Source organism: Bubalus kerabau, chromosome 17, assembly GCF_029407905.1.
Source record: "Bubalus kerabau isolate K-KA32 ecotype Philippines breed swamp buffalo chromosome 17, PCC_UOA_SB_1v2, whole genome shotgun sequence".
Lineage (NCBI taxonomy): Eukaryota > Metazoa > Chordata > Mammalia > Artiodactyla > Bovidae > Bubalus > Bubalus kerabau.
Window position 1 is genome coordinate 68805000 of NC_073640.1, and position 121254 is coordinate 68926253.

At 44.9% G+C, this 121254-nt stretch overlaps 6 protein-coding genes and 1 long non-coding RNA gene across 26 annotated transcripts; 3 read left to right on the plus strand and 4 right to left on the minus strand.

Annotated features, from left to right (window-relative positions):
• Window positions 1-5077: 5077 nt before the first annotated feature.
• Window positions 5078-23087, minus strand: ZNF583 (zinc finger protein 583). Of its 7 annotated transcripts, none has more exons than XM_055553720.1 (6): window positions 22938-23065; window positions 21564-21689; window positions 21315-21400; window positions 15318-15434; window positions 14945-15040; window positions 5078-10188 (listed from the first exon to the last, which is right to left on the minus strand). In XM_055553720.1, the coding sequence occupies exons 4-6, from the start codon at window positions 15379-15381 to the stop codon at window positions 8729-8731; spliced, it is 1620 nt and encodes a 539-aa protein (XP_055409695.1). In that variant the 5' UTR covers window positions 15382-15434; window positions 21315-21400; window positions 21564-21689; window positions 22938-23065; the 3' UTR covers window positions 5078-8728. The 7 variants fall into 7 exon arrangements, with proteins under 7 accessions (XP_055409695.1, XP_055409692.1, XP_055409694.1 ...); XM_055553717.1 differs by having other exon boundaries at window positions 15308-15434; window positions 22938-23064; XM_055553719.1 differs by lacking the exon at window positions 22938-23065 and adding an exon at window positions 22621-22639 and having other exon boundaries at window positions 15308-15434.
• An 8588-nt stretch (window positions 23088-31675) lies between these two features.
• ZNF582 (zinc finger protein 582) lies at window positions 31676-45343 on the plus strand. Its single transcript, XM_055553723.1, has 5 exons — window positions 31676-31890; window positions 33517-33605; window positions 35040-35166; window positions 35403-35498; window positions 43919-45343. The coding sequence occupies exons 1-5, from the start codon at window positions 31878-31880 to the stop codon at window positions 45238-45240; spliced, it is 1647 nt and encodes a 548-aa protein (XP_055409698.1). The 5' UTR covers window positions 31676-31877; the 3' UTR covers window positions 45241-45343.
• LOC129632320 (uncharacterized) lies at window positions 43929-57512 on the minus strand. Of its 2 annotated transcripts, none has more exons than XR_008704459.1 (3): window positions 57370-57512; window positions 45257-45330; window positions 43929-44068 (listed from the first exon to the last, which is right to left on the minus strand). It is a non-coding gene; the product is annotated as an uncharacterized LOC129632320 (long non-coding RNA). The 2 variants fall into 2 exon arrangements; XR_008704458.1 differs by lacking the exon at window positions 57370-57512 and adding an exon at window positions 57215-57359.
• On the plus strand, window positions 57501-81998 carry LOC129632315 (zinc finger protein 420-like). Its single transcript, XM_055553831.1, is given in 9 exon segments — window positions 57501-57628; window positions 58101-58356; window positions 58454-58557; window positions 59907-60033; window positions 60330-60425; window positions 62695-63463; window positions 63632-63748; window positions 77647-79147; window positions 79149-81998. Coding segments are annotated over 7 exon segments (2895 nt in total). The 5' UTR covers window positions 57501-57628; window positions 58101-58356; window positions 58454-58512; the 3' UTR covers window positions 79389-81998.
• On the plus strand, window positions 66908-77206 carry LOC129632301 (zinc finger protein 471-like). Its single transcript, XM_055553818.1, has 5 exons — window positions 66908-67065; window positions 68777-68868; window positions 71637-71763; window positions 73336-73431; window positions 75915-77206. The coding sequence occupies exons 2-5, from the start codon at window positions 68836-68838 to the stop codon at window positions 75968-75970; spliced, it is 312 nt and encodes a 103-aa protein (XP_055409793.1). The 5' UTR covers window positions 66908-67065; window positions 68777-68835; the 3' UTR covers window positions 75971-77206.
• Window positions 68514-96466, minus strand: SMIM17 (small integral membrane protein 17). 5 transcript variants are annotated; one of them, XM_055553797.1, is made up of 5 exons: window positions 96193-96466; window positions 94864-95124; window positions 93275-93351; window positions 85870-86000; window positions 68514-68797 (listed from the first exon to the last, which is right to left on the minus strand). In XM_055553797.1, exons 2-5 carry the CDS (start codon window positions 95024-95026, stop codon window positions 68779-68781), a joined length of 390 nt encoding a protein of 129 aa, XP_055409772.1. In that variant the 5' UTR covers window positions 95027-95124; window positions 96193-96466; the 3' UTR covers window positions 68514-68778. The 5 variants fall into 5 exon arrangements, with proteins under 5 accessions (XP_055409772.1, XP_055409774.1, XP_055409771.1 ...); XM_055553796.1 differs by lacking the exon at window positions 68514-68797 and adding an exon at window positions 79268-79337; XM_055553795.1 differs by lacking the exon at window positions 68514-68797 and adding an exon at window positions 83326-83413.
• Window positions 96467-106576: 10110 nt separating this feature from the next.
• Window positions 106577-119023, minus strand: ZNF71 (zinc finger protein 71). Of its 9 annotated transcripts, none has more exons than XM_055553757.1 (3): window positions 118888-119015; window positions 116964-117035; window positions 106577-108104 (listed from the first exon to the last, which is right to left on the minus strand). In XM_055553757.1, the coding sequence occupies exon 3, from the start codon at window positions 107980-107982 to the stop codon at window positions 106714-106716; it is 1269 nt and encodes a 422-aa protein (XP_055409732.1). In that variant the 5' UTR covers window positions 107983-108104; window positions 116964-117035; window positions 118888-119015; the 3' UTR covers window positions 106577-106713. The 9 variants fall into 9 exon arrangements, 2 of the variants coding, with proteins under 2 accessions (XP_055409732.1, XP_055409731.1); XM_055553756.1 differs by lacking the exon at window positions 118888-119015 and adding an exon at window positions 117316-117536; XR_008704437.1 differs by lacking the exon at window positions 106577-108104 and adding an exon at window positions 115422-115488 and having other exon boundaries at window positions 118888-119023.
• Window positions 119024-121254: the final 2231 nt, after the last annotated feature.

Sequence of the window (121254 nt, forward strand, 5' to 3'; positions counted from 1 at the left end):
ACAAGAAAAATCAACACCCACCACCAAGAGACAAAAGCAATCAAGAAATGGAACCAGACTCCCTGACACAGAATTTTAAATAACTGTGAGTAATACATTAAAGGCTCTAATGAAAAATGTGTTTAACAGGCAAATTAGATGGGTCATTTGATTGGAGAGATGGAACTGTGAGAATCAAATGGAAATAATAAAAAATGAACACAGTAGAGATGAACAAAACCTTCAACAGGCTCATAGGTATACTTGACGCAGCCAAGGAAAGAATAACTGAACTTGAAGGTAAGTCAATAAAAAGTAGCCAAACTGGAACACTAAGGAGGGTAGGAGTGACAGCAAAAAATAGATCGCCCAAGAGCTGTGGGGAAAGATCTGTTGTCCCCATACATAACATAGTGGAATCCCAGAAGAAGCAGAGAAAATGACTGATAAGAAATATCTGAATAAATAATGGATAATGACAACAGAACATAAATCTATAAAGCTTAATACCAGGAAAGGTTTTGTTAAGACATTACACAGGAACAAAATGGGGAGGAGGGACTGTCTCTATGAAATTTTTCATAAAAATATCTTTCAGAATTGATAGATAAATGAAGACTTTCTCAAAGAAAGAAAAACAAAGTACATTGCCAGAAAACCCTACTCTAAAAGAAATGTTAAATGAGGTTCTTTAAGCAGAAGGGATGTGAAACATAGCATATACTCGGATATGCACAAAGATCTAGAAATGGAATAAATGAAGGTAAGATAATTTTTATTAACTTTAGGCTTACCTAAACATCTGGAAGACAGCCATCAACAGCAGTATGCTATAGCAGTGTAAGTGTAGATACAGAAACAAAGGATGGGAGAGATTAGGAAACATCATGTAATACCTTGTTAATGCTACTTGAAGATATATTCTGGTTAATTAGAGATGTAGATTATAACCTTAAGAGTAACCACTAAAACATGTTTTAAAGAGATGTAAGCAATTAATCAAATAAAATGGAATAATAAATCCTTAGTTAACCCAATAGAAGGCAGAAAAAGAACAAAAACCAAAGAACAGGCAGTTTTTCCTTTCTAAGACTCATATGTAAAAAAATTCAGGCAATCTGGGCAAGAGGTAACAGATCAGAAATGAGAAAGTCCCCAAATTTACCAACTGATTTTAAATTCAAGAACTTGTGTTATTTAACTTCTTAAAGTGCAGACGCCTCCACCGCTCCTGCATCTCAGTCTCCCCCAACCTCAGGCCACCCCGCCTCGAGGACCAAGCCCACGTCCCCTCAGCCGCGGACTCCACACGAAGCAGAACCTACTTCCTTTGACGTCGGCTTGACTATCTAGTGCCAAGTTGACCTCCTGCTGCCCCATTATGTTTGATTCCCAGTACTTCTGCCACATTGCCAAAAAATGGAATGAATTTTAAATCATTTAGAAGAGAATGAGGAGCTCTTTGCGAAAAGTCAAGGCAGATTGTGCACTCATTTTTAACTGTTTCCTGTCAGTTCAGTTCAGTCGCTCAGTCGTGTCTGACTCTTTGTCACCCCATGGACTACAGCATGCCAGGCCTCGCTGTCCATCACCAATTCCCAGAGCTTGCTCAAACTCCTGTCCATCGAGTCGGTGATGCCATCCAACCATCTCATCCTCTGTCATCCCCTTCTCCTCCTGCCTTCAATCTTTCCCAGCATCAGGGTCTTTTCCAGTGAGTCAGCTCTTCCCATCAGGTAACCAAAGTAGTGGAGCTTCAGCTTCAGCATCAGTCCTTTCAATGAATTTCAGGACTGATTTCGTTTAGAATTGACTAGTTTGATCGCCTTTCAATCTAAGGGATTCTCAAATAAGATGAGTCCTATCCTTTAAAATAAATCTATTTTTAAATAATTTTATTTATGATTGTGCTGAGTCTTTGTTGCTGCAGGACTTTCCTCTGATTGCGGCAAGCGGGGCCTAGTCTCTAGTTGTGGTGCGTGGGGTTTCTTATTGGGGCGGCTTCTCTTGCTGTGGAGCAAGGGCTCTAGGGCATGAGTTCATAGTTGAGACTCCCGGGCTTTAGAGCACAGGCTCAGGAGTTGTGGCGCACGGGTTTAGTTGTTGCACATCATGTGGGATCTTCCTGGATCAGGGACCAAACCTGTGTCTCCTGCATTTGCAGGTGGATTCTTTACTACTGAGCCACCAGGGAAGCCCCCAATCCTGTATTTCTTCAAATGTGTTTGCAAGATACCAGGAATACAAGTTAATTTTGCAAGATAGTTAATTCTTATGTTGACACTTTTTGACTGTGATTTTAATGATCTTTGCTAATAGACAAAAGCTCATCTACCTTGCATGCTTCATTATTTATAATAAGATCCTAAAAGGTGAGGTTAACCTTGGATTTATTTCATGAAAGTTATAAAATTTGCTATAGGAAACTGGATCTATTGCTGTGGCAGATATATCAAGAAATCAAACATTTATTCCTTTATAAAAAGCACCTGACAAAGGATGAAACAATAAGTTTAAAGAGGTTGAGTAAGATTGGCAGTTTGAATCTTTCAGGAAAGTTTTTCCATTTTATCTAAGCGGTCAAATTTTTTGGCGTAAGGTTCACAGTATTCCCTTATCATCTGCTTAATAACTGTAGTGATGTCATCTGTCATTCCAGGTATTTGTAACTGGAATATTTTCTTTCATGTTGTCTGAGTGAAGATATATTGGGTTTATTGACCTTTTATATTTGTTTCCTATTGATTTCTATTCTTTATTTCCATTATTATGCTACCTTTGGGTTTCATTGCTCTTCATCTTCTAATCTGATAAAGGTGAGATTGAAGCCATTGAGCGCTTTATTTTACAATTTAGTGATGTCTCCTTCTAAGTAATGTGTCAGCTGCTTTCCATGTATTTTGATATGCTTTTACAAGTTTCAATCCAAAATGCTTTCTATTTTGCCTTTTCTTTTAACCTGTGGGTTACTAAAAATTGTGCTGCTGCTGCTAAGTCGGCGTCAGTTGTATCCGACTCTGTGCGACCCCATAGACAGCAGCTAGTTATATTCAAATATTTAGGAGTTTTCCAACTATCTTACTGATTTCTGCCTGCCAGAGATGAAACGAGAGAAAGCACAGCTGTGAGCTACGAATCTGATGAGCCTGAGCACCAAGTCCAGCGTACCCGAGGCTGCGACATACATGCTCTGCATCTTTCATTTATAGGAGCTAATAAATCAGCTTTTTCCTGATTTGAATTGGGTTTCTATCAGAGTCCTGATTACAGTTGATTTTATTTGTAAATTTACTAACTTTATATACTCTCCGAGTCTTCATGAAAGGTAAGGATTTAATTCATCCCACCAAGTGGGTTATAATAGCTCCTCTGATGTGTTTTAACTTCAAATACAACTAACCTACATTTCTTCTATCAACTTTAGACAGATCTCCTGAATCCTCTCCATATACCATGAGCATATTGCCCCTTATCCTTGCTTCAAGTTCTTCTTTCCCAGTTAGCCTCCCACCATCCAGTCTATCAGCTGTATTTTGCCTTTATGTTATTAAATAGATATTACACTGTGTGTGTGTGTGTATATATATAATGTATACACATACATACACACACATACAGACACTTCAGTGATTTGTCTATTTTAAAGCTGGAAATAAGGGGCTTCCCTGTGGCTCAGCTGGTGAAGAATCCACCGCAGTGCAGGAGACCTGGTTTGATCCCTGGGTTGGGAAGATCCCCTGGAGAATGGAAAGGCTACCCACCCCAGTATTCTGGCCTGGAGAATTCCATGGATGATACAGTACAGTCCATGGGGTCTGTTATACACATACATGCACACACATACAGAGACTTAAGGGATTTGTCTATTTTAAAGCTGGAAATAAAATAGCATTAGATCATTATCACTGTATAAATATTCTCGTAAGAGTCAGAGCCAAGCATTGTTGAAGATTACATTTCCTCTACAAGTCCAGTGTTATGATCCCAGTACTCACTTAAATTTTTTTTTCCCATATTCTGTTTCCAAAGTCATGTCACATTTTATGGGGCTTGCTTTATATTAGGACCATGGTATCTCGTATGGCTTCTCCTTTGTTTTTTCCCCAAGCCAATAATTGTCTGTCTGTCCTTCTGACGAATGTTTGTTTTCACCATATTACAGAAGTCCTCAAACTCTGTGTTTTCTATTTAATGTAACCCATCCCTTCCTTTCTCCCTGAAGTTTCTCTTCACTGACTCCCTGGATATCTAGCCTGCCAGTAATTTGGTCTGATTTTTACAGTGATCATCCTAGTCACCCTCAACACCACTTTACTAGGTTAGATTCTGTTTTTTCCCTTTTCCAACCAGATTTTGCTAAAGCTAATCATTCACTGCCCTATTGAAAGACAAGTGGAAGTAAACTGAAGCAAACTGTATATACAGAATATCAGTATTTGGCCTCATGTTTCGCTACTGTTCCAGTATAAACCTCTAGATTCAAAGCAGTTTCAAGTCCTAAGTTGGAAGCTGCTGTTCTGTATTCTACAATCTAATATTGCTCACTGGAGGGAAGGCTAATGCTATCTCGATCATTATTCTTTATCAGGAGAAATTCACGTTTTTTGAAAGCTTTTAGGATAGTGTCCTCTTTAGTGTTACAGAATTCCACAAGCGTATTTCTGGGTGTCTTTTAAACATTTTTTTCTATTATAATATGGTTTTTGCCAGTTCAGCCTGCCCAACATTCAAGTGAGCTATTCCTAGCTGAGAATTCATAACTTTCTTCAGTTTAGAAAGATTCTTAATCATTTGACACATTCTTATTTTCTCTATTATTATTATTGTGTGTGTGTGTGTGTGTGTGTGTGTGGTAGAACTCATATTAACTAGATGGGCCTTCTACTCGACTTCCAAGTCCCTTTTGTTTCTCATTTTCTTCCAAATTTATCAAATGGAAGAATTTCCCCAACTTTCTTTGAAACCTACTATAACAGTAATTTTTTTTTTTTAGGAGTTGTCTTCTTTTTGGTAGCTTCTCATATTTGCTTAAAAAAAAACAAATAAAAATTAAAAAAATAAAATCATAAAAAAAAGTAACATCTATTCCAGTCTCAAATGTACATTTTAAGTTTTATTCTCATTCTATAACTTCACCTGCTCCAGGTTTAGTCTGTCTCTTAGTCCTCATCATGCTGATACTCTTCCATCATCTATGATCCTCAGCTGTCTGTTCACATTTGAAAATGATCCTGTTTGAGTCTCCTAGGTAGACAGTAGGAGGACTTTGGTTATTCTCACTATAGATCTGTTCCGCTGAATGAAGTGATTTACTGGGATTTCAGTGTGCCTGGGAAAGGCTGGAGAGATGATGAGAGTCTCCAAATTCCAGGAAAGGTTTCAACTTAAGCTACCAACTCTCATTCTAGTTGCTGTAGTTCTCCACAAGTTCATTGAATTTTTTCATAGTTTTAATGACAACATTCTCATTTAAAACATTACAGATAATGATAAATCTACCCTCTTGACCAGAATGTCCAATTCCAGGTCCCTCCGCAAAACACAAATTGGATATGTCTGTTCAGGACTTATTTCTGTGTATTTGCAGTTATAGAAATGTATTAGAAATGTATTTTAAATATATAGTCTCTTATTAATCTGAAAAATTTTAATCAGTGCCTTTTAGTCAAATCCTTATATTGCCAGTCCATCCTTTTAAACTAGTGCCAGTATTTCTCTATTGATGGAAATTTAAATAGTTCTCAGTTTCATGTACTAACCATACTGCCCTCTGAAGGGGTTAGTTAATGTTTTAACAACTTCATTGCCTCCAAAGCAGTACTGATAAGAGTAGTTATTTCTCTATACAACTGCCAGGTTTTTAAAATTAGATTATTTAAATTTGCATCTCTTACTACTAGCAAGGCTAAGCAGGGACTCAGTGTCAGCGGTCTGCATTTCTTCTGACTTATTCATTATTATCCTTTGTTCATTTTTATTCTCTCTTGGTTGTCCTTTACCTATTTATAGGTATTCTTACATCTTTCCTTTAGTATTTTATTACAACTTTTCCCCATTCTGTTTGTCTTTTTAAAAGCATGCTGCAGTCCATGGGATTGCAAAGAGTTGGACAAGACTTAGTGACCGAACAACTTTTGATACAATCAAATTGTTCATTAATCTTTACTTTGTGGCTTTCGTTTTTGTCTAGTTTAGGAAGATATATCCAACAGCAGTCATACGCATATCCTATTATGTTTTCTCCCAATACTTTAACATTTAGGATTTTATTCAACTAGAACTAATCTTTCTGAATGGTGTGAAAGGATCCAATTTACTTTACTTACAGACGAGTACAATGGGAAAGCTTTGGTAGGGATACTAACATAACTTTCACATAAAAAACCATATAAACTGTCTTGTCATTGTTACCCCCAGCCTCTACACACACTAACTTAGAGCATGAGCTTCTCTAGGGACCTTTGGACAGACTTGACTTCCCATTACTGAAATCCATCAGGCAGACATTTCAAGTCACAGCTGTTTCTGCTACATTTCATGAATAAGCACTTTTTTCCCTTTTGTTTTTAACAAAATTTGATTCTTTTCTGATATCTTTTATCTGTTATAGGATATGGAAGGGTAAACTCGTGTGTTTAATTGCAAAATAAAGCCTTGAAAATTCTGATATTGACAAGTCACCTTTACATCAGTACACAGAAGTACCTCCTCTCCTATGCTTTTGCAGTGCAAATTTTATCAATCCGATATTGAAAGATGGTAGTTCACTTGTTTAACTTGTATTCTGATCCTTTTGAGAGTCGGTACTTATCATTTTCATCAGTTATCTCTTTATACCCCTTACCCATAAGGGAAGAGGTGTCATTTTCTAAATGATTTGGAGGAGTACTTATATGTTAAGGATATGAATCTCATAGGTTAAACATATTTTACTAATTTTTTCAAATTCTAATGTTTAAAAACCTTTTGTACTATCTTTGACTATATAAAAGCTCATTAATGTTTTTATGTAGTCAAGAATCCATGTGTGTGGTTTCTGGATCTCATGTTGTATTTAGGGAGATTGTTTTCCATGATTATGTATGGTATCCTCTAATGACTCTGTTTTGCATTTGGATAAAAGAATGAGACAGTTGTTTTGTACAGAAATAATTTTGAGCAGAATCTCATATACCAATACTGTTAAGCTACTGACAATGAACTATCACCTTTATTATAAGTTTCCGTTATGTGTATATCTATTGTGAATGTTTATGCGTTTGTGTTGATAAACACGATGTTTCAAGCCTTGAATTCTTAGGATTTTGTTAGGTACGAAGCATCAATAGATTAATTTGGGGCTTACTAACATCTGTGTAATACTGAATCTTCCCCTACAGAAGGATAAAAGGTCTGTTCTTCTCATCCTCCATTAAACTTTACTCCTTTTCTTTGTACTTATAGTCACATGAGGATTGGTTCCAGCACCGATTGCACAAAGCCTTCAGGAGTCAGGAAGTAATAAAGTGCAAAACAAGTCAGATGTAAGACAACAGGTAGTAGTTTGAACTGTGGAAAAGTGGAAAACAAATGCCCATCTAAAGGTACTCATTTTAAATTTCACACAAATCAAACACGTTTATGAGTTTTGACCTATAGTTTTGATTTCTTTTCCCTCTGGTCTTGGAATTACAGCTTAGAAACTAACACCTTTTCTATTTAAATGACATGGATTTAACATGATTCATCTACCTGGAATTAGGAACGGTGAGTAAAATTTTGTTTTCTAATCTTCTTTGGTTATTGATCTTTTCAAGTTTTGTCTTTTGAGGACTGTATTGCCTTTGTCTAAATGTAAATGACGAATACATCTCAGTAAATTTTACTTATTACAATTGATGTTTAACACCTGGTTTCTTAAAAGTGTTGAATATATAATGAAGTTAGTTTTTCTTATCAACAAAATCATATTTCCATGTTTGTACTGAAACAGAAGCAACCATCTTAACTGTATCATCATGAACTCCAACATTAACTCTACTGTGTTGGATGCCCTTTTCACTCAGCTTCAGAACAAGGGCTGCTCTTTCTATTCAAAAGTCTTTAGTCTCCTGGGTCTTGAACTGTTTTGTTATTTCACCGATAATCACTGCTAAGATGATCAGGTCTTCTTTGTATAGTTATCTTTTTATTTTACATTAATGTTTATTGATTATGCTAGGCACTGTGCTGAGCAATTTACATGCATTATCTCATTTAATCTTCCCATTAACTTTTGAGGTAGTACCATTATTATTTCTATAATAGAAATAAAAAGACAAGATGCTTACAAGGGACAAAATGTTTCTCCACAACTATAGGGCTAGAAAATGGAACAGTAAGAACTGGAACCCCGATCTAGTTGTTGCTGCAATATGAATTCTGAATTTTGATAAGTAGCCCAGGAATGAGACGGTCACATGAAATGGGACTCTGAAACGTAAAGTGGAACAAGGTATTGGGGGCAGGGGTCTTTTAGGCTATTTTGAGCAATATGCACCTTGCCCTAAGCCCTATGGGATGCCAGTGAAGGGTTTTAATGAAGGAGAAGTGATATGGTCAGACTCTTGAAATACAAGTTTGACTGCAATATGGATTACTAACAGGAAATGGTAAATACAGGGGGTGGGTTAGAAAGCCCTTCCCATCGTCTGTGTCAAATAGATTATTGTGTATTGGACAAACATTGATAGAATGGAAATGGATTAATGGAGTCAGATTCAAGGCATATTTAGGAGATAAAACCTACAGGTCTTGGCAGCTGACTGGACATAGAGGCTGAGGGGGAGGAAAGAGTCAAGAATGACTCCATAGTGTGGATTCTCTCATGATGAGCGAGGTGTGCTCGCTGCCTGAAAGATTTCCTGCAGTCCTTACACTCATAGGGTCTTTCTCCAGTATGAATTCTCTGATGTAGAGTTAGAGACCCACTGTAGCTAAAGGCTTTCCCACAAATGTTACATTCGTAAGGTTTCTCTCCAGTATGAATTCGCTGATGCTGAGCAAGGCCTGCATTCTGGCTAAACGTTTTCCTACATTCCTTACACATGTAAGGTTTCTCTCCAGTATGACTTCTCTGATGTTGTGCAAGTGACGAACTGTTGCTAAAGGCCTTCCCACATTCAATACATTCATAGGGCTTCTCTCCAGTGTGAACCCTCTGATGTTGATCAAGGTATGCAATCTGGCTGAAGGCTTTCCTACATACTTTACATTCATAAGGTTTCTCTCCAGTATGAACCCTCTGGTGTTGAGCAAGGTGTGCGTACTGGCTGAAGGTTTTCCTACATTCCTTACATTCATAGGGTCTCTCTCCTGTATGAATTCTCTGATGTACAATTAGGTATCCACGATGGCTAAAGGCTTTCGCACACACATGACATACATAAGGTTTCTCTCCGGTGTGAATTCTCTGATGCTGAGCAAGAAATGAACCATTACTAAAGGCCTTTCCACACTCGATACATTCAAAAGGTCTCTCTCCAGTATGAACTCTCTGGTGTTGGGTCAGGTGTGCAATCTGGCTGAAGGCTTTTTTACACTCTTTACACTGATAAGGTTTCTCTCCAGTGTGAACTCTCTGGTGTTGAGCAAGGTGGGCATTCTGGCTGAAGGCTTTCCTGCATTCCTTACATTCATAGGGTTTCTCTCCAGTGTGGATTCTCTTATGTTGAGCTAGGTTTGCACTCTGACTGAAAGTTTTCCCACATTCGACACATGCGTAGGGCTTCTCTCCAGTATGAATTCTCTGATGAAGAGTGAGAGATGAGCTCTGGTTGAACACCTTCTCACATTCATTACATTTCAAGAGTTTCTTTTCTACATAGACTTTCTTACGTTTCATTTCGATGGGTTTTTTCCGGTAACTTCTCTTTTGTGGCTCATGCTTATTACGTTTCTGCTTTATATCAAAGATTGTATCCTGATGGAAAGTTTGCCAGGACTTAGTATATTCATTACTGTGATCCTCATTTAGGATTTCTCTATGAGTGACGATCAGCTGACTAGCATGTACCTCCTGAGTTCCCAACTGGTTCTTAAACCAGTCCTTACTTTTAGAGTCTCCTCTCCAACTGGAGCAGTTGAGGTTATAACTAAGATGGCTTCTTCCCATCATCATTACTTTGGATGATTCTTCATAAATAACTTGCTTTGATGGAAATTCCTTGTTTTTAAATGTATACTCCCAACCTAAAAGATATCAAGAAAACAAACATCTTTTGTATTTATGCATTAGAAAAGAACTTCTAAAACACAAACTGGTGAATGAACTACATACATAAGTTCAAGGATGTAATAGCTGTTGAATGCAGTCTAACGATGAGATTATAAAGAATGAAAATGTAGGAAAATTTATTAAGAAAATACCTCATGCATAACTATTAAGGTAACCATCAGAAAATCACAATCATTCATTATATATATATATATATATATATATATATATATATATATAAATACAAGTCTGCAAACACCCTTCCTCTCTTGCCTCAGGTTAGCCTGCATTCAAGGTAAGTTCGTTAGCTTTAAAAAAGAAAACTTCATGTCAATGTGGCTAAAAAAAAAATCTATTAGATCCCCACATCCCAAAACACACCAGGTGTCATTAATTGCCATGAAAGTGTTAGTCACTCAGTTGTGTCTAACTCTTCGCTACCCCATGGACTGTAGGCCGCCAGGCTCCTCTGTCCATGAGATTCTCCAGGCAAGAATACTGGAGTGGGTTGCCATTTTCTTTTCCAGGTGATCTTCCCGACCCAGGGACTTAACCTGCGTCTCCTACATTGCAGGCGGATTCTTTATTGTCTTGAGCCACCAGGGAACCCTATTAATTGCCACAGGCTATATATAAAACGCTATGGTTAAACTTTAGCAGTCTGAAAATAGTCTTCTTGAGTATCATTTTCTGTGTGATATGTTCCACCCAAGTGTAAATTTTCAGCTGATACTCAAGCTAAGATGGCTTCATATTGAAGTAAGTTTGTTTCAAATTGTTGGTTTTATTAATCTGCCATAGGCCTTTATTTGCCTTCTTTTCCACTCCTAAATCAAATCACCTATTACTCTGTTCAAGACTTTCCAATGGTTTCTCACCTTATCTGTAGTAAAACCAGACTTCCTATTATGATTTACAAAAGCAATGTAGCACAGAAACATAAATGTAAAATGATACAAAATTATAGCAAATAAAATCCAGGAAAATATGAAAGCATAATCCTGACCAAGTGGAGTTCATCCCACAAATGCAAGGTTGGTTTCATATATGAAAATCAGTATAATTCACCACATTAACAGATTAAAGATGGAAATCATATGGTTGTTTCAATCAGTATAGAAGTATTTCACTAAGTTTAACATGTTTACTATAAAAATTCTCAGCAAAGTAGGAATAGAAGGGAACTTCCTCAAGCTGATAAAGGGCATCTAAGAAATATCTGTAACAACTTAATGGTGAAAGAGTGAATACATTTCCCCTTAAGATTGAGAACAGTGCAAGTATATTTGCTCTTAACCAATGCTATTCAACAGTACAAGAAATCCTAGCTATTTCAATAAGAAATAAAGTTGTATTTGCAGATAACATTACTTTTCATGGCTTCCCTGGTTGCTCAGCTGGTAAAGAATCTGCCTGCAATGCAGGAGACCTGGATTCAATCCCTGGGTTGGGAAGATCCCCTGGAGAAGTGAACAGCTCTCCACTCCAGTATTCTGGCCTGGAGAATTCCATGGACTGTATAGTCCATGGGGTTGCAAAGAGTCGGACACAACTGATCACATATGCACACATTACTGGAAAAAACTTATTTCTAAAAAATTATATATCTTATATCCATAAAACTGTATCTTTCTATATAGATATATAAATATAATACTTATAAGAAGCCACTACACTGGATATGACAAAATACTAATAGAACTAAGACTGTAAAAAATGGCTAAATTTCAGGAATTGGAAAACAATGATATTAGGATGTCAGTGATAAAACAATGATATTAGTTCCCTCTAAATTGATACATAGATTCAACACAATCCCAAACAAAACCCCAGCAGGATTTTTAGGTAGAAATGCTCAACTTCATTCTAGAATTTATATGGAAATGCAAATGATCTATTAAAATAGTCAGAGTGATTTTACAAATTCAGCTTGTGTCAAAATTTACTATAAAGCTATAGTAATCAGGACAGTCTGGTCCTGTGAAAGGACAGACATATATAGATCAATGGAGAAGAACAGAGTTCAGAACTTAACCCATACATACATGGCCAACTGATTTTCAACAAAGACACCAAAAAGACAATATAATGGGGAAGGGAAAGTCTTTTAAAAAAGGGCACTGGAGCAACTGTGTATCTGAAAAACAGCCACAGACTCATACAGAGAACACACTGTGGTTGCCGAGGGGGAGGAGGGCTGGGGAGGGAAGGATCCGGAGTTTGGGACTAGGGCTGCAAACTGTCATACAGGATGGCAAACAAGGCCCCCTGTGCGTGCACCTGAGCCGTTCTGCTGTACAGCAGAAATTAGCACAGCACTGTAGATCAGCTGTACTTCAATAAAATCATTTTAAATACAAAAATAGTAACCTCAGAAGATATGGTGAGGATATGGAGCACACGAACTCTACTACAAATGCTGAAGGGAATGAAAATACCATCTCCTTGGAGAACTAAAGTGATACATATTCCTGTCATATGACTCAGTTTTTCTACTTTTTTTTTAAGCTGGTATTAAAAAAAATTTGTTTAATCCCTTTACCGTGTTGTGTTAGCTTCTGCTGTACAGCAAAGTACGACTACATGTGTGCGTATATCCCCTTCCTCTTGAGCCTTCCTCCCACAACCCCCACCCCTATTTCTCCACTTTTAGATATTTACCTAAGAGAAATGAAAATGTATGTCCATACAAAGTCCTGTATGTGACCACTTCATACCGCCCACACTGGAAACAACCCAAAGCTGCATCAGTAGGTGAGTGGCAAAACAAAGGTGTGGACCGTCTGCAGTAGACTGACACTCAGCAACAAAAAGGGTAAACTACTCACACATGCAACAGTGTGATTTTCAAAATAAATTTTGAAAAAAAAAAAACAAACAAACAAAATAAATTTTGATGGTGAAGTAAACCGAATAGTACGATTCCATTTAGTCTAAATGCAAACTAATCTAAAACAACAAAGGTTAGTTTGGAGCCAGAGTGGAGAAGAATGGACTGCAGAAAGGCACAAGCTAGCTTCTGGGGTGATGGAAACATTTTGTGTCTTCATTACAGTGATGGTTTCATGGATGTAGACAGCTGTCAGAACTCATCACACTGTAATTTACATAAATGCAATTTACTGTCTTAAAAAGTTAAGAAAAATTATGGATGGAAACAAAGACTAAGTAAAGACAGACTTTAGTGACATAAAGTAAAACTCATGTTAACAAGCACTTTACACTAAAAATACTCTAACTTGGAACCTATAGAATAGTTCAAAAAAAAAAAAAGCTATATATTAGGTCATATAAAATCCTCAACTCGTTAGAAAATAGAATTAGTAGTAACTGCTATCCTGATCAAATATGATAAAACAATTTGATCAAAATACAGTAAAACCAGAAAACTTTCTGTTAAACAAACTGTTATGTAAATGGGAATTAAAAGAAAAGTTGTCTAGGAAATGGAAATAAAACCACTAAATATCAAATACAGCTGAAACTATATTAAGAAGAAATTAAAACCTCTAATAATTTCATTAGTGAATTAAGAGACAATGAAATAATAGTTTAAGCTTTTTTCAGTTTTTTAGCATTTTCCAAAAAATGGAAACAAAGTAAATCTAAGGAAGTAATTAGTAAAAAGAAAAACAGAAAATAGAGAATTAGAAAAAGGGAGAACTATGAAGCTATATTTTATATTAACAGATATAGCCAAAAGTTGGAATTTAAAAATAAATAAGCAAAACTGATTCATGAGTAGCAACCTAACAACTAAAAAAATTAGCTATATAAAATAAGAAATTAAAATAGGATATTTTATACTACAGTACAAAACAAAAAGAATTGTAAGCAATTATTATGCTCAGGTTCATGGAAATAAACCTGATAACTATCTAGAAAAATTAAATTTATATAATTTAACCCAAGGAGGAAGCTATCAGGAGGCCACTTACCAGAGGACACTGAGAAAGCTATCAAAGGTCTACTTCCCCACAGAGGCCCTGGTAAAGAGTTTTTCTTCCAAACTCTAAGACTGCTGACCTCGTTCCGTCACACTAACATCTAATCAGACTATCTTCCTAGCCTCCACTTCCCTCCAGTGGTATGCTGCACTTCTTCACTAGGAAATCTTCCCATCAGATAATTCTCTTACTGTCCTAAGTCAGATTCATCTTTTCTTCTACAAACCTGTTCTTCCTTTTGACTTGTTTCTGTTAAATGCTATCACCTTCCAGTTACCCAGACTTGAAGAAAATACTACCAGAAGTATTTTTCTTTTGATGGTTTATAAACGTCAGAATAATCCTAAAAGTTTAATAGAATGATTTTCTCAAAGTAAAAACCTGAATCTTGGTAAGAGATTAAGTGAATAAATAAATGAACCAGTCCTTCATTCTAAAAGGAATGAATGAGTGAAAAGGAAAAAAAAAAAAGCGCATTACTGCATCTAGATGTTTAACACAGGATTGGAGCAACTTGTGAAAAACTGAAAAGCAGAGACAAGGAGACGCTGTGACATTTGGATCCAGAGAACAGAAAGAGGTTATCTGAGAGGACAGTACTGTGTGAGAGAGTGAATCCGAAGAGAGTTTAGTTGGGGAGCTCAGGCCAGAGACACCTCTGTCTCTTCCCAGGCCTGGAGCCCTTTGACGCTACCCAGGAAGCATCAGTTAGGAGCTGGACTTTTCAGACTAGCTGAGCTTTTCCTGGCAGGGGCCTCTCCAGCCCTGGGTCTTGCTCACTCACCAGGGCACGCTCCCCTCGGCCCCTCCTCCTTCACCATCCAGGGCTCCTTTCCTTGCTCCAGTAATGAGATCACATCCGGCTTAGAAACCGAAACTCCTGCTCACAAGAAATAAAAAGGGGCATTAGCCAGGCCCATCAGTCAGATCAAGCTGCTTGGTCACTGGGAAGGGGAGGGAGCTGAGGGCGAGGTGACGAGTTCTGGGGGTGGGGAGATGGAGCTGCAGGAACATCCAACCAAGCTGCCAACTCCACAGAGCTACACTCATCTGGGGGAGCAGTAGTGAGGTGCAGCAGAGGCTCCCCAAACGTGGCACTGGAAAGCAGCCTCCGTGCGGATTCCGCCTTACAGGGAGACCTCCTCACCCAGCGATACCAGGCTCCTGTAGTTGTCCAGCATCACCGTCCTGTACAGACTCCTCTGAGCAGGGTTCAGCCATTCCCACTCCTCTTGCGAGAAATCGACAGCCACGTCCCTAAATGTCACCAGATCCTGAAATGACACAGACACGTTCCTGCTCGACTGGTGTTCTTACCCTCACATGAGCATAGTTTAAAAAGTTAAATGGCCTGTGTTCTTAGAAATACTGCATATAGTGAAATTTCCTGTCAGGATCTTGGGGTCTGTGCAACATGACTTCTCTGTGCTTAGTCTTGATACTCTGTCATGGAAAGTACACAATTTCAGAGACTGTACTGATGGAGAAAAGATACAAGTGAAAATTGGCAAGAACAGAACACTGTAAACAATCAAATGTGAAATAATTCAGTACTCAAACTACATGCTAGAGCATTTCTCAGTGTGGAAAATCAGGACAGACTGGAGCAGTGAAAAAAGGCCTCGAGGAGGAGGCAGAAGCATGGGTTAGGTTCAATTTTTATGTGCTTTTTCCCAAATTATGCAACTGAATGATCAGTGTTCCACCTATATCAATTAGGTATATATAAAAATATATTTGATGCTCACTGTATTGGTACTCTAAAATAACATAGAAATGTAATAAAAGCAGTAAAGAAGTTTTATGGTGATTTTGCAAAAATATAACTTAAATGTATGCCATTACAGAGAACAATCAGGAACAACAAAAGATTACATAACAGCTCTTGATAACATCACTAAGTTTCAAAGACAGTTGTTAACTTATCATGCCCAGTAAAAGACAAATAGTAATTTTAACCACTATTAAGTTAAATAGGGAGCATTTCAAATGTGATAACGCAGTGCATCACAGAACACCTACGGCTCTCACTAGAGAAACACACCCAGTTGTGCACACCTGGCTTGTGTGAACGAGAGTTGCTGAAATGTTACCACATAGCTCTCAAATACCATGGTTAAATTAAGGATCTTTGTAATATGAAATGAGACCTAGTCTGCTTCCCCAAAATTAAGAAAATACAGATTCTTCCTTATGTAAGTCTGCTCCAGACTTAATTTTTTTTGACTGTATGATCTGGTACGTGCTTTACAGGTTTGGCACATTCAGAGCAAAACCTACCCTTAAGCTGAACTGACACGCAGCTGCCCTCAATGGCACACGCCCAAACAGCCGAGCCGACCTGTCAGATACTGGAATCCTTCCACGCTGGCTGGTGAACAGCAGCTGCAGGGAGCCCCGCGGGCGGCCATCCTCCCCACAGTCCAGGAGGGAGGGGACGCCCGCCCTGCATCAGCGTCCAGGACCCCATCGGGGTAAGTTCTGGATGTGTCCTGGCCAGAGGGGTCGTCAAATATGAATGTCACTCCTATTAACGTGCCTCCTGACAGAGTAGTAATACCCTTACTGAAGATGCATTTAAGCCTATCAGGGATGCTACACGGAAACATTTTTAATGGGAAGAAAAAAAATGAGTCAGTATATGAGTAACTGTCTGAGTAATGGACAAAAAGGTAAGGAAGCTACAAGTGACGTGAAAGGACACCACGAGACATCAGTTACGTGCTCAGCTTCCATCTTACGTGCTTCAACCTCAAAAACCACTTCTTAACAAAGGGAATCTGGGAAGTGGGTGAAGGCTTCAAGGAAGGCAACACGGGTTGGGTTTAAAAGATGAAACTTGTGCTAGATAGGACTGGGCACCATCGATCATAAATTCTATTAAAATACAACCACTTCAATACACTCTTTAAAACCGTGTGCAAAAAAAAGTGTTCCACACGCCATGTTTTCTGTAGTAGAGGCCAGGCAGGTTTTGCCAGGTAAAGTTCTTATTTTTTGTTACTTGCACACACAAACAAATGGATTCTGGGTTTTGATCGTCTAGTTGACATTTTCCTCTTAGCCAATGAGATCTGAATACTTTTCAAAGGTCTTTATTTTGATTCTATAAAACAGGAATCTTATACCATTTTGTCACCTTATTAAAGAAGCCCAGGAAATAATGTCTGGAGAGAGCCATCAAGATGCCAGAGTAGCAAGACATGAAGCCCACCTTCTCCCACAAATTCAAAAGTGAAAGACAGGATTCTCACAGCAGCAAGAGAAGAACAGAGTTAGTTACAAGGACACCCCCATGCGGCTCTCAGGTGACTTCTCTACAGAAACACTGCAGGGCAGAAGGGACTGGAAAGATACGTTCAAAGACTTGAAAGGGAAAAACTTGCAGCCTAGGCTACTCTTATGGCAAGATTATTTAGAATAGAAGAAAAAAAAAATTTTGAAAGAAAGAAAATAGTGCCTGGTATTTCTACCCAGTGTTTTGTTCCCCTTTCTAAGTTAAAAACTCGGAAGTCCTAACCCCCAACATCTACCTACCTCCTATAAGCAGTCAAAATGCACAGTTAGTATGTATTTGTTCACGTTCCCTTACACAGACATATCTATGATTACGTATTCATTTACTGATAACATCACTCTTGTTAGATGCATATTATTATCAATACTAATGTCAATCATGTCAATCAGCCATATCTGATTTACTAACCCCTTGATTATTTTCAATTATGTCTTAATTTTTCACTATGATGTTACAAAGGTCTCTAGTTATTGTCTTAAAATATATTCCTAAAAGTTCTTCTCTCCATTAAGACTAGGATTTCCCAACTTAACATCAGAAAAAAGTTTAAATTACACTATTCTGGCCTAGTCAGAAAAGGACGTAATGAAAAAAAAAATCAGGTTGGGACTGAAGTTTTGACCTGTAGTCAAAGAAATACTAATACAAGTTTTTCAGGTAGAAGGAAAATGGGACAAAATGAAAAATAAAAGGAAAATGGAAGCATTGTAGCACAGGAAGAAACTCAGAGCCCCGAAACAATAACTAAATATAACATCTACTACTAATGATATAGGGGAGTTACCTTGTTGAGAAAGTAGCAAAAGTACTAACTACAGAAGGAAGATTACAGAGGGAAGAAAGATGATCATTACAGTAAGAAGTAATGGATACATATTATCCTAAAGTGGCCACTAAAAGAGTAATAGCCTGTCTGTGAGAATAGAGAAAAAATAAAACATATACTGTTTTATAAGAGGCTTCCCAGGTGGCCAATATAGGAGACACGAGTTCAATCCCTGGGTCGGGAAGATCCCCTGGAGAAGGAAAAGGCAACCCACTCCAGTATTCTTGCCTGGAGAATCGCGTGGACAGAGGAGCCTGGTGGGCTACAGTCCACAGGGTCGCAAGAACCGGATACGACGTAGTGACTGAGCACAAGAGGCATACTTTAAATATATAATCTTTAGAGGCAGAGGTTCTCAAAAATTGTGCATTAAAATCATCAGCGGACTCAATAAAAATGTGGTTTCTTGGGCCCCATCACAAGAGACTGTGATGCACCTCAGAGCATTGGGCCGATGGGCTTTGTCTGTCCCACATCACATGCCCTGCCGCCTTCCGTCACCAGCTCCGCCTTCCGTCACCAGCTCACAGACAGCGGGAGAGACACTGCTTGCTGGCTCGTGCTGCCCTGGCCTCAAACATTCATTCTTTTGTTGATTTATATATTAATTTGGCAAATATTTGGTGGATGCCTACTACCTACATTGTTGTAATTCCCTACTACCTATATTGGGAATACAAAGGTGGACAGAATATAGCCCCTCCCCTAATGGAATTAAAATTCTGACAAAGGAGAAAAACACTCAATATAAGGTCACACAAAGTCAGATAATATTAAATACTATGACAGAAACAAGGTAGGGTAACTTAAGAGTTACAGGGGCATTCATATAGGTAAAAACGGGCTTCCCTGGTGGCTCAGATGGTAAAGAATCTGCCTGCAGTGCAGGAGACTGCTTCAGTCCCTGGGTCAGAAAGACCCCCTGGAGAAAGAAATGGCAACCCACTCCAGTGTTCTTGCCTGGAGAATCCCGTGGACAGAGGAGCCTGGCGGGCTACAGTCCTGCTCCTGCTCCTGCTAAGTCACTTCAGTCGTGTCCGACTCTGTGTGACCCCATAGATGGCAGCCCACCAGCTCCTCTGTCCACGGGATTCTCCAGGCAAAAACACTGGAGTGGGTTGCCATTCCCTTCTCCCGGGCTACAGTCCATGGGGTCACAAAGAGCCAGACATGACTGAGTGACTAACTTTCACTTTTATGTAAGATAAAGATAAAATCTTAAAAATGAGCTGAAATAAAATTAAAAAAAAAAAATGAGCTGAGATTTGAACAACAATCTACATAAAGTGGGAGAGCTAGCCAGGCCATCCTCTAGGGGAGGCGAGTTACAGATGAGGAAGGAGCAAATGCTAATGTTCAGAAATAGAGAGGAGCTTGGAACGTTTGAGGGACAGCAAGCCGACCAGCGTGACTGGAGCAGAGAGCAGTGAAGGCGGGAGGAAATGAGGTCTGAGCGCCGGGAGCTGGGCTGGGTGGGACGTGAGAGACAAGGGAAGGACACAGGACCTCATTCCGTGGAGAAGTGACGTGCTCCGGGACCCGGAGCACTCCGCCCCCAGGAGCCGTTCACTGTCCTGCCACCCTTCTCACAGCATCTGGTGCTGACCCTCAGGAGTACAGCCTGCTGCCTCTGACAGTCACCAACAGTGACGTCTGCACTTCACTCCTTCCTTGGCCTCTTTTTCCTCATTTGGAAAACAGTCTCAGAAAACCAGGTTACTCATAATTTTCTTTCTGGCTTTATCATTTTATGAACCTAGAACTCTGGTGTCTAAATAGACTAGCTCATAGCCACATGTGGCTATTTAAATCAATTAACATTTAAAAATTCAGTCCTTCAGTCACACTAGTCCATACATGGTGCTGGGCCGTGCAAACAAAGCATCTCTGCCACCAATCGTCACAGTGCTGCTCTGTGTGATATAAAACAAGAGAAAGATGTAGCAGTGTGGTTTTATTTTTTGTATTTAATCTAGAGAATGTTTTTAGCCTCAAAGTATGAGGAAGAAAAAAATTTCAAGTGAACATCCAGCCCTTCTCCTCTGATTCAAAATATCATTACACTATCATATAATAAACTAGCAGACAGTAAATTCCATGAAGACAGTATCTATTTTTTTGACCACAGTGTTGCCAGCACTTAATATACAGTAAGTCTTTAATAACTATATGTTCAGCGAGTGAAAAAGTATTTTCCCTTTGTACTTGTAGTTGTTTCTGGACGTTATGTGCTGATCTTTTTATTTCTCTGGCCCCCATTCTATATTATTTACTGATTCTGTTATTACAGATGTAAGCAGCCACTTTTTAATGTATATCCAATATTCCCTCCTATCAGTCTCCTTTTTCAAAAAATGTCCTGCAGTTTTCCATATTAACTCTACTAACCTTCACGGAATGATGCAGAATATTCGGTCTGTGGCCTGATGCTAACTCAGGATATCTCATTACTCCCGTGGAGTCCTACTCATTAATGCTCACCCAGTGCCTGAAGAAAACTCCTGCCTAGCTGACCCACTCTTTAATACTCAAGACACAGCAAATCCCACTCCTCAAAACCACCCTGAGCAAGAGACCCTGTCCTGTACCACAGCTAAGACTTCCCCAGCAGTCCCTGTCTACTCTCAAACTCAGGTCTGTGGAAAAGCTCAAAACTGTTGATCACATCTTAACACCCACTTTGACCTCAATGAATCAAGTCCCTCCAGCGAAGATTTTCATATTCCACCAAGGAGTGTATTTTGCCCTCTTAAGACCTCCCAACTGAACACCTCACCCACAGCAAGTGCTAAACTGTTTCTTGAATAGAAGATGAAAATTCTGTCTGAGGGGGGGAAAAAAAAGGAAGCTCGCTGTGCTTTGGGGGTGGGGGTGGTGGTGGGGGGGAAATCTCCTTTCACCAGATTGGAAAACATGAGGACCAGGTCACTGAATGAATGGAACTTCAGTAGAGTGGGGAATTTCAGAAGAAAAGCAAAATGTCCATGTAAAATCTAAAAAAACAAGGCATTAAGAGAAACATTTCCTTACCTCGGACATGGCTTTAAGAAATTACGACAGCTCTTCTGCCCTCCTCCCTCCGGCTCCTCTCTGAGCGGTGTTCCGAGAAAACACAGCTGGAGCGGGAGGAAGAAAACATAAAACGCCAGGCCTGCCCAAAGCTCCCAGCACTGTCAGCCAAGAAAGTCGCCTTTCCCTCTCGCTGCCCTTCTCCCCACCACAGGAGTAAAGAAGACGTGTCACTCAGTTGGTCTTTGCTATCTAAAGTCTTTCACCTACCTGCTTCAAGGACAGCTGATCTACAGTGTTATATTAGTTTCAAGTGTTCAAGGTAGTGACTCAGTATCTTCAGAGATCATACTCCACTTAGGACTTCCCAGGTGGTTCGAGTGGTAAAGAACCCGCCTAACAATGCAGGAGACATAGGAGACACTTTGATCCCTGGGTCAGCAAGATCCCTGGAGAAGGAAATGGCAACCCACTCCAGTATTCTTGCCTGGAGAACCCCACGGCAGAGGAGCCTGGTGGGCTACAGTCCATGGGCTCCCAAAGAGTAGTACATGACTTAAGCAATTTAACACGCTCATACTCCATTTAAATCTCCCACGTGCTTTAGATCTCAATATGCAACATAAACTCTCTGTGCATAAGATAGCTCCTCGTTTATAAGAAGAACAGCACCCTTCAGAGTGGCACTGCCAAGTAAGGGGTATGTCCCCCTTCACAAATAAGGGTATTCATCAGTGAAATTATCCAAGGCTTCATGCTCAAGCAGGTGAGCCCAACTGGGATCCAGATCTGCCTCCTTAGTCTCTTCACTAGAGGATGACACTGAAGGGAAATGTGTCCCCACCCTTTCTACAACGATGAGATTAAAAAGCTACAAAGTGAATGCCTCAGAGAAAGCATCTTTACACAGGGTAGCCCGCACAGGGGTCGTGTGGTCTGGAGGACCCTGGACCAAAGAGGACTTCCTGCTTCTGGTCCTGGCTTATAAAACACACCGGAAAACCATTCGCTCAACTTTTCTAAGAAATTTCCTCGGGGGGGTGGGGAGGGTGTGCAGGTGCAGGGACATGCAGAAACAGTCACCGCAACTCCCTAAGTTACGAGTTACTGTCCACGAACTCCCCTGCCTTGGCAGTACAGCGGCAGTGGAAGGACCTTCGGTGCCGGAGGAGGTCATGGCCGGCGCTCAGGGCTCTGCCCGCCGGGCCCGAGGCCGTGTCCTCCCCAGCTCTCTTTCTTCCGTGAACTCCATCTCTCTTCCTCCACCTCGCGTCTGCCCCACTACACAGAGCCCCCAGTCCCGGGGCCCCGGCGCGCACACACTCACACACACGCCCCACCGCCCGTCGTGCTGGCGGCTCCCCGGGCGCAGCCTGCGGGGACGCACGGGCACGGCGGCGGGTGCACGGGCACGATGCTCTCTCCCGCGTCCTCAAACTCTCTTCACACACGGCCGCGCGCACTCCCACGCGCAAGGTCACGCACACAGGGGCGCTGTCACGGGCTGTCACACACGGCCAGACTCGGTTCACACGCAGTGACACGCTCGCTCTGCCCACACACGGTCACGCACACCCTGCCCCCGGCTCCCACCGGCCCCGACGCCCTCAGTCGCTCGCCCACGCGCCGCGCAGGACGCCTCACCTCTCCTCGCCCGGCGCCGAGCGGCCCGCGGCCGGGGCGGGGACTCGATCTCGCCGCGAGCGGCGGCCTCACAAAGGGGCCGCGGCGCCCGGGCGGGCAGCCGGCGCCGGCCGCGGGGGCCGCCGGGAGCTGGAGTCCGGCGCGGGGCCGGGGGCGGCGCGGAGCATGCCGGGACTGCCGGCCCCAGGCGCCGGCAGCTTCCGGCTTCGTCCCTTCGGGTCGTCTCTGCCGCGCTCCCGCAGCCCCGGCCTTCCGACCCAGAGCCGACCCGGCCCAGCCCTCAGGCCGGCGGACCCATCGCCCGGCCGCCGAGTCCGCCTAGACCTGGATGGCCGGCGTGAACTGCGCAGGCGCACCTCGCTCGCATCGCCGAGGCGTCCAGAAACGCTGGGCGCGCGTGGCGGCGGGGCTGTGGGGCGCACGCGCAGTGGCCGCGTCCGTGCGGGCGCCGCAGGTGGGGCTCCGGGCCGGCGCTGGGGTAACGCAGACGGCGGGGCTGGGTGTACGGGCCACGGAGAGCGCCGGGGCTCGGGGCTCTTCATGTACCCCTGTGTCCTCCCGATCCTTTCATTTGCCACTTACTGAGGGGCTACTGTGTGCCAAGCAGGGCTTCCCACATGGCTCAGTGGTAAAGAATCCGCCTGCCAATGCGGAAGACCTGGGTTCCATCCCTGGGTCCGGAAGATGTCCTGGAGGAGGACGTAGCAACCCACTCCAGTGTTGTTCCCTGGAGAATCCCATGGACAGAGGAGCCTGGCGGGCTAGAGTCTGACAGGACTGAGCGACCAAGGACAGCACAGTTCGCCGAGCACTGTTGCAGGCGCTGGGGACGCAACTAGGAACGTGCCAAAATCGCCATCCGCGGAGCTGAGGTTCCAGTGTGGGAGAAATTTAATAGGAAAAAAGAGATACTGATAAATACTGGGAATTGATACACGTTATAAAGAACAGCAGAGCACAAGGCCATTCTTTCAGTACTTTGTTCTTTTACACCCTCTTGTTCCTATTCAGCGTGTGTCTGAAAATGTTTAATAAACTCCTAGCTCTCGTCTACATTCATGCCTCACCTTTTCTGAAATCGCGTTATAGGATGTGGAGCTTCAGAGTAACTTCTCATCAAAGGAACCAATGACAAAAAGCTGGAAATGTTTATATGGAGGAAATGTACAAAATGCAAATGTTATATTTACAAAGATATTGAAACACTGTATATAGTAATACCATGTTGAATATAAACAACATGGTTAAAAGTAGAGAAATAAATACATTTGTTTGAAATTATACAACGTATAAAACTACTTGTGTGATACTGAAGCAACCTGTATTTCTGGGGTTTTGTTTTTCTTAAAGGGAATTAATCTGTTACAACTACATTAAGATTGCACTATTGGAAAGCTGTTCCTATATATAAAAAAGTAAAAGGAACACAATCCACAAAAACTAGTTGGTTTTGTGTTTTAACGTTGAAGTTCCGACTGTACCTAACCTCTGGCTTTCTGAAACAGTGCAAACATGCAAATTAAGACGTATCAGTAAACGTGCAGGTTTTTGTAGCCTTTCCCACATTTCACAGATGTATGAAGAATCTTGAATGCCCATAAAGATGTATGGGCATCTTTACCCTGAAGAAGATAGGTGATAACATTTTTTTTTGTTTTCAACTATTACCTTTTAAGCTTCTGTTGGCAGAACCCTCTACAAAGCTTGCATCAAAATTTACTGACTTGCATAAAAAACAAATTTATCATTTTCAAATCAATAATCAGCAAACAGATGTCTGCCTAGCACATTAAATTTAATGGAGTAGTCTAAGTACATGATCTTGAGTACTAGAGTATAGAATCCGAGACAGAAGGACCCATTTACTTTGCTCTCATTGTCATAATGAAGATATATTTATTTTTTCATGGATTAATACTGGAGCAAATTTAAGTCTGTACTCTATTTTGAGTTAAATTTTATAACAGGCGGAGGTCGAAGTTCTTTTGTTGCCGTGGATGTCCAATGGCGCCAGCATTATTTGTTGAAAATGCTATTCTTCCTCCAATAAATTGCTTTAGCACCCGAACACAATTTTAAAATGGGCAAAGGATATGGACAGACATCTCTCCAAAGAATATAAACAGAAAGTCCAAAGCATTTGAAAAAATGCTCAAATCATCAGTCCTTGCTGCTGCCGCTAAGTCACTTCAGTCGTGTCCAACTCTGTGCGACCCCATAGACGGCAGCCCAGCAGGCTCCCCCGTCCCTGGGATTCTCCAGGCAAGAACACTGGAGTGGGTTGCCACTGCCTTCTCCACATCAGTCCTTAGGGAAATGCAAATCAAAACCATAATGACTTGCCATTTCACACCCACAAAGAGTCAAAAATGGCATGAAAGTGAAAAGTGAAAGGGAAGTCGCTCAGTCGTGTCCAACCTGCAGCGACCCCATGGACTGCAGCCCTCCAGGCTCCTCCGTCCATGGGAGTTTCCAGGCAAGAGTGCTGGAATGCGGTGCCACTGCCTTCTCCACATCAGTCCTTAGGAAAATGTAAATCAAAACCATAATGACTTGCCATTTCATACCCACAAAAATGGCTAGAATCAAAAAGTCAGACCAAGTGTTGGTGAGGATGTGGAGACACTGAACCCTCATACATTGCCTGTGGGAATTTAAAATGAAGTAGCTGCCTTGGAGAAACATTCCAGACATTCCTTAAAAAGCTAGAGTTACTACATGACCCAGCAATTGCAGTCATAGATGTATATATACCTAAGAAAATTGAAAACACACATCCACGCAGAAACTAGTACACAAATGGTTCATAACAGCCATTAACAACAGCTCATTAATAATAATGATGGATGGAACATTATTCATGATGGCCAGAGTGGAAATAACCCAAATGCCCTTATTATTCAGTCATCAACTGTAATAAAAGCAATGACGTACTGACACCAAGCTACAAGGATGAACCTTGAAAACATTACACTATGTGCAAAGCCAGTCACAAAAGACTACGTATTGTATGAGCCCATTTGATATGAAATATCCAGAATAGGCAAAAATTTCAGAGAAAGTAAATCCGTGGTTGTTTGGGCTGAGGGGAGGAAATGAAGAATGAACAGGAACATCAGGCTTTCTTCTTTGGTGATGAAAATGTTTCAAGTTTAGATCGTGCTGATAGTTACACAACCCTGTGAATATGCTGAAATACCTCCAAAGAAGAGCTTCCCTGCTGGCTCAGACGCTAAAGAACCTGTCTGCAATGTGGGAGACTTGGGTTCGATCCCTGGGTCAGGAAGATCCTCTGGAGAAGGAAATGATGACCCACTCCAGTATTCCTGCCTGGTAAATTCCATGGACAGAGGAGCCTGGTGGGCTACAGTCCATGGGGTCACAAGAGTCGGACACGACTAACACGTTAGCCACTGAAGAAAAGGGAGCGGACCCTGAGAGTAGGGCAGAATGTCCTCACTCCCGCAGCGCCTCTGTTCTCGCTCCTCCTTTGCTCCTCCCCCTCATTTAAACGCCCAGAACTACAGCTCAGGGAGTGCAGCGCTCCTTCGCACACATTTAAGGGGGCACCAAAAAACCAAACAGAACCAGAAACCAGAACACATGATACATGGATGAAATGTTTTTAAAAATAAAGATCAATGTAAAAAGTTCATTATGAACAAAACATCAAAATCTTAGAGACAAAATCTGGCTACTTTATTAAACCAAGAAGTGACTGAGCACAGCAAGACTGAACTTCATACCTTGAGAACCTACAGTCCAGAAGACAGTTGCAGATTCGAAGCATCTGATTAGCGGCGAGCGCTCTAAAGTGACTACTTTTGTTTTTGTAGCCAGTTATCTGTGAGGAGCTAAATTTGAGACTACAAAGATATCCTGTTCATTATCAATCTTCAGCAACAGCTTTAGAATCAGGATGGCTGAAGATATCTTATAGCTCTATCGTTCCTTCTACATTCACTGGTTGAAATTCTGTAAGTTCTTTCTCTTCTCATTCAGTCATCATTTATTTTAGTATGGATATATGAAATATGTTCACTTATACTGTTACTCTGGATAAGGCGATGGCACCCCACTCCAGTACTCTTGCCTGGAAAATCCCATGGACAGAGGAGCCTGGTAGGCTGCAGTCCATGGGCTCGCTGCGGGTTGGACACGACTGAGCGACTTCCCTTTCACTTTTCACTTTCATGCATTGGAGAAGGAAATGGCAACCCACTCGTGTTCTTGCCTGGAGAATCCCAGGGACGGGGGAGCCTGGTGGGCTGCCGTCTTTGGGGTCGCACAGAGTTGGACACGACTGAAGCGACTTAGCAGCAGCAGCGCAGTTACTCTAATTATATTGACGCTCAGATTGTCCTAGTTACGCCCACAAAAGCCCTCCTCAAACGGAATCCTGGAGAATATGCTTCAAAGAGCTTCAACAAATATCTACATCCATGTGATCACCAACTCAGTCAAGGTATGCAAGATTTCCATCATCCCCCAAATTCCCCTTCCATTCCTTTTCCAACTTTCCCTGAACCTGTGGACCAGCGCAACCACTGATCTTTCTGTCCCTACAGTTTTGCACATTCTAGAATTTCCCTTTAAATAGATACATGCACAGCTTAAGAACTCAGGGACACTCCTGTGCATATTTCTGGAGCTCTTTCCCTCCCATCCCTTCCTTCCTCTTCCACACTCCGCTTGGCAAATTCCAGTCACCTGAGTTTCCCCAGCTCTGCTGTTTGTCTCACGTTAGGCAATCTGGCGTGCTCTGCTTGCATCCCTCCTTCCTGCACTGTCTGCAATGTGCCTCCAGAGAGACAGCCGCTGCTGCTGTAGAAGTCATTTATCCTCCCCTCTCTCAGGAGCCCAAGTCTCGCACTACCAGGTGTCCAGTATCTGAAAAGACTTGTTTCCTACATATTATCTGGTTTTCTATTTGTATATAAAGGGGGATGGCAAGTTTTGTACTATATAAGACCACTGCACTTGTGGGCAGGGGATCCTCTGTGATATTTTTTTAGCATCTCCCCACTTTTGGGCATAAGAAGAGATTCCATTCTCATTTTGTACTTTCCCTGCCATCATCCTGGAATCAGACATCACCCCAATAAGCTTTGGTTCCTTTTTATTAGAGAATGGTATTTAGAGACCAAGGTCTGCTTATTGCTACTGAGGCATCATTGCTTCCACGCTCCTTCACCAAATAGAGAAGTAGAAAATTATACACACACACACTTAAAAAAAAAGAGTAAGACTAATTGATTCAAATGAACTTTTATTTTAGAAGTTTTTGATTTACAGAAAAACTGCAAAGATAGTACAGCAGGTTCCCACATACTCTGCACCCAGTTTTGGTTAATTTTTTTTTTAACAATTAATGAACCAACACGGATGCATTATTATTAAAGTCCACACTTTATCTCTCCCACTTTTTATCTAATGTCCTTTGGTTTTTCCGGGATCTCACTCAGGATACGTTATTTTTAGTAGTTGTGTCTCAGTAGGCTCCTTTTAGTTGTGATGGTTTCTCAGACTTTCCTTGTTTACAATGACCGTCCCTCCACTTTGGTGGAGTTCAGGGCAGATTTTTTGTCCAATGTCCAAGGACTGCCATTTGTCTGCCATGCTGTCATTAAAATGAGGCTCTGTGTTTTGGGAGGAAGATCATAAAGGCCAAGTGCCACTTCCACCGCATCTTATCATGAGTACCTGATCTTACCATGCCATCACTATGGGTGTTAACACTGATCTCAGTGAGCTGCACAAACATATTTTTAATCATGAGTGCACACCAACTCAACATCATGGGGTGGTTCTTTACCTTCTATTATCCTTTATTTATATCTCTCTTTTCCCACAGTAAAACACTGGCCACCAACAAATCAATGCATTTATTCAGTTGCTCAATTCTAAAGACGCCAATGCTGGGAACAATTGAGGGCAGGAGGAGAAGGGGACGACAGAGGATGAGATGGTTGGATGGCATCACCGACTCAACGGACATGAGTTTGAGCAAGCTCTGGGAGACAGTGAAGGACAGGGAAGCCTGGCGTGCTGCAGTCCATGGGGTCACAGAGTCAGGCATGACTTGGCAACTAAGCAACAACAATAATGCACATAAAATAGTTTCCAAATCACGTTCCAAAGCTATTATGAAAAACAATCTACTAAATTGAGTTCAGAGGCTGCATTTTTTGGCTTTTGGTTTTTACTTATTAGGAACGTTAGCTCCTTATCTGAGATTCATAAAGTTGTAAAAATTTTGTCATTTGCGTTTTGCCTTTGCTTATGGTGTATCTTGCCTTACATAAGTGCTTTAGTTTTTTGTTTTTGTTTTTTAATTTATTTTTTAACTTTACAATATTGTATTGGTTTTGCCATATATCAACATGAATCCGCCACAGGTATACACATGTTCCCCATCCTGAACCCTCCTCCCTCCCCGTACCATCCCTCTGGGTCGTCCCAGTGCACCAGCTCCAAGCATCCAGTTTCGTGCATCGAACCTGGACTGGCGACTCGCCTCACACACGATATTATACATGTTTCAATGCCACTCTCAAGTTCTCAAGTGCAGTGGTCTTTTATTACATCTGAATTTTTAAGTCAGAAAGTCTTTCCACACATCCAAGTCATAATGGAATTCACCTCTGTACATGTCTGCTATTTGTATGGTTTAAATTAGAACTCAAGCCAATTTGGAGTTTATTCTTTTGCATTATGTGAGGTATTAATATAATTTTATTTTTTCCCAACTGACTATCCAGTTATTCCACAAGCTTTTTTATTAAAAAATCCATTTTTATCCCAATGATATGCTACATTTATATACAGTAGATTTCCCTCTGCACTTGATATTTCTGGACGGTCTAGTCTCTCCCACCTAACAATTCATGAACCGATACCACGCAGTAGTTACAATTATAGACCCTCTTTATAATGTTTAATATCTGGTCATGTTAGCATACTTTATAGCTTTCCTTTCTCAGAATGTTCTTAGCCATTTTTGCAAGTTTACTTTTTACTTTGAGCTTTAGTATCAACCTATTTCCAATGGAGAAACAGTACTGGTATTTTTATTGGGTTTAAATTACATTTTGAAACTAACTTAGAGAAAAGCATTCTTCAGACGTGCAACAACGTGAATATGCACAGATTTCAGAAAAACGTTTCAAGAAGGCAGATGCAAGAGGGCGTATTTCTAGGACAACTCAGAGGCCAGGGCGCTGGGCTGGGTCTGGCTCACGAGTGTATCATCCTGCACAGAAATGCTTTCCTCATTCACAGGCCAGGTTTAACAGGGTCTCAGCTGGGGGCAGGAGGAGAAGGGGACGACAGCGGATGAGATGGCTGGATGGCATCACCGACTCGATGGACGTCTCAGTGAACTCCGGGAGTTGGTGATGGACAGGGAGGCCTGGCGTGCTGCAATTTATGGGGTCGCAAAGAGTCGGAAACGAGTGAGCGACTGAACCGAACTGAACTGAGCAGATCCACTGGACTTCCCACCATATCAGAACATGCTGTCCCGGGATGGGCAAAGTTCAGGGCTTCTCACGCTTTCACAAACCAAAGTTGAACTACCTGTAGCTAGAGATCTAAGCCGAGAAATATCATCTCATAACAGAAAACTCTTTGACATCTCCTTCAAAACCTTTTTGCTGATTCTGTATTTTCCTTCATAGTCTGCAAGTATTTCAGCATTTTTTTTTTACGTTTTAAAACTGTTTAGTCCCTAAGTCGTGTCGGACTCTCTGCGACCACATGGAGTATATAGCCCACCAAGTTTCTCCATCCATGGGATTCTCCAGGCAAGAATACTTGAGCGGGTTGCCATTTCCTTCTCCAGGGCATCTCTTCGACACAGGGATCGAATCCGCGTCTCCTGTCCGGCAGGCCCATTCTTTACCACTGAGCCACCTGGGCAATACTTTGGCCACCTGATGTGAAGAGCCCATTCACTGGAAAAGACCCGTATGCTGGGAAAGATGGAGGACAGTACAGGCGACGACAGAGGACAGGATGGTTGGATGGCATCACTGACTCGATGGACAGGATTTGAGATAAGTCCGGGAGATAGTGAAGGGCAGGGAAGCCTGGAGTGTTTGGGGTCGCAAAAAGTCGGACACGACTGAGCGACAACAACGTTTTAAAATTAGTTACCAAATGAACTCTCGGGCTTTTTCCTCCCTCCAAGCCTTCCAGTAAAATGGCTGTTCCACGGCGACGGTGATTTAATAGTGGGATTTTTTTCACATACTAATTTTACACACACAAACATGTACCCGGCGTTTAACGGTCCCAGTCACACACTCAACGACCGGGTCAGAACCGGACACAGCTCACGCGGGTACGGCCACGCCCACACTCACCTGCATCAGGGAGACACCCACGCGAGGAGAGCGCGCCCGATGCCCAGGTACTCACCCGGCGACCCACGAAACCCACAAGGCTCCTTCGTTTCCCAGACGATTTCCCACGCACCGACCTACGCACGAGCCCCGCCCACTCGAAGCATCGCGAGACGCAGTCTTGCTCCTTGGAGCCAGCCTTGAGGACGGAGACTACGCTTCCCAGAAGACACTGCGGCGCCTGTCCAACCGCGACGCAGCCTCGGCAGTGCTTTGTGCGTCTGCGCCATCTTCCGGCTCCTGAGTCCACTGGTACGGACGGGAAAGCGCACCCGGGGCTGCGGGGGGCGCGGCCGAGGGGGCACCTGGACCAGAGGAGCTGGCAGGTGAGGGGCTCCGGATCTTACCAGGAGCCCCGGGGTCTGCGCCCAACTGGGCGCTGCGGCCGGGCGGGTCACGGGCCTGGAAAGAACGGGAACGTCTCGTTTCGCCGTCGGTCTGCGGCTTTCCGGGCTCCGGACTACACTCCCCATCGGCCCCCGCGGCGCGCCCTGCTGTCGCCCCCTGTTGCCGTCAGGGCTCATAGCCCGGGTCCATGGACCCCTTAGGTGGGTGTGCCTGTTGGGGTTCCGGCCACCAGAAAGTGCTTGCTTATGGATGTTTTGCATTTTTCTTATGCATCCTTTTAAAAATTTGGGGTGAAGTCTTGTCTCATGAGACTTTCAGAGTTGGAAGACCCCTGGAAATTTGGAACCTCTAGTTTACAAGCAGCGACTTGGAAACATTTTAGAGGATCTTGTTCAAAATTTGTCCAACCATTGGGGATTACCTTGTGGCTCAGCTGGTAAAGAATCCGCCTGCAATGCGGGAGACCTGGGTTCGATCCCTGGGTTGAGAAGATCCCCGGAGAAGGGAAAGGCAACCCCCTCCAGTATTCTGGCCTGGAGAATTCCATGGACCGTATAGTCCGTGGGGTCCCAAAGAGTTGGACACAACTGAGCGACTTTCACTTCCATGGTTTATTCATGGGAAGATGGCTGAGTAAATCACGGGCCACCCCTGTAATGAAATAGTTACAGCGAATGTAAATTATGCTTTAAAGAAAGTTGTCATAAGGAAAACGTCCTTCTACATGACATTAAGGAACAGTGGGCTTCCCCGATAGCTCAGTGGTAAAGAATCCACCTGCAATGCGGGAGACACGGGTTCGATCCTGGTTGGGAAAGATTCCCCTGGAGAAGGAAATGATAACCCATTCCAGTATTCTTGCCTGGAGAATCCCATGGACAGAGGGGCCTGGTGGGCTACAGTCCATGGGTCGCAAGAGTCCTACACTACTTAGCGACTAAACAAAATCATTATTCCGTTTACACATTAAGTATTTGTTACATGTTGGGCAATGTCCTAAGCTCTTTTATAAAATACTACTGTTTTACTGATGAACTCAGAAAGTGGTTAAATGGCATCATTCTTAATACTTGGATGTTTTCCATTCCAGTTTAGTTTGGGGGGGGGGGGGCGGTGTTAGCCTGCCTGTCAGTAGGTGGGCGGGTTTGACCTCTGTTGCTGAATGTTACCTTGTTGTAGAAGGGATCCAGTTGCAAATATATTTGTCGGTTGATGTTGTCCCACATGACTTTTGATAGTTGCTTGACATCCATCATATGATTCAACCACTCGCCTACTTGTGAACTGTTATGTACTCATCTTGATTCTGTTTTTCAGCAAATGCTGTACCCAGAGCTTCGCTCACTTACATCTCTGTGCAGAGGCTTATTTATGGTGGAGAACGGGGCCTGCCCCATCTATTTGCCCACTGCAAACATCTGTTGCCTCAAGGCAGGGTCTGCACAATGTTGCCTGCCAGACCTTAGGTAGGGCTGTAGGGTTCTTTATTAATTAGAACGTTAGTTTAAGAGCCAGGGAGACCTCCAAAGGTGTTACAGTGTGGGCACGAGAGTTAAACGGTTTGGTTCTGGGAAGGTCTCACTGAGCAGATCAGGCAGGCTGTGCTCCCTAGCCCGAGGACAGCCTTCCTGGTCCCAGGGACCCGATTCTGTTGCTGGACCAGGTCTGTGCATCCCCACCTCAGATCGCATGAGTGCCAAGGTGGAGCTGGGAAAGGCTCCCTGTAATTGGGGAGTGGGGAGGAGAGGTGGGCACTGTCACTGCGCACTTTCCGGGAGCCGTGAGGCAAGCCCGGCCTCTCATATGATTGCTCTTTCCCCCCTCAGGTCTGTCATCTCAGGACTCTGCCCTTCCCCAAGAGACAAACCAAGAGGAGGCCGCAGCAGCCCATGAAATCCTGACAGTCATGTCCCTCGTGAGTTTTCAAATCATGTAAATATTTGTGTTCCTTATCCTGAAGTTTCCCACCTGGGTTCCACCCAAGAATCTGCTTCTCAGAGGTTCCCTCCCCCTTGGCCCCATCCACGCTGACCAGTGCCCACGTGGATTCATCCTATATAGCATTCTATGTCTTCTGATGGCTTGGTATTCTGCTGGGAGGCCAGAGGGAGAAGAAATCTATTTCCTTATATAAAATGAGAACATGCCTTACAAGAACTGAAATTTGATGAAATGGAGATGAATACTGATGAGAGATCACACACACAACATCAGGGGAGTTGGTATTGGTTGGGCTCAGTTTCACTGTGGGGTCACCATCTCCTGTACTGACAGCTGGATGTGTAACTGAAGTTTATCGGGCATCTATGAGATTAAATGCCCGCATTAAGGTCCAGTTTGAGGCTGAACAGAGCATGTGAATCTCGGTCATTCTCCACCAGCTTCTTCAGCTTAAGAGCAGGAGCAGTGCAGAGCTGGGACTGTAAGACAGTTAGTTAGATGGATGCATTGCTCCGAATCTGGATAGTCATAGTTTTGAAAGAACAGAAAGACCTTAGACACCTCTGCATCCAAAGTAAAAGAAAGGTTGAATCAGTTATTTCACTTGATAGTAAATTATGCAGCTAATAAAAGTAGTCATCACTCAAGATTTTTCCCATAAGGAAAAATTTGTGTGACATGTTTTCATATAATGATGAGCCTGTGTCTTCAAGCAGTTCCTGACAAACGAAAATTCTGTTTTCTAAGATAAAACACCAGGCTTCCCAGGTGGCTCAGTGGTAAGGAATCCACCCGCCAATGCAGGAGATGCAGGTTCCATCCCTGGGCCAGGAAGATTCCCCTGGAGGAGGAAATGGCAAACCACGCTGAAAAAGTCGTGGACAGTTTTTTTCTTGCCTGAAAAAGTCCATGGACAGAGGAGCCTGGGGGGCTACAGTCCATGGGGTCACAAAGAGTCGGACATGACTGAGCATGCACAAGATATTAAGTATTTCTTTTAATAAAATATTTTGAGGAAAGACTACCCCAAAATTGTTGGGTTTTGTTGCTGTTACTCCATAGAAGTACAGATGGCAGGCCTCACACGAGAGTTTATCGTGTGCCAAGCACAGGGTGGGCAGTATGCTCGACTACACTGTCCTAACCGGGAAGACTCGATTTGGCTGGATTTAATTTTCCTCCTAGACCCGAGTACACAAGCTTTGGTTTGTAGTAGAAAGGAAAGTTCAAGAATACTTGAACCTCTCTCACCTGTGCTCATCTTTTCCTGTCACGTCAGGTGCCCCCAGCCCCAGCCTTCTTTTTCACCAGGACACACCATTCCTGCAGAGACCTCCTCCATCACCTCTCATCCCATGGAAAAATGTTGCCTTGAAATATGCTTATACATACCTGCCTGTTGTTCCAGGGGTCAGACTTATTCAGGGATGTGGTTGTAGTCTTCTCCCAAGAAGAATGGGAACAGCTGGCACCCACTCAGAGGGATTTGTACAGAGACGTGATGTTGGAGACCTATAGCAACCTGGTCTCCCTGGGTAAGGTCTGTTACTTTGGAGGTTACCCCAGGCCACATGGGTTCCTTGTCAATGTTGAGGGTCTTTTGAGAGGTTAAAGGGCAGCTCCTTGGCCTGAAGCTGCATCTGCCCCAACCCTCATGTGACTCTCCTATTCCCTTGGCCCTTCTTGCCTGTCTTGCTTGTTAACCAGGCCCTGGTCTGAATTCTGAGGCCTCACAGCATAACCGGGTGGCATGTTTTTCTCTTACATCCAGGTCTTGCCATTTCCAAACCTGATGTGATCTCCTTCCTGGAGCAAGGCAAAGAGCCCTGGACGGTGGAGGAAGTGGTGACAGGAGGCCTGTGCCCAGGTGAGTGGGGCATGTGTGGGAAGAGAGAACACAGTGTGGTTGACTGCCCAGCAGGCTGATGAGGAGGCAGGCACTTTGAGCTGGAGCTCACCTTCAGTACAAGCTAGAGCACCCCGGGCTCAGACCTGGGCCTCTGCTGTGTATGTCTGTTCCCCAAGACCTTCTCCAGGACCGCGCGATACACACCGTTCACACCTGTGCTGGCTAAGGAGGAGCCACCGGCCACACGTGGCCATGGAAACTTAAATTCACTATAAGCAGATACATTTTTTTTTTAATTTTATTTTATTTTTAAACTTTACAATATTGTATTGGTTTTGCCAAATATCGAAATGAATCCGCCACAGGTATACACGTGTTCCCCATCCTGAACCCTCCTCCCTCCTCCCTCCCCACACCATCCCCTGGGTCGTCCCAATGCACCAGCCCCAAGCATCCAGCATCGTGCCTCGAATCTGGACTGGTGACTCGTTTCATATATGATATTATACGTATTTCAATGCCCTTCTCCCAAATCATCCCACCCTCTCCCTCTCCCAGAGTTCAAAAGACTGTTCTATACATCAGTGTCTCTTTTGCTATCTTGTATACAGGGTTATCGTTATCATCTTTCTAAATTCCATATATATGCGTTAGTATACTGTATTGGTGTTTTTCTTTCTGGCTTACTTCACTGTGTATAATAGGCTCCAGTTTCATCCACCTCATTAGAACTGATTCAAATGTGTTCCTTTTAATGGCTGAGTAATACTCCGTTGTGTATATGTACCACAGATTTCACTTTTTTTTTTTTTTGGCTATGCCTCCAGGTTTGTGGAATCTTCATGTCCTGACTAGATATTGCACCCAGGCCCTAGGCAGTAAAAGCATGGGAGTCCTAACCACGGGGCCACCAGGGAATTTCCTGCTGGGGTCCAGCCCCAGCTGATCCAGGGTATTCGAAGGAGAGACGGCATAGGCAAGGGTCAGGAAACAACTGCTTAATTACACTTTAATTAAGGATACAAAGAGTAATAGAATAAGGATAGCTCAGTGAGGAAATTCAGTGGAGAAAAGCGGCTGAAATAAGGATAGCTCAGGAGGAAAATTCAGTGGAGAAAAGAGGCTGAGTAGCTTGGTTTACGCGGGAGACCAATAAAACTTCAAGACAAGAAGTTTGCACCACTTACGTAGGCCGCAGGCATCCTTCCGTTCTCCCGAAGGAGAGGAGACACTGAGGCCTCCCCGGTCGAATCTTAGAAGCCCAGGCATAATTAGCAAGCATGGCGGGTTCCACGCTCCAGATGGAGACTCAGCCAGAATTTGAAAGAGAGAGCGACATGGGGAGACCAAGTTTCGATGAACAAGGCCCGCACTTTATTTTCCAAAGTAGTTTTTATACCTAAAGTTGTGCATAGAGGATAATGGGGGAAGGGGTGAAGTCATGCAAGGACAGCAGTTCCTGGTCCTAATCGAAGCCAGGCTTTCAAACTTACCATATGCAAAAGTTCAGGTGAATTACATCATCTTCTGGCCAGGAGGCCTGTTAACATTTTAAGAAACTTTTCTTTCTCTAAAGGTGATTATTCCAAAGTCAGGCACTAGCCTCCAAAAAAGCATTGGACAAAGCTGCATTCCTATAGGGCGAAGGTGAGGTGGGCTCAATCAAGAAAAGAATTAACTCAAGGGTCCAAGGTTACAAACATTGAGGCTACTACTTACATTTCTATACACCCATTATATCAATCAATACACCGCCAAGGACACAGTAGGTACGGAGTATGGAGACTTAGCAGCAAACATTGGCCCAATAAGTGAAAAACCCTTCACCAATACAATTTCTCATCAATCTTTTAACTACTCAAAAGAATCTGTGTTTAGACAGTTTAGAACATCTCCTGCCTCTCACAGTTGGGAGGCTCTGAACAATCTCATGTGGCCGGAAAAACCTACTCAGGCAGGCTAGAGGATTTCCAAAGGAGTTTGTAGGTTGAAACACTGTCACACCCAGGAATTATTAACTGGACCTGTAAGCTAACTCTTTTTTCAGAGAGCGGTAGTGGGGGACAGCCCCCGTAAAGTCAGAGGTGTAGGTGAGAGCACAAAGCCGAAAGTAGGCATACTCTGGTTTGGGGGTAGATGCTCGAGAATGTCCAGGGGGACTCCTGAGGCTCGATCCCGCCTTTGCGTGTGCCGAGCCTCCTTCCTCATGACCTTTGCCATGGGCGGAGCTCCTGCTCCCGGCAGTAATAGAATTCCAGTTGAGCTATTCCAGATCCTGAAAGATGATGCTGTGGAAAGTGCTGCACTCAATATGCAATATGCAATATGCACTCAACATGCAATATGCCGGCTCCCGGCAATTTCCTACAATAATATCCATTTCAAAATTCAGTACCTCAGTTGCACTTGACATTCCAGGTGTTCAGTAGCTATTTTGTGGCCTGTGGCTTCTCTACTGGACAGTGCAGATACAGAATGTTTCCATCACCGGATGAAGCTCTACCTTCAGCTTCAGCTTCTCCCTGAACTCAGTACCTGTACCCTGTCAGCTCCACTTGGATGTCCACCAGACACCTTGAACTGACGTCCCAAAGGGAGTCCTTGGTGGTCGTTCCCGACAGGTATACCCCTCCCCGTTTCTTCTGCACATCAGTACTAGGGGACTCTGCTCGACTTGCTTAAGTCAAAAACTGCTGAAGCATCCCTGGCCTTTCCATCTCACACACATACTCAGTCTGTCAGCAGATCCTGTTAGCTCTACATCCAGAATTTAAGCACTTCTCACCAACAAGCAACGCTGCTGCCTCCCGCATTCGCCCCGCCACTTGGAAGTGCAGTGGCCTCCCCCGCACTCTGTCCACTCTTGTCCACCACAGGGCAGTCTCCACACGGCAGCCAGAGTGCGTGCGTGCTGGATGCACATGTCCTGATTTCAAACAGTACTGTTATATGTGTGTGTGTGGGGGGGGTCCTCTGTGCGTGCGTGTGTGTGCGTGCACGTGTGTGTATTCGTACGTGCTCAGTCGTGTCCGACTCTTTGCAGCCCCATGGACTAGAGCCCGCCAGGCTCCTCTGTTCTGGGATTCTCCAGGCAAGCATCCTGGAGTGGGCTGCCATTTCCTGCCCCAGGGGCTTTTCCTGCGCCAGGGATCAGGCCCACGTCTCCTGGGTCTCCTGCACTGGCAGGCGGATTCTTTACCCCTGGGCCACCTGGGAAGCCCTTCTCAATCTTCAGCGAGGGTGTATTACATCTCTGCTCACAGCTTGCCCACGGCTTCCTGTCTCACTCAAGAGACCAGCCCGAATCTATCCCATGGCCTAGAAGGCTCTGTCTATACTGTAGCCGTCGGCCACACGTGGCACGGCTTTTAACTGAAACTTTTAATTAAAATGAAGAGTAAAATTCCCTGTCACAGCTGCCCACGCCACACTTCAGCTGCCGAGTAGCCGTGAGCAGTGAGGGCTGCCCTAGTGGACAGTGCAGAGCAGGGCGCTTTCAGCGTCCCCGCAGCTTCTGTCGGCCCGCCGTGCTCTCTGTAACCTGTCGCCTGCCTCCACCCTGATTCCATCTCGCACCACCCCATGTTGCTTGCTCTGTTACAGCCACACCAGCCTCTCCTGCTGTTCCATTCACATAGAGTTTGGCAGATGTCTTCTTTCAAGGTCCAGACAGGACACATTTCAGGTTTTGCCAGCTCTCTGGTCTGGGCCACAGCTACTCAGCTCTGCTGCAGGGGCATGAGAGTGGACAGTGGGAGTCCACACCTGCCGGCTTTGATGCATCAAGTGTCTTCCTGTTTTGAGGCTTTGTCCCCAGCTGTCCTTTTTTGCCTAGGGTGCTCCTGCTCTGGATGGGGGGTTTCTCACCCTCAGCGGTGGGATAATTCTTTGTTGGGGAGCTACTTGAGGCGGGAAGAGGGGATGTCATTCTATGCATGGCAGGATGTTTAGCAGGCTCCCTGGCCTCCCCTCGGTTGTAAAGCCAAAAATGTCTCCAGACATTACCAGATGTTCCCGAGGGGGTGATGTGTGGGTGTGTGTGTACGTGGTGTATGTGTGGGTGTGGGTGTGTGTGTATACATGCGTGTGTGTGCAAACATGCGTGTGTGTGCAAAATCTTCCCTGATGAGACTCAAAGCCACCGTGTAACATGGGAGCAAATTCACGTCCATAAAGAGTTTCTGCAACACGCAGTGTACTATAAGATAATTTTAAATGGGAACTTAAGAAGCAAGCATGAGCCCTGGGCGTGAGTGAGGTCAGGTACGGGATGAGCATGGGGAGAGGGGGGCGTGTGCTGCCCTGTAACCTAATACGTTGAGGTTCCGGGAATTAGGACACGGACGTCTCAGGGAGGCTGTTGTACCTACCACACCAAGGATGTCAGAGGACAGATTTTTGCTTTTGTCCTCTGAGTTTTGACAATGTGTGTTTGAGGTGCTCAGTTTGTTTACTCCTTTGTCCTGTGGGTTTGTGTCATATTTAAACAGAACTTCACCGTTTCAGGTTAGGCGTCTCCTGTGATTTTTTTCTAGCTTATTTACGATGAAATTTATGATTCATATTGAATTTTTCCTAGTGTAAGATGTGATTTCATGTTACTTTCCAGATTATCCAGTTATTCAGACGGCATTTATCAGTTCATCTCTTCATCACTAATGTATAAAGCCAGCTTTGTCGTCTGCTTTATCATCTGCGCACCGAATCTATTTTTGGACTTTCTGTTGTAGCCCATTAATCTCTAACCGTGTGTCTATACCATTACTGTTTTAGTTTATTAAGGGTTTAAATGTTTTATATATCTGGTATTAGTCCCTCTTCATTCTTGTTTTTCAGAATTTTCCTGGCTGTTCTCATTTACGTTTCTATCTAAATTTTAGAATCAGAATATTTGCTTTCCAAAAAAATCATGCATTTTTCCCCCTACTGTAATCACTGTAAATATATAGATTAATTTAAGAGAAAACTGATTTTATCATGTGGAGTCTCCTATTGAAGAACATGACAGGCTTTTCCCTTCCCTTTATGACTATACCTGATGAAGATTTTCACATTTTTTTAATAAAGATTTTGTATGTCTTATTACATTTATTCCTAGGTAGTTTATATTTATTGCCGTTGAAAATGGCATAATCTATAAAATGGATTAATACAGCATTCATCCATATGATACTCCAACTGGTTATTTTCAGTTAATATAACTAATACAACAAAAGTTATTCACATCTTCAGATGAATTTTGTAGCTGACCCAATTTATTGAATTTTCTCATTGTTTATGACAGTTTTTTAATGTAACTCTCTTGAGCTTTCCAAGCATTTGATTATATATATATATATATATGCAAATGGTGATATTTTTACCTTTTTTTATTTTACAGGTTTTTTTCTCTTGCCTGACTAGGATGCTGATTATGTAATACCTCCAGAACAGTATTAAGAGGGGTTTTACATACTAATCTTGTTCTTGACCTTAACAGGAATATTTTTAATAACTTTTATTAAGCATAATATCAGCCATAGGAATGACATAGGGATTTTTCTTCGCTTAAAGAAGCATCTACTTTTTCATATTTTATTAAGTTTTTTTCTTTCAATCCATAAAATATGGATTACATGAATAGATTTCCTAATACCAAACTCTGAATACTGAATCTTATGCCTGTTGGCCATCTGTATGTATTCTTGGAGAAATGTCTATTCAAATCCTTTGCCCATTTTAAAATCATGTTATTTTTTTGTTGAGTTTTAGTTCTTTATATTGTCTGTATATTAGCCCTTTGCCAGATACATGATTTTAGATGCCTTGCCCCATTCTGTAGGTTGCCTGTTCACCCTGTGATTCTTTCCTCTGATGCACAGAAGTGTTTAGGTTTGGTGTCGTCCCATCTGTCCAGTCTTACTTCTGGCGTCTGCACTCTTGGTACCATATCCGAAAACTCACAGTCAGATGCAGTGTCATGAAGCTTTTCCCTTGTTTTCTTCTAGGAGCTTCATATCTTAGGTTTAGGTCTTTAGTCCATTTTGAGCTGTTTTATTTAATGTAAGGTTGGGGTCCTCCTCCTTTCTTTTGCACGTGGATATCCAGTTTCCTCAGCCCTATTTGTTGAAGAGCTTGTCTTTTCCTCAGTGTGTGGTCTTGGCACCCTTGTTAAAGATCATTTGACCATATGTATAAGAGTTTATTTCTGCTGTCCCTGTTGTGTTCCACTGGATAAATATCTTCCTTTATGGCAGTTCCACAGTTTTGATTACTGTAGCTCTTTTAACATGTTTTGAAATCGGAAGTGAGAGAGGCCAACTTTGGCCTCTTTGTTCTTCCAACTTTGTTCTTCCAATTTTGTTCTTCCTTTTCAAGATTGTTTTGGCCATTAGGGATCCTTTAAGGTTCCATATGAGGAAACCAACCAAAACAAAACCTGCTAAGACTATCCATAAGATTTTTAGACATTACCTCATTGGTTGTCAAAAACAGCGTCTACTAATGCTAAATTAAAAAACTGTGCCAGATCTTGTCAGGAAAATGTAAAAACAATACAGAGGACCTCACTATTATTTTTGCTATTTTGCAACCTTACAAGTTGAAGAGAAGCTAAAAGTTAGAAAATCAGTACTATCTTTGTAACATTATTTCACAATATATGATTAGAGATGGCTAAATTTAGATGAGTGCAAAAGTGCTCATGGAATAAACACTGTACTCTGACTGCCATCAGTTAACAGAACTAAACTGTGTCAGCTGTCTTGACAGAATATGCAGCAGTTTGGAGAGAGGTGTGCTTTTAATGGCATGACCTTAGAAACAGCTCTTCTGGTTTTTTTCCCACATTGCCCAAAACACCAATAATGTGTGATCACTTTAATTCCTAAAACCAGACTTCCACTTGGGCATAGTTACATGATCCCAAACTCATTTTCTTCTGTCCACCAGGCTGGCTTTAATGTTCCATGGCCCACTGCAGTCTTTTGGTTGCCCTTGTTTATGCGCTGGCAGCCAGGTGTTGCTGACCACTGAGTAGATGGACACGGATGCGTCGGTGGCATTACAATGGCGCTGTTTAGAATCTGCCTTCCCACAGCTCTTACACCACAGTACAGGGACCCGTAAAGACAGCTGCCCTCGTGAACAACGCAACACGCTGTCTGATCTTTTCACATAGCCTTATAATCACACCTTCATGTGTATGCATACACTGTGGTTGCGGTACACATTTCTGAGGCGACAGCAGCATCATTCCCACAAAGCTGATACTTCTTTTACAGACTTTCATCTGTATTGTCAGAGTAATTTTTTATTCCAGTAGTTCTTGCTTAATAATTTCACACAAAAAACAAATGAATAGTGGTCTCTGATATGCTACCATAAGAAGTAGACATGCTCCCTATAAAGTCCTCTTTGGCTTTCTCATATACTTTATGAACACATTCAAAAGCACCCATTCACTTTCCCCATAGTTCCCTGCATGAAGCGACAACCAATTCTTTATTAGCTGAATGGGACTGATTTCCATGATTGCAGTAAAACAGGCCACTGCAGTAGAAATCATGTACCAGGTACATGAATCAAGTTCAGCAACAGCATTCAGCCCTTCCTTGCAGTTTGAATAACCAGCAAAGAATATGCTCTGGAAGAGGCCACCTCCATTCAATTTGGGCCTAATCTTCCAAACAAGGAACAAGGCTCTCCTTTTTCCCAGGTGTCACTTTTAGGCAACAGGAAAGTCCAGGAGAGCCTGGTCCAGCTGACATTAGCTGTAGCTGTGGTCTTCAGCTAAATGTCAGAGACAGAAAGCGCCACAGCAGAAGGCCACAGCTGTGTCTTCCACTGGACATGTGCAAGCAGCCCTGCTGCACCACACCCGCTGGCAGGCAGATGCACCATCTCATTCCTGTGGCCAGAGAAGTATCCAGTCAACCCTCTTTATCGTTTTTAAAAATCCACTTTATTGAGGTACAATTTATAGGAAAATAAATGCCTGCATTTTAAGCATATTTTAATGACTATAGACAAAGGTATACACTTATATGACCACTACCACAGACAAGATAAATTTTCATCACCCTGAAAAGTTCCTGTGTGCTCCTTCCCACACAAACCCCCTAGCCACAAGCAACAAATGATTTGTTTTCTGTTACTCTTCTGTTTGTCTTTTCTAGGGTTTCACGAAACATTCATTTTTTTAAAACCATGGTTCAGCAGTGATTCTGCTCCACGTTAACATTTTAGAACTATTCTTAATGATTTCTCTGATTACCTCATTCACCTCAATTTATGGTGTTTCCTCTTTCTCTGTTCTGTTTGTCCATTTTCTAATTTCTTAATCACATTCAAGAGCATACAGATATTATCTTGAGTCTCAACTTTCCAGTGTTTACTACAGAAGTTCCTTTTTCTGGAAAAGGAAGAAACCAACACATGCTTGTTTTGTTCTTTTTCAGTGCTGAAGTCCAGGTATGATACTGAGGTATTCTCTCCAAAGCAGCAGAGTTGTGAAGTACAGTCACGCCCGTGGGAGGTAATGGAAAGCCTTACCAGTTACGGTCTTGAGTGCTCAAGCTTCCGAGATGACTGGGAATGCAGAAGTCATTCTGACAGGGAAGAGGGAAATCCAGATGGACATCTGAGTCAAATGATAATCGAAAATGAAGAAATATCCACTTTCGACCAGCCAGCACCCCATACTTTTTATCAGAAAATTCATACCGGAGAAAAACCCTATGGATATAATGAATGTACAAAAGACTTCTGGCAAGAGGACTTCCTTATTAATCATCAAGGGATTCAGACTAATGAGAAGCCCTATAAATGCAAGGAATGTGGGAAGGCCTTTAAATATGGTTCACGATTAATTCAACATGAGAATATTCATTCTGGCAAGAAACCATATGAATGTAAGGAATGTGGAAAGGCCTTCAATTCTGGTTCAAATTTCATACAACATCAGCGAGTTCATACTGGTGAGAAACCTTATGAATGTAAGGATTGTGCAAAGGCCTTTAGTCGAAGCTCACAGTTGATTGAACATCAACGAATTCATACTGGTGAGAAACCCTATCAGTGTAAGGACTGTAGCAAGGCTTTCAATCGGATCTCACATCTTAAAGTGCATTATAGAATTCATACTGGTGAAAAACCCTATGCATGCAAGGAGTGTGGGAAAACCTTTAGTCATCGTTCTCAGCTGATTCAACATCAGACTATTCACACTGGCAAGAAACTCTATGAATGTAAAGAATGTGGGAAGGCCTTTAATCAAGGCTCAACTCTTATTCGACATCAGAGAATTCATACTGGTGAGAAACCCTATGAATGTAAGGCATGTGGGAAGGCCTTTAGGGTAAGCTCACAACTTAAGCAACATCAGAGAATTCACACAGGAGAGAAACCCTACCAATGTAAGGTATGTGGTAGGGCTTTCAAACGGGTCTCCCATCTTACTGTACATTACAGAATTCATACAGGTGAGAAGCCATATGAATGCAGGGAATGTGGGAAAGCCTTCAGCCACTGCTCACAACTGATTCAACATCAGGTAATTCATAGTGAGGAAAAGCCCTATGAATATAAGGAACATGGGAGGACTTTAAATCATGATTCAGCTACCCTTCAACATCAGAGAATGCATAATATAGAAACACAAGTGAATTTAATAAATGTAGAAAAGCCGTCCATCAGCACTTACCCTTTATTAATCATCAGAGAATTTATGTTAGCAAGCAATCATATGAATGGAAATAGTGGGAAGAGTCCATTAGCTTAGGCTAATCACAACTTACTCTTTAGATCTTGGAGAAAGACTTGAAGTATGTCATGCAAGCGAGAATTCCTTTATTCAGAGCTTTCTTTTATCCTGAGTAATAAAATTCATATTGAAGAAAAATTATATGGGTGCAACTTTTTTAGACCATGATTTTCAAAAGACAGAAAGGTTGGAGAAAATTTTGTCTCTAACACATTCCAGAGTTACATTTTCTCACCACAGTGTCATACTTTTAATAGCCAAAAGTGAGTTTTCTTGGAAATTTGAAAACAAAACACGCCAAATTACTCCTGGGTTAACAAGAAACTAAATCATGCAGTTACCATTGATGGTAATGAAAACAATGAGAAGGAGAGTTTTACATGCCAAGAAATGTGGGATGTGGCTGAAGCTCCTCGGGAATTTCTTATGCCTTTAAGTGCATGTAAACCTGAAAACCTGAAAGATAGTACTCAAATATATTAAATGTACTACTTAAGAAGCCAGAAAAGAGAATACCAAACACCCTGATGATAGACAATAGGAAACAAAGGCAGAAAAGGATGAACTAGGAAGTAGCTATCCTACATTCTCTGCTAAGGCTTCCCAGGTGGCTCAGTGGTAAAGAATCCACCTGCCAATGCAGGAGCTGCAGGAGACTCGGGTTCCATCCCCGAGTCAGGAGGATCTCCTGGAAGAAGAAACAGCAACTGGCTCCAGCATTCTTGTCGGGATAATCCCATAGATGGAGGAGCCTGATGTGCTAACAGTCCATAGGGTCAGTATATTCTAGGGATCTACAGGGTCTTCAGGGAAAGATCGTCCTCATTCAGAAGAGACAGATATATTAGGAAGACTCTTCTTCTTTCATTTCTTGCTTTTAAACATTTTTCTCTGGGAACCTGATGCCTGGAGCTGCTGCGGTCATCTTGGAACCAAGAGCAGAAAAGAGAGGACCTCAAAGAGGCTGACCCAGAACCCTAACAACACGGAGTTACAGGGCCAATTTGAAACTGTTTGATGCTTTTGTTATATAAGAAAAATAAACCTTTATTGCTTAACTTACTTTTAGTTGAATATTTTGTGAACTTGCAGCTGAAAGCATTCTAAATGATCAACTTCAAATTTTACTTTATTATCATTGGTAACGGTGGCCTGCAAGTATTTACTTTTTTGAATAACTTACTAGGAACCCTCGCTTGGTTTTGTCTCAAAGTGATTACTTATGCATGTGTGAGTTGACGTTCTGCTCAGCCCAGGGTTGGATCAGAGCTCTTTGTGGGTGGCAGGGAGGGTATTTGGTCGGTCGGGGGAGGTGAGGGATGAGCAAGTCTTAGCTCTTCTCCTCGGGACTACCTTTCTCAGCAACCATGGCAGTGGGGCCTGTGTCCAGCCCCAAAAGGATCCCAGCCTTCTTGAAGATTCTTGACGTAGGATCCATAGACCCCAGAAACCACTTATGGCTGTGGGCAATTTTGTCTTTTTTTTTTTTTTTTTTTTAATTTGCGTTTTCCCTAGGAAGACTGTAATTATGTGGATTATCCACAATATCTGAGTCTTCCCCAAAATATTGTCAAAGAAAACCAGAACTGGATAGAATCTAAAGTTTCTCAAGGCAAATTTTACCCAGGAATTATTGCCACAGGGCCAGAGGCCTTTGTTCAAAACTGGGCTCCATTCCAAATATAACAAGTGGGGATTTATAGTCAAGGAGCAAGGTGGGGAATCACTGGATGTGCAGTTAACAAAGACAAATCATCGAAGACAAGAGGGAGAATCTGGCTAAATGGACTTAATAGGATTCTTGCTGAAAGCTGTCGAGAGTGAAAAGATGTTAAGGATTGGGGTAGGAGTGGGGAGTCTTGATAAACTGACCCAGCAGAATTCTTGTAAAACTGGACTCAATGGGTTAGGAACAGAATCCGAGATTGGAGCCTTGAGGGCTTGGAGAAGCCTATCTAGTTAGTTCAAGGAGAAAGTCTCTGTGTGTTTGTTTAGAGAAAGACTGTTACTGATTGACATGGAGATAAATAGACCTGATAGAGCTATATGTAGATAAAGATATCTCTATCTCTGTATGTATAGATAGCCCCCAACTTCAGTTCAGCCGCTCAGTCGTGTCCGACTCTTTGCGACCCCATGAATTGCAGCACGCCAGGCCTCCCCATCCATCACCAACTCCTGGAGTCTACCCAAACCCATGTCCATCGAATCGGTGATGCCATCCAGCCATCTCATCTGTCGTCCCCTTCTCCTCCTGTCCCCAGTCCTTCCCAGCATTAAGGTCTTTTCCAGTGAGTCAACTCTTCACATGAGGTGGCCAAAGTATTGGAGTTTCAGCTTCAACATCAGTCCTTCCAATGAACACCCAGGACTGATCTTTAGGATGGACTGGTTGGATTTTCTTGCAGTCCAAGGGACTCTCAAGTCTTCTCCAACAGCACAGTTCAAAAGCATCAATTCTTCGGCACTTAGCTTTCTTCACCATCCAACTCTCACATCCATACATGACCACTGGAAAAACCATAGCCTTGACTAGATGGACCTTGTTGGCAAAGTAATATCTCTGCTTTTTAATATGCTGTCTAGGTTGGTCATAACTTTCCTTCCACGGAGTAAGCGTCTTTTAATTTCATGGCTGCAGTCACCATCTGCAGTGACTCTGGAGCCCAAAAACATAAAGTCTGACACTGTTTCCACTGTTTCCCCATCTATTTCCCATGAAGTGATGGGACCAGATGCCATGATCTTAGTTTTCTGAATGTTGAGCTTTAAGCCAACTTTTTCCAACCTAGACAGCATATTAAAAAGCAAACATTACTTTGCCAACAAAGGTCCATCGAGTCAAAGCTATGGTTTTTCCAGTAGTTATGTACAGATGTGAGAGCTTGACTATAAAGAAAGCTGAGCGCCTTAGTATTGATGCTTTTGAACTGTGGTGTTGGAGAAGACTCTTGAGAGTCCCTTGGAACTGCAAGGAGATCCAACCAGTCCATCCTAAAGGAAATCAGTCCTGAATATTCATTGGAAGGACTGATGCTGAAGCTGAAACTCCAATACTTTGGCCACCTGATGCAAACCCAAAGACTCTGATGCTGGGAAAGATTGAAGGCAGGAAGAAAAGGGGACAACAGAGGAGGAGATGGTTGGATGGCATCACCAACTCGATGGACATGAGTTTGAGCAAGCTCTGGGAGCTGGTGATGGACAGGGAGGCCTGGTGTGCTGCAGTCCATGGTGTCGTAAAGAGTCAGACTTGACTGAGCGACTGAACTGAACGTGATATTCATTCAGGAGTAACTGTACTTTGAGTTTTTAATTTTGACCCTTTTCTGAGCTAGCAATATGCTGTATGAGGCTCTCATGATGCTGGGCAACAGCAAGAAGCTCCAGCTCCAGCAAGTTATCTCAGACAGCCAGGATATCAGAAAGGGAAGCAACAGATACACTTAGAACCGTTCTGATTTTCACTTTCAATACAGGAGTCAGTAAGTTACACGAGATACTCTTTAGTATAAAGTAGGCTTTGTGTTAGGTGGCTGTGCTCAACTGTGGCTAATGTAGGTGGTCTGTGCACCTTTAAGGTAGCTGAAGCTAAGCTGTGACGTTCAGTAGGTTAAGTGTATTATTAAATGCTTTTCGACTAAATATTTTTAACTTACAGTGGGTTTATCAGGCTATAACCCCATAGTAAATTGAGGAAGATGTGTGTGTAGCACTGTAACATAATAGCGTATGTTTTATATATATGGCACTATAACATAATAAGCACTTTTTAACTCAATTAACCCTGAGCAATTTTTTATAGTGCCCTTTCCCTTTATGTAGCAAATTTACCCTTCCCCTCATGGTCATGTGGTCACTCAGCTCTCAAAGTCTAAACACCGTAGTTTTTCCATACCAGGGTAGCCCCAAAGATGCAGCCGTCAAGTCCGCTGGAGCCGAGTATGTATCAGTGGCTAATTCCCTCCTTCTTCTCCCACACGTATCCACCGGGAGGGACGTGCACAAATTGGAGGACAGCTGTTGGTTAAGACCTTACTCTCAGAATTCATTACCTATCATCTAAGCATCATGATTCCACCAACTTGACTTTCCAGGGAACTGCTAAAGAGTTTGACTGGATTTCGGAAGCAACAGTTTGAGCCTGGTAAAGCTGGAAACAGGTCTGAGTTACTTCTGAAACATCACCTTCCTGATTTGTCTAGCCATGCTCGTTACCCTCCTCTGTCAATGTCCCCTCAAGGGACTGGGCATTTGGATAGCAATTGCACGACTAGGTTCCATTTATTTTTCACATGGAAAGTTTAGCAATTCTAAGTCAAGTGTGATCAATTGTTGCAAAAAAGGGAGTAACTGTTGGTGGTGAAGAGACAGCGGCCTAAGAGGTGAGCCATTGTGGGGGACAGGGGAAGCTCACCTGGTTGGCTTCCAGTTTTTCCTTCTAAACTTTTTTCTCAAAAGGTTTACAGAGAAAATGAGGCTCCTTTCACATATGATTTTAGGCTGACTTTGTCTCAGGGCTTAAGCTAAGCTGCTGCTATCAGACTCCAAAATATGGTGTCTCAATGTAAGGATTTATTTCCTGGTCGCTGAGTGTCAGCGCCTTGACCTCAGAATTCTTCCCAGCTTCCAGAACTGTGAGAAATTTGTTGTTTATAAGCAACCCAGTCTGTGGCATTAATATTTTCTTCTAGCAGCCCAAATGCACCAAGACACCAGGTGACGTGTTTGGGCAAAAAAGACACACAACATATACACAGGAGATCATCTGAACAAAATTAGGGCTGGTACTCAGGGCAAACCAGCTTCAGTACTCTTTGAGCCTTGGAGCTCAAGTTTCCGTAGACTTTTGCCTGTTAATCCTGAGTGTTTTTTTTTCCCCAAACCTTTGACAAAGATTTTTTGGTGTAAGTTTTATTTTTAAAACACATTTTTAGTGGAAGGGTTGCTCCTAATAACCTGCTTTATCTTCTCCTGAAATCCTGTTTCCCACCCCCCCCCCAATTTCTTAAGGTCAGTATTAAGATTATATTTAAAGATTCAAATATGGGAAATGGGTGCTTATAAAACTGTTAGAAGGGTTACGGGAGCTGGCTCTAAGGCAGGTCTCCAGAAATGCCTCCTCTAATGTGGCAGCAGCAAGTCGCCAGAAGCGGTGTCTCCTCAGCCACGTTAAGGCAGAGACGCGCCTCCGAGTACACACCGCCTCGGCCGCGATCTGGGCTCAGAGACCAAGACGAGGAAACCACAGCCGTTGCTGCCAGAAATGCCTGGACACCGAATTCCAGAGAAAAGGCCGGCTCACCGTCACTACCCCCACCTTTTGATCGTAGCCCACCTACTATCCCCATCAGTATTTCAGATATGAATCGCTGATTGGCTGGATCCTTCCTGCTGAAGCAGGTACTCTGGGGGTTTTGGAGAACAGGAATTCCTGGATTCCTGTTTGGGAGCGTGCTTTCTTCATAAGCATTATTTTCAGTTTCAAACTATTTCTACTAAAGAAGCTCTAACTGACCTTGGACTAAAACAAGCATCTCTGCTTTTTCATTATCTTTCAGATCAGGTGTCCAAGTGGGAGAAAACAGGAAATTTTACAAAGATCCTGAGAATTCCCGTTTCCAAGATGACTGGGAATGTAAAGGCACATTTGAGATATATCACCGAAATCAGAAAGAAAGTTCCAATCAAGTCATAACCACCCATGAAGAAACACACACTTTTAGACAGCAAACATCCCGTAACCGGCTTCATAAAGTTCCACCTGGAAGTAGACCCTGCGTGTGTAATGAATGTAGAACAGGTCAGGGCAGAAGAAATCTCTTCTTAGTCATCAGAAAATTCATACTGGTGAGAAATCTTGTCAATGTCAGCAGTGTGGGAAGGCTTTCCATCACACTCCCAATACTCCTCATCAGAGAGCTCATAGTAGGGAAAGATCCTATGAATGTGAAGAATGTGGAAAGGCCTTTGGTTCTGTTTCACTCTTTACAAGACATCAGAGAATTCATACTGGTGAGAAACGCTATGAATCTGAGGATGTGGGAAAACCTCTGTTCAGCTCTCACAACTCAGTGTCCGTCATAGAACTCATTGGTGAAAAACACTATCAATGTACTGAATATGGAAAAGCTTTTAGTTACTTATCGTTGATTATTAAACATCACAGAATTCATACTGGAGAAAAGCCCCATGTCTGTAAGGAATGTGGAAAGGCCTTTAGCAGTACCACACAACTTAATGAACACCAAAGAATCCACAGTGGTGAGAAGTCATATAAATGTAATGAATATGGAAAGGCCTTTGGCCATCGTTCACATCTTCCTCAACATCAGAGGATCCAAACTGGTGAGAAACCCTAAAAATGTAACAAATGTGGGAAGGCCTTTAGGCAAGGCTCACAGCTTAAACTACGTCAGATAATTCACACCGGTGAGAAGCCACATCCATAGAATGCAAGGGATGTGGGAAAGCCATTAGTCAGTGCTCACAGCTTACTCAACACAAAATTCATTCCCAGTAAATGAAAGAAATGTGGGAAGGACTTCAGGCACTCATCTTCCCAACTTTAAAGAACTTATGCCATAGAAAATCCCTATAAATAAGAGAAGAAAAGACTTCTCCTGTCTCATTCTTAACCTTGTCAAATGTGGAAATGCTTTTTGGTTCAACTCATGTTAGATTTCTATCAGCAGATTCATCACCATCACATTCATCATTAAAGACCCTATTAATATGATGGTGTAGAAAAGCTTCTGGACACTACCTATCAATCATTAGCAACTGGAAAATTCACGCTGGCTAGCAACCAAAGATGGAGAAGGCAATGGCACCCCACTCCAGTACTCTTGCCTGGAAAATCCCATGGATGGAGGAGCCTGGTAGGCTGCAGTCCATGGGGTCTGCAGAAGCCCCTGGAGAAGAAAATGGACAGAGGAGCCTGGTAGTCCATTGGGTCGCAAAGAGTCGGACACAACTGAGCGGCTTCACTTTCACTTTCAGAGGGTTTCCAAGATTTCTCCACTTCTTTGGTTGGCTGCTGCTGCTGCTGCTAAGTCACTTCAGTCGTGTCCGACTCTGTGCGACCCCATAGACGGCAGCCTACAGGCTCCCCCGTCCCTGGGATTCTCCAGGCAAGAACACTGGAGTGGGTTGCCATTTCCTTCTCCAATGCATGAAAGTGAAAAGTGAAAGTGAAGTCGCTCAGTCCTGTCTGACCCTTAGCGACCCCATGGACTGCAGCCTACCAGGCTCCTCCATCCATGGGATTTTCCAGGCAAGAGTACTGGAGTGGGGTGCCATTGCCTTCTCCATCTTTGGTTGCTAGCCAGCGTGAATTTTCCAGCTGCTAATGATTGATAGGTAGTGTCCAGAAGCTTTTCTACACCATCATATTAATAGGGTCTTTAATGATGAATGTGATAGTGATGAATCTGCTGATAGAAATCTAACATGAGTTGAACCAAAAAGCATTTCCACATTTGACAAGGTTAAGAATGAGATAGGAGAAGTCTTTTCTTCTCTTATTTATAGGGATTTTCTATGGCATAAGTTCTTTAAGTTCTTTAAGTTCTTCTGGGTTGCCATTTCCTTCTCCAGGGGCTCTTCCCCACCCAGGGATTGAAACTGGGTCTCCCGCATTGTAGGCAGACGCTTTACTGTCTGAGCCACCAGGGAAGTCAGTCTAAGCTAATCCTAACTTAAATAAAAGAAAGCATAAGAGAAAATAATCCTGTGAATGTTAGGTGTGTGGGAAGTTCTTTAGTCATAAGTCTCTTTTAATCAGAAAATTCATATTTGAAGAACGTATTGTGCATTTAAAATCCCCATTCGTTATTTATTATGCATCAGAAAATGCACATTAAATAAAACACCAGGCATTTTAAACAACAGTTAAACATTTATCAAGTTGAGGAAGGTATGGAGAAGTTTCAAACAAATCATGCAGGGCTGTGGCTCAGATAAGAATATAATAAATTAGACATTCACAAAATAATATTTATGTTAATTACTACCTAGTATTTTCTCCTTCAGTGAAACAACAGAGCACAATGAAGCAAATGAGAGCAGTATAAAACAAAACCCGTGGAGTGTGGCCATAAACATACTCGAAAAGTTACTACTTTGAATGCATTTATAGACAAGAAACGGAGAAGGCAATGGCACCCCACTCCAGTACTCTTGCCTGGAAAATCCCATGGGCGGAAGAGCCTGGTGGGCTGCAGTCCATGGGGTCGCTAAGAGTCAGACACGACTGAGTGACTTCACTTTCACTTTTCACTTTCATGCATTGGAGGAGGAAATGGCAACCCACTCCAGTGTTCTTGCCTGGAGAATCCCAGGGACAGGGGAGCCTGGTGGGCTGCCGTCTATGGGGTCGCACAGAGTCGGACACGACTGAAGTGACTTAGCAGCAGCATAGACAAGAAAACTATAAGTGAACCGGAGGCCTATGGAGAAGCTAGAAAATGAACATAACAATACACAGAAGAAACAGTTCACTGAAATTTAAACAGAGGTTTTATTAACCTTGAAGCTTTTTCTTTCAAAGAGAATATAAGCACTTAAAAATTCTGTAAAAGCATTCTACAGTACTAAAAGTGAGGATGTATTAACACACATAAAACGCATTCAAAATAAGGTTCAACACTTCACATTCTTGATAAAAATTTCAAATTTTAGATGAACTTCACTCCCTAAAAATGAAAAACTAAAGTTTCCAGAGTTGACCAAATGCTATCAGAGGACAGATTTTACAGGGTATTCGCGTAAGTTTTTTTATTTTGTTTTACCACACCTCTGGGATCTTAGTTCCCTGACGAGTGATTAAACCAAGGCCCTCAGCAGTGACAGCTCAGAGTCCTAACCACTGAAGTTCCTATGAAAGCCAGGCATGTTTCTACATGCTAACTGTGAGTTTAAATTTGAAAAGCATATAGTATATGGCATATACTAGGTTGGGGCTTCCCTGGTGGCTCAGCGGTAAAGAATCTGTCCTACAATGCGGGAGATGGAAGAGACACGGGTTCCATCCCTGGGTCGGGAAGATCCACTGGAGAAGGACACGGCAACTCGTGTTCCTGTCTGGGAAATCTCAGAGACAAAGGAGCCTGGCAGGCTACAGTCCCTGGGGTCATAAGAGTCGGACACGACTTAGCGACGAAGCCGCCACCGCCACCACCACATACACTAGGCAGAAGGTGCCTTGCAACTAGCCTCCAATAAAATCCAGAGGCACCGAGTCTTAATGTTGTCTAGCAGAAAACATCTCACCATAGATTAGATAAACTGTACTATTTCAATGAATGACTTTTCATGATACTCTTTAAACCCCAGTATTTTTTCATAACTATTATCTCTTTTGCTACTGCTACTGCTAAGTCGCTTCAGTCCTGCCCGACTCTGTGCAACCCCATAGGTGGCAGCCTACTAGGCTCCCCCGTCCCTGGGATTCTCCAGGCAAGAATACTGGAGTGGGTTGCCATTTCCTTCTCCAATGCATGAAAGTGAAAAGTGAAAGGGAAGTCGCTCAGTTGTGTCCGACTCTTAGCGACCCCACGGACTACAGCCCACCAGGGTCCTCTGTCCATGGGATTCTCCAGGCAAGAGTACTGGAGTGGGGTGCCATTGCCTTCTCCGATTATCTCTTCTAAAGTATTACAAATACACATGTTTAAAAGTATTCATAGTTTTATTCAAAATAGCCCCCAAATCCAGAAATATCCCAAATGTTATCAAGAAGAACATGGATAAACTGATTGTACTATATTAACACAACAGAACACTAACCCTAACCCTAACTCAGTAGAAAATAAATTACTAATAGACATCATCAGTGAGTCTCAAAAAAAAAAACATGCTGAATGACTGAAGCTGGACACACAAAAATGTATGCACTGCTTGGTTTCATTTATATGAAGTCAGATGAAAGAAAAACTTACAAAGCAGGCAAAACAAGTCTACTGTCACAAAAACAAAGTGGTTTCCTCTGAGAGTGAGGGTAGGAAATCAGGCATGAAGGGAGTTTCAGGAGAGACAGGAATCTATCTTGATTTTAGTGGTGCTTATTGGACTGATGCTGAAGCTGAAACTCTAGTACTTTGGCCACCTCATGCGAAGAGTTGACTCATTGGAAAAGACTCTGATGGTGGGAGGGATTGGGGGCAGGAGGAGAAGGGGACAACAGAGGATGAGATGGCTGGATGGCATCACCGACTCAATGGATGTGAATTTGAGTGAACTCTGGGAGTTGGTGATGGACAGGGAGGCCTGGCGTGCTGCAATTCATGGGGTCGCATAGAGTCAGACACACCTGAGCGACCGAACTGAACTGACTGGGCTGTAATCAACAGCAAAACTGCATAGTTAATATTATCTGTATTTTATTATTTGTAAGTTGTATTTCAATTACAATGATAACATACAAGAATATCAAGAGAGTAAGAGTAGCACAGAATGAATGGAATAAAGTGCTGTGGTCAAAAGAGCCTTAGGCATAAATATTTCATGTGGTTAAAATAAAACAGAAAAGAAACAATAAAATAGTTAAAAAATTTTTTGTGTATGTGTGTATGAATGCATGTATATATATATCTGTATAAGACTTGAAATATTTTATACTTTTCTTTTTATATACACTTTAGCAACTTCATGAATGAGTCATCTTAATAGCACATGTAGAGAAAATACTGCTTCTTTCTCTAAAAAAAAGAAAACAGGAGTTTTCTCTTTGAGAAGAAAAGTCTGTTATGCAAAATAAAAATGACTTGCTATCAATATTCAGAGGTGAAAGAATCAAATCTGTTTGCACCACATAGAAATTCGGACCCATGAAACCACCTTGCATACGGCTCTCCTCCAGGAAAGAGCCTGCTCACCAATCTTCTTCGGAGATTAGTGTTTTGCTCCTCATTTAAAGAAAACTGATGAGGTATTTCCACAGATGAAGCCTGTCTCCTGCTTAAGCTATTAAAACTCAAAACTGCATCCCACGATCCTACACTTTATCTTTTGCTAGTGCCCTAGTAAATGTCCTTATCCTTATAAGCTTTCGCTTGTCTTTGGCTCGCTCTGAATTCTTTGCTGCAGGAAGCCAAGGACCCTCACTTGGCACTCAAGCCTAAGAATTCCTGACGGTCCAAGAATGGGACACTTCCCTCTCCCATAACACCATGAATGCAGAGCTGAAGAGAAAGTATACTCAAAGAGAACATAATAATGCCACCCATATTCGACTATGTGCCAGAAGAAACGCCGGGAAAGATCTCACTGTCAAAACACAACTTTATGGGAATTTCCTGGCGGTCCAGTGGTTGGGACTCCTGGCTTTCACTATGGAAGGCACGGGTTCAATCCCTCATTGGAGAACTAATATCCCATCCCCAAAGCAGCAGTGCCGGGTGGGCAAAATGAATAAATACAACTTTGTTTAGTGAGCAGTGCATGTAACGGGGCTTTTTCCAATGCCTCAATTGCCTATTCAGGGATGGAATTAGTTACAGCTGACTCACTGAACAAGATCCTGATGGTGGGAAAGATTGGAGGAGGAGGAGAAGGGGGCAACAGAGGATGAAATGGTCGGATGGCATCGCCGACTCAATGGACATAAATCTGAGCAAAGTCCGGGAGACTGTTTAGGACAGGGGCGCCTGGAGTGCTGCAGTCCACGGGGTCGCAAAGAGTCGGACAAGACTTAGCGAAGGAACAACAAAAATAAAAGTAATATAACTTTAATAATACAAGCCCGTACACATGTGTGTATACACACACACACACACACACACACACACACACACGAGTTTCTTTCATAAACACCAATATATTGATAACGCCCGCACTACACTGAACTCGCCCATTCGGGCGGCAGCCCAAGCCAAAGACCCAGACGCCCGGCCCGCACAGCGCCGAGTGCCCGGGCCACCCTCCCCCGAGCGGCTGCGAACGGCGGCCACCGCCGCCCCTGCCAACATGGAACCCTAACCTGAGAACGCACCAGTAGCCCGAGCGGCAAGAGGAAAACGTCCCGAGCGCGAACCAGGTCCCCCAGATGCCTGCCCGATCGGAAGTGCCCGCCCCAAAACAACGCCCGCGCGCTGCGGGGGCTCCCGGGAGTTCGCGCAGCCCCAGTGTGCGCGTGCGCGGTCTCACCAACGTGGTCCGGGAGACGAGAATGCAGTGGGATCCTGGCCCGCTACGGGCTAGGATTGTGGTAGCGACGGCCGCGTGCAGGCCTGGGAGTGTCTGGGTGTGTCAACGAGCTGGACTGCTTTTATCCGGCAGGGGGTGCCCTCCGCTTCACAAGGCTTGGCTCAGGGATGGGACGGGGAGGCGCTTTGGAAGCGGAGCGCGCGTGCGTACTGACGTCCATGGAGGCGGGGCCGGGTACCCGAGAGTAACGGACACGCTGGTGCGCGGTCGCCCGTGGGGTCGTGGGGTCGTGCCAAGGGGGCCGGAGGGGGAAGGCTGCGCAGGCGCGCAGAGTCGCGGCCGATCTCTGGAGGGGCGGAAGCGCTGCGGGAGAGTCGGTGGGGCGTCCTTGGAGGCGGGCTGGGAGGGGCTTTGCGGGAGGGTGCGGCGGGAGTGGTCGCTGGGGCTGAGTGTGCCTGGGTGTCCGCGTTGGTTTGTCCGGCGTCCTGTCCGCCTGCACGGCTGTTCTCCGTGTGGTTATGGGATTTGGCTCACGGTTTCTGCGGGCGTTTGTTGAGGACTCTTCTGAGCTTTACAAAGGCTGTGTGGCTATTCGTTTAAATTTGTATACCAACTAAACAACAATAAGGGGGAAAACCTGAAGAAAACGAATATCTAACACTAACACTGAGTCAGTCTTGTACACTTGAAATTAACACAATGATGTAAGTCACGAATACTTTCATGTTAAGACATCAAGATACTGGGAACCCATCTACTGGCCTTTTTCTGATTGGACCCGTTTTCCCACTCGTGCGCTTTCGGGGAGAGACATTGAGACGGGAACGGCTGCCTCAGCCACGACGGAGTGTGAAGGAAACACATGTAAAGCCCTCGGCACAGTAACTGCGGTTAGTCACTTGCATCAGTGACCGTTTTGAGGAACAGATGTGGAGACATCGCACTAGAATCTCTCACAACTTGCAGAACCAGTAAACCTCAAAAAAGGTGTTGTGAGTGGGCACCACTCTGTTTTGATGGTTTACGGGGGCGGGGGGTAGAGGGGAGAGAATGACACAAATTTGATGCTTTTTTTTTTTGATAGTTCCTTCCATCTCCTCAGCTCCACATTCACAGGACTCTGTTCTTCAAGAGAGAGTCCCCATGAAGGGGAGCACGGCCACTGGACCTCTGGAAGGCATATCACAGGTAAGTTATGCTTTGTTTTTTCTTACAAGGAGACCCTAAAGAATAAAGATTAACCCTAACCCTAGAGAATAAAGTCATCTAGTAAAACAGAAATCCTCATAAATACTGCTGTTATCAAGTGCCCTGAGCTTTAATCCCACATCCAAGGACAAATTTTAAAAGAAGTGAGATTTTCTTTTCCTTACTAGTTGGAGAACAGTTTCCATTTCACACGGACACATATTTAAACAAATATGTTTTCCAGGATTCTAGTAAATTATGAAATGTACGTCAGTTCAAATGTACTTATCAAAAGAGAAATCTATAATCCATTTTTAACTTAAATATACAGTTTTCACATTTCATTGTACTTACATGTAAATTTCACCATTAAATACTGAGCATAAGTATACGCTGACCTTATATTCAGATTTTTTTTAAATGTTAAGATAAATGGACAAATGGAAAAAAATGGACAAATGACTTTAAGGATGTGATGTATTAGACATTATGCTGCTGCTGCTGCTAAGTCACTTCAGTCGTGTCCGACTCTGTGCGGCCCCACAGACCGCAGCCCACCAGGCTCTCCCGTCCCTGGGATTCTCCAGGCAAGAACACTGGAGTGGGTTGCCATTTCCTTCTCCAATTAGACATTATAGAATCTATTAAATAATTAGAGAATCTAGAAGGTGGTAAAGTTCCGTCTACATATATTTACACATTTAGTAAACTCTATAGGGACAGGAAGACATATGTAAAGCTTTGGGCTACAGTTGGAGGAAAAACCCATTCAGGACTGAACTGAGGTCCTGGGTTGCTGACAGTCTTCCCTTGTCTTCAGACTTTAGACAAACTCAGGAGTGTTTGTCAGTCCACAAACACCACCAATTTGTATAAAATCCCTATTTGGCAGGAGAAACAGTAGATTAAAGAATTGTTTCCCACCAGTAAGGATGTGGGGGCCAGTCTGACATGAGCACTGCTGGCTAGAGACTGGAGATGCTGTTGGATGTTGCAGCTGGAGACCAGGATCTGTTGACTAGAACCACAGGCTACAAACTCAGGGTAGAGGCACAGTGGTTCATGCTTTCCTCAAAAATCCTTGTTTTCCAAATAAGTTCCTGGAATGCTTTCCTCAAACAGGGTCCACGACCAGTTTTAACATTTTGGTTGATAATACAGGATAATTTTTCTTACCCAAGGAGTTGTTTTTCACTATCTGTAATATGTATCTGTATTTGGCAAAAACAAAACAACAAGCCCTGGACCCTCCAGCACACACCACAGTGCCTGTGCACCGCCTGCTATTGTTCAGCCAGGACTGCCCTCCCCCTCGGGCCTTGTGGGTAAGAAAGTGTCTGCCTTTTCAGCAGTCACTGACATTCCGAGATGTGGCCATCGACTTCTCCCAAGAAGAGTGGGGACTCCTGGACCCCGCTCAGAGAGAACTGTACACAGCTGTGATGTTGGAGACTTACCAGAACCTGGTCTGTCTGGGTAAGTGCACCCAGCCCTTAGTTCACATCTGCCTGCAGCTATATCTTCCTGCTCCTATTGGAAATCTCTGGGGACCTACAGTGGCCTTTACTTTTTGTTCCGTGTCCCGTAAAGAGCATAGTTAGAAATGGACAAGTTCCTCTTTACTGTCCTTCCAAAAACCTTCAAATTTCATCTGGCCATTCTTTTTTTTTTCTGGCCATTCTTATAAGGGCTTTGATCCTGATTCTGTGGTAGGAGATGAATTCTTGGGTAATAACGGCATGACCAACTGCCATTTCTTTCTCTTTCCAAAGGCATATCTGTTGCAGAGCCCAACATAGCCTCCCTACTGGAGCGAGGCCCACAGCCCTGGCTGATGAGAGAGGAGGATGCAGGAGCTCCAGGAGCAGGTGAGTCTGGGACCAAGCTGAGGGAAAGATGTATGTGCAAAAGGCCAGCTGCCTTCTGAGATGACCACAGTTTTAAGGTGTTTGGGCATCTTCCTTCAGAGGGCCTCTGGTCTGAGGTCCCCAGTGGATCCACCTCTCATCCTCATTCACTATACTCACCCACCTTTTTAAATAATTGACTCCAAATGTAAGTTTGTGATCAGCTCTCCACCTTTACTCTCTGGATTGTTTTTCACCACTTTATCCTTCATTCATTTCATAAGACTGTTTCCTCAGAAAGATATCTCAAAACTTGTGTTTTCTTTATGTATCCAAAAAATTCTCACTCTCACCTCTGATAAATTGAATAAATATATCCATCCAAGAACTGTTCCATTAACAAACATATTCAATCTCTAGTTCTGGCCAAGAAAGGGCATTTTGTAAGAGACTAGAACCCATCAAGGAATTTACTATTTAACAAGGGGAAGTAAGAGATGTTCTTAGAACAGGCACATGAAAAGCTGCTCAACATTGCTAATTATTAGAGAAATATAAGTCAAAACTACAATGACATATTATTTCACACTGGTTAGAATGACCATCATCAAAAAGTCTACAAAACAAATGCTGGAGAGAGTGTGGAGAAAAGGGAACCCTCCTACACTGTTGGTGGGAATGTAAACTGATACAGCCACTATGGAGAACAGTATAGAAATTCCTTAAAAAACTAAAAATAAAGTTCCTGTATCATCCAGTGATCCTATTCTTGGGCATATAGCTGGAGATTTCTAATTTGAATCACTGCAGCACTATTTACAATACTGAAGACGTAGAAACAACCTTAATGTCCATGGACAGATGAATGGATAAAGATGTGGTACACATACACAGTAGAATATTACTCATGCATAAAAAGAATGGAACAATGCCATTTGCAGCAACATGGATGGTTGAGAGTATCATACTAAGATGATGATCATACTAAGTGAAGTAAATCAGACAAAGAAAGACAGGTATTGTATGATATCACTTATATGTGAAATCTAAAAAAAAAATGATACAAAGAACTTATTTACAAAACAGAAATGGACTAGCAGAAATAAACAAACATATGGTTACCCAAGGGGAAGGTGGAGGCAGGGATAAATGAGTATGGAAATCACAGACACAAACGACTATGTATAAAATAGATAAGCAACAAGGGTTTACTGCATAGCACAGGGAACTATATGTATTCAATATCTTATAATAACCTATCATGGATATAAAACGAAATTTAAAAAATACAGATGTATACATATGTATGTATTATCCATCACTTTGCTGTACCCCTGAAACTAACACAATATTGTAAATCAACTATGCTCCAGTTTTAAAAAAGAGATGTTCTTAGATACCTTGGCAAAGTAGGAACCAAGATTGGATCATTTCAAACACAGTGGTTACTGCACACACACCAGAGTGGCCAGAGATAAACACATCTGTGGGGTTGGTGCAGGGGTCTGGCCTCTTGTGTGTGCGGCTCACCTGCAGCGTCTAGACCTTTTCAAGCCAAGTCCTGGGTGCACCTCTTGCTCTCATGGGAGACTGCCGCTGGGAATGCCCCAGCTGAGAACTGGTGGGGTGGACAGTACCCAGCTCTTGTGGGCGGTCTGGGCCATGTCAGCCCTTGATGTCTGTCTCAGTCTGTCTGAGCTGCTATAACAGAAACACCACAGACCAGGTGGCTTAAACAACACATCTTCATGTCTCACAGCTCTGGAGATGAAGGTGCCTGCAGATTCAGTGTCTGGCAGGGCCATTTCCTGGTTCACAGATGACCATCTTCTCACTGTGCCCTCATGTGGTGGAAGGGGTCCCTTTTAGAAGGGCACTAATTCCATTCATGAGAGATTAAATAATTTAATATTTAAATGGATATTTATTAATCAACTATACTTCAATTTTTTTAAGACTTAAAATGCATTTCAAATAAAAAATAAGGATAATGTGTGGTGCTAGCCATTGCACAACATTGGCGTGTATTTAATGCCACTGAATTGCACCCTTAAAGTTGGTTAAAATGGTAAATTTTATGTTTTGTGTATTTTTCCACAATAAAAAAATGTTTAATTAAAAATAAGAATAAACAGGTATTTGTTTCTAGCTTTTTCTGTTAGTAGAGTATGACAATAAATGTCCTTGTACATACATCCTTAAATACTAGAACCTTTTTCTAAGGATAGATTCTTAGCAGTGGGGATACGTACATTTATTTATATTAATGTGTTTATATGTTCGTTTTCAGAGAGTGAGTCAACACAGAAGAGCAAGGAATTGTCTTTAAGGAAGAGGATAAAAGGAGAAACATACCATCATGAACGAGTGATGAAAAAAACGAGCAGCACGGGTAGAGAATATGCAAAAGCCTCCAGCACCAGGGCATGCCTCGTCATCCATCAGAAGATGAAGGAAGAGAAATGCTACCAGTGCTTCGAGTGCGGGAAATCCTTCCGTCGTCGATCAACTCTCATCCAGCATCAGAGGATCCACACAGGAGAGAGACCCTATCAGTGCAGCAAGTGCAGCAAAGCCTTCAACCAGAAGGCCCACCTCGCCCAACACCAGCGCACCCACACAGGCGAGAAGCCCTACACCTGCGGGCAGTGCACACGGGCCTTCAGCCAGGTGACACACCTCACCCAGCACCAGATCATCCACACCGGAGAGAGGTTCCATGGCTGCAGCGAGTGTGGGAAGGCCTTTAGCCGCCCCTCCGCCCTTGCGGACCACCAGAGAATCCACAGCGGAGAAAAACCCTTCAAGTGCAAGGCCTGTGGCAGAGCCTTCACACAGAGCGCCCAGCTCCTCAGACACCAGAAGGTCCACTCTGAAGACAAGCCCTACAGATGCAGCAAGTGCACCAAGTCCTTCATCCGTGTCTCTTCCCTGACGGAGCACCAGCGGACTCACACCGGAGAGAAGCCCTATCAGTGTGAGGACTGCCCGAAGGCCTTCTGCCGCCTCGTGCAGCTCACTCAGCACCAGAGGACCCACACGGGTGAGAAGCCCTACACGTGTCAGGAATGCGGCCGGGCCTTCACCTGCAGGTCCCATTTCATTGTCCACAGGCGGAGTCACACGGGAGAGAGGCCCTATGAATGTCAGGTGTGCCGGAAAACCTTCAACAGTCACTCCTCCCTGGTGACGCATGACAGGACTCACAGTGGAGTGAAGCCCTTCAGGTGCGATGCGTGTGGGAAGGCCTTTAGCACCTCCTCCTCGCTCTGTCAACATAAGAGGATTCATACTGGGGAAAAGCCCTACAGTTGCCACGAATGCGGCAAGTCCTTCAGGTGCCGGTCACACCTTAGTCGACATCAGCAAACGCATACGGGAGACTTGAAAACGCATACCAGACTTGAAAATGTTACTATTCCAGTTACCTAACCATCAGTCAAGATCTTGAAAACAAGCAGCCTCAGTTGACTCTGACTCTTGGAAAAGCAGCTTATTCTCAAGGTCTCAGGAGCTAACTGAAAAATAGATAATGACCCAGGACCTATTGTATAGCACAGGGAGCTACACTCAGTGTTTTGTAATAAGCTACAAAGGAAATACAGCTGCGGCTTTTCCAGTAGTTGTGTATGGATGTGAGACTTGGACCATAAAGAAGGCTGCCCGTGGAATTGTGTCCTCGGTCTATAGTCTTCCCCAGGCAAGAATACTGGATTGGGTAGCTATTCCCTTCTCCAGGGGATCTTCCCAACCCAGGGATCAAACCTGGGTTTCCTGCATTGCACACAGATTCTTTATTGTCTGAACCACCGGGGAAGCCTGAGCATTGACGAATTGATGCTTTCTAATTCTGGTGTTGGAGAAGACTCTTGAGTGTCCCTTGGACTGCAAAGAGATCAAACCAGTCAATCCTACAGGAAATCAACCTCAAATATTCACTGGAAGGACTGAAGCTGAAGCTCCAGTACTTTGGCCACCTGATGCAAAAAGCTGATACACTGGAAAAGACCCTGATACCTGGAAAGATTGAGGGCAGTAGGAGAAGGGGGCAGCAGAGGATGAGATGGTTGAATAGTATCACTGACTCAATGGACATGAATTTGAGCAAACTCCTGGAAATAGTGAAGGATAGAGGAGCCTGGTGTGCTGTAGTCCATGGAGTCTCAAAAAGTGGAACACAACTTAGTGACTGAACAACAACAGTGGGAAATGAATCTGAAAAAGATGGATATTTGTGTATGTATAACTGAATCACCTTGCTGTACACCTGAAACCAACACAATATTGTAAATCAACTATAATTAAAACAATTTTTTAAAGAGCTCTTTGGATGGAATAACTAAAGACAGGGAGGAAGCAAAGCAAGTTAAAAGCAGAACATGAAACCATTATCCTGCAATCTGGAGAACTCTAGCCTCCTACTCCTACCTGAATCCTACTCGGCTGCCATCACTAATGAACAGCAGCCCTGCACAAATGACTTTACTGGCCCTGAGCCTGTGTACCCTCACATTTAATGCCCTGAAACCAGGTTTACAATGCAGGTTCTTGGCTTTTGCTTCTGTCCTGATGGGAGAGACACATATGCCACCAAGTTCACATCTTTAGCAAGGGGCGGGGTGGGGATTGAATGTTGCAAAGTGTGAAAAAACAAACAGCCATGACTTAATACTTTACATCTGAAAAATGGTGCCCAGATCTGGTCACAGATTTAGCTTCGAATTACCCAACCAGTGGGCTTTCCTGAATTTCCTCCCACACTTCCTCCTACAGCTGCTGTATTTTAACGATCTCATCACTGCACCTGTCACCTTTGAACAAGAATCCAGAGGCTGACACAAAGGACCAGCACTAGGACAGACATAAGGGGTATCATATTAATAGATGTTAGGGGGTATTCGTAAACTGAGCACACAGGATTTTTTTTTCTTTTTTCTTTTCAGTGCATATATAAAAGCATTTATAAAATGCATGCACCAGTGTAGAGAAGAAAAATACATACCCATTGTTGTTTAGTCTTAAGTCATGTCCGATTCTTTTTCAACCCCATGGACTGTAGCCCGCCAGCTTCCTCCTTCTGTGGGACTTCCCAGGCAAGAATACTGGAGTGGGTTGCCATTTCCTCCTCCAGGGGATCTTCCTAACCCAGGGATCAAACCCACGTCTCAGGCAGGCAGATTCTTTACCACTGAGAATATAACAGTAGATTCCATGTAAGGAGTTACTCCTAAATGAGCCGACCTTGAAATTCAGGATGAAAAGCTGCATGAAGATTAAAGACTTCAGTGCCCTGACTTCATTTTTCAACAGTAAATATTCTCATTTTCTCTACTCTCTATTCCTCTTCCCTGTTTTCTATTTCTTCACAGCCTTTCTCACCATTCAATACACTATTTTACTCATTCTCTTGTGGTTTGTTTCCATTCACTTGAAAGTAAGATCTTAGAGGGTGGGGAGTTTTGTGGGTTTTTTCTCTGCTGTATCCCCCTGAATGGCTTTTCATTTGTTGTTCAGTCGCTTAGTCATGTCCAACTCTTGACCCAATGGACTGCACCACACCAGGCTTCCCTGTCCTTCACCATCTCCAGGAGCTTGCTCAAACTCATATCCATTGAGTCAGTGATGACATCCAACCATCTCGTCCTCTGTCATCCCCTCTCCTGCTGTCAATCTTTCCCAGCATCAGGGCCCTTTCTAATGAGTTGGCTCTTTGCATCAAGTGGCCACAATATTGGAGCTTCAGCATCAGTCCTTGTAATGAATATTGAGAATTGATTTCCTTTAGGTTTTTCCTCTCGGAGAAGGCAATGGCAACCCACTCCAGTGTTCTTGCCTGGAGAATCCCAGGGACGGCGGAGCCTGATGGGCTGCCGCCTATGGGGTCGCACAGAGTCCGACACGACTGAAGCGATTTAGCAGCAGCAGCAGCAGCAGCTTTTCCTTATTTGCTTCAATTTCCAAGTCAGCTACTAATTTTACTATTTTCTTAGTATCTCATACCACGGGCCATTTCCACTGTGATCAGGAGCAGAATGGGGTTCAACACCAGTGCAGGTTCCAAAGAAAATACTTTCTGAAGAGTGATAATAACGACATTCCCATTCTGCAAGTGAGAAATCTACTAATTTGGTGTAATAACAAGTCATCCCGTACTGATCTTACGGTCCCAAAACTTAACACAGAAAGAAAATCACGCTCCCACGGGCAGGCTCAGAGGACTGCACTCGAGCGACACCGCGGTCATACAGACACAGACAGCGGGACATCACAGGTGCACACCAGAGCTCACAGAGGACTGTCGGTTCCCGTAACTACGGACGCTTCTGGTTTCCAGGAGAGGGGAGGGGGGAGGTCTCATACTCCGCGCCTGCGTACACTCGCGCCCAGCCGCGCCACGCCCCTGAACCCTCGGGCCCCGCCTCTCCGGCGTAGTCACGCCTCTGATATCCTGGGCCCCGCCCCTCAGGCGTAATCGCGTACGTGCACAGGCACTCCCGCTCTGACGCTAAGGTTCCACCTCTCCGTCTCAACAGCCTAAGAACACGCCCCCTCGGCTAAGCCACGCCCTGTCTCCGCCCCTCGCGCCTGACCGCTCGCCCACCTGGGGAGGTTCGACCCCTGTGCGCTGGTCTCCGGGGCGTCGGCTGCCGAAGTCCTTCGGGTGAGGGCGGCTGGCTTCCGTGGGAGGCTCGTGGGTTGGTCAGGGTGGTCTAGTGTCTGAGCCCAAGAGCCAGGCAGGGCCGCCGAGGCGGGCGGCTCTGAGCCCGCCCGTGGAGCCCCGGCCTGGGCGCCGCTGCTCGGTCGCTGCCGGGCGGACTACATTTCCCAGAGGCCCGCGCGGGTGCGCCGAGGCTGCGGCTCGGACCGGGATCGGTGTCTGGGGCGGCTGGATCGGGGTGTGTGAGTGCGAGAGGCAGGACTGGGCTGTGAACGTCCAGAGCGTGCGGCCGGGGCGTGCTGGTGTGAGTGTTCGAAACGGGTGTGTGAAAGGTTAGCCAGCGCGGGGGCCCCGGGAGAGGCTGAGAGATCGTGCAGAGAGGGGCTGATGTGTGTGTGTGAGAGACCGCCAGCATATTGGTGTGTCCGGCGTGTGAGATTGTGTGACAGTGCCTGTTTGTCCTCGTGTGAGGGAGACCAGTGTGTATTGTGTGTGCGTGTGTTAGAGGTAGCAATTGCAGTGTTTGTGTATCTATGTGCGCGAGAAATCCACGTGTCTCAGAAGCAGAGACCTTTGAGACTGTGTGTGTGTGAGAGAGAGGGAGGAAAACTAATGTGTTGAGACCAAAGTGAGTAGGAGAGAGACTGAACCATGGTTCGCCACTCCGAGGTGTGCAAATACAGCCTCTGCGAGGTCGTGGAGTGTGCGTGTGTGAGCGAGGCAGAGATGAGGGGCCGTGGGTGTGTGAGAGACTGAGATTGGGGTTGTGTGTGTGACGTTTGTGATCACCACGTGCTTGTACATGAGCTCTCTGCGGCGGTGGTGCGGCTGCAGTGATGTGCCTTCCACTGGATGCTTGTGACTGTGTCCTTCCTGTGATCAGGGGGTGTGTGAGACCTTGTATCAGTGTCTGTGTATCACCCGGTGTGGTTGTAACAGCGCCTGTGTGACTGGGGTGTTTTGGGGGAGACTGCTTGGAAGGTTGATAACTCTGGCCGCCTTGTGCATGTTGATTTATGGAATTGTGTATTGCCAGGATAAGAATCCTGGGGTAGAATTCCCTGCTCCCAGTCCCAAGAGTTCCACTGAGAAGCAAGAGGTGGGGCACCTGGATCTCCTGATTGGAGCAGGGGACACCCTCAGTTCTGGGTGACAGAAAGGAGGGGAAACCAAGGGGTTGAGGAGAGAGATGAGAGGGAAGGTGGTAGAATTGGGTGCTAAAGGATCCACAGTCATGGAGGAAAGCAAAGGTTTGGCAGGAGGAGGAGGATAACCCTGTCGTCTCATGGCATTCAGGAGTCAGATTTTCAAACTGTAGACTGTATCAAAGCATGAAGCGGAGATGTGGGAAGGAAAGAGTCCACCTTTATCTATAAAATAGAGAAAGCAACAATTTCATGGGATTATTTTTTAAAATAAAGTGAGAGAACATAATGTATGCAGAGTATCTAGCACATCTCATTGGTTTTATTCATAATAAGACCAAAGAATGGGAATGCAACTTTTAGAAAAGATCAAATTTAGGAACTCGAGCTTAAGAGAAAGAGTTATAAATTAGACCCCTCAATCACCATTGGTTGCCTGTAATCTCTTGGTTATGTGGACAGTGAAACCAAAGAAGGCTGGGAGGAGGAAGGGGAAGACAGAATTTTTACGCTGGTGATCCTGGGAGTGCGGAGAGGTTCTCATCTTTTCACTCTTTTTCTTCTTCCAGCCTTACCCTCCCAGGACACTGCTGTTCTCCAAGAGAAAAGCCAGGAAAAGAAGGTGAAAATGACAGTGGAACTAGTGAAAGCCATACCCCAGGTTAGTTATTCCATATCTCTTCCTCGAAAGGCAGTCTTTCTGTTTAGGACTTGGTAAAGCTGTTTTCTTTATGAAAATCCCTTGATTAACAGTCTTTGGAAAAGACTCTGAGGCTGGGAAAGATTGAAGGCAAAAGGAGAAGGGGGCAGCATCATCTACTCAATGGACATGAGTTGGAGCAAAACTCCAGGAGACAGTGAAGACAGGGAAGCCTGGTGTGCTGCAGTCCATGGAGTGGCAAAGAGCTGGACATGACAGCGACTGAACAAGAACAACAACAGTCTTATCTAAGGGCCTGGTTCCCACCTCTCCCAGAGAGCATGCCCCTTATTTTTTACAAATAAACTTCCTTTTTATAATAGAAAATTTGCAGATAGCAGGGACTATGCATATGAATCACACTCCGCTTCCCCAGTTTCTAATATCTTACATTAGTTTGGTGTGTGCTATGCTTAGTCTCTCAGTTGTGTCCGACTCTTTTTGACCCCATGGACTGTAGCCCACCAGGCTTCTCTGTCCATGGGGATTCTCCAGGCAAGGATACTGGAGTGGGTTGCCAAGCCCTCCTCCAGGGTATCTTCCCATCCCAGGGATCAAACCCAGGTCTCCCACATTGCAGGTAGATTCTTTATCAGCTGAGCCACCAGGGAAGCCCAAGAATACTGGAGTGGGTAGCCTATCCCTTCTCCAGGGGAACTTCCTGACCCAGGAATTGAACCAGGATCTCCTGCATTGCAGGCGGATTCTTTACCAGCAGAGCTACCAAGCAAGCCCTTAATGAGCCAACATTGATAGATTATTACTAAGTCCGTGCTTTGTTCACATTTCCTTGGTTTTTACTTAATGTCCATTTTCTGTACCAGGGTCCTATCCAGGGTACCACATTGCATTTAGTAGTTCTGTCTCCTTGAACGTGACAGTTTCGCATACTTTCCTTCTTTTTAAAAACCTTGTCAGTTTTGAGAGGGTCTCATGGCAACCCACTCCAGTGTTCTTGCCTGGAGAATCCCAGGGACCAGGGAGCCTGGTGGGCTGCCATCTCTGGGGTCGCACAGAGTCGGACACGACTGAAGCAACTTAGCAGCAGCAGCAGCAGCAGGTTATTTTATGAACATCTCTGAAATCTGATGTTTTTTCCTCTGATTAGACTGGCCTAATGTATTTTTAGAAGGAAGATCACAGAGTTCCATTTTCATCATGTATCATACATCAAGGGTTCATACTGTCAACGTGACTTATTACTATACTTTGAGTGCCTAGTTGGGGTAGTATTACCAGGTTTCTGCACTGTAAGTTACTCCTTTCTGTTCCACTTTTCCATGCTGTACTCCCCTCTCCATTGGCAACTACCAGTTCTAGCTCTATCTATCCAAAGTCAGTTTCTGTTTTGTTTTTTTAGATTCTGTAGTTAAGTGAGATCATACTGTGTTTGCCTGTCTTTGTATGACTTATTTCACTTAGATAATGCCCTCTAGTTCCATCCATGTAGTGGTAAATGACAACACTGAGCATTACAAAGATTTTTAGTATTTTCATTGAAAATAAATGTGAAGATGAAAATGCCCATAACACTTTAAAAATTTTCTCACAACTCTCACAGATATAGAAATCAAAGTAGTGGTTACTAGGGGGAAGGAGGAGACAAGATAGGGGTAGGGAATTAGAGCTATAAACTATTATGTATAAAATAAGCTACAAGGATATATTGTAGAACACAGGTAAATATGGCCAATATTTTATAATAACTATAAATGGAGTATAGCCTTTAAAAATTGTGAACACTATATTGTATACCTGAAACTTATATAATATTGTTTGTCAACTATATCTCAATTCAAAAAAAAAAACCTGCGAACCTCTCAAAATTGACCAAAAGAAAAAAAAGAAAATTGTCTTAATCTGCTGGTGATTATAACTGGGCATTGTCTTTAAGAAACTGAAAATAACTATTTTTGGTTTCATATTGATATTGTCTAAATATATACTGGCTTGTTGTACTCAAATTTAGTACACAAGTTGGATGTGTTGCAGTCCTGCACAGCATGTTGCTGTTCAGGTCACTGAAGTGTGGCATGACATGCTAATTAATTCTTAATGGTACAGCATTAAAGAACAGTTGCATTCTAGGGCAATTCCCTGGCATTCCAGTGGTTAGGACTCTGTGCTTTCACTACTGGGACTGGGTTCAATCCCTGGTTAGGAAACTAAGATCCCACAAGCCATGAAGCTCAGCAAGCCCCCCCCCCCAAAAAAAAACCTGCACTCTAAATATATTTTCTATTGTGTCAACCAAAAAAACCCCAGCCATGTCAGTTCAATGCCTCTTTTCCTTAAGGCACTAGGATCCCATAGGGTACCATTTCCATAATATCAACTTAAATATTCTTTTTTGTTGTTTTTGAAGGTTCAACCATAGATACACATCCTTCCTTGAAGCCCTTGTTTACTGCCCTGTGGCCATCTGTCCATATTTCCCCAGGCTTGAAAACTCCCATGGACAGAGGAGCCTGGTGGGCTGTAGTCCATGGAGTGGCAAAGTCAGACACAGCTGAGCACACACGGTCACACACACAAGAGAAATGGATTAGCACCATTGTATACAATACAATTTAGCAACTTCAATAAGAACTATTTAATATTATATGTTTAAGGTTTTTTTCCTCGAAGGGCTATTTCTCACATAATGTAGGGCCAACTTAATGCTTAAGCTTGAAGTCACGTGTGGACATGAGCATTGCTTGATCCAGAAGGTCATTGTGTTATTTCAGGACCTGGTGACGTTCAAGGATGTGGCAATAGACTTCTCCCAGGAGGAATGGGAATGGCTGAGCCCTGCTCAGAGAAGTTTGTACAGGAGTATGATGTTGGAGAACTATCAGAGCCTGGTATCACTGGGTGAGGATCTTTTCCCCCTCTGTATAATTCAGAATTACCCTTAGGGACTCTTTACTTTTTTTTTTTTTTTTTAATTTATTGTGTGTCGATCAGAATTGAATCTGGAAAATGAAGAGGATGTTCAGGAAGTGGTGACCGTTTCAGGTTGAGTCGGTGATTTTGGTGTGTATCAGCTATTTCATGAGTGTGGCCTTTAGCCCGTTGGGAGCACAGGGCATGCTGTGACTCGCGCTGGCCTCCTGTGCTGGCTCCTTTCCTCTGCCCTACAGTACTGTTACCAGCGTAACAGAGCTCACCAAGAATATAGCCGGATCGTTAGGAATTCGGAATATTGCTTTAAAACCTGTATATTTTTATTAACTTGCAGAAGGTGAACTAGTGAGGCACAAGCTGAAAATTGCTTTAGATGTTCTTAGGGAAACTAACACCCTTTTCAGCCCTAGGGCCACCTCATTGGCTAGTTTAGCTTTCTCTTGTCTAGAGGCCCCTTTTATCCTGCTTGCTTGTGGTTCACTAAATGTTGTGAAACTAAATGTATGTCTTTCACCAAATTTGAGAAATGTTTGATCATTATTTAATTTTTTCTACTCTCTCTTCTCCTTCTGGGATTCCAGTTGCACACATGTTAGAACCTTGGATATTGTGCCTTAGGTAACTAAGGATGTGTTCCCTTTTAAAAATCTTTTTTCTCTGTCAGCTTAGATAATTTCTGTTGATTCATTTTCAAGTTCACTGCCGCTTTCTTTGTCCTCTTCAATGTCTTATTAAGCCCATCTAGTGAATTTTTAAATTTCAGATACTATATTTTTCAATTCTAGACTTTTTACTTGGTTCTTTTTTATAATTTCTGTTTTGGTGCCAAGAGTATTACAAGCATATTTTCCTTTATATTCTTGAATATAGATATAATAGCTGTTTTAAAATCCTAGTCTACTGATTCCAGCATCTGTCTTGTCACAGGTTGGGTCTCCATTAATTCCTTTTTTTCTGAGTATGATTCACTTTTTCCACTTTTTAGGGAGTAATTAGATTTTTTCCTGGACACTATAAATAATACAGGATTATTATAAATAATTCAGGATTCTGTTACGTTCCTCTGAAGAATACTGATTTTGTTTTTTAATCAGACAGTTAACTCAAACTCCAAACTGTCTCTCAGTTCAGTTCAGTCGCTCAGTCGTGTCCAACTCTTTGCGACCCCATGAATCGCAGCATGCCAGGCCTCGCTGTCCATCATCAACTCCTGGAGTCTACCCAAACCCATGTCCATCAAGTCGGTGATGCCATCCAGCCATCTCCAAACTGTCTCTAGGGGTCCTTTATATTACCTCACTTACTGCTGTCCAATGATCTTCTAAAAATGCTGGGCTGAATTTCTGCCTCCAGTCTCTTAGAAAATGATTCCACTTTTATAGGATTGACTGTTGGCAGCCCCACTAAACTATGCCAGAAGCTTTATATAGTCTGTCACTCCTTGAACTATTCATTTCTATCATGTCATTCCATCAGAATTAAGGGACCAGCTGAAATGTCCAAAACATGACCAATTTTCATATCTTTTTCTGTATGCAGGACTTTGTATCTCTAAGCCATATGTCATCTCCTTATTGGAGCAAGGGAAAGAGCCCTGGATGATGATGGAGAATGAGATGAGAAGCCCATTCCCAGGTGAGTGTGGGAGAACCAGAGAGGGGAATCCTTTCTAGGCAATGGCTCAGCCATTTGCACAGGTGATCTTTCCTCCTTTCTTATGCTTCTTAGAAACTCTTCTCAAAGAAGGGCACTCAAAGCTGGTGCTCTGGGACAACCCAGAGGGCCAGGGTGGGGAGGGAGGTGGGAGGGGGGTACAGGATGAGGGGGACACATGTATACCTATGGCCAGTTCATCTTGATGTATGGCAAAAACCCATCACAATATTGTAAAGTAATTATCCTTCAATTAAATTAATTAAAAGGAAAAGAAAAAAAAGAAACTCTTCTCAAGCTTTCCAAACCTGGAAGAAAACTGAAAGTTGACTTCTTAGCGTGAGCTCCCCAAATATCTTCTCTTCTACTTGTTTTTCAGTTGCTCAGTCTTTTCTGACTCTGACCCCTGGACTATAGCATGCCAGGTTCCCCTGTCCTTCAGTATCTCCTAGAGTTGGCTCCATTCATGTCCATTGAGTTGGTGATGTTATCTAACCATCTCATCCTCTGCTGCCCCCTTCTCCTTTTGCCTTCAATCTTTCCCAGCATCAGGGTCTTTTCCATTGAGTTGGCTCTTTGCATCAGGTGGCCAAAGTATTGGAGCTTCAGCTTCAGCATCAATCCTTCCATTGACTATTCAGGATTGATTTCATTTAGGATTGACTAGTTTGATCTCCTTGCAGTCCAAGGGACTCTCAAGTCTTCTCCAACACCACAGTTCAAAAGCATCAATTCTTTGGCGCTCAGCTTTCTTTATGGTCCAGCTCTCACATCCAAACATGACTACTGGAAAAACAATAGCTTGAACTATACAGACCTTTATCAGCAAAGTGATGTCTCTGCCTTTTAATATGCTGTCTAGGTTTAGCATAACTTTCCTTCCCAGGAGCAAGTGTCTTTTAATTTCATGGCTCCAGTCACAGTCTGCAGTGATTTTGGAGTCCAAGAAAATAAAATCTGTCACTGTTTGCACTTTTTCCCCTTCTATTTGCCATGAAATGATGGGACTGGATGGCATGATCTTAAGTTTTTTGAAAGTTGAGTTTCAAGCCAGCTTTTTCACTCTCCTCTTTCACCCTCATCAAGAGGCTCTTTAGTTTCTTTTCACTTTCTGTCATTGCAGTGGTATCACTGGCATATCTGAGATTGTTATTTCTCCCGGCAATCTTGACTCTTCTAAAAACTCATTTTGCAAACATCTTTATCCAGCTCCTTCCCATTCCCTCTTTCCTTTTGACATACTGACTTAACATAAACTTCTCTGTTTTTTAAATCTTAACTCCAAAATTAGATGCTGCATACAAATCATAACATACCCTGCTACTTTAAATCATTTTTTGCTTTCCTGTTGCAAATAGGAAAAATCCAAATCCTACCAGCTCCTTAATTTTCCAGCCTTATCTTCCATTATGTTTTAGCTTTTTCACTGTACTTTAGCCCAGAGTTTTCTTCACGATGCAAGGTATCAAGGTATGTTCCATATGTTTTACAGGTATTCCCACATCCTGAGTCTCTAAGCCGTGAGAGAACAGATGAGGTTAGAGGCAGTCTGAGTTCCAAGTCTGATTCCCTCTGGATCATAGGCAGTGTCTTAGGATTATCATTTTCAACAAGTGCCTGATGTACAGTTGAAAAGCACTGCTCTAGCCCATAGGTCACCTTTTCTGAACTTGCAAGATCTTTCCCACTCAGGCTTTTGTTTTTCCTGTTTTCTCTGCCTAGAATGCTCTCCTCTTGGCTTTCTGTCTATGTCTGGCTCTCAGGCCAGAGCTTAAAAATCATCTCATTGGAGACCTTCCTAACCACCTCATATAACGAACATTTCCCTATTCCAACCCAAGTACAATCTATGAAGCCACTGTTTCTTTTTAACACTCAGGAGAGCCCGTAATGGTGTGTGCTTATTTTTTGCCTCCCCCACTGAACCTAAATTTCACAAAGACAAGGGAATGTTGGGAACATACATGATAATTATGCCTTTATGAAATTCTCCTTTCACTTCTGTAACAGTGTTTGATCTTTACATTTGGGGATGATGTGGACCCTATACTTCTAGGATCCTCCAAATATTAGGAGGGATATAAGCTCGGTTTAGACACGCTTTATAGTTTGGTTATGTAGGAAGCTACTATCAGCCTTAAAGAGGAAAACAGAAGGAGGAACTTTCCTGATAAGAGGTAATAACTGTCCATGTTAGAACAGATACAGGAAGAGGGAAAGGGGATAAAGAAGCCTGTTGTAAATCTGATGGGACATTGAGTGACAGTATGGCTTTAAGTAATAAGACAGTATGGCTTTTCAGTGATTAAGATAGCTCAGCATTCATGTTGAGAAAAGCCAAAAAGGTAAGGGACAACCACGGCTCTCCGTGGGAGGCTGGAAATGAAGACAACCTTCACATGACAAAAAGTAAATTTGAGGGAGGAGCAGATGACGCTGTCATCTTTCTGCTTTTCTCTTTCTAGGATTGCTCCCCTCAGTCCATCTACATAAGAAGAACCATGGGGAATTGGTTTCTTGAGTTCTTATGGGCCCAGTTCTAGAATTATTGAAGTTTGGGTGTTCCTGATACCATGAATGACCTGGAGAGGAAGCTTGTTAAAATCTCAGTGTTTCTTAATTGCTTTGGTAGATTTGATCCCTCCCATCTCTGAACTTTTATACTAGTTTTACTTTTTTACCACATGGATTCATTTTTGATATATTTTCTTCTCAAATTACTTGCTTTGTTGGTCTTGTCTTCCTCATAACCTTCTGTACTTCTCTAGAACAACTGTCTTTAATTACTTTAGTGTTCCCCATGCTTGACATGTAGTAGAAAACTATTTAGGGAGCATTGGATTAGTCAGTAATTTGTTATTATATTTCTTGATATCACCTCTTCCCTAAAGTTTTCTCTTAGTGTCACCTCTTCTATACACATTTCTTCTTTATAGATTTATCAAGAATTTCTTATTTATGCCTGAGTTCCTATGATATACGTTAAGTGACTTAGTAGTAGTATATAAGGCTCATTTATTTCTTCCCGAAAGCTTATATTCTATCTCACAAGGTAAGAAAGGTAGTGATGTGGTAGTAAATAAGCATTTAATTAACAACAGTGATACCAACCCACATATCTCTGTAAGACTAGTTCCTACAAAAAGACACATGGCAGAACCCTATTAAGATGTGATAGTTTTCCTAGGCTGGTGAAAGAAAGATGATGAATGGAAAAATCCCTTAATATGCACTCTGAAGTTCAAGGATCTATGAGAAATGAAGAGCATTTACTTTATTAAAATACATGGAAATGGCTTATGGGAATGCTATTTTCTGATTATGAAGAGATGACTCTAGGATTTTGCCTAAACTCCAAGAGAAGTCACAAAGCATAAGGTATTTGTGGTTTCAGGGAATCTACAGAGATTTTTGAGTGGCAGAGTTATGTGGTAGTATTGGTTTTTTAAGAAAGTTAGCCTGGCTGTATATGCAAGTCTCCTAGAAGAGGGAGAGAATAGAGAAAGAGAATTTCATGTATAGTCTGTTACGTTAATACAGGCATAAAATATTATTACCATTGCAACCTACACCTTCAGGACTCTCTTATCCTACATTTAATTTTCTAAATCACCATTTCTATGTTCTTCTATGAGCTCTCATTCTCTGGGGTCTGCTTACATATTTTTTTCAGTTGAAATGCCTGTGCATAATATATTTTGTGGAGTTCATTATTTTCAAATCACCTTTTCTGTGTTAAATGTTTCCTTTGTTATAGCCCATGATAAAGGAAACATTTGGTTTTTTGAATCTTTCAGATTGGGAATCTATACATGAGACACAAGAATTAGCTCTGAAGCAGTTTGTATGTGATGATATGTTAATGGAGAGAATTGCAAGCTATGAACGGGAGTGTCCTACTTTTGGAGAAAATTGGAAATGTGAAGATCTTTTTGAGAGGCAGTTGTTAAGCCAAGAGACATTTATCAGGCAAGAAAGAAGTGCTCCAAAAGAAAACCTCACTGTGGAAATAGACCACAGATATAACAAACCTGAGAAATTTGTTCCTCTACACAGTATAGAAGGGAATATTTATAATAATCACAAGTCAGATAAAAAAAACTTTTCCAAAAATTCCATGGTATTAAAACACAAGAAAGTCTATGCAGGAAAGAAACTTTTTAAATGTAATGAATGTGAGAAAACCTTCACCCAGAGCTCATCTCTTACTGTTCATCAGAGAATTCATACTGGAGAGAAACCGTATGAGTGTAAGGACTGTGGGAAGGCCTTCAACCAGAGTCAGCACCTTGTCCAGCACCACAGAATACACACCGGAGAAAAACTCTTTGAATGTAAGGAATGTAGGAAAGCCTTCAGCCAAAATGTACATCTTGTTCAACATCAAAGAATTCATACTGGAGAAAAACCATATAAATGTAAGGAGTGTAGAAAAGCCTTCAGCCAGCCTGCACACCTTGCTCAGCATCAGAGAATTCATACTGGGGAGAAGCCTTATAAGTGTAAGGAATGCGGCAAGGCCTTCAGTGATGGCTCGTCCTTTGCCCGACATCAGAGGTGTCACACCGGCAAAACACCCTACGAATGTATTGAATGTGGGAAAGCTTTCAGGCAGAACACATCGCTTATCCGGCACTGGAGATATTATCACACTGGGGAGAAGCCCTTCGACTGCATCGACTGTGGCAAGGCCTTCAGCGATCACATAGGACTTACTCAGCACAGGAGGGTTCATACTGGGGAGAAACCTTACAAATGTAATGTGTGTGGGAAGACCTTCAGCTACGGCTCATCCCTGACCGTCCATCAGAGAATTCACACGGGAGAGAAACCATATGAATGCGACATCTGTGGGAAAGCCTTCAGCCATCATGCCTCACTCACCCAGCACCAAAGAGTGCATTCTGGAGAGAAGCCTTACCAATGCAGGGAATGTGGAAAAGCCTTCAGGCAGAGCATACACCTTGCTAGCCATCTGAGGATCCATACTGGAGAAAAACCCTATGAATGTAAGGAATGTGGAAAAGCTTTTAGCATCAGTTCACAGCTGGCTACTCATCAGAGGATTCATACTGGAGAGAAACCTTATGAATGTAAGGAATGCGGGAAAGCCTTCAACCAGAGGGCACACCTCGCACAGCACCATAAAATTCATACTGGAGAGAAACCTTATGATTGTACTGAATGTGGTAAAGCCTTCAGCCAGGCTACCCGCCTTATCCAACATCAGAGAGTCCACACAGGAGAGAAACCCTATGAATGTACTGAGTGCGGGAAGGCTTTTAGTGACAGCTCATCCCGTGCTCAGCATCTGAGACTTCACACAGGCCAGAAGCCCTATGCATGTGTTGAATGTGAGAAGGCATTCAGAACAAAATCATCACTTACTTGCCATCAAAGATGTCATACAGGGGAGAAACCTTACGAATGTAGTGCATGCGGTAAAGCCTTTAGCCATCGACAGTCGCTTACTGTTCATCAGAGAATTCATTCTGGAGAAAAACCATATCAGTGTAAGGAATGTAGGAAAACCTTCAGCCAGATTGGACACCTTAATCTACATAGAAGAATCCACACTGGAGAGAGATCTTATGAATATAAAGAATGCGGAGAAGTCTTCAGACAAAGTACACACCTTGCTCATCATCATAAAATTCATGCTACAGAGTCATCTCAAGCCCTCAGCTCTTCCCCACCCCCTGCATCACCAAATCCTGGGGATATGTCTGCTGAGTATTTCTGGAATTCATCCACGTCTTTCCATCCTCATTGCCCTAATCCAAAACGTAGTCATCTCATCTGGACTATTCCAATTGTCTAAACACTGGTCTCTCTGCATCCTCTTTTGTCTCCTCCAAGTTCATTCTTCACACTGCTCCCACAGTGGTCTGTTCAAATGTAAATGTAATTATATGACTCTCTTAAAACCGTTGGTGTGAAAATTTAAACTACTTAATGCATACCAAGTGCTTAGCATAGTGCCAGACCCAGAGTAAATGCTCTATACTGACAGTTCAGTATCCTTCAGAGTCTGCTTGAAAGCCCTTTTTAAGCAGTGAACTCTGGAAGACAGTATATGTACTTGGAGATCATAACAGTTTTAAAACTGAAACTTAATGTGAATGATGAGGATTAGCATGTGTTAAAGCTTAAACATTAACACGTTTAAAGCTTTATACCACCACATACATGACTGTATTCCTTTGTTGGTGAGAAAATTCAACATGACCTAATACATAGAGTATGTTTTAGGAAGTATCTAGAACTCTGGATAAGACTGGATCAAAAGAATTAGAAAATAACTGGGAATAATGCAAGACTGTATTTAGTAAAGGCAAAAAGTAAAAATTCCTAATATTTAAAATGGAAGAAGCAGAGAACTTGAATAGTGTAGCCCTTTTTTAAGACACCTGGTTTCACAGATTAATGCTGAACCTTCAAGGAATCATAATTAAGCTGTTCTAGAGTACAGAAAAAAATAATTGAAATGGATTATTTTGGAGTACTTCTAACCTCTGTTAAGGAGAACAGAGGTTATGAATAAATGGAGATCCATGTTTCTAGAAGGAACTTTTAGTACTGTAAACATGTCTGTACATTCAGTCAATTCCAGTCACAATTCTTTTAGGATAATTTTCCACTGACAATTTTGTTCTGAAAATCAATGTAGAATGGTAAATAGGAAAGCATCACAAGGGAATTTTTGAAAAATGTATCCCCATGAATTTAGTTACTTGCAAAAGTAATTATTTTTCATGTGTCAGTGGGGGAGATAGATTACTTAAATGGTGCTTGACAATTATCCAGCTGGAAATAAAGTCAGATCCACATTTCACCCCTTACAGAGAAGTTCATTCCATATAGATTAAAGATATAATAGGAAGCACAATATTAAATTTCTTAGAAGAGAATGTATAATATTTCTATCCCCTTGAGTTCAGGTAGGCTTTAGTAAGCAGGACACAGAGTCCAGAAGTCATGAAGAGGGACAGTGTTAGGTAGGACCATGTAAAAAATTTAAACTTTTCCATGGTATAAGACACTGTATGCAAAGTGAAAAGACACATGACAGATATTTTATACATATATTACAAAGGATATAGTCCTTATAAAAAGTGCTGTTGCTTTATGTGGCCGCCTGGATGGGAGGGGAGTTCAGGGGAGAATGGATACATGTATATGTATGGCTGAGGCCCTTTGCTGGCCACCTGAAACTATCAGATTGTTACTTGGCTGTACCCCAATACAAAACAAAAAGTTGAAAAAGAAATGCTGTTGTAAAGCAGCAAGTAAGAGACACAGTCTGACAGCAACTCGAAACGAAGAAAACAGTCAAGGAAAATCTCAATTGTACTAATGATCAGGTAAACGGAAACTGTAAAAGTTCTCGCCACCAGCACAGACCAGCACACACATTATGGATAATATCCAGTACTGCTACAGATGTGACATGTTTTTATGCGTTGGGAGGGTAAATAGGTAGAAAGCCATTTTAGAAGGCAATATGGGAATGGCTACCCACTCCAGTATTCTTGTCTGGAGAATGCCATGGACAGAGGAGCCTGGTGGGCTACAGTCTATGGGGTCACAAAGAAGCAGACATGACTGGATGACTAGCACACTAACATGGTATTGTATGTAAAACATATAAAGTGTAATGAATTAATCACTGCTGCAGTTCTAGGGATTTATCTTCTCAAAAAGCACAGGCACAAAAATATAGATGTACATTTGCCACAAAATTTTTAAAAACTTGGAACAGCTTAAGTGTCCAGCAGTGGTAAATTGATGAGTTAATTTTGGAAGATCAGTTCAGTAGATTATTATGCAGTAACTGAAAAGAATGAGGAGGATCTCTATACTCAGAAAACTATGCCTTGTAGTTTATTGAAAATGTAATTTTCATAACTATGTAATATGGCATAGTTAAAAGTACATAAACTCTTTAAAGTTAACATGAACTATGTTGTTTTTGTCTGCAATGCAAATAGAAACCACGCATGCACAGACTCCTTCCCTGTTGGTTGGGCTGCTCTGATGTCATTCCCTGAGGTTTTCTTTGCGTCACCAGCTTGTACACAGTTCACATTAGTCCAATCAGACATTCTCTCCTTGGGATTCAGGCAGGAGCTAAATATGAATCATCTTTTGGCCACAACTTTTAAGATGCTTCCCGAGTTCCCGCTGCTCTGCTTCCTAGAGCTAAAATGTTTCATGTTCTTTCCAGGTTGTCCCCCCACCAGCATTTTGTTCTCATTTTAAAATAAGATTAAGTTCTTTTGCTGTCTATTAGGGAAAACTAACTAGTATAGAAATTGGTTAGCACTGAGTGGGTTTCAGGCCAAACATTCTTAGAAAGTGTGGAATTATAATTAAATTGTGGTTATTGGGTGACATAGAGCAAAGCAGTAGAAGGAACCTAATCCTATTTTGTGCCATAAAAGTAACAGGCCTTCACAGCAACAGAAAGACAGCTCATCAGCTGAGGTCTGGATGGCTCTTTCCTTGGATGCATTAAGAGGACAGAAGGTGTCAGTCCATGGAGTATGTATGATGCCTGTTCAGAGCAGAACTGGGTAACAGAAAGCAAGAGGGTAAAGGGACTTATTTCTTAATAAACTTTTTTGCTTTAAGGCATGGAGTAGAACACAGATCATTCGTGTAACATAATTGAAAGACTTGTTGTAGCTTTTATTGTTCAGTCGCTAAGTTGGGTCTGACTCTGTGACCCCATGGACTGCAACAGCCCAGGAAAAAAAAAAAAAAGCAGGAAGCAGGACAGGAAGTGTGTGCCCCTGGGAGGGAGGTGTGAAGAGGAAAGGTGCTCACACCTGGGGAGCGCCAGCACTGATCAGTGGGAGAGCGAGGGGGCTTCAGCAGCTGGGAGGCGGGCGCAGCCGCGGGCGGAACCGAGAGAGGCCCGCACAGGTCAGCACAGCCGCTGCACTTCCCAGCCCCAGAGCCCACCAAGGCTGGGTGGGGAGAAGCCCGAGCACCATGGGCACAGAGGGCCATTCAGGGCCCGTGAAGGGAGAAGGGGGTGAGTCACAGCACCCTTACTCTTGGCGTACTCCGGCAGGGCAGCGCCACTCCAACCCCACCGTAACACGCGAAGGGCTCAGCGATGCTCCCGTGGTCAGCTGTGGGCTGGTGCTCCAGAATGGCTCAGCTGACTCACGTCTTGCTTGGTGAGCCCTCGAGCTGGGAGCCGGGACTTAGAGTAGGGAGACATGGGCATAGCACCAAGCTTGCTTCTGGTTCCACTGGTCAAAGCATGCCCCACAGCCAAGCCCGGGGTGGTGTGGGAAGGGCTGACTTAATGGTGTGGCTACAGGGAAGGATGAAACATGCCAATCACTAGTGCAGACCACCTGCATTACCAGGAATTATGGAGGACTACAAGGTCTAGTTCAGGAGACCAGGGTTTGATTCCTGGGTTGGGAAGATCCCCTGGAGAAGAGAATGGCAAACCGCTCCAGTATTCTTGCCTGGAGAATTTCATGGACAGAGGATCGGGGTCGCAAAGAGTCGGACACAACTGAGATGAACACACACACAAGGTCTAATCAGACAGCAAGATCTCCGCAAGATTATTCTAAGTAATTTGTACGGTCTGTAATTTATAAGGGCTTCCCTGGTGGCTCTTTCCCTGGTAAAGAATCCACCTGCCACTGCAGGAGACACAAGAGACTCGGATTCCATTCCTCGGATAGGAGGATCCCATGGAGGATGAAATGGCAACCCACTCCAATGTCCTTGCTTGGAGAATCCCATGGACACGGGCCTGGAGGGCTACAGTCCATGGGGTTACAGTCAGATGCAACTGAGCGCACACGCACACACATAATTTATAAAGAAGCAAAGTAATCATCTTACCTCTCTATTCTCCTTCCCACCAGTCAGCAAGCTCCTCTCCCTCGAGGCAACCACTCAGAGCAGCTGCCTTGTATCTTTCCAGAATATTCTATGCATGTATAAGCAAATTTTTATGTGGATATTTGTTTATATGCATAAATATTCTAAAAAGTTATATAATGCTCCTTTCTACCCAAATGGTACCGCATGGAATGGTTTTCCAGCTTGCCTTTATTCATTGTCATCTGAGACCCTCTTAGAGGGTCTCAGACAAGGTGCTTGTCTGAGGTGCTTAGACAAGGCAGGTGGACGTTTCCATTTCACACAGTTTGGGCATAAACTATTTTTTATCTTCTTTTTCTCTAAATTGTTTTGGTTTTTTAAAATATTTATTTAGGGGTCATAAGATTTATTATAAAGAATCCCTTATGATTATTTAAACCTCATTGTGATTTGTTTAGCTCCAGAAAAAAAAAAAATTGCTGAAAAATATTTCTCAGTTCTGCTGCTGCTGCTGCTGCTAAGTCGCTTCAGTCGTGTCCGACTCTGCGCAACCCCACAGACGGCAGCCCACCAGGCTCCCCCGTCCCTGGGATTCTCCAGGCAAGAACACTGGAGTGGGTTGCCATTTCCTTCTCCAGTGCATGAAAGTGAAAAGTGAAAGCAAAGCCGCTCAGTCATGTCCGACTCGCAGTGACCCCATGGACCGCAGCCTACCAGGCTTCTCCGTCCATGGGATTGTTCAGGTGAGAGTACTGCGGTGGGGTGCCATTGCCTTGTCCATCTCAGCTGTGAGTGAAGCCTTTCTTCCAAATTTGGCCTGTGTTGTAGGGCAACTAGGACCTCTCTACATAAAAGAGAACGTCCACATTAAAAACAATTGCTATGACATGTTCAGTCATATAGAAAGGTATAAAGTATTCAATATTTTTTAAAAATAACTTTGGTAACAAGAAAATATAATACCTGTCTTTTTAAAATAAGGAAATGCACCATGTTTTATAATATACATTTGCTTTAAAAATAGGTTGTGAAAATCTATCTATATGTCTATTTTCCAGGTCAATTTTAAAGTAAATTACAGACATGCTCTCACTTCCTCAGCTTGCATCTCTAAGGAAAAAACAATTTGTACTCACTTCAGCAGAACATATACTAAACAGAAGGAAAAATAAAGTGTCTTCTATACAACCACAATATCATTTTCACACAATGAAATGAATAATTTCTTAATATCACTGACCAGTCCATATTCAGATTTCCTTGCTTCTCCCACCAAGACATGTTGAAAAAGTGATTTAGTTTTATCAGAAACTAATGTGTCAAGCCAAAATCACTGCAGATGGTGACTGCAGCCATGAAATTAAAAGATGCTTGCTCCTTGGAAGAAAAGCTATTGACCAACCTAGACAGCACATTAAAAAGCAGAGACATTACTTTGCCAACAAAGGTCTGTCTAGTCAAGGCTATGGTTTTTCCAGTAGTCACATATGGATGTGAAAGTTGGACTATAGAGAAAGCTGAGCGCCAAAGTATTGATGCTTTTGACCTGTGGTGTTGGAGAAGACTCTGGAGAGTCCCTTGGACTGCAAGGAGATCCAACCAGTCCATCCTAAAGGAGACCAGTCCTGAGTGTTCATTGCAAGGACTGATGTTGAAGCTGAAACTCCAACACTTTGGCCACCTGATGCAAAGAACTGACTCATTTGAAAAGACCCTGATGCTGGGAAAGATTGCAGGCAGGGGGAGAAGGGAACGACAGAGTATGAGATGGTTGGATGGCATCATCAATGCAATGGGCATGAGTTTGAGCAAGCTCCGGAACTTGGTGATGGACGTGCTGCAGTCCACGGGGTTGCAAAGAGTCAGGCATGACTGAGCGACTGGACTGGACTGAACTGTGCCTTGTCTGTGAGCTGGGCATATTAGCTTGTGGAGAGGAGCAAATGATCAACACATGGAGACACATCTACCTCCCTGCCCACCTGCCCTCTCAGTTCTCAGCCCTCTAGAGGAAACCAGGGAGGGCCTGGGAGGAGAGAATCTGTCTGCATTTTTTTTTTCTGTCCCGTCATTTTCTGCACAGGCCTTGGCACACAAGAGGTCATGAAGAAATGCCAGGTGAATGAATGAATAAGAGAAAAACCTTCCCTGCTGGTCCAGTGGTAAAGGATCTGCCTTTCTAATGCAGGAGACATGGGTTCGATCCCTAGTCTGGGAAGAGCCCACGGAGCAACTAATCCCGTGCACCACAACTGAGCCTGTGCGCTGGAGCCCATGAGCCGCGACTACTTAAGCCGAGTCCCCTAGAGGTGTGCTCCACAAGAGAAGCCCCTGCAATGAGAAGCCTGAGCATAACTGGAGAAGAGCCCCTGCTCACTGCAGGTAGAAAAAGCCATACAGTCATAAAGACCCAGCACAGCCAAAACAGAAAATAAACACACAGAGAGAACAGCCCTCTGCCAGCTGGTGTCCTGCAGGGTCAGGAACTGCAGTGTCTGAGTCTTGCCTGTATTCAAGGCATCACCCAGGCCACAGCACAGTAGGTCCTGATGAAGGGCTTACCTGAAGGCCCAAGGGAGCCACGGGGGCGTCTGTGGGGAAGAACACTGCAGGCAGAGGTCTGCTCCGGAGCCAGGGCCAATGTCCTGAGACGGGCATGACGGGCTTGTCGAAACAGCCGCGGGCCAGTGTGGCTGGAGCAGGGAAGGGAACAAAAGGGAGGCATGGCAGGGTGGGGAAGGACACAGGCGCGTCCGCATGGGGCTGGATGGCCAGGGGGAGGACTTTGCCTTTGACTTCCTGAAGTGGGTGGATTATGAACGGTCTTAATTATATTTAATGGGATCTGCCTGGCTCTTGGGTGAAGACCAGAGCATCGGGGTGCTGGTGGGGACCTCCATCGTCCATGAAATGAGTGTTCTGGCACGTGACAGAGCTGAAATAAATAACCACTGCTCTATGGTTTATCCCAGGTGGCTCCGTGGTAAAGAATCCGCCCACAATGCAGGAGATGCTGGTTCCATCCCTGGGTCGGGAAGATCCCCTAGAGGAGGATATGGCAACCCACTCCAGTATTCTTACCTGGGAAATATCATGGACAGAGAAGCCTGGTGGGCTACAGTCCATGGGGTTGCAAAGAGTTGGACACAACTTAGTGACTAAAACAACAACAAACCAGCTCTAAATTTTTCTCTTTATAAATCCATTTTTCACCTGGACAAGTCTCCCCTTTCAACTCATTGCTTCTGTTCCAGGAATACTTGCTTGTGCATGCTAAGTCATATCTGACTATTGACCACCCCAGGGACTGTAGCCCGCCAGGCGCCTCTGTCCACGGGATTCTCCAGGCAAGAATACTATATCGGGTTGCCATTTCCTTCTCCAGGGGATCTTCCCGACCTAAGGATGAAATCTGCGTCTCCTGTATTGGCAGGTGGATTCTTTACCACTGTACCACTTGACCCGTTTTTCCAGGAATACTTAACACATAAAAAAAATAGCGATATGTACTACCTCCCTGCATATTTCTAGTAATTATCTTTCAAGACCCAGGAATCTTTTCCCAACATCTCCAAGAATATAATTGTTGAAAAAGAGATATTTCATTTTATTTTTTGCACTGATCAACACCTTTTACAAATAACATGTTTAATACAGCTTGTATATCCTCATTTACATTTTCAGTCACGACAGTTCATTCCAACTCTAAATGAAGCCAGTTTCATCCTGAACGTTGGTGAAAGTGAATCTATAATGAATCTCTTAGCTTGCTACATGTGCTAAGTTGCTTCAGTCATGTCCGACTCTTTGCAACCCACAGACTGTAGCCCGCCAGGCTCCTCTGTCCATGGAATTCTCCAGGCTAGAATACTGGAGTGGGTTGACTATTTCCTTCTCCAGGGGATCTTCCCAACCCAGGAATCGAACCCAGGTCCCCTGCATTGCAGGCAGATTCTTTACCCACTGAGCTACGAGGGAAGCCCTTCTTGGCTTGAGTTCATATGAAATGAGACTCTCCCATCTGCAACCAATAAAATCCTAAAGAATGGAACAGCTGAGGCATGTGTTTATTTTAAGGGCCAGTTGTGGCTTGTTGGACACAATCAGCCAGAGACAGGAATGGAGAGAGAGAGAAGCCAACACTTTATCTGCCCTAATGTCTCTAACAAACTCAAAAGAGACCACTCAAAGTCCTATTAAAACAAAATAACTCAAAGAGTCTAAATACACATACACAGGAAGTTTAAACAGCAAGATGGTAATATCGACCATTATTAGACAAGGTAAAATTTAAGGCAAGGGATTACATTAGTTAAAGACAATCATTTCCTATTGGGCAAAGGATTAAGAATCAGATTTTAACCAACATTTATTGCGTGCCTACTCTATACTTGGCACTGTGCTGGGTGTTTTACATGTATTACTTAGTTGACAAAGACATAACAATGCTGTATATATTATATGCACCAAGATACACAGCTGCTAAATACACAAAGTATATATTAATAAAAATAGATTGACAAATGTAATCAATACTAACAGGTTTTTACATAGCCTTATTGGTTTTTGACATGTAGGTTTGGACAAAACTAAATAGCATGTGATTCTGAACAATGTAATTGATAAGATGAAGTTAATTAACCGACATGTAGTTTTGAATTCTACAGACAGAAAATATATATTCATCTTAAATGTCCATGAAACATACACAGACACTGGATATGTTCTAGGCCAGGATAAAAGCTTCTTAAAAGGTTCTGAAAGCAGACATGTGATGGCCCACATTCTCCACTCACAGTGCAGTGAATCGGGAAGAAATCTCTTTTTAAATAGACCTTGTCACTGAGTTTCAAATCACTCTTTAGAAACAAGGCAATAAAATACTTAGGAAACAACAAGATAAACAAGATGAATTATCCAACTTTGAGATGTGGCCAAGACTATAACCAGAAGTACATTTATATTATTAAATGCACTATTACAGCAAATAGCTTTATAAAAAGAATATAAATAAATTAAGAGGTCAACTTAAAAATCGAGACAAGGAATAGCAACAACAAAAAAATAAACCCAATGCATATTAAACGAAAAAAATTATAAACTAGAGAAATAATGGACATAAACAAATCCTAATGCTGGTTCTTCAGAAAAATAATAAACTAGATAAAACTTTGAGAAATCAAAGGCAGAATGGGGACAGAATAAAGAGAAGATTTTGTTTAATTATATTGGGGCTGACCAAAAAATTCATTCAAGTTTCTCTCTACCATCTTACAGAAGAACCCAAATGAACTTTTTGGCCAAGCCAAAAAATACTGTTCATAATTAAGCTCATTATCTGGAGGAAAATATTCAGTGGAATGAAGAATAGTCTAAGGGACAAAAGAATACTATAAATCATCAAAATTAATGGAGTTAAAAAGTATTAACAAGCTGAAAACAAGAGAAGAAATGGAAAAGCCATCTAAGAACACACGGAAACCTCCTTTCCGTAGCTCTAGGACCTGATCCCTTTCCTGAGTTCTTTCCACACGTCAAAGAATTGATACGTTTTACACTATGAGAAAGGGCTTCCCTGGTGGCTCAATGGTAAAGAATCTGCCTGCCAACACAGGAGACCCAGATTCTATCCCTGAGTTGGGAAGATCCCCTGGAGAAGGAAATGGCAACCCACTCCAGTAATCTTGCCTGGGAAATCCCATGGACAGAGGAGCCTGGTGGGCTACAGTCCATGGGGGTCACAAAGAGTCAGACACGACTGAGCACAGCCTAAACTACAGAAAGTATTCGAAAGCACAGCAAAAGGTCAAACGTTACTCAAGTCCTTCTATGATGCAAGCTTAGCCACAATACCGAAATGAAACAAAGATAGCACCAATCTTATGTAAGAAGATAGAGGCAGGAATCCTACATAAAATATCCAGGAACAGAATTCGGTGTCTGAAAAGCCAGGTGTGCCTCCATCCTAAGAATGCAAAGGTGATTTGTAATTGAGAAATTGACTCAATTTAATTGCTCGTATGTTGCACATGTGTTCACCTTCTCTGAAGTCACACTGCATCTTCCACTTGGTGACATCATTTAAGTAGCATTCTGTTTCTCAGGAGTACACAAAATAATATGCATTTACAATCGAAGATGTCTTAAGTTCAGTGAAATACAGTAATGCAGAAATGGCACATGAAAAGGTGAAACACAAAAGAAAAGTCATCTCAATGGATGTGTAAAAGGCATTTGATAATATTCAAGACCTATTCCTGATTTTTTAAACCAGGGCTCTTCCTGAACATGACACAAACAAGAGCCGCCTTTATAGTTAAATGTGAAACATCATGGGCATCCCAGTTAAAACCAGGAACAGAAAGAGCACACACACCACCAAGACCATGGTCGTTTGCTGTGGAGCTTTCGACCACTCCACAAAGCCCTGAAACAGAAACAAAGAAAAAGTACGAATATCAGCGGGGGAGGGGCCACCATTGCCGCTTGTAAGAAAGCGGGGTTACAGAACTGGGAATGGGACAGTGTATCAGGGATTTCCCTGGTGGTCCAGTGGTTAAAACTCCGTGCTCCCGATGAAGGCAGCTGAGGTTTGACCCCTGGTCAGGGAACTGGATCCCACACGCCACAACTAAGAAGCGACCAAGAATTCACACAGGCAACTAAAGATCCCACACACCTCAACTAAGACCCAGTGCAGCCAAATAAATAGACAAAAATTTAGAAAAGAAAAAGAAATAGCCTGTCAGCTGTAGAGCTGTTTTAATTAAAAACTCTGCAAACACCTGGCTGGGAGGGGCGCTTGGGGGAGAGTGGACACGTGTACATGTACACTTGAGTCCCTCTGCTGTTCACCTGAAACCACCACATCGTTGTTGATCAGCTATACTTTAGTACAAAATAAAAAGCTTAAAGCTTGAAAAAAAAAAACAGAAATAAAATAAAATCATAGGTGTGGTGTCTCTTCCTCTCTCAGATATTCAAGAATAAACCTTCTGGGACTTCACTGGTGTCAGTGGCTAAGATTCTGAGCTCCCAATGCTGGGGGCCCTGGTTCAATCCCTGCTCAAGGAACTAGACCACACATGCTGCAAATAAGACCTGGCATGACTAAATGAATAAATACTGTTAAGAAAGGATAGGCCTCCTGGCCCACAGAATCACTTGCTTCTTCCCTTGGGCCACCCCACTGGGAGCCAGCACTCATTTCTACACCACCAAGGCTGGTTGTCCAGCTTGCCTCCTCCCACCTTGTGTTGACAAAGCCTTTTTCTGGCTTGAGCCAGTCCAGGTTGGATTTCTGATATCTGACTGGCAGATGGGACCCTCACATGTTGCCAAGAGTGATTATACGCTTTCTTTCTAATACACAAAATAAATATGTAAATAAAAGAACCACTGTTACTATTTCACATATTGATGTCTTATGCCCCCACAAAGAAAACATTAGGTCTTCCAATGAAAGGAACGTGCTCGGTCATTCTTTTTGGTTTTACTCAGAGTACTTGGATTAAAACACAGTAAGTAAGTAGTGGATGGAGGGATGGATGGATGAGTACGCAAAGGGGCGGATGAAAGAAGGCACATCCTTCCAACAGTCAACAAGTAGTAGATGGATGAATGGGTGTGTAGACAGATGTGTGGATAGAAGGATGGGCGAGTGGGTGTGTTGAATGGATGGAGTGATTGCATATGGATGATGAGGATGAGTGGGCACACAGATAACTGCATATATGGACTGATGGGACATGTGTGTGAATGAGTAGGCTGGGTGGATGAATCAGAGGACAAATGAATGGAGTGTTCAATGGATAGATGGATGAATGGATTCGTAGAAGGGTGAGTGGATGGGAGAGTTGATGGATGGATACAGAAGTGGATGGATGACCTCAGATGGATGCATGGGTGGATGATGGATGGATGGGTGGATAATGGCTGGCTGGCTGGATGAATGGGTGATGGATGGATGGATGATGATGGCTAGATGGATAATGGATGGATGGCTGGAGGGATGAATGGATGATGGATGGCTGGATAATGGATGGCTGGATGAACGGGTGATGGATGGATAGATGATGATGGCTGGATGGATAATGGATGGATGGATGAATGAATGTGTGATGGATGGGTGGATAATGGACGGATGGATGAACGGGTGATGGATGGATGGATGATGATGGATGGATGGATAATGGATGGATGGATGGATGAATGGGTGATGGATGGGTAGGTGATGATGGCTGAATGGATAATGGATGGATGGATGAATGAATGGGTGATGGATGGGTGGATAATGGATGGATGAACGGGTGATGGATGGGTGGATGATGATGGCTGGATGGATAATGGATGGCTGACTGGATGGATGATGATGGCTGGATGAATAATGTATGGATGGCTGGATGGATGAATGGGTGATGGATGGGTGGATGGATGATGATGGCTGGATGGATAATGGATGGCTGGATGGATGAACGGGTGATGGATGGATGGATGATGATGGCTGGATGGATAATGGATGGATGGATGAATGGGTGATGGATGGGTGGATGATGATGATGGCTGGATGGATAATGGATGGATGAATGAATGAATGGGTGATGGATGGGTGGATAATGGACGGATGGATGAACGGGTGATGGATGGATGGATGATGATGGATGGATGGATAATGGATGGATGGATGGATGGATGAATGGGTGATGGATGGGTAGATGATGATGGCTGAATGGATAATGGATGGATGGATGAATGAATGGGTGATGGATGGGTGGATAATGGATGGATGAACGGGTGATGGATGGGTGGATGATGATGGCTGGATGGATAATGGATGGCTGGCTGGATGGATGATGATGGCTGGATGAATAATGTATGGATGGCTGGATGGATGAATGGGTGATGGATGGATGGATGGATGATGATGGCTGGTTGGATAATGGATGGCTGGATGGATGAACGGGTGATGGATGGATTGATGATGATGGCTGGATGGATAATGGATGGATGGATGAATGGGTGATGGATGGGTGGATGGATGATGATGGCTGGATGGATAATGGATGGCTGGATGGATGAACGGGTGATGGATGGATGGATGATGATGGCTGAATGGATAATGGATGGATGGATGAATGAATGGGTGATGGATGGGTGGATAATGGATGGATGAACGGGTGATGGATGGGTGGATGATGATGGCTGGATGGATAATGGATGGCTGGCTGGATGGATGATGATGGCTGGATGAATAATGTATGGATGGCTGGATGGATGAATGGGTGATGGATGGATGGATGGATGATGATGGCTGGATGGATAATGGATGGCTGGATGGATGAACGGGTGATGGATGGATTGATGATGATGGCTGGATGGATAATGGATGGATGGATGAATGGGTGATGGATGGGTGGATGGATGATGATGGCTGGATGGATAATGGATGGCTGGATGGATGAACGGGTGATGGATGGATGGATGATGATGGCTGGATGGATAATGGATGGATGGATGAATGGGTGATGGATGGGTGGATGATGATGATGGCTGGATGGATAATGGATGGATGGATGAATGAATGGGTGATGGATGGGTGGATAATGGACGGATGGATGAACAGGTGATGAATGGATGGGTGGAATGGGTATATGGATGAGTAGGCAGATGAAAGCTTGGGTGAATAAATAAGAGGACAGAGGAATGAATGGTTAAGTCATGAAGCATTTATGAGTGAAGGGTTGGAGGGTATACATGGATGGAGTTACACCCACCACCTGATACCCTCCACTCCACGTCTGACGACTATGGAACATGTCCTCGTTCCCACCAGAGACCTCGTGGGGCTCACATCCCCAGACAGACTTTCGTGGGGCCAGGAAATTCCAGGCTGAGGAAGGGAGTGTGACAGTCCGCTGAGAACTGCAGAGAGGGGTCTCATCAAAAGAGGAAGGAATCCCCAGCTCACCTGGGGGTCCTCGGACTCATCGTCTTCCTCCACCGAGCTCCACTCCTGGGGAACCACAGTCTTGGGAGAAGGTAGATCTGGGCGAGGGCGGGAATGGAGGAGAAAGGAGTCATGAGTGAGCAAGCAGGCCAGCTGGATGGGTGCTGCTTTCTTCCCACCCACCGCACCTGTCCTGCTGATATCCTAACACACACAAAGACAGACACAGACACACACACACACACACCACATACACACAGACACACACAGAGACACACACACAGACACACACAGTCACACACAGTCACACAGACAGACGCAGACACACACACACAGACACATACCACATACACACAGACACACACACAGAGACACAGACACACACACAGTCACACACACAGACACACATACATACACACACACACCACAGACACACATACACACAGAGACACACACACAGACACACAGTCACACAGACAGACGCAGGCACACACACACAGACACATACCACATACACACAGACACACACACAGTCACACACACACACAGACACAAACACACACAGACACAGTGCATGTACATGGTTCAGATGGGGTGGAGAGAAGAAGAAACCTGAGTTCTGATCCCATTTCTGCCACTAACTACCCAGGAGACTTAAACAGAGTCACCTGATATGACTCACCACCTGAGCCTCTGTTCTACCGCCTGGTAAATGGGTACAATAGTTCCTTTTCTACAGCCCTCTGGCAAAAACTGAGTGAGGGAGCAGAAGAAAAAGCCACCGAGTTAAGCCAGGAGGATGGAGGCTTCCCCAGCTTCCAGCCACCAGTGAAGGAATCTCCCCATATTCGAATCTCAGCATTCTTGTCACTGCTAAACTGGAGAGAACCAGGGGTGGAACCAAAGATGGGTATTTCCCACTCTTTTGCACCCAGGTCCTGCCAGGAACCCCAAACCTCCTCCTCGCTGCTGGAAGTGATGTTTGTTCCCCACACCTTGGTCGAGGGCCTGCTTATCTCCTGGGGAAGAAGGAAGAACCCTTTCCTGGTAGAAGGTTCAGCCGTCATTCTGCTATGGGGGTGCCGTACGGGTTGTCCCCATCTCAGCAAATGACACCACTTTCTGCACACCCAAGAGCTGCTAGGTTGCCAGGAGAGGCTGAAAACGCGCCTGTGACCTGGGGCCTTCCATATCTTGTTTTTCCTAAGAACCCTTCAGCCACCCCGATGAGAAGTAGCCTGAGCAAGCCTGCTGGAGACACATGGCCGTAAGTCAGCACCGTCCAAGCGTCCAGACACCCCAGTAAGGCCGCCTCACATGGACCAGCTGCCTCTCGAGCCACCGCGGCTGCACAGTGGGAGCAAACGCAGGCAGGGGCAGCAGGACCATGCCCTGAGGCCGCATGCATTGCCAACCCGCAGAATCGTCGACAGATAATGACTGGCTTTAAGCCACTCGGTTTTGGGCTGACTTGTTACATAGCAGAAAGCCGACTGACACAAGGTTTCATTTAGAAATGTGCCTAACGGAGCAGCAGGATGAAGTCCCCTTTCCCCAGGCTCTGCCATGGCCTCTGTCACCCCCGCCTCCCACGGGACCCCGGCCCTCACCTCTCTCATCGCTGCCGCAGCCGGAGGCCCCAACCTCCACAGCCACCCAGTCCTTGGCGAAGGCGGCACGCTTCTCCCAGGCCTTGTTCTCCGGAGGCAGCAGCGTCTTTGCCCTCTCGGGCTCCAGCAGCCCCCGGATCTGCTCAGGTCTGAGACTCTGCATCTCTTCAGAACGTGGAACTTGAAAGACAGGCTACTTCTCCTCCCCCCGTTCCAGGGTCCTGCTGAGCTCCCCAGGGAACAGGAGTTGGGACCTGAGGACTGACAGACATTCAGTCACTCAACAAATATTTACGGAGTGCCAGCCCTGTGCCAGGGCAATTCCTGGGTGCCGGAGAAACAGGATGAGAAGATTAGATAGCATCAGCGGCTAGTGGACATGAATCTCAGCAAACTCCGGAAGATAGTGAAGGACAGGGGAGACTGGTGGGCTGCAGACCATGGGGTCGCGAAGAGTCAGACACGACTGAGCGACCGAACAGCAACCACAGAGATACAACGCTGAGCGGAACAGAGTTCCCCTCTTAGGACTCGCTCTCTAGTGGCGGGAAGTGGGGCAGACAGACAATATGTCAAATGATGATAAATGCTCTAGAGACGAATAAAACAAGAAAGGGAATAAGGAGTTTAGAGAGGATGGCCAGAGGGTGGTTCAGGCAAGTGTGCACACAAACACACATGAACACTCCACACACACACTCCACAACCAAAGCACAGACCCAGAAGCTTTTAGGAAAAGAGAGTACCCCACCCCCTGAAACCCCTCTGGCTGCAAAAAGAAGGACCCCAGTCTTCCCTCGAGCCCCCTGCAGCATTGACTTTCTCCTCTGTGATCATTAAGAAGGAGGAGGAGTATCTGACAGACAAGGATTAAACAAATCTAATTTAGAGACTTCCATGGTGGTCCAGTGGCTAAGATTCCAAGGACCCAACACAGGGGACCTGGGTTCCATCCCTGGTCAGGGAACTGACCCACACGCACAACTAAAGATCCCACATGCCGCCAACCCTGAGCGCTGTAACTAAGGCCCGGCATAGCCAAAAATAGATAAATAAATACTTTAAAATGACATGTTCTTCAATACTCTATTTTATATCTTGTCAACTTGACAAGTGACAGCCTCCTGAATTTCAAGTTGGCAAGATATAAAATGAGAGTGTGAAAGACTATTTCATTTTAAACCAGATTTTTTTTTTCTTGTCTCCTCCATCCCCCCGCCCCCTCACCTGCATTCTCTCGACCTCCCATGCCTTCTCACCCTTCAGCTGAAACACACGGTTAATTACAGCTCATATTAAAGCCAAAATACAATGTCAGCAAGGACCTACTGAACAGCACAGGGGACTCGACTCAGTGCTCTGCAACAACCTCAGCGGGAAAGAGTAGATGCAAGTGCAAGTGTGACGACTCACTTCCCTGAAGACCTGAAACAAAACCAGCCGCACCCCAATATGAAATAAAAATTAAACGGCCCAAGGCAATAAACGCTACTCCCTACTGGGGCTGTCTCACTACTTTTCCGTCAAGGCCAGTTTTTGCTTTTGTTTTCTTGGGAAACGTTGTCTGTGCTCACAGCCTCCTCTCCGCACCCCCTCCACACTCCCCAGCCCACAACACAGTTGCAAATGGGCAGCCCCAGGGTCTAACCTGGCCCCACCACCTGTGCGGCTGGCTTACACGATGTCTTCCTTTCAAGGGTTTGAAATAATTATTGGCGTTTTAAAATGCGGACGATGTCAACTGAAAATACAGATTTCCAGTGTTTCCTCAAGAAATCAAAAGATGGGGGCCACTGGGCCCGCGTCTTCAAGGGTAAACAGTGGCTGGGAGGAAGGGGTGGCTTGTCCACACAGAGCCCTGGAGCGCACCTTTGTCGCAACTCCACTCCATTTCCTCTCGCTGCGCACGCCTCCATTGAGACCTCTTCATGTTTTCCTTACAACAGAGAATTTCTTGGACCTGTATTTCATTTTCACTTTCAGAAGAGTCAAAAGACAGAAGGAGGAAGGGGGCTCTCGATTTATTTTTTTACACTCAGCCTGTTTGTATTATCTGCTGAACTGCATGCGGGATCTTAATTCCTCCATCAGGGATCGCACCTGTGCCCTCTGTATTGGAAACACGGAGTCTTAACCACTGAACCACCAGGAAGGCCCTGTACTCTTTTTCTAAATGCTTATCCAGGAGTATACTCAGTGGGTTACATTATGCAAGGTGGTTAATACATGCAAGGTCCTAGAACAAGAACATAAAACCGGCTTTAGCCTCTTGAGGTAAATGATCACCCATCAAGTAGTTAACCGTGTGTTTTAGCTGAGGGGTAAGAAGGCGTGGGAAATGGAGAGAATGCAGGTGAGGGGGCGGGGGTGGAGGAGACAAGAGTCCCCCGACCCAAGTCAGAAGATGCAGAACCCGATTCAGGGAGGAGGGAGGAGGGGCACAAGACAGAAAGAAATCTGCGGGTGTGACAGGGGTGTGTGAGTTCACACCCAAGAGCCTCAACTATTATCTTATCATAGTAACGGGTCATCCTCTGAGAAGGACGGACCATGACACTATTGCAACCAAACTGGCTCTGCCATTGGCTGTGGTAGGTGTATAAGACAATAGAGGGTCATCTGTATTGCCGTAATGTGTTAAGCATTATATACTAGGTAGTATCTAGTTTGTTTCAGGTGGAAAGTATTGAGTTTCCATTTTGAATGTGTTTGGACTAAACAAACTACGGATGTCTGAAAAAAGGTGGAGGAGGACGGAGACGCAGTAACCACCACCTCCACCACAGTAAAGTAACACTGCAACCGCCGCTTCCCGGCGCACGCCGGGGTCAGGCACTGCGGAGAACCCCGCGTCTTCCTGTAACCTAATCCTCGCCGCCGGCCACTCTCCGCGGCAGCTGCTCTCACAAGTCTGTGGTGTTACAGACTGGGAAGGCCCTTGAACATAGGCACGCAGCTAACGGGAGCCAGGCAGGGACCCTAAACCCGACCGACTCCAGCGCGCGTGCTCCTCGCCCGTGCAGGTGGTACACACGTGCCCAGGCAGACACACGCCGCACACATGCTCGAGGGCGCACGCGCGGCACACAGGTACGATGCGGTTAACACGCGGGTCCCGCGAGCTCAGACACCTGACCCCCGCCAGACCGGAGCACCCGCGCACGCAGCTGACGTGCCAGGCAGGCAGGGCGGTTCCCAGTTCCTCGCACAGAGGCTAAAAACCCCGTGCGACCCGCAGGAGGCGGGCAGACAGGGCGGGACGGAGAAACCCGGCGAACCACAGCCCCAGCCCAGCCCATTGGCACTCGCGGGACCGGGACACTCCCCCCCACCCCAGACCCACACCCCCTGGGGCGCCTTTTCTTCCTCACCCCGTGCGTATTCCCACCCGCACGCATCCACGCTCACACGCGCGCGTCCCCGGCCCGCCTTCCGAGCCCCCAGCCCCTTTTCCCTGCCCCGCTCGTGCCCACGGGGTCCCTCGGAGGACTCACCCTCCCCAAACACACCCTGTCCAGCGCCGCAGAACTGACGCCGCAGGGACCGCGGCTGCGCAGACGCGGAGGCTGCGGGAGGGAGATGGGGAAGTTGGAGAGCGAGCGGCCTTCTCCCCTCCGGCCCCCACCTCCTTGGGAGCCAGCGCCTGCAGGGACAGGGGAGGAGAGCGGAGGGGCGACGGTGACCACGTGTCAGCAGTGTGGCTGTGGGGCTGCGCACGCGGTGAGCCGGGGCCAGAGTGGAACGAGCCTTCCAGCCCCGGCCGGATGGGCACGTCCCCGGCTGCGGACTCCCACGGAGACCAGCAACTTCCCAGGCCTCTTGGTGGTTCCTAGTCTACAACCAGCACCTAGGGTGGGGGGAGGCGGGAGGAGACAGGGCAGGGGTGTGACAGTGCGGGGATCCTGAGGCCAGACCGCCTCCCGTCGGAGACTGCCTTTGCCACTAGCTTGTCCTTCGGTGTGTCACTTGTCACTTTTGTGCCTCAGTTTCCCATTCTGTTAAGTGGGAAGAATTACGCTTACCACCTGCCAGCACTGCTCTGAAGGTAAAAAGTAAAGAATGTATATACTCCACTTAACAGCTATTAGCTGTGGTTGCTAAGTTGCTCAGTCATGTCTGACTCCTTGTGACCCCATGGACTGTGGCCCACCAGGCTTCTCTGTCCATGGGGTTTCCCAGGGAGGAATACTGGAGTGGGTTACCATTTCTTTCGTCAGGGGATCTTCCCAACTCAGGGATCGAACCCTAGTCTCCTGCATTGGCAAGCGGATTCTTTACCACTGAGCCACCAGGGAAGCCCCTATTAGCTGTTAGCTGCTATTATTATCAATAATACAATACAATGAACTCTGCCAAATCGCTGTCCTGGAGGCTATATCAAAACTTAAAATTTTCGACAAAGTCATAGTTGGGGAAGGGTGGAAACAGTCTTCCTTTACAGTCTTATTTTCTTTTTTCTAAATTGTTTACGTATTTGGCTGCACCAGGTCTTAGTTGTGGCGTACAAACTCTTGGACTAGCCCCTGCTTGCCACAACGAGAGAAAACCCGTGCAGGAGTGAAGACCCAGCACAGCCAAACCAATTAAAAACAAAGCCAAAAAAAAAAACTTAGGCCAGCACATATGACCACCGTTCTGGCAGAAGTCGATTGCTGTTGACATCTCTTCAGGGTTCCATGACTAGCTGAAAATTCATTCATTCATTCATTCGACAAATAATTATGAAACAGCTGCTATGTGCTACATGCTTGTTTTGGGTGACCAGGCCAGTCAAGATATATGGCTTAATAAAGTTTGCTGCTGCTGCTAAGTCGCTTCAGTCGTGTCCGACTCTGTGCGACCCCATAGACAGCAGCCCACCAGGCTCCGCTGTCCCTGGGATTCTCCAGGCAAGAACACTGGAGTGGGTTGCCATTTCCTTCTCCAATGCATGAAAGTGAAAAGTCAAAGTGAAGTCGCTCAGTCATGTCTGATTCCTAGCGACCCCATGGACTGCAGCCCACCGGGCTCCTCCGTCCATGGGATTTTCCAGGCAAGAGTACTGGAGTGGGTTGCCATTGCCTTCTTCGTAATAAAGTTTACATGCTAGTAATGATGTTAGACAAAAGGCAAATAAATAAAAAAAATACAAAATATAGTTTGTGCTAATTCTATGAAGTATGCGATGTAATCAATGTGATAGTAATGGTGAGGCCACTTTAGATGGGAGTTGCTTTTTTGGCCACACTTCAAGGCACGGGGATCTTAGCTTTCTGACCAGGAATCAAACCTGCGCCCCCTGCAGTGGACGTGTGGAATCGTAACCTCTGGATCACTAGAGAAGCCCGGGAGGTGATCTTTTTTAAGCAGCGGCGGCATTTTGAGCTTAATCCTGAAAGGTGGCAAGGAGCCAGTTATGCAAGAATTTGTGGCAGGGAGGATAGCATGCACAAAAGTCCAGAGGGTCAACAGGGAGGCCAGTGAGACCAGAGTGGTCAGGCAAGGAAGAGAGTGATGGGGGATAATATCAGAAGGCATCCAGGGTTTTGAAAGCCACAGTAACATCTTTGAATGTTATTGTAGGTGTGCTAGGAATCCATGGAAGGGTGTGATATAATATGATTTAAAATGTCAAAGATCACTAAAACTATTATTCAAGAAATGATACAGAAGGGGCTATAGATTTGGTGACTTCCCAAGGTGGTGCAGTGGTAAAGAACCCAGCTGCCAATAAGAGACGTGGGTTCCATCCCTGGGTAGGGAAGATCCCCTGGAGGAGGAAATGACAACCCACTCAAGTATTCTTGCCTGGAGAATCCCATAGACAGAGGAGCCTGGCGGGCTACAGTCCAAGGGGGCACGAAGAGTTGGACATGACTGAGCACTTACTGGTCTTCATCACCATAGGCACAGTGGGAGGGTCAGTTAAGTTGCTGCAATGAACCAGGTGAGAAACGATGGAGTCAGGTGGTGACAGTGTATGTGGAAAACAGTGGACAGACTCAATGAATAGTTTAGAGTTGAAGCTGAGAGTCCTCAAGCATGGGTAGGATGAGAGGAGAGGAAACACTTTTGAGCTTTGAACCTGGCCAGTTGAGTGCCCTGTGGTGCACTAAGTAGGATCACGTTTTTGTGTGTGTGTGGAGAAAATCCAAAATTCCGTTTGGTGCATGTTAAGTGTCCAATGACCGAGTTTCTGAGATCAGCACCAGGAGAGACTGGATTACTCAGATATCAGCATTCAAGGACCCTGCGGGTGAGGGTTGGGCGCGGGCTCAAAACTGCTCAAAAAGGACATGCATCCAGCAGGTGGTGCTGGTTCAGTCACTAAGTCATCTCTGATTCTGCAACCCCAGAGACTGCAGCCCACCAGGCTCTTCTGTCCATGGAACTCTCCAGGCAAGGACACTGGAGTAGGTTGCCATTTCCTTCTCCAGGGGATCTTCCCGACCCAGGGATCGAACCCTGGTCTCTTGCAATGCAGGCGGATTCTTTATGGCTGAACCACGAGGAAGTTCTGCATCCCGCAGAGGCCAATGGGGAAAGTAGGTTTCCTGCTCTGTCCGTGGTGCTGAAACCCTTCGGGTGGACCTGTCCATGGTGCTGAACCGACTGCGCGTGCGCTGTCTGTAGTACTGAACCTCTAGGCAAACGCTGGAGATTCTCTCCTCCTCCTCCCTCCCTCCCTCCTTCTCTGTCACTTTTCAAAGTACCCATCCTCGTGACCCTGCTGGTGCCTGGAAACAAAGCTCTCTGGGCTCTGGGGAGTATGGAATGAATGCAAAAGAGCGAAAAACAAACGAAGAAACTGCAGAGTCATTTTGGTTCTTAGGACGGCAGGACCTGGCTACTACTTACTGGAATTACTAACACAAAGTTTCCAAAGCATCTGTGAGAGAGAAATGTACAAATGTATAAAAAGGAAAACAAGGGAAAGATGTGCCAGGACTCAGGTTGTTGGTTACGTTAGATTGGGGGCAGCAGGGAAATGAGATGGGGAATGCTCGATGAGTATGTGTGTGTGTGTGTGCGTGCACTCAGTTGCTAAGTCGTGTCTGATTCTTTGTGACCCCATGGACCGTAGCCCGTCAAGCTCCTCTGTTCATGGGATTTCCCAGGCAAGAATACTGGAGTGGGTTACCATTTCCTTCTCCAGGGGATCTTCCAGACCCAGGGATCAAAACCATATCTTCTGCACCACAGATGGATTCTTTACTACTGAGCCATCAGGAAAGCCCCTATATATGTAACTTACTGATGAGGCTTCGTTTTGATCTTGTGAGGTGGGAACTGCAAGAAGGATATTATTGTAATTTATATAAATATATCAAGGCTATATTTTATGCTACCTTGAATTATAAACATTTGAAATCAGGACCCTTTTTAGTGGCACTTTTTGAAATGACAAGAAGCCTTTTGCAATTAAAAAAAAAAAAACCTCAAAAATCCATACTTGCAAATGATTGTGTAAACTGTGTTATTCTTGTATCATTTTAGTTGGTGAATAAACGTGCCAACCATCTTTCATTAGGATTAGACTCAAATTATGTGGGATTTGAACTGGGTAAGATTAAAAAAAATTTTTTTTTGCCCATGCCACAGGGCATATGGGATCTTAGTTCCCTGACCATGGATCAAACCCATGCCCCCTGCATTGGAACCATGGAGTCTTAACCACTGGACCATCAGGGAAGACCCGAAAACCTACTAATTTTGTTTAAATGATTAACAAAGTCAAAAAGTTCATGACAGATCATCAAATCTCTCTCTCTTCTTTTTTGACTGCGATATCTTAGTTCCCCAACCAGGGATTGAATCTTTGCCAACTGCAGTGGAAGCATGGACCACCAGGGAAGTCCCAAGATTCTCAAATCTCAGCATGGCAAAACTCAGGGATAAAGTTGGTTTTGCTTGAATTCCAGGTTTACAGGAAGCGTTTTCTTATTTGGGGATCAGGAGTAAGGGTGCAAACTAACTTTTCTTCCTGACTATGTCATACCATGAGAGGGTGTGAGGAGGTCTGGTTTCTCTGGAGGCCTCTCTCCTTGGCTTGCAGATGGTGGTCCTCTTGCGGCCTCTTCACGTGTCTGTCGCTCTGCCTACGTGTGGCCTCATGTTTCTCTCTCAGAAGGACACAAGTCCTTGTTTTAGCACCCAGCCATATGACCTCATAGAGTCCTATTTATCTTCAATGCAGTCACGTTCTGAAGTCACTGGGTGTTAAGGTCTCAGCATTCAAATTTCAGGGGAACATGTGCAATCTACAACATCCCCAAAAGGCTAGAAACTGAGACTTTTATAACTGTGGCTGCTTTCCCCCTGGTACTAGCGAGCATGAGCACTCGCTTTGCATTTTGGGGTGCAGGGGAGACAGCGACCCCTCCTCCCCCATCCCCACTTCACTTTCCTTCCTTCCTCCTGCTGAGTCAGTCCTGCCAGAGATCGCATTTCCCACTTGCAACCGGGAGGGGGCGTATCCAGAGACTGCTGTATCCAGGAAAGCCTGGGCCTCGGCCGGCTGCCCTTCCCCCAGCCACTGCCTGTATGCCGACCCCCAGCGCATCTCCAGAAGCCGGGGGCTGGAGGTGAGTGGTGGGGGGACTGACTACACGATCTGCCTGGACAGGCCGTCAAATGCAGCTCGAGGGATGGTCATCTTCACTTCGTCCTGGACGTGCCCGGGACAACATCTCCCAGCTGCTACTTAGGTCTGAGGCGAGCCAGCTGTGAACCGCGAGGCATGTGAGGGGCACACTGGGCCTCTTCTCCTCCGGGTGCTGAGACGTGGATCAGACTCACCTCCTCCAGGCTGGAATGCTTGTGGGCTGGCGGCCGGCTCTGACCAGCCCTGCGTCCCCAGGGATGGAGGTCCCAAATGACCACAAGGAGTGGGACTGCGTGGGTGTTTTGGTCTGAAACAGAGGTGAGGAAGCAGAAGAGAGACAGAGTGCGAGGGGAGGGGCTCTGCTGTCTGCAGCTCTGTGTTGCCGGCACCTGCTGCTTAGCTGCGCCCGACTGCCCTATTATCGACTCCGGAGATACCCACTTATTGAGTCGCTCAGTTATGTCCTATTCCTCTGCGACCCCACAGACTGTAGCCCATCAGGCTCCTCTGTCCATGGGGTTCTCCAGGCAAGAATACTGGAGTGGGTTGCCTTTACTTCCTCCAGGGGATCTTCCCAACCCAGGGATTGAATCTGTGTCTCCTAAATTGGCAAGAGGGTTCTTGACCGCTGAGCCAGCTGGGAAGCCCAGAGACACCCATTACCCCCATTTTAAAGTACAGTGAACCGTGGCACAGAGGGCTACAAGGAGCCTGCTGAGTCACGGCTGGTGCTCACCCACCTGTGTCCACCCAGGGCTCACCCATCTATGTCCACCCAGGGCTCACACTTGCCCTGGGGGTCAGGTCACTCTCCTGGCCATACACCACCCCCCAGCCCCGAGCAGGAAACCTGGTCACGTGACATCTGGTCTTGCCGACAGAGACCAAAGTCAGAGCAAAGAGATGTGACCTGGAGCCTCTTGGGCTCCACCCCCATCCCGGGGTCAAGAGAGCCCAGAGGACAGACAGGACTGAGGGCCCTCCCGGTGATTGCAGCAGTGAGAGGGCTTCCCAAAGAAAATGTCAGAACAGACATTTATTGTGCAGCAGAACCCCACGGTCATGACAAAAGTCAGAGGGGCCATCCGACTTTAAATGTTAGCCTCCAGCAGCATGATGACCTTGGGGCTGGCTTCCGTTTCTCCCTGACCGGGACCTGGGTGGAACCGACCCCGGTGGTTTCAGGCCAATCTGGGCAGTCACTCCTATTCATTCCCCTTCCCCAGCTACTATTTCAGGGATGAGGGCGAGACCCAGATCTAAGCCAAGCAGCACATGGCATTCCACTCCTCAGAATAATCGTTTCTGATGAGTACAACTGGAAGAAACTTAAGTGTTGTTGTTTTGCCAATGACTGGAAGAGGCCTGTCTCCACCTGGATGTTTCTGAGGAAATGTGTCAAGAGGAGCTGTTGGAAACCACATGAAGCCATGAGGGAAGCCAGTCTGAGGACGAGGCCAGTGGATGAAGGGAGTCAGAACAATGGCTCTGATGCATGGCGCCTGGATCAAGCCCACCCTGATGCCCACACCCTGCCAGACATTCAAAAACTATTTGTGTTTATACATGGCTGAGTGGCTGCTCTTTTGACCGGCAACACAAAGTGCACTTACTGATATGTAAAAAGTGAAAGAGAAAGTTCCTCAGTCATGTCCGACTCTTTGCGACCCCATGGACATACAGTCCATGGAATTCTCTAAGCTAGAATTCCGGAGTGGGTAGCCTTTTCCCTCTCTTAAGGGATCTTCCCAACCCAGGGATCGAACCCAGGTCTCCCGCATTGCAGGCGGATTCTTTACCAGCTGAGCCACAAGGGAAGCCCAAGAATAATACTGGAGTGTAGCCTATCCCTTCTCCAGCGGATCTAAGTGTTTGCTTAGAATGGATTATTTATTCTTCATGAATACTGGCATCAGGAAGTGTGGGACATTCAGACACACCAGAACATTTGTGACCAGTAGCACTGAACATTAAAATAACAAAAGTGGTGGAAAAGGCCCTGGTGTTCCCTGGAGGGCTAGTGGTTAGGGCTCTGGGTTTTCACTGCCCTAACCTGGGTTCGGTCTTTGCTTGGGGAACTGAGATCCTGCAAGCCTGCAGCAAAACCAACCAAATAAACAACCCCAAACCAACCAACCAAACAAAAAAGGCCCCAGAAAGAGGAGACTCTGGCGGGGAACTCTATGTGTACACAAAGCTTCAGGTCAAGCTGAGGACATTCCTTGAAGTTTAACTGCAAAAACAACTATGAAAAGAGACTCCAGCGCGCAAGCTTATTGACTCCAGTAAGCATTTAACCCTGAATATTAGGCTGCTGCTACTCGCTCCCCCACCTTCTCCCACAAGCACTGAAACCGACTTTGACAGAACACACGGTCCCTGTTTCTTTCTCGTCTGATGACTGTTTAAAATGACGTTGGACTTAATTCGTGAAAAGTTTTATTAAAAAAAAATTGGAACAGACCACCATGAGAAACTTTGGCATCTGAAGCAGTTACTGTTATTGCTACCTCGAAAAAAAAATTTTCCCCCCTCACTAATAACTTGCCAACTTTTACCGCTTATTAGCTTGGAGTGGGGTGAGGTCTTCCAGAACGGTTTAGCGAGACTGCAGCGGGGCTAGGATGTGGCAAGATGAAGGGTCCCCCTCTAGATCTTAGGGAGCTCACAGACAGTGATCACCTTGTTAGGACTAGACCGTGGTTGTGTGTGCCAAGAGGAGAAAGGTCCCCACTCTCTTATCCAGACACCTTCCCCACGCTCCTCCCCCGTACTATCGGAACGGAGACCGGAGGCTGGAAACGCTCCAGCCCGGCGCTTATTTACTGAGAGCTCGGATCGGAACTCTGGCGCCCTGGGTTCCTGGTGCTCCCCTAGGTTTCCAGCCACATTGAACTTCGCAGCGTTCCCAGTACACTGGGCACGGAGGACCTTGCTTTCTGGTCCGGAGGTGAGGACGCCAGGCCAAGAAGGAGCGCGCGTAAACCGGAAGCCGGTCCTGGACCCCAGCATTCTAAGACTGTGTGGAGCTGCGCCACCCTGGGCCCCCAAGTCATAGCGCCCCCGCTTACAGACGAGGTAAGGACCCGCCCACCTGGTGGAGGTTCAAGCTAAGGACCCCACCCATCTGGCGGAGACGCCGAGGTTAGGACCACGCCCACCTGGTGGAGGCTCCGCGCAGAGGACCCCGCCTATCTGGGGGGAGACTCCGAGCCTAGGACCCCGTTCACCTGGTGCAGACTGGGGGGAGGGGGGGCCCAGCCTCCCTAGACGTGGACCCTCAGGTGCCGCGTGAGGTTGGTGTTCCGACTGAAGGTCTTCCCGCACTCGCCGCACGCGTAGGGCTTCTCCCCGGTGTGGATCCTCTGGTGCACGGTGAGCGAGGAGTTCTTGATGAAGGCCTTGCCGCACTGCGCGCATCGGTAGGGCTTCTCGCCCGTGTGGATGCGCTGGTGCTCGATGAGGTAGGCGCTCTGGCCGAAGGCCTTCCCGCACTCGCCGCAGGCGTAGGGCTTCTCTCCGGTGTGGCCCACCTGGTGCACCACCAGCGATGAGCGGCCCGTGAAGTGCTTCTTGCAGACGGGGCAGGCGTAGGGCTTCTCGCCGGTGTGCAGGCGCTGGTGCTGCGTCAGGGCCGAGTTCTTGCTGAAGGCCTTGCCGCAGCGGCCGCACTCGAAGGGCTTCACGCCGATGTGCAGCCGCTGGTGCTGGATCAGGTAGGAGCTCTGGCTGAAGGCCTTGCCGCACTCGCCGCACGCGTACGGCTTCTCGCCCGTGTGGTTGCGCCGGTGCAGCGTCAGCGACGAGCTCTTGTTGAAGGCGCGGCCGCAGTCCCCGCAGGCGTAGGGCTTCTCGCCCGTGTGCGTGCGCCGGTGCTCCGTCAGGTGCATGCGCTGGCTGAAGGCGCGCCCGCACTCCCCGCACGCGTATGGCTTCTCGCCGGTGTGCGTGCGCCGGTGCACCACCAAGTGCATGCTCTGGCTGAAGGCCTTGCCGCAGTCTCCGCACGCGAACGGCTTCTCGCCCGTGTGGACCCGCTCGTGCTGGGCGAGGGACGAGGTCTTCCGGAAGGTCTTGCCGCAGGCGCCGCACGCGTAGGGCTTCTCGCCGGTGTGCGTGCGCTGGTGCACCGTCAGGTTCATGCGCTGGCTGAAGGCCTTGCCGCAGTCCCCGCAGGCGTACGGCTTCTCGCCCGTGTGCACGCGCCGGTGGATAGTCAGCGACGAGCGCTCCAGGAACTGCTTCCCGCACGCGTCGCACCGGAAGGGCTTCTCGCCGGTGTGGATGCGCTGGTGCTTCGTCAGCGACGAGCTGCGGCCGAAAGCCTTGCCGCACTCGCTGCAGCCGTAGGCGCTCTTCTCCGCGTCCGGCCTGGAGGGGTTCCCGAGGTCCGAGTGACCTGCGAGGCCTTTTCCCCGCATGGCCGACCCGGGGGGCGCTGGGGGGCACTCGGGGGCCGACTCCCGGGAGGTTCCCCGCCGTCCCTGACGGGTGCGAGCGCTCCCCCGCGGCGGGTCCACGCGGTCACCCTGCATGCGCGCTCCGCCCAGGGTGGTACCCCCGGTCCCGTGCCTCGCGGGCCCTTCTGAGGATGGTCCGTCTTCCGAAATCTCCTCCTTCGGGCCCGCTTCTTTCACTGCGGGCCGAGTGTCCACGTCTGGAGGGGGAGGAGGAACAGAGGAGGAAACGCGCGGGGTTAGTGCTGGAAGGAAGGGATTTCCCAAGCCCGGGGATAGATAAACCGTGGGGCACAGACGGAGACTCTAAAAGCAATGCGCTGGCGGCACACGCGGCTCGAGCGGGCAGAACCGACCGAGGAGGGGAGCTGACAATAATGGGTGTCCATTTGGGAGCTCGTTGGAGGGCAGGGGGCGGGCCAGGAGGCTCGCAAACCGGAGTAAGCGGTTACTGCAGGCTCCATCCGGAACATCCCCTACCGGTTAGGCTTCTGGGAGTATCAGCTTTTATTAGAAAGGATATCAAAACAGCTGCGGTTGGTGGCGTGTGAAGGTTATCCCGTCTTCCAGCTCCATCCCTCCCCACCCCGCCCGGCGGCCATCCTCAGATGCCCAGTTCTGGGGCGCAGGTACCCCCGTGGGCTGGCTCCAGACCTCTTCTTTTCACACATCCATCCTTCCTTGCGAAATCACGGCCAATGGGAGTCTCCAACCCCCTCCTACAGGTATCCCGTTCATTTCTATTTCCAGTCTGAGTTCTGTTAGTGGGAGCTGTGTATCCTAGAGCTAATGGCTCCATTCCTGACATTTAAAAACTGAGATCTTACACAACGTCATGAAAAGTGTGAGGATACAGTCACTAAAAGCCCTTATTTCTATGAGGCAATAAAAAGCATATAAATCCCCAACTGGCTTCACCAGCACTGGAATCTGAGGACCCCTCAGTTAAGTGATGCCAGACCTTCATGGTCTGGACTTAAGTAGCTTCTTCTTTTTAAAAAATGCACTTATTTTTAATTGGAGGTTAACTGCTTTACAATATTGTGTTGGTTCAGTATCTTCTGTATGCTGATGCTCTCAAGCCTATGTGCCACCCCTCTCCCCAAACTCTTTAGAGTCCCTTGGACTTCAAGGAGATCAAACCAGTCAATCCTAATAGGAATCAACTGTGAATATTCATTGAAAGGATTGATGCTGAAACTGAAGCTCTAATACTTTGGCCACCTGATGCGAAAAGCCAAATCAATGGAAAAGACCCTGATGCTGGTAAAGATTGGGGGCAGGAGGAGAAGGGGATGACAGAGGATGAGATGGTTGGATGGCATCACCAACTCTATGGACATGAGTTTGAGCAAACTCCGAGAGACAGTGAAGGACAGGGAAGCCTGGTGTCCTGTGGTCCATGGGGTTGCAAAGAGTCAAATAAAACGTAGCAACTAAACAGCAGCAAGGGACACTGTTCCATGTCAGTGCCTACAAAGACTGCTCATCTTTGAAGAACATGGTTTCTATCATATGGCCACACCTTGATACGTTAGTCAGTCTTATATAGGTGGGCATTTAGGTCATTTCTACCCCCCACCCTTGGAAAACTTTGCACACTTAGAGAAAGATTTCTTAAAGGATAGATCTCTAAAAATGGAATAGTTGAAAACTTGGCTGATAATGCCAAGCTGTCCTCCAAAAGAGTTGTCCCAACATTATACGCCTAAAAGGACAGAGTCCCTTTCTGATAACTTCATAATTCAGGCGATTGTTCTTTACCATCTCTGTGTACCTCATGAGCAAAAACTATTTCTTTGGCTCAGTTTATATTAATAGTTCTTTGACTACTAGTAAGGTTTAAAGGGGCTTCCCTGATGGCTCAGCAGGTAAACAATCCACCTGCAATGCAGAAGACACAGGAGATATGGGTTTGATAACTGGGTTGGGAAGATCCCCTGGAGAAGGAAATGGCAACCACTCCAGTATTCTTGTCTGAAAAATTCCATGGACAGAGGAGCCTGGTGGGCTACAGTCCATGGAATCACAAAGAGTCAGACATGACTGGGCAACTAAGCACAAGGTTTAAAAATCTTTTATGAAGTGCGATCCCATGTATTTCCACATCTATGAATTGCATTCAGCCTTTTTCTTGTTTATTCGTAGGAGCTCTTTATATAATTACAATCCTCTCAAGGTTAGGGTTTCTCTGGTGACTCAGACAGTAATGAATCTCCTAACAATATGTGAGACCCGGGTTTGATCCCTGGGTTGAGAAGAGCCCCTGGAGAAGGGAATGGAAACCCACTCCAGTGTTCTTGCCTGGAGAATCGCATGGACAGAGGAGCCTGGCGGGCTCCAAAGTCAGACAGGATTGAGCTACCATCGCCTTCACTTTGAGCTTCCCCTGGTGGCTCAGACAGTAAAGAACCCGCCTGCGGTGTGGGAAGACCTGGGTTCAATCCTGGGTTGGGAATATCCCCTGGAGAAGGGATAAGCAACCCACTCCAGTATCCTTGCCTGGAGAATTCCATGGACAGAGGAGCCTGGTGGGCTACAGTCCATGGGGTCACAAAGAGTCGGACACGACTGAGTGACTAACACTTCCACTTTCAATCCTTTGACTGCTATCCATGTGGTAAATATTATTCCCCATTTTGTCATCTGTCAACTTGAGTTTTAGCTTTGAGTAGAGTGATTTCTACGTCATCACATCTGCCCATCTTTTGTCTCTTTGTAGTCCTCATGTGACAGGCTGCTGGCAAGTAACTCAGCGAAGCGGACCCTCACCCAGCGAGCCCAGGTTCTGGAGGTTCTCCAGCATCACATCCCTTCTGGGCAGGCTCCAGCTGGTGCCACTCTTCCTGGGTGAAGTCCACAGTCACATCCCTGAATGTCACTGACTCATGCAAGAGGAAACCCACAACCACTAGCCACAGGGCCCTCCTTACAGAGGTCTGGAGGAATGGATGGAAAAGCGGGAGGGTTTAGGAAAGGCACACGAGATGTATCTGAAGTCATTTCAACAAGGACCTGCCCCTCGGTTTTCTCCATGCCTCATTATTTGGGGATGGCCCTCTGACAGAGAAATAAAACAAATGTGAGGCTGTTTAGAGCAGAAAGTCACAGATTTGAGTGACAGAGAAGGCATCAAAGGGAAAATGATCATAACCCAGTGAATCAACATATTGTTGTGTGTGTTAGTCACTCAGTCGTGTCTGACTCTTTGCGACCCCAAGGGCTGTAGCCCGCCAGGCTCCTCTGTCCATGGAATTCTCCAGGCAAGAATACTGGAGTGGATAGCCATTCCGTTCTCCCAGAGATCTTCCCAACCCACGGATCAAACCCAGGTCTCCAGCATTGCAGGCAGAGTCTTTACCATCTGAGTCACCAGGGAAGCCCCAGCAAAGGCAGAAAGCTAGATGGAATCCAATCATTCACCAAGGATGCCTGAGCCTCTACCAAGCTGTAGGCACTGAGCGAGGTGCTGGGAGACAGACATGGTAGGTTCAAGAACTAGTTCCTCACAGGAGTGGCAGGTGAGAACACCGGTAAGTGACCCACAATCTGTCGATACTGTCATGAAGGTACAAACAAAATTCTCCAAGTTTCTGAGCAATGGCAGCTTTAGGGGGCATCTGGGAAGACTTTGGAAAGGTGGCACTGAGTGTAGTCTGTGGGGGAGATTCGGTGGTCAGGGCCTTGGGGGAGATTGTGGAGGGAGGAAGAGCTTGGGCCAGGACCTGAGGCTTAAAAGGCAGATTAGACCCTTGAGGAATGGTGAGAAGTTCATGAGGTGGAAACCTAAGCGCCTTTATGACTGAGCGGACAGCCCTGGGGATGAAACGAATGTGGCTGAGCAGAGCAGACGAGGACGATGACGCTGGTGGAGGTGATGAGAATGGCCATGGTGGTGATGACGACGATGGTTATGGCGTAACAGTGGTAGTGATGATGATGGTGACGCCAGCTGTAGGTCACCGGATCACACGTTTCACTTCATGGGCGGTTGCTATGTGCCACCCCCCTCCCTGTACTCACCAGGTACTATGCTAAGTGTTTGTTACAGGGTGAATTATGCTCCCTCCCCTCCAAATCCGTGTGTTGAAGTCTACCCCCAGCATCTGAGAATGGGACCTTCTTTGCAAACAGGGCCATTGGTTAAGATGAGGTCCTACTGGAGTAGGTGGGCCCTAATCTGACTGGTGCCCTTACCAAAAGGGGAAGTGTGGACACAGGGACACACCCACGTGGAGAACACGGTGTGAAAACTGGAAGTGTGGTGCCACAGCCCAGGAACTACTGGAAGGCGGGAGAAAGGCCTGAAGCCGACCCTCCTCTAGAGCCTTCTGCAGGCGCGTGGCCCCACCAACACCTTCATTTTATTCTATTCTCATCTGTGCATTTGGCTGCACTGGGTCTTCGCGGCAGCACGTGGGCTCTTCATCATGCTGCACGAGTGTCTCTAGCTGTGGTGCCCGGGCTTAGTAGATCCGAGGCGTGTGGGATCTTAGTTCCCCAGCCAGGGATCACACCCGCATCCCCTGCATTGGAAGGTGGACTCTTAACCACTGGACCAGCAGGAAAGTCCCCCAGCACCTTGATTTTGGACTTCCAGCCTCCAGAACTGTGAGAAAACATTTGTTGTTTAAGCTTCCCTCTCCCATGGTAACTTTGCTATGGCAGCCGGAGCAAACCAATACATCTGCCCTGCTCATTACTATTTCCCCAGTGGTTGGTACAATGCCTGGCATATAGTAGGCACTCAATTAATAGTTCTTTTTTAAAAAAAGAATCTGTACTTCTTTATTTATTTGGCTGCGTGGGGTCTTAGCTGTGGCACGCTGGATCTTCAGTCTTTGTTGTGGTGTGTGAGATCTCTAGTTGTGGCATGCAGACTCTTAGCTGAGGCATGTAGGTGCTAGTTCCCTGACCAGGCAATGGACCCAGGCCCCCTGCCTTGGGAATGCAGAGTCTTAGCCAGTGGGCCACCAGGGAAGTCCCTCGATGAATAGTTCTTGAATGGATCTATGGGTAAGGAGGCCATGAGGATTAAATGACTAATCCATGTTTGATGCCCAGCATACAGGAGGTGCTTAATTACCATCAGCTACTGTTACTGCCACCCACTCCACAGGTCCTTGGCTCTCCCGAGCGCTCTAAGCCCCTCACCCCGTGGACCCTGAGCTGACTTAACCTCCTGAGAGGAGGCCTCACCTCCTGGCCAGTCCTGTCATGGATCCATGTGCCCGCCCAGGGGCTCAGGGCTCATATGGGGCCCCTCTGCCTCGTGGATCACTCCTACTGGATAAAGAAGCGGTACCAGGCAGTGGCTGAGTGTGGGCTCAGGAGCCTGAAAGCCTGCAGTGAAACCCTGGCTCTACGCCTCAACGGCGGTGTTTCCTTGGGCAACTGCCTTAACCTCTCCGAGCTTCATCTGCTGAATGGGCTTCATAATAAGCATGCCCGCCTCTGTAGTTGTCGTGGAGTGGAAAGGGGGGATGCATACTTGGTTCCAGCACAGTATCTGCTGTGGCTGGAGTAAGTTCTCAGTGAATGTCAACTATTAGATTGTATTAGTTTTGACATTTGATTTGTATATTTTATATATGTATTAGTAGTCATAGTTATTATTATTATATGATATTATTATTTGATTCTTTGGCCCATATGTCCTTTGGCCAGTCCTGGTAATAATTCTTTTTAAGAAAACACTTTATGAGGTATGAATGACATAGAAAATCTGTACTTATTTAGTTAATACAACTTGATAAGTTTGGAAAGTGTACACCCATGGAACATCACCACAATGGAGGCCATAAGCTTATCCATCACCTCCAAAAGTTTTCTCCTGCCCCTTGTTTTTTAATGTCCTCAGAGAGTCTTCTCTTAGGATGCCCCATCTCAGTGAACTTGCTCACTATGTAATGCATTTACTGAGCAGCCTCCATGCTTTGTGTTTGGGCTGTGGTGCGGGGGTGGAGGTGTCCATTGAATACACGATGGACAGTCCTGGAAGTCTCAGAGCCAACATCGTACAGCAAAGGATGCTGCGGGGCAGACAGCAGGGGCCACTTTCCTCTGGACGGCTGAGGCGACTTCCCTGGAAGTAAAGTGTAGCCCCAAAGGCATCCAACCTGAGTGTTTTGCATGTGCACGTCCAAGGCCACTCATTCTAGTGCTTCATCTGTCTTGGTTTCCTGTCTAACAGCACAAACCAATTCACCACAAGGAAAACCTCCCCAAGTTCCAGAGGTGAAGATAGCCTCTATTTTAAAAAAAAACAGAATTACACTAGATGTGATTAAGGGAAAAAAACACTTTAAGAAAAAATCCCAGCTTTTTTCTTACTGAAACAAAAACAGTTGACAAGTCCTTCTAAATTATTAGGTAAAAGAAGAAGTCAAGACAATAATCACAGACAAGTGAAAAATGAAGACATCATGGTGCACTTGCTTTGGAAAATACTCTGATTGTTCCTTAGACGGTCAAACAGAGTTACATTACAACCCAGCAATTCCACTCCTAAATATACACCCAAGAGAACTGAGAACATGTGTTCAAACTAATGTCTGAACTGCAGCATTCCTAGTAACCAAAAAGTGGAAACAACCCAAATGCCTATCGACCAATGAATGGATAAATAACACGTGGTCTAACCACACAGTGGAATATTATCCAGCCATTAAAAGAAATGAGGCACTGACATATATTAAAATGTGGATGAACTTCACAGCAAATCCAGAGACAAAAAGTAAATGACTGGTTGCCAGGGGCTGGTCAATGGAGGGAATGGGAGTGAGTGCCAATGGGGACACATTTGCATTTGGGATGATGAAAATGTTCTAAAATTGACTGTGGCGATGGTTGCACAAGTCTGTGAATATACAAGAAACCAACAAAGTGCACTTTTTGTGGTACGTGGGGTGCATATTGGTACAGGTGTATTAAGGCACAACACATCAGAACTTATAGGTAAGCGAACTGACACATTTAGACATTAAAATAAATTCCAGGTGGATTCAGAAGTTCACTGTTAACATCGAAATGATAAACGGGAAAAAAAGAAAATACAAGTGGTGTGTGACCTGTATTGGATGGAGAAACCCTTTCACAGCTTAAAAACAATGGAAGGCACCAGAGGAGGAGAGAGACTCAATTCTGAAAATAAGAAATGCTTTTGGGCACAAAAAATAGAAAATAAGAAATGAAAAGCAAAGCTGGGAAGTATATTTGCCACAAATATTTTCACACACACTTCTTTAAAATCTTCAAGGATACTAGGATTCCTGGAGACTGGGAAAGCACAGGATAGATCATTTAACCCCAAAGAGAAATGGCTAATAAACATTTTTAAAAAATCAAACCTCACTAAGATACACATACTGTTACTCAGAAAAGATCTTGTGACACCATTTCTCATCTATCGTGCTCAAAGCTTATATCATTTGTCACTTAAATCCATTTATCCAGACATCCATTTATCACTTATATCCAACTTGCAGTGGCTCTGTGCCTGCCAACGCAGAAAATGAGGGTTCAGTCCCTGGGTTGGGCAGATCCCCTGGAGAAGGCAATGGCAACACACTCCAGTATTCTTGCCTGGAAAATTCCATGAATAGATGAGCCTGGTGGGCTGCAGTCCATGGGGTTGCAGAATCAGACATGGCTGAGCATGCACACAGATGCACAATTAATACCCAACAGCCATTAAAAACTGGAGACAAATAAATACCCAGCAGTGGGGGAACGATTAAGTAAGCCAGGTACAGCCCCAAGATAAAATTTCTATGGAGTCATTAAAACAGATTTTCCCAAAGAGTTTTTAACAATGTAGAGAAACGTTCAGGAAGAAATCTTTGATGAAAAAGCAGGAAAAAAAAATTGCTCAGCTGGGGTGATTCAAATTTTTGGGAAACAATATGTTTCCAGAGAGAGAAAGACACAACATTCGAGGGTGGTTACCTCCTGGGATGAAATCCAGGGTAATTCTGATCCTGTCTGCTATACTCTTCTGGATTTTCTAAGTTTTTTTTTTTTTTTTTGGCTCCACCACATGGCATGCAGGATCTTCCCCAACCAGGGATCGAACTCATGTGCCCTGCACTGGGAGCACAGAATTTTAACCACTGGACCACCAGGGAAGTCCTGGATTGTCTAAGCTTTTTATGATGAGCATGTATTTCCTAACCTTTGGGGAATTTTCTTTTATGATACATTATTTACAGCATTGAAAAACGATTTTTAAGAAGTCAAATCCACCAATACTAGATGGACCTGAGATGCACTGATTATGCACCTAAACAAGTGATATTTGTAAAGTTTTCAAAGGCTGGGAAAATCATTACTGATTAAAGTGGGATGAAAAAAAACAAAGCTCCAAGATAAAAATAGCAGAGCCAATTCTGGGTCAATTTTAAAAACTAATCATCAGAGAAGACAATAAATGATACACAAATAATCCACATAGTTATCTCTGGGTACAGGCACCATGGTGAATATACTGTTTCACCTACAGGTTACAGGATTTTCTGTATTTTCTATAAAGAGTATTTACATATTTTTATATTGAGATATTTCTGGAATAAAAGCAAGTTTAGTGAAAAGTTCAATATACAGCCATATATGTACCACCCGTTAAAATATCAGGAAACTTTATACTGAGAGTGGGGACGCCTGCCTGTGTGCGGCACCCAGAGTGTCCTCCCTTCCTGGGGGGTGACTGCTGGCTGAAAGGTGTGGGTCTTGTTCCAGAGAGCCTTGTACACATTTAAACATTCCCTTTCCAGGTGCCCTCCTGCATCTCCTGAGGGCCCCCAGGGCAGAACCGGTCACTCCCCAGCTGTCCTGACCTCCTTGGTTGGCCAAAGCCAGTGTCAGGGGCAGGCAAGAGGCTTCGGGGTTTGAAAGGGGCAGAGTGGACGGAAGAATCACCCCTGAGCACCAGGTGGGCAGAGCCCCCAGGAAGTGGGGACATAGGCCCTGGGCAGGTCTGGGGGTCAGAGGGTCATCCCTGGGCAGAAGCCCAAACCTGTGGGCTGAGCCTCTGGAAAGGAGAGGCAGGCAGCAGGACTCACCAGGGCCTCATCAGTCAGCAGCTGGGTGGCCACCCCTCCACTGCCCACAGTGACCGAACGGCAGGCTGTGGTCTGGGGAGAGAAAGGGAGGCACGGTGAGAGGCCAGGCCTAGGTCCGCCTCACGGTGCAGACAGGACACACACACACGTGCCCCCAGGGAGGCAGGAGGGAGGGACACACACACACACACACACACGTTAATAGCAAATACTGGACCAACATCTCTCACTTAATCCTCCTAATACCCCTGAAAGGTGGGCACTATTTCCACCCACCCCATTTCACCATATGATATCTATACGTGGAATCTAAAATACGACAGAAGTGCACGTATCGACGAAACAGACTCACGGAGCAGACTTGCGGTTGCAAGGAGGAGCAAGGGCATCAGGGAAGGATGGACTGGGAGTCTGGGGTTAGCAGATGCAAACTATTTATAGAATGGAGAAACAGCATGGTCCCCCTGTACAGCACAGGGAATTACATTCAATATCCTGTGACAAACCATAATGGAAAAGGGTAGGAAAAAGCACATAAATGCGTAACTAAATTGCTTTGCTGTACAGCAGAAATTAACACAACATTGTAAATCCACTGTACTTCAATAAAAAAGAGAACATTATCAATTTAAATGTTGGTCCCCATAAATTTTAAACAGTGAAACTTAAAATAAAAAAGCAATATAATTATTTTTTAAAAAGGAGCCCCACTGTACATCACAAAGGATCAAAAACACGCAGGCTGGTGTCTTCCACAAACCTCAGCGCACCATGCCTTGTACACACAAATGCCTAAGCAAGCCCTCAGCAAAAACGTCCTCTAGCTTAAAATTCTTCCATGGCTTCCCACAGGCATTAGAAATCAGGAGTCTTCACCACTGCCCACGTGGCCCTTATGGTCTGCCCTGAGGACCTTCCCTCTCCCACTCTGCTCCCCTGGAAACACTTGGCCTCAGGTGCACTGGCCTTCGCAGCTGCTGTTCCCTCTGTCAGAAATGCTCTTCCCTTGGCTGGCTCCTTCTCACCGTCAATTCAAATGTCACCTCGTGGAGAAGTTTCCCATTCCCAGGGCCCCAAGCTCAAGCATTAATAGCAACCACCCCTCACCCTCTGCCATCTTCTTATAGCCCGCATCATTGCTGACAACTGTCTCTTTAAAAAGTTATTTTCAAGCTTGTCATCTGTCTTCCCTCCCCAAGAATGAAAGCCCTGGGGATGCAGAAATGATCATATGTGGATTGTGATTCTGGCATCCAGCTTGTTGTTGTTTAGTTGCTAAGTCACGTCTGACTCTTTGCAACCCCTTGGAAAAGTGACAGATGAGACAGGTGGACACCTGGATGACACTCTCACAAAGACACCATGGACAGAAATAAAGGCAGACACACAACTAAGGATGTGGACACGGGTGGTCACCAGGGATGTTCCCACAGGGACAGGCAAAGACTAGACAAAGGGGACACCCTCACAGACCAAGACAGGCACACACACACACACACGCACGCACGCACGCGCACGCGCACGCACGCAGACAGGGATTCGCCTCCTTTCGCATCCCATCAGATTAGGTTGGTAACGGCTTCCTGACTCCAGGCTTCTTCCCCGCCTCTCGCTGAGCCGGCACGCCCCTCCCCGGAGCCCTCACACCTTCCCCTCAGTCCACCGGCCCTCACCCAGCCCGCAGTTCCCAACTGGGCCCTCCCGCCCCTCCCCTGGACCCTCACGCCCTTGCCCTCAGCGCTCCCCTTCAGCCTTCAATTCCCACCTGCACCCTCACGCCCCTCCCCTCAGCCCTCAGTTCCCACTGGGACTCTGGCGCCCCTCCCGTCACGCCCCTCCCTTCAGTCCGCACACCTCTTCTCGGGACCGACCCCGCCCACTGCCCCTCTCCTCCCGCCCCTGCCCCGGCCACCGCCGGACTCACCCACGCAGCTCGGTCTAGACAATGATCACCGCGCTAGGCGCTCCAGGCCGCGCGGTCGACCCGACCACACTTCCCAGAAGCCCGCGCGCGGAGCGGAACCCACCGGAGACCCGACCGCGCCCCTCCACTCCCAGAGGCCCGCGCGGCACCGGAGCCGCGGCCAAGGGAAGTTGGATAGAGGGGAGGAATCGAGGGCTGGGAAGAGAGAAGGAAAACGGAGACTGGAGGAAGAGAGATGGGGGAGGGGAGGGCAGAAGAGTGGAGAGGAGAGGGTTTGCTTAGAGAGGAAGAAGGGGGAAGGAGAGAAAATTCCAGAAAAGGAAGGTGCCATGTCCACCCATCTCCTGGGCTGGACTGACGGATGGTCCTGGGCAGCTTACTTCAGCGTGATGTTATACAAAATAGCTGAATTATAGAAAATTTGTGAAACATACAGAGATGCAAAGTAAATGATCATAAGAAAAACACAGTATTCACCCTTCTCCAGCAGATCTTCCTGACCCAGGAATCGAACCTGGGGGGTCTCCTGCATTTCAGGTAAAGAATCCACCTGAAATGCAGGAGACCCCCCAGGTTCAATTCCTGGGTCAGGAAGATCTGCTGGAGAAGGGGATAGGCTACCCACTCCAGTATTCTTGGTCTTCCCTTATGGCTCAGCTGGTAAGGAATCTGCAATGCGGGACACCTGGGTTCGATCCCTGAAGATCGAACTGGTTGGGAAGATCCCCTGGAGAAGGGAAAGGCTACCCACTCGAGTATTCTGGCCTGGAGAAGTCCATGAACTGTATATGTATAGTCCATGGAGTCGCAGAGAGTCAGATATGACTGAGCAACTTAACTTATATGCCAGCTCCTGTTGTTGGCGTTTTTATGACTTAAGAACGTGTTTAATCCTCACAACCAAGCTTCCAGGTGAGACAGTGGTGCAGACAAGGGAGGCGGCACAGGAGGACCATGGCGGGGCCGGGGTGGGAACCAGGCCTCCCGGCTGGGCCTCTTAGACCACAAATCACAAAGCCAAGCACAAAAGCATTTGCTGAAATGTCTGGGTGGCCACAGAAATGTGAAGAGTCAGCTAGTCTTAGGTAGTCATTAATGACTTCCATTGAATATTTTGACAAATGTAGATATACACACGCAGCTGTAAAAAAAAAAATAAATAAAGTAACAGAAATCATAGAGATCCAGTGTACTGTTTATCTGGTTCCTGTAAGGATGACATCTGTTGTTACCTAACCAGGTTCATTTGCCCAAGGCACAGCAAGAAAGACAAGGTTTGCAACAAGGAAAAGGTTTATTCCTAGGCAGCCAAGCAAGGAGGTGGTAGAACAGCTCATCTGCCTCCCTGAGGGGAGGGGCTGGAGATATTTTGGGTTAAAGAAGCAGAATGGTCTGAGGCATGGGGGAAGGTACTGGAGGTGGGGGAAAGTGAGACAATCTGTGTTCTGTGCAGGCCTGTCTGGGTTACATGCTTCCTCATGTACTCAACTGTAACTAACTGTAACTAACTGTAACTAACTGTAACTGAACTGTAACAGGGTATGGCCAGCTACTCAAAGGAAAAGGAGATTGCAGTCAAAAGAAGAAGGCAAGGAAAACTGGGCAGAGAAAAACAGAAAAACATGTATTTAGGGGTTTATTTATGATATTATGAGTTCACACTAGTTTACAGGTCTGAAAAAATGCTTTTCATTTAATATAGCACAACTATCTTTTATGGCTATATACACATTTTTTTCAACAGTTGCATATAATTCTATTGAATGAATTCAGCGTAATTAACTTGCCCATGACCGTAAATTGCTAAGAGTTTATCATTAAAAATTTTTCCCATTATACATTTACCTACCTTTGTACACTTTGGTTCTGAGGAATATTGATTCAAATGGTCTATATCTATATAGCAATTTATATAATGGGAAATGGATTTGCCTTGTTTTTCACACATTCACCAAAACTGGATTATTATCACTCTTCTATGGTTTAAATCAATCTATTGGGGAGAAAAAGTAGATTATATTATCACTTTATTTTGCATTGCCTTGATTACTAATGATAGTGGGTAATCTTTTGCTGTTTTTATTTCATTTTCTTTTAAGTGGCCATTGTTGTTTAGTTGCTAGGTCACGTCTGACTCTGCTACCCCATGGTCTGTAGCCTGCCAGGCTCTTGTCCATGGGATTTCCCAGGCAAGAATACTGGTGTGGGTTGCTGTTAGCACTGTCCATTTGTCTGAGTTGCAGGTGTTACTATTACTGATTTGTAACGGTACTTTTAATATCAGGGAGTATTGCCCTTTGTCATATTTGTTGCAAACGTTTTTCTTCAGTCTTTCATTTATCTCTTAACTGATGGTTTCACACAGAA

Coding starts and splice junctions, on each gene's coding strand:
- ZNF71 (XM_055553757.1), bottom strand. CDS start 107,982: ATGCAGGGTGACCGCGTGGACCCGCCGCGGGGGAGCGCTCGCACCCGT.
- ZNF582 (XM_055553723.1), top strand. Junction 33,606..35,039: donor TCCTGACAGTCATGTCCCTC/GTGAGTTTTCAA, acceptor CTGTTGTTCCAG/GGGTCAGACTTATTCAGGGA. Junction 35,499..43,918: donor GACAGGAGGCCTGTGCCCAG/GTGAGTGGGGCA, acceptor GTTCTTTTTCAG/TGCTGAAGTCCAGGTATGAT.
- LOC129632301 (XM_055553818.1), top strand. CDS start 68,836: ATGACAGTGGAACTAGTGAAAGCCATACCCCAG. Junction 71,764..73,335: donor TCAGAGCCTGGTATCACTGG/GTGAGGATCTTT, acceptor TTCTGTATGCAG/GACTTTGTATCTCTAAGCCA. Junction 73,432..75,914: donor GATGAGAAGCCCATTCCCAG/GTGAGTGTGGGA, acceptor TTCTCTTTCTAG/GATTGCTCCCCTCAGTCCAT.
- SMIM17 (XM_055553795.1), bottom strand. CDS start 95,026: ATGCAGAGTCTCAGACCTGAGCAGATCCGGGGGCTGCTGGAGCCCGAG. Junction 93,352..94,863: donor CTGCGGCAGCGATGAGAGAG/GTGAGGGCCGGG, acceptor GCCCTCGCCCAG/ATCTACCTTCTCCCAAGACT. Junction 86,001..93,274: donor ATGAGTCCGAGGACCCCCAG/GTGAGCTGGGGA, acceptor TCCCTGCTCCAG/CCACACTGGCCCGCGGCTGT.
- ZNF583 (XM_055553716.1), bottom strand. Junction 15,041..15,307: donor CAGGAGCCTGGTATCGCTGG/GTGAGGAGGTCT, acceptor TCTTGTGAGCAG/GAGTTTCGGTTTCTAAGCCG. Junction 10,189..14,944: donor GCCGAGGGGAGCGTGCCCTG/GTGAGTGAGCAA, acceptor GATATCTTTTAG/GTTGGGAGTATACATTTAAA.